Genomic DNA, 142,065 nt, shown 5'->3' with positions numbered 1-142,065 from the left:
CAAATTATGACTAACACCTGTCTCTAATTGTAGTGAGATTGGGGAGAGCGGCATAAAAGGACCATGCCAGTGCCCAATCGAGAGAGAGAGAGACTGGGTCGAGAGCCTTACTGTGAAGCTGATGTGTTATTGTGAAGCTGATGTGTTATTGTGAATCTGTAAACCAGAGAAGTGGTCAATAAAAAGTTCCCAACCTGTGTTTGAAGAATCCAGTTCCCGGTGTCCTTCCTTGTTACACTGGTGCCGAAACCCGGGATCTGATTTGAAGACTACACGCCCCATGGAGTCCTTCCCGTTGTCCGACATCATCAAGTCCCTTGCCAACCTACATCACACCCACCAACAGGCTCTGCTTGAACTCCGCCAGGATCAAGAATGCCACTTCCATGAGGTCCTTAGAGTTCAGGCAGAGGACCGACAGGTCATTCGGAGCCTCCTCACCCAGGAGAAAGCCCCGGCAGCGACCCCAGACAACAGCAGCCCCCTGCCCCTGGTGTTGAAGATGGGGGTGGAAGACGACCCTGAAGCCTTCCTGAACATGTTCGAGTGTACCGCTGAAATCTGGGGCTGGCCGCATGCTCAGTGGGTGGAACAGACTACAAATCCCATGAAGCCTTGCTCACTAAAGGATCAAACTCTCAACTCCTATTGGATGAGGCACACAATAGAACACACCTCAAACCATGACATCATCAGGAGTAGAAATACCTCTGAAATGCTTCCGGGATTTGCTTCCAGCAACTTTGTTTGCAGTGTGTAGATGCAGCTCATCGCTGCTCTCATGTGCAACCTCATGGCACAAGGAAGTAACGTCCGACTTGAAACTGTGGCCATACAATCTCTATCTCGCTGGACGAGTTGAGATTACTCTGTGTTCAACCGAACACTAACAGATCCAATGGAGACTGCTGAGCAATCCACATTTTCATCCGTTTGCCTGCAGAAGTGAGGAGATTAAAGATTTCTCTTCCATCTTCAATCAAGTCGACATTTCTGAGTGTCCGCTCATTATTAATACTCAGGGTATTAATTATCACAAATTTGTTTTGCTGTATTGTGGTCCAACCAAATTGGACTGTTGTGCAATTTCGCCATCGCGGGTGAGACAGGTAAACTGAGTTCATCCATTAAAGAGTCAAAGAACACGGGACTGTTTACGAGCCGTCCACCGCGTCTCTGAACGATGAACTAACAGCTGCTTTCTCTCCCACAATCGCGAAATCGGCTTTAGGGCCATCACTTCTCTCTCTCTCGTACTAACCACACACACACACACACACACACACACACACATACACGCACGCAACCCCTCACAAACATTCTGGCACACGTTTTTGGCTCCTAGATAGCTTAATGCTAAAGCCCAGCTTTGTCCCTAATCGTACAAGCGGTAACTGGTAGACTCCATAGACTGGTTTCTCTCCGCCCACATTCGCGGTCATATTCCCTGGCCGGAAGTCTCACGTGACATACTCTCCACGAGAGTCACGTCCGCCATTTTGTGCACGTCCCTCCTTACACACACAGACACCCTGTCACACACACACCTCATGTGTTATAGGATTATTTTTATTTCCATATCTAATCATATCACTGTTTAGTTTGTAGTTGGAAGTTGGAAGTTTATTGACTGCATTGCATTAATTATTAATTGATATTACTGCATAAATAAACTTTGTTTATATTACAAAGAGAAGTGTTTTGGTTTGTTTTGCATACGCCTGTGTCATGCTGATGGGATTTCAGTGCTCGGATTCAAACCTTCATTCATTGTTTTTTTTTTTTCCCCGAAAATCAATATTCTTCGGATGTCGATTTTCCTAAGAAAACAATCTAATATTTAGACTGTTTTACTATCTGGTTATTAGTCCCTGATTCCAGGGTGGTGCCCCGTCAATGTTAATCCTTATTAATATTATATTGATTTTTGATAATTGATAATTATCTTTGATGACTGTTGAATTTGAATGATCAATAAGCTAGTGTTAATTTTAATTAATGTTTCATCGATGTTAACAATTAACGATTATCTTGGATAATTGTTGATTTAAAGGATTAAAAAAGCTAACATTGATTCTCATCAATGTTCTATTGATTTTAATAATTAATAATTATCTTTGATAATTATTAATTATTGCTAATAACAAACTTGCTCCTAAACATAGCACACTACATTTACTGGAGCCCCATATGAGGTTTTAATGAGTTAGATTCAATTAATTAATTAATATATTAATTAATAACTAAAGAAATAATTATTAATTATTTCTGATAGTAACACTGATCTAAACAACCAGTAAAGCCCTACATAATAACTGGTGCCCTGTGTGAGGAATCCTACGTGCCAGTTCTGTCACAGTGTGTATGCATAAGAATCCAAAGTAATAACTTGAATCCTTACTTCAAAGTTTGGTTTTGTTTGACAATTTACTTCTCAAAACTTGCCAAACATAAGCCAGTGTGGTGTGAAAGTGCTCTTAAGAGTGAATTAGGGGTTGGTAAATTTACTATAGTCTGCTTAAAACCTGCTGTTGTTGTTATTTAACTCCTAACGCTTTCATCCAAATGTTACAGAGAGGTGCCAAGTCACTTCATTGATGTCCACCAAAGAGAGAACGCAGTGAAATTTGCACATTACATAACAGTAGACCGTAAACCACAGGTCGAAGCCTCTCACCTGTATGTTCGTGCTAGCATTATATCAACTGTAAAACAACAAGCTATCAGAGCCACTGTCACAAGAATTTTTATGGCCCCAGTAAAATGAGTCACTAATCACCCTGTGTGACTGGAGCTGAAGCTCCACAGAGGTTAGTCGACCCAGCACTGCAAGATGTAGTTGCTGCTGTCCTCCGTCTCTCCATAGAGGAGAGAGATAACCTTAACGGCTACAATATTAGTCGTTGTGATGAAGCATTGCAGGAACTAGTTGATTATGTCAACAACCCGGTCGGAAAGCCAATGCGCACAATCCTGGACCAAGTGGGCCAGATGTTCCTCCTTCATCACCGCAGAACCCAACTGCAAACCGCCGAGCACCAAGCCCAGCTCGCACAGCTGCAGAGCAGCTACCAAGTGGTGCAGAATGAAAATCTCAGCCTGCACCAAGACGTTAGGTGCACTCAAGCTGAGAAAGTCCAAGCACAGGAAGATAATGCCCGGATGCAGGAGGAAAACGAAACCCTGCGCAGGCAGCTTCAAGCTGCTCAGCTAACGGTAGAGTCAGATCAGGTAAGTGCAGCTGAAACGCACAGCACAACATCTGACATAGAAGAGGGCCCCCTCTTTAGCACAACTCATAGAAATGTGCCCCTGAGAAACCCAGGGACACACGCTAGGAGCCAAGCTGCCCCTAGTGGTACAGTCTCTGACTTCGTACTCCAAGACACCTTTCAAAATCCTCCAGCGGCCCGCTGGTTGGATGCAGGTGCCCCTCCTTACAGTTGCCCTCCACAGTCAGTTTTCAGTCATGCCACCTTGCATTTCAAACCGACTGATTCCACACCACAGAGGGGGGATGATTATTTTCAAGCCCAGAGTGGTGTAAGCGGCTCGAATACCCCATTAGCCAGGGAGCTGTACGAAGGGGAGGAAGTCGTCCTCATCACTATAGTGGTCCAAGTAACTATGATGTTTTGGATGACTTGGACGACCCGTGGTCATACCGACACCAATGCTTGCGCATCCAACAACTCGAGTCCCTCGCAGGGGACATAGAACGCTTTGACCCAAGTAATCAAGATTCAAACATCGACAATTATCTTAGGGAAATTGAGCACTGCCTGACTGACTTGCCTTATGCTTCGTCGCGTGAAAAACTCAAGCTTATATGGAAGACCACGGTAAGGAGTGTCCATGCGTTCATGGAAACGCTACCGACTGGTACACGAAACTGCTACTCAGCTCTGTGTAAAGCCCTACGCGAGGAGTATTCGCTGTATATCGACGAAGCTTTCGCCATCACCCAGAAGAGGCACGAGCCTCCGCGTGAGTATTATAGACGCCTGAGAACCACGTACTTCCAAGGAAGTAACAAACCAGGCCTGGAGGAGGAACGAGCTTTCAAGTTTCTTTTGCTTCACAACCTCCACGAGTGCGTGCGATATGACGTCACGATGCACTGCAGAATGGGCAACCCCACCATGCAGGAAATCAGAAGATACGCGCAAATGGCATGGGAGACACGCGTGCGTCCTGCCCGAGGGCACGAAGGCGACGCCAGAGTCCTGGGGATCCAAACCTCAGAATATGCAGACCTAGTGCTTGAAGGCAACAAAATGCCTCACGTTAAGGTGAATGCTAGAACCGGACCCCAGAGGCGCCGATCACCCCGCCAGCAGGGTAGACAACAGAACCAGGGGGGTGGTGACCAGACACACCCCCAGGGTCATGGCAGGCCTAAACAACAAAAAGTCCGCTGGCAGAAAGGAAAGGCGCGTTTCGAACGAAAACCCAAACAAGAAGGTGGGTGGGTAGAAAAGGTTTCAAATCCCCCTAGAGAACAAGATTTGAGAAAAGAAATGGAGGACATGAGGAGATGCTTGACTGAGTTAGTAACTAAGCTTGACGTGCTCCGTTGTTCACCAGGTCCGTCGACCTCCTCAAAGGAACACGGCGCTTAAACATTGTCAGTATGACTAGACGATGTACCCCCTCCCGTTAATGCCAAAGTTTACTTTGTAGGTCGGGAAAAGGGGAACAGGGTCCAAGTTGCTCCCCAAAACAGTCACTCCTAACATGCCACACCCTCCTTTTCTGACCTTCTTGGGTGATCTGTACCATAAGGGCAACGCCTGACACATGGGTCATTCCGCTCCCATGCACTACTCGACACCGGTTCCGAAATAGTCTAATGGGTTCCAACACCTTCACAGAGGTGGCTAGAGCAAAGCTCTCCCTTGGCAAACCGTTATAGGCAGAGACCTGCAACATAAGCATCACAAGCTACACGCAAGATAGGTCATCTATCACAAAACGGGCCTGGATTGACACCTTTCAAGGGATGATGCTAATAGACCCTGTTTACATATGTCCCATTAATACGGAACCACTGTTAGTTGGCCAAGACCTACTGAACCGATTGGATCCGCTCATTGACTGCCGTCGTGGACATGTGTGGGCTCAGGTTGACATACCGAGACCACTTGGTCCAGAAAACAGTTCGCCAGCTTCAGATGCACACGTCGCCATCGTCCAAAAATCCAGCAGAGATGACGACTCCAATAAGAACAATTACAGGGCCTGGGTAAACCCCTTCAGGGTACTATAGTCACTGTAAATTTGCACTCCGTTCTTATCAATAACACTTTGCACGCTTTAGGGACTTTGTCAGAGAAAACAACTTATGCGTGTATCGTTAGAGATCTAATGCAGGACCTCCTCAGGGAAATTAGCTCCTCAGTCAACAGTCTGAGTGGTGGAAGTATTCCAGCTCACCTGGTCTCCCTAGACCTTGTTGAACAAATCCTTAGATCTGCTACTATATCCATTGTGCAACCTTCACAGGTACACTTGGCATATAGTTTTGGCATTGAAATTCCAATCCATGTAAATCCTCAGAACTTCAAAATAGGATTTATCCTCAATCTACCATCATAGGCAGAATATATATAGACTAAAATCTGTATTTAATGTTGGTTTTCAGAGAGGTAATGCACACATTCACCTCAAAACACCAACACTCGCCGACCATGATGAGGACCCCTCGCTCTACCTTATCTCTAACCTAAACATGTGTACCAAGACAAAGAACATTCATTGGGTTTGTCCAAACGCAACCCCTTTGTTAGAGAGGTGACTAACTACCTCCCTGAACAAGTGTCATGGTAGCATGTCCATCAAAGATGAAGGAACAGAGACAAGGGTAGAGCGAGCAGGCAATCGCTGGCTCGTTAACACACCAGCCACTGAAGTCTCAATGTCATACGACTACCATGATACAGCCACTAAATTGAGGCTACCAAACCAAACGGTGTTCTTAATGGTTCCCCAAGGAGCCACCGTGCACATTGACGATATTGTCCTCCATTATCTCAACGTCGACAAACATGACGCAGAAATTGAGATCATGGACTCATTTAGAGGTCACAGCCTCACCGTTGATGACACCCTTCAACAGCAGCTTCAGGCTGAAGGGATGAAATTAGTGAAGTCACTATATTTCCTAGTCACATAAGCAGATCGTCATCTTACCAAGAACACCTTATCAGTTTGTTTGCCCTCTGGCGCCTCCTTAGTGGTTGGATCATCGCAATTATTGCACACGCCATGTACAGGTACATTCAACACCTACAGGCCAGACTGGACTCATTTCTCGTACAGCCGCGTTTTACACACCAGTCTGAGCCCATCCCACAGGTTAACCCAATAATTTCCAAGGATAAGCCTTTTAACCTTTAACCCTCCTTTCCTCTAACATTTTGTTCCTAGTAACCAATGTCAGGTTCTACTTTGAATTTGTGTTATGACCAAAGAACAAGAAAGGATTGTGTTACGGTTAATGCTGTGCCTTCCAATAACTTGAAATGTTTATGTGTGATGAATGTAGTTTTAGAATTAGCTAGAAGTTCAGATGTGCCTCAATCTCTGTCCAGACGATAAAGCCTCTGTGAACTCTAATGAAGTGTATGGACTGTGCAACCATTTTTCTTTGCTATCAGGAATACATGGATGGCGTAACCCACAGGTTATTGTGAGCCGACAAGAACTGTTTGGCCCAGTTGCTCTAAAGATGCTGGACAACAACCAACTCTTCAGACCAAAGGGGGGAATGTTGGGCCTCATGTATTCAGATAGAAGACAAAGGCAAACCTAACACAGTCGTAAAACCTAACTCAGGCCCCCACATAAGTCATAAATTATACTGATAAAAATCGCACCAAAATCAAACAAAGGGAGTCCAAAACAAACTACAAATCCCATGAAGCCTTGCTCACTAAAGGATCGAACTCTCAACTCCTATTGGATGAGGCACACAACAGAACGCACCTCAAACCATGACATCATCAGGAGAAGAAATACCTCTGAAATGCTTCCGGGATTTGCTTCCAGCAACTTTGTTTGCAGTGTGTAGACGCAGCTCATCGCTGCTCTCATGTGCAACCTTGTGGCACAAGGAAGTAACATCCGACTTGAAACTGTGGCCATACAATCTCCATCTTGCTGGATGAGTTGTGATTAGTCTGTGTTCAACCGAACACTCTAACGGATCCGAAGGAGACCGCTGAGCAATCCGCATTTTCATCCGTTTGCCTGCAGAAGTGAAGAGATTAAAGATTTCTCTTCCATCTTCAATCAAGTCGACATTTCTGAGTTCTCCGCCAGCCCGCCGAGAATCAACAGCCATACCGCCCACCGACAGAGCGAGGAAACGGCCTCCCGTCATCACAGGAGCCTCAAGGAACCAGGTCGGAGTTAAAGGACGGAGGAAAACACATTCTACCTGTGTCCTCATGTGATTCAAGTAAGAGGTTTACGTCTGGGCAGAGATAGAATATTATAGTGTGTTATTCTTGTGTTTCAAGGTTTTTGCTTGTACAGTTTACGGATCGCCATGTCCGCTCATTATTAATACTCAGGGTATTAATTATCACAAATTTGTTTTGCTGTATTGTGGTCCAACCAAATTTGACTGTTGTGCAATTTCGCCATCGCGGGTGAGACAGGTAAACTGAGTTCATCCATTAAAGAATCAAAGAACGCAGGACTGTTTACGAGCCGTCCACTGCTCGTAAACTCTGAGCGATGAACTAACAGCTGCTTTCTCTCCCACAATCGTGAAATCGGCTTTAGGGCCGTCACTTCTCTCTCTCTCATACTAACCACACACACACACACACACACACACACACACACACACACATACACGCACGCGACCCCTCACAAACATTCTGGCACACATTTTTAGCTCCTAGATAGCTTAATGCTAAAGCCCAGCTTTGTCCCTAAGCTATCGTACAAGCGAACACACGTGGTAACTGGTAGACGCCATTGACTGGTTTCTCTCCGCCCACATTCGCGGTCATATTCCCTGGCCGGAAGTCTCGCGTGACATACTCTCCTCGAGAGTCACGTCTGCCATTTTGTGCGCGTCCCTCCTTACACACACAGACACCCTGTCACACACACACCTCATGTGTTATAGGATTATTTTTATTTCCATATCTAATCATATCACTGTTTAGTTTGTAGTTGGAAGTTGGAAGTTTATTGACTGCATTGTATTAATTATTAATTGATATTACTGCATAAATAAACTTTGTTTATATTACAAAGAGAAGTGTTTTGGTTTGTTTTGCATACGCCTCTGTCATGCTGACGGGATGTCAGTGCTCAGATTCAAACCTTCATTCATTGTTTTTTTTTTTTTTCAAAAATCGATATTCTTCAGATGTCGATTTTCCTAAGAAAACAATCTAATATTGAGACTGTTTTACTATCTGGTTATTAGTCTCTGATTCCAGGGTGGTGCCCCGTCAATATTAATCCTTATTAATATTCTATTGATTTTTGATAATTGATAATTATCTTTGATGATTGTTGAATCTGAATGATCAATAAGCTAGTGTTAATTTTAATGTTTCATCGATGTTAACAATTAATGATTATCTTTGATAATTGTTGATTTAAAGGATTAAAAAAGCTAACATTGATTCTCATCAACGTTCTATTGATTTTAATAATATATTAATTATCTAATAACCAAACTTGCTCCTAAACATAGCACACTACATTTACTGGAGCCCTATATGAGGTTTTAATGAGTTAGATTCAATTAATTAATTTAAATATTAATTAATAACTAAAAAAATAATTATTAATTATTTCTGATAGTAACACTGATCTAAACAACCAGTAAAGCCCTACACTTTTCTCAGTGGCTCCGTGATGCCTGCCGGAAATGGCTGCAGGCAGCAACGTCGAGGGAGTGGTCGACCAAGTGGTGCTGGAGCAGCTGATCCGCTGGCTTCCAGAAGGGACAGCAGAGTGGGTCCAGTGCCATTGCCCGGCATCGCTGGAGGAAGCAGTCCAGCTGGCGGAGGACCATATGGTGGTGTGCCCAAGTGTGGAGGAGCGCAATTTCTCTCTCTCTTCCCTCCCCCTGTGTTTTCTCCTGTCTCTTTCCACTCCCCTCTCACTCTGTGCTCTCTCCAGGCCCAGTTCCTGCACCCCGGAGGCATGGAAACCTGCCACCGAAGCCAGCTCCTCGCTAGCGCTGGTTTATCCCTTTCCTGGCGACTTCAGGGTCTACCCGCTCTCCCCCTCAGGTGGATGTACCCACCCCCACAAGTGCGAGTGCAGCGCCTGGGCCGGCCTGCTGGCATTGCGGGGATCCGGAACACTTCCGGGATCAGTGTCCTGTGATGGAGCTGGGAACTGTAGTCTGGATCCCCGACGTACCACAGGCTGCCCCTGATCGGGCTGGAGGGTACAGGATACCGGTAAGAATCAAGGGGAGTATACACCAAGCCTTGGTGGACACCGGTTGTAACCAGACCACTATCCACCAATGCTTGGTTCAACACGAGGCTTTGGGCACAACTAAAAGGGTGAGGGTGAAATATGTACATGGGGATATTCACTACCCTGTGGTGACACTTGTTATTAAATTTAGGGGAACAAAGCATAGATTTTGGGGTCTAATTGGCCTGAATTCAGAAATGTATTAAAGGGAAAATGCACAAGAGCGACGAGATGTGAAATGTGTGAGGCTCTGGCAGGGGAGGCAGAGCCGGGGCCGTATTCATCAGCTCCACGTCAGGATGACGTGAGGGGGGAGAGGCTGCAGCCCCTCCCATCCTCAGGGGATTTCCCTTTGGAGCAGTAGCGAGACGAAACCCTCAAGCACGCCTTTGACCAAGTGAGAGTGATCGATGGTCAACAACTCCGGCTGAATGTCGCACTTTTATATCCTTATTTCGCAATTATAAAAGAGCGGTTGTATAGAGTGATGCAGGATGCTCAAAAAAAGGAAGATACAATCCAGCTCTTAATACTGCGGAGCCGTCGGGAAGTGGTGTTCCAGGCGGCTCATTATAATCCCATGGTGGGTCATCTAGGGGAAAGAAAAACACTGAACCACCTAATAGCCCGTTTTTATTGGCCAGGCATTGGCGGCGATGTCCGCAGGTGGTGTGCGGCATGCCGCGAATGCCAGCTGGTGAATCCACCGGCCACCACAAAAGCGCCATTGCGCCCTCTTCCGCTGATCGAGGTCCCCTTCGAGAGACTTAGAATGGACCTCGTCAGGCCATTAGAGCGGTCAGCACGCGGACATCACTTTGTATTGGTCCTAGTGGACTATGCAACGCGATATCCAGAAGCAGTGCCTCTGTGCAACATCTCAGCACGAAGTGTTGCGGAGGCACTCTTCAAAATAATCTCCCGGGTGGGGATTCTGAAAGAAATCCTCACCGATCAGGGCACAACCTTTATGTCACGAACACTACGCGAGCTTTACGAATTATTGGGCATTAAATCGGTCCGCACCAGCGTTTACCATCCACAAACCGATGGCCTGGTGGAACAATTAAAAAAAAACCTTAAAAACATGATTCGTAAGTTCGTGCACGAGGATGCTAGAAATTGGGACAAATGGCTCGATCCCCTGTTATTCGCAATACGAGAGGTCCCGCAAGCCTCCACTGGGTTTTCCCCATTCGAGCTGCTATATGGGCGGCGCCCGCGTGGCATGCTTTATGTCATACGTGAAGCTTGGGAGGAGGGACCTTAGAACAGTAAGAATGAAATTCAGTACGTTCTTGATCTTACAGCAAAACTCCACACTTTGGGGCAACTAACACAGGAGAATTTGCTCCAAGCTCAAGAAAGACAGAGCCGACTGTATAACAGGGGAACTCGGCTAAGAGAATATGCACCGGGAGTTAAGGTACTCGTATTACTCCCTACATCAAGCTCCAAATTACTCGCCCAGTGGCAAGGACCACTGAGGTCACACGAAGATTATGAGGTAAATCGAACCAATAGAGGGGGCACACGTCAAATTTATCACCCCAACCTCCTGAAATTGTGGAGGGAGGCGGCCCCGGTGACGTTGGCTATGGTAGTTCCGAAGAAGGCGGAGCTCGGGCCGGAGATAAACACAAAACTTAATCACGTCACCCCGGTCACTTGCGGAGACCACCTCTCACCGTGCCAACTCGCAGAGGTTGTCAAACTGCAACAAGAATTCGCGGATGTGTTTTCCCCTCTACCGGGTCGCACGAACCTCATCCAACACCACATCGAGACCGAGCCAAGGGTGGTGGTACGTACCTGTCCCTACCGATTGCTCGAACGTAAAAAAAATAGTTTGGGAAGAATTGGATGCAATGCTCGATATGGGAGTAATAGATGAATCCCACAGTGACTGGTCCAGCCCGGATGTTCTGGTGCCTAAGAGCGACGGGTCTTATAACTGCTTTTATTAAATACATTAGCATAATGTGAAACCAAATTATTGGCATAACAGATCTTGTACACTGTGTAATATAGGGTATTAATTTATGGTTTGTGCTCCTAAGATCATCTAATATGATTCATGTTTTATAAAGACACTCAAGTGGTTCAAGTGTTTTTTTTATTGTCATTCAACCATATACAGTTAGTACAGTACACAGCGAAACGAGACAACGTTCCTCCAGGACCATGGTGCTACATAAAACAACATAGGACAAACACAGAACCACATGAGACTACACAGACTGAATAAGACCTACACATTCCTACATAAAGTGCACGTGCAAATGTGTGCAAAATGTACAGGACAGTACAATAATTACTAAAAAGGAAACAGGACAATAGGCACAGCAAGAGACAGTGAGAGACAGTGCAGTGCCGACCAGTACACATTTCTAATCTGAGTAGTGCAAAAAGATGACACTTTCTAAAAATGCTGAATGTAAACATAACTATGAAATAGTGTTCTATGGACATAGCAGTTATTGAGGTAGCAGCCAGGTATAAAGTGACAATGAATTAAGCGTAACTCTGCACATGTGCAAAAGTTGGATGGTGTACAGGTGTGTGTGTGTGTGTGTCAGTCCAGTCTCTGAGTATTGAGGAGTCTGATGGCTTGGGGGAAGAAGCTGTTACACAGTCTGGCCGTGAGGGCCCGAATGCTTCGGTACCTCTTGCCAGATGGCAGGAGGGTGAAGAGTTTGTGTGAGGGGTGTGTGGGGTCATCCACAATGCTGGTTGCTTTGCGGATGCAGCGTGCGGTGTAAATGTCTTTGATGGAGGGAAGAGAGACCCCGATGATCTTCTCAGCTGTCCTCACTATCCTCAGTAGGGCTTTGTGGTCCGAAACGGTGCAAGTCCCAAACCAGACAGTGATGCAGCTGCTCAGGATGCTCTCAATAGTCCCTCTATAGAATGTGGTGAGGATGCGGGGTGGGAGATGTGCTTTTCTCAGCCTTCGAAGAAAGTAGAGACGCTGCTGGGCTTTCTTGGTAATGGAACTGGTGTTGAGGGACCAGGTGAGGTTCTCAGCCCGGTGAACACCAAGGAATTTGGTGCTCTTGACGATCTCCACAGAGGAGCCGTCGATGTTCAGCGGAGAGTGGTCACTCTGTGCTCTCCTGAAGTCAACAACCATCTCTTTTGTTTTGTTCACATTCAGAGACAGGTTGTTGGCTCTGCACCAGTCCGTCAGCCGCTGCACTTCCTCTCTGTATGCTGACTACACTATCTGTGTACCATGTAACATTAAAAGTAAAGGTTTTGGCGACACATTTCAGTCAAGAAACTTGGTTAAAATTAAAATAGCAGACTCATACTGTCAGGCAAGTTAGCTATAAAGCTAATGATCAGGCAATTTTCAGCTGTCGACATTTAACAAGACACTACACATGTTTATAACTGAGAAAATTATATAAAACTTAAATCACAGTATTCCTCTGATGGCGTCCGTTTCTTTAACAGTTTGCGGTCTTGGAGTATATCTGTAAGTGCTTGATTCCATGCTCATGAAAGTGCTGTGACTCTGGTCCTGCCCTGATAGTAAAACGAAGCGTGAATGGTTGAAGACAGAACGCGCTATGATTGGACAGATTAATGTGGCCGTTATCTGATTGGCTTGAGTAGACGATGGGTGGAGTCCACCTATTTGTGGATTGCCCGCAGCTCTCGCACAATAAATGTTTCAGAATTCAAAAAATTTGAGCTGCCATCCACAAATGCACTAAATGTGCACGATTCACAAATGAATGCTGGACAGAGTTGTGTTTGTGATTTAAATAATATATTTGTAAATATTTTTAAAAAACAATTTTTTTTTTATTATTAACTTTGACAAATTACAAAATGATAACAAACACAAATTGCCTGACACATAACAAAGGGGATACATAAACAAAATTGTACATAAGATGACAACAACAGCGCATTGTACTACAAATCAAAATGTGCAGTTGGACCAGCAAAACCCGAGGAGAATATACATGCAATCTAGACACTTCTGGAACGTTATATCATACCATACCACAGAATATCACCGGTAGAGGCATTTATGCTGCCAAGGTATGGTGTCCATATGCGGTTAAAAGTGTCAGTTGTGGAGTGAATAATGCATGTCAAGAGTTCCAGAGGAACAGTCTCTCTAATAATTGAATGCCAGCCTTTAATGGAGGGAGGCTTATCACTGATCCATGACATCAGTAGATTCTTCCTGGCAGCAAAAGTTAACAAGCTAAAAAGCCATCTTTTATACTTGTTAGAAATGAGCTTACAGGGAAAACCCAGAAGGAGTGACAGAGGATCCAGCCCCAAAGCCAAACCCAAGATGTTATTTAATTGAACCACAACTCTGGACCAGTAAGCCTGGATCATGTGACAGCCCCATATACAATGAGTATAATCTCCTATATCAGACTTGCATTAAGGGCAGAGTGGTGAAAGAGTTGAATTGTATTTGTGTCTTATATGAGGCGTGATATGTATTCTGTGCAGGATCCTAAGCTGAATGGCTCTTGCCCTGTTACCTATTGGCCTGGGACCAGACCGTCTCCCACTCCTCTTCCAAAATATTCACCCCGAGCTCTCTTTCCCAAGTAAATCTGAAGTGCGAGGTACTAACTGTACCATAGGGCATAGAGCTTTATAGAAAAGGGAAATCAACTTGTGTGGAGGAAGGTTCAGAAGGATTTTCTCAATAACCGAGAATTAATATTTAGAAGTGTGTAGTATTTTTGAATATATAGTCTCTAATTTGCAAAAATCTGAAGAAATGTTGCCTAGGTAAATTATATCTTGAGACTATGTTATCAAAGGACAATAGGGATCCCTCCTCAAACAAGTCACTTATCCTACAAATACCAAGAGCATGCTATAAGTTAAAACCAGGGTCTGTGGTACTTGTCAGGAACTCCGGATTATTCAAAATCGGCAAAAGAGGAGAGGTTGTGTTGATCCTGCCTTCCAGCCTTCAGATAGCACACTAGGCCTTGAGAGTATTACGCACTGAAGGACTGTTACACAGAGCTCTGCTCAACTTTGAATTATGAACAAATAAGAGGTTTTGTAAAGGACAGTTGGACTGTGAAGATTCGAGATCGAGCCAGACTGATTTATAAGAGGTATCCTTTTATTAAGATACTCCTCTGCTACTTTTTGTAAAAGATGAGAAGTAAATCTGACCAATCCATTTGTGTTTTAGATTCAAATGTTCGCTGTCACTCAAATGAGTTTCCTGCATCAAGGCTACATCTATATTCTCCCTACAGAGTCACGTGAAACCTTTCCATATTTTTATTCGCCCATGTAAACCCCTTACATTCCATGTACAAATTCTTAAGTTACTGATAGCCGTTACTTAAACCAAATAAAGAATGGATCAGGTGGTGCTCTCCCCCTGTCAAACATCTCCATGATCACTACCCTGTCGTTGCGTCCAAATTAAAATGTGTGTGTTGTAGGGCTTTACCGGTTGTTTAGATCAGTGTTACTATCAGAAATAATTAATAATTATTTCTGTAGTTATTAATTAATATTTAAATTAATTAATTGAATCTAACTCATTAAAACCTCATATGGGGCTCCAGTAAATGTAGTGTGCTACGTTTAGGAGCAAGTTTGGTTATTAGCAATAATTAATAATTATCAAAGATAATCAATAGAACATTGATGAGAATCAATGTTAGCTTTTTAAAATCCTTTAAATCAACAATTATCAAAGATAATCGTTAATTGTTAACATCAATGAAACATTAATTAAAATTAACACTAGCTTATTGATCATTCAAATTCAACAATCATCAAAGATAATTATCAATTATCAAAAATCAATAGAATATTAATAAGGATTAACATTGACAGGGCACCACCCTGGAATTAGGGACTAATAACCAAATAGTAAAACAGTCTCAATATTAGATTGTTTTCTTAGGAAAATCGACATCCGAAGAATATCGATTTTCGGGAAAAAAAACAATGAATGAAGGTTTGAATCCGAGCACTGACATCCCGTCAGCATGACACAGGCGTATGCAAAACAAACCAAAACACTTCTCTTTGTAATATAAACAAAAATTTATTTATGCAGTAATATCAATTAATAATTAATACAATGCAGTCAATAAACTTCCGACTTCCAACTACAAACTAAACAGTGATATGATTAGATATGGAAATAAAAATAATCCTATAACACATAAGGTGTGTGTGTGTGTGTGTGTGTTTGTGTGGGTGTGTGGTTAGTAAGAGAGAGAGAGAGAGAGAGAAGTGACGGCCCTAAAGCCGATTTCGCGATCGTGGGAGAGAAAACAGCTGTCAGTTTATCACTCAGAGACGCGGTGGACGGCTCGTAAACAGTCCCGCGTTCTTTGACTCTTTAATGGATGAACTCAGTTGCTATCTCAGTCGCGATGGCGAAATTGCACAACAATCCAATTTGGTTGGACCACAATACAGCAAAACAAATGTGTGATAATTAATACCCTGAGTATTAATAATGAGCGGACATGGCAGTCCGTAAACTGTACAAGCAAAAACCTTGAAACACAAGAATAACACACTATAATATTCTATCTCTGCCCAGACGTAAACCTCTCACTTGAATCGCATGAGGACACAGGTAGAATGTGTTTTCCTCCATCCTTTAACTTTGACTTAGACTAATCTCAACTCATCCAGCAAGATGGAGATTGTATGGCCACAGTTTCAAGTCGGATGTTACTTCCTTGTGCCACGAGGTTGCACATGAGAGCAGCGATGAGCTGCGTCTACACACTGCAAACAAAGTTGCTGGAAGCAAATCCCGGAAGCATTTCAGAGGTATTTCTACTCCTGATGATGTCATGGTTTGAGGTGCGTTCTGTTGTGTGCCTCATCCAATAGGAGTTGAGAGTTCGATCCTTTAGTGAGCAAGGCTTCATGGGATTTGTAGTTTGTTTTGGACTCCCTTTGTTTGATTTTGGCGCGATTTTTATCAGTATAATTTATGACTTATGTGGGGGCCTGAGTTAGGTTTTACGACTGTGTTAGGCCTGCCTTTGTCTTCTATCTGAATACATGAGGCCCAACATTCCCCCCTTTGGTCTGAAGAGTTGGTTGTTGTCCAGCATCTTTAGAGCAACTGGGCCAAACAGTTCTTGTCGGCTCACAATAACCTGTGGGTTACGCCATCCATGTATTCCTGATAGCAAAGAAAAATGGTTGCACAGTCCATACACTTCATTAGAAGGCTTTATCGTCTGGACAGAGATTGAGGCACATCTGAACTTCTAGCTAATTCTAAAACTACATTCATCACACATAAACATTTCAAGTTATTGGAAGGTACAGCATTAACCGTAACACAATCCTTTCTTGTTCTTTGGTCATAACACAAATTCAAAGTAGAACCTGACATTGGTTACTAGGAACAAAATGTTAGAGGAAAGGAGGGTTAAAGGTTAAAAGGCTTATCCTTGGAAATTATTGGGTTAACCTGTGGGTTCCGTCCTTTAACTCCGACCCGGTTCCTTGAGGCTCGTGTGATGACGGGAGGCCGTTTCCTCGCTCTGTCGGTGGGCGGTATGGCTGTTGATTCTCGGCGGGCTGGCAGAGAACTCAGAAATGTCCACTTGATTGAAGATGGAAGAGAAATCTTTAATCTCTTCACTTCTGTAGGCAAACGGATGAAGATGCGAATTGCTCAGCGGTCTCCTTCGGATCCGTTAGAGTGTTTGGTTGAACACAGAGTAATCTCAACTCGTCCAGCGAGATGGAGATTGTATGGCTACAGTTTCAAGTCGGATGTTACTTCCTTGTGCCACGAGGTTGCACCTGAGAGCAGCAAAAAGCTACGTCTATATTCGGTGAACAAAGTCGCTGGAAGTAACTCATGAAACATTTCAGAGGTATTTCAACTCCTGATGATGTCATGTTTGAGGGACATTCTGTTGTGTGCCTCATCCAACAGGAGTTGAGAGTTCGATCCTTTAGTGAGCAAGGCTTCATGGATTTGTAGTCTGTTTTGGACTCCCTTTGTTTGACTTTGGCATGATTTTTATCAGTAAAATTTACGACATGGAATGTGTGGGGGCTGAGTTAGGTTTTACGACTTGTGTTAGGCCTGCCTTTGTCTTCTATCTCAATACATGAGGCCCAACAGTGTCTCAAGGCATTACAACAAGCAATAACACATATCACATATCGGAACAAGCCAAACTGGCAACGTAGAAAAGAAAGGAAAAAATACAAGGAGAAAATAAAAAAGCAGGGAAAAAATAAAAAAAAGGGGGCATTTCCCCATATCTCTTAGGGGACAGACCTTCATCTCACTAAACCTCCAGTAATAAAGGCTCAGAAAAAAAAACCCCACCCATAAACCTTTTACAAACCACTCACCCGAGATACAAACGTAAATTATGAAACCAGCCCCCATCACTCAAAAGAAAAAGAGAATAGAAAATAATATAGGCAAGCTTTGACTCGTATCGCTACATACTTGTCAGAGAACAGACATACAGTACATGAAAACAGTTCAGTTCTTGTGCAGGTACTGCGAAACTGCAGCTGCCGTCTCAAAGACTTTAGAGGTGCTTCCAATAGTCACTCGTAGCTTGGCCGGGTACACCCATCTTTCGAAGTCGCTGTTTGATTGTGTTGAATTCTTTACGCCTCCATATCACTGAAGCAGAAAAATCCTGGAAGAATGACACCTTGCTGTCCTCATTCCGCAAATCTCCATCCGCAGACAGTCTCCTACTGGCATCAAGAACTCTCTGCTTGTCTCCGTAGTTATGGAACCGGACAATTATCGGCCGCGGCCTGTCCTTAGCTCCCGGTTTTGGAGCCAGCGTACGATGCGCCCTTTCAAACTTAATGCAACCACCCTTAATATGCAAATTGAGAAATTCGGGGATCCACGTTTGAAAAAAGGTAACAGCATCAGCACCCTCCACCTCTTCATGAAGGCCTAAAATTCGGATGTTTTTATGCCGGCCTCTGTTCTGCAGGTCGTCGATGTGTTCAGTAAGCACAGCGACTAGTTTTTCAAAGGTGAATGCGCGGGTTTCTGCATCCTCCGAAGATGCCTCCACCAGCATGACTCTCTGCTCTGCCTCGTCCAGCCGATTATTCACGCTCTCCAGTTGCTGAGTGTGGTTATGCACTGTTTCTGCCAGCGGGCTAAGTTTCTCATCTATTGTATTAGAAATTTTCTCCGTCAAGTGCTTTTGTAAGCGCCGGGCTGAGCTCAGTCTCACTGTTAACATCCCCCGATCTCTGCTCAGGCTCTTCGGCCGATGCGTCCGCAGAATCCTTTTTCCCCGTTTTCTTAGCAGGTCTTGGCATCTTCGGCAGAGATTGCAACCAAAAAGTCTCTGGCGACATACTACAAAAGATTTATAACCAAAGTCAATATCTTGCGTCCTTCATTTAACGAGTATGAGAGGAAAAACCGAGTGGCCCAGGAGCTTCTGAAAACTGCTGCTACTTCTGAGCCGCCATCTTGCACCCTTGTAAATAATTTTTAATTTGCAAATCTCATTTTATTTATTTGTGATATTTATTTATATTTTTGTGAAACTCCTAACCTATATTTGTAAATCTCATTATTTTCATTTGTGAATTCATTTCATTTTTTGTGAAACTCCTTACATTTATTTGTGGATCTCATTAAATTTATTTGTGAACCATCTTTCTATTTGTGAATCTCTTCCATTTGTCTCTGAATTAGAAACAATTCTATCTCCATAAAAGAGCATTAACCTTATAAACCTAATCTGCTTTAGAGAACATATAACTCGCTTTTAGCGCCACACAAGAGGACAATTCACTTGGAAACTGCAGCGATACATGTAATAAACCACATAATGTCATTTTTCAAAAACATCACCATAGTCGCATAAATTTCATGAAACCAGGCTGGTTTATACAGTACGTTAGTGTTAAAAATTTATTTCTCTATGGAGAAAATGAATGGGATTTTTACATCCAGAAAACAATTCTTGCACTCTATAGTAAGTTTATTTATTCAGGCTCATCATGCAAGTTAAAACACACAGATTTGCTTAAGAACATCTAACTTTATTTAGAAATGTAGATGATCTAAATGTAAAATGTACATCTTTCAATACAAAAAGATATAGTAAAATAAACTCCAGGGTCTGGATGGACTGATGTCTGGAGGAACAACCAGCTTTAGTGATGGCTGGGATGCAAGAGAGCAGATCCTGAAGAACTCAGTTATATTGTGTCAAAATAATAATAATAAAAAGAAAACCCAGATTTACCCACTTCAGACTTCACCATGTACTATCAGCTTAGAATCATTGATATTGTATAGAGTGGATGATTTATGCATTAACTTCAGGACTGCAAAGAGCTCACTAACCAGCTGGAGGTGCATTGTGGTGTTTTGGCATGTTTGGGTACAGCCGTTTAATGCCCTAAATTTGCACAGCTGAACTGCAGTCTGGTCCACATCTGATAATCATCAAAATATATATATATATAAACATAACAATATCCCAATTGCAAATCCTCACTAAATACGTCAATATTTCATCCCAAAATCGAAAGAAATAAACAAATGTATCGAATATTTTTATTTACATTACTGTAATATGAAAGAAAAATTATTTACATCAAGATATATTTATTCAATACAAGTGAAGCTCAATTGACAGCATTTGTGGAATAATGTTGATTACCACAAAAAATTATTTTGACTCGTCTCTCCTTTTCTATTAAAAAAAGCAAAGTTACAGTGAGGCACTTACAATGGAAGTGAATGGGGCCAATTTTTGCCGGGTTTAAACACAAAAATGTGAAGCTTATAATTTTATAAAAGTACTTACATTTTTTCTTTACACAGAAAAGGTTAGTAAGTGATTTTATCACACTTAAATCATGTTTACATGCATATTGTTTATGTCTAGTTGGAATACCTTTGAAACAGTGAGTATTTTAACGTTCAAAACTTGGCAAAATTCACTTCCATTGTAAGTGTGTCACTGGACGAGGAGGGACGAGGGACAAGTTGAATTAACCTATTGTGGTAATCAACATTATGCACAAATGCTGTTGATTGAGTTTAACTTGTATTAAACCTGGAATATTCCTTGAGTATCTATATATTGTGGTAGTATTTCTTGAACTACCTTGATGTAATCACAGTAATGTGAATCAAATAAGGAATACAAAAATAAAATAAAAAGTAAAACGTCCAGATGCATTACAATAATCTGAATTTGGTGGGTAAATATGCCTAAATATCATTAAAATGTCACAATGGTTCTAAAATGGCCTTTTTCTTTACCCAAAATATAATTTATAATTGTTTCTCTCTTTTGAATTTGGTGTGAAATGTAACCTGGGCATGTTTCCATGAGATATCCCCCCCCCCCCTCATTCTTATTCCAGCTCTCAATGCTGTTTATTAAGAGGGAAAATACACAGTATGAATATCCCAAAAGTTTGCATCACAATCAAGCAGTCACTGCTTACAATGAACATTTCTGAGCTCTTTTTATTGATGAGTTTCCAATATCAGGGCATATTTTCCATCCAAACACATAACGTGAGCTCTCTGAGAAAGTAGGAGCAGGTCTGAATGGGGATGGCGATGATGGAGTTGTACCCTGTCTTCTAGGGGTCAGTACGGGAAGAGTGTCCCTGAAAGTCACCTGTGCTTGGACTGAGCTCGGCTCTGTAAGCTGTGGAAATGGGCCTCTCTCAGGACCCGGTTGATGTCCTGGTATGAGAGCAAGTCCACAGGGCCCGACTGCTTGGAGGCACTGACGGGACTGCAGGTGCCGGGGCCAGAGCGGGGCCCAATGATGTCCAGTCCACAATTACTGCTGCTACTGCTGCTGCCAGCGCCATGTTCTGGACTGCTGATGCCACTCTCACTGCTGGAAGACTGCAGGGAAACATAAGATCAGGCTAGCAACACAACATCATAGCAGCTAAGTATTACAATTTAAAAAATGTGTTGGATTGCAGGACACAAGTCTATATAATAGAAAGAACAGAAAAGGTCTCGCACACCATAGCTTGCAAAGAATAATTAGCAATACTTCAGTCTGAGACTTAATTATTTAAGCTGTGTTATTGTATGACCTAAATTTGAGTCCATTCAAAGAAAATTAAGTTGAAACAACATTTAAATTGCATATCTGAGTTAAGTCTACTTGCATCTAGTTACCGTAACTTACATAGTTAAGTTCAGTATATATAAACACCAAGCAAAGTGAACTTAATTACACAAGTTTTGGAGACGCCATTACTCAGTTCAACTGAGGGAATGAGTTAACTTAATCGACTTACTAAGGTTTTCAGCACACCAATGGGTTAATAACCTCACTTAAACGCATCCTATATAGTATGTGACATTAATCAGCTATATCCACAACATTAACGTAATATCGAAACTTACATCTGCAAAGTAGCTAATACTTCAGTATATTCATTATATACGATTATTTCAGGAGCTCAGATTTTCAGGGCATTTTCTCATGTTGTTTCATCTTACTTGTTAAATGTACAGTATTTATCTTTAATATGTTTGATATACGTTTAAATCATTTTAAGTAGATGTGATTGATATGTTATAGTATTGCGATATTTTTCCTCATGATATTGTATCAATATTCAAGTGCCAAAAACCTATATTATTAATTTTTTTTTTACTTTTACAACAGTCTCTTAGATGGCGCAGTTATTATGCTTTACCGCTGAGACAGAACGGACCTCCTTTGACGTCATCAAAAATAAAAGTTGTTGACAGCATGAATGCGTCAGACTATTCAAAATCCGACATCCTCTTTCAAATCCAGAGTTTGGTAACATTTTGGTTTGTCAAAGATCTAGAAAAAGCATTGTTTATGTTGAACTAACATAAACAATGCTGCGATATTACTGTGTTATTGTGTGTCATGGTCATCACAGTCAAGCTCCAAAATGACATTAAAGAAGCATAAAAGCACTATTAATGTAGACCATATGACTCGTGCATTATATTCAAAGTTTACTGAAGTCACACAAGAGTTTTGTGAATAGCAAAAGGATGTGGTTTTTTTGCATCAGTTTTCTGAAGTCCTATGAATAAGGCTGAAACAGTGAGCAACAAAATAAATATCACAATATAACGCAGTTTTGAATCGCAATACACCTAAAAAAAAAAAATAAAAATGGCATGCGTGCCAGCACTGGCACGCGGAGGGTTGATCACTGGCACGGCAGCAACAGCGAGAGAGTAGACCATTTTATTCATATAAATTCCACACCAGCATTCCAATCTTGATGTAATCCTTCCTCATGATCACACAGCATGTTTTCATGAGCTGAATGGGAGGCTAAACAAAAAGTTAAAATGTGACGAGACTCCAGTATACCCAACAGACTCGTGCAGCGCGTGCAAGCCATTCACACGTCACGAGCCGGCAGCGTTTCACGTTCTGTTAATCATTCTGTTAACCGCTTTGCTTTGGTCAGGCTGCTCCTACATACCGGGTTTCATTTGTTTGAACAATACGTTATGTAATAAGAAAAACACCACTATTAATCCTTGAGATTTCCAACCCAGCATACAGGTCCACCCCTCCTTAAACCATAGTCACACTCAAAATATATATAAAATAGACTGCTCCTCTCTCGCTGTTGCTTGACTGCTAGTTATTACATGATTACAATTAAATAATATGTGCATCGGCACAGCCATTGACCAGGAAAATAAAAAAATGGCACTCCATGTCAAAAAGGTTGCCGACCCCTGTAATATCGTATCACCAGTTACCTTGTAATCCCCACCCCTAATTCTAAGGCCGTGTGTCCACCAAAGCGTTTTTTTGCCACTGAAAATGCCAGGCGCTCTTCTGAAAACGCCCAGCTGGGAGCGCTTGAGCGCTTTGGAGGCGCAGTGTTTTTTCAGCTGAGCCACTTTGGTTGCTATGATATGGAATATCCGCGGAAGTAATGTGTTGCAAGTACCTAATTTTGGAAGAGTACTTGCTCTGACCCTTGCTCTGGATGAAGCATTATTTTTCATATTAATATTGTGGTAGTCCGTGAATGTCATCTGGTACAGACATGAATACTCAGAGACTAGCAAACTTCTCCTCCATTGTTGTTCAGTCGTTGTACAAGTAGGATGTGACGGTTGGCCTCCTCCACTTTGATTGGACAGCTAGGTAAAAAGTGACAGTGACTAGCGCTGCGTTTTACCCAAAGTTGAATTTTTTTTTTTTAACTCTCGCCGACCAGATTAAAACGGCAAGCGCGCAGCGTGGAATAGGCGCTCAGTGCCTCCTCACGCTGCTGGCTTTTTTAAATACGCGGCGCTCCCATTGCAAACAATTGAAAAAAATACGCTGGCCTCAGGGAAAAAATGCTTTGGAGGACACACGACCTAAGTAGTTTTCAAAATATATGAACATTTGGTTAAAGTTTGGTTACACATTGATACGGACATGTTTTTGTAATTTTGCACATTATCGTAAAAAAAAATTTAATCGAGAGTAAAGGCCTTTTCACACCAAACGCAAACCTTCGACGCGTTTTCTCAGCACGATTAACTTTTTTTGCGTTAACAATGGATTCCTAACGAGCCCTTCACACCTGGAACGAAGGTTCGCACTGAACTGCGTGCCGACAAAGCAAAGCTTTTTTTTATGGAGAGTGAGTCTAATTTAAAAACATTTCTTCGCCCGGCAAAGAAACAAATGTCAGTTGTCAGGAGCTGCTGCAGTCCCCAAAGCCAGCAGAACAGGTGGCGCTGAAGCATAAAAACCTTATTTGACCACCAACATTAAATGCTTAAGTAACTCCTGAACCAGAAGTGAGGACATGTGTTTCATTTGCATCAAATGCCTTAAAAACTGAAACAGTTTTTTCTCATATGGGTTCTCTTAACATGTAAAATGATATTGCTGCATCCCCTTTAAGAAGCTCTCTGATCTTGCATGGATTGTCTATATATATTGCTGTATTTTTTTTCCTTTGCATTTAATCTTATGTGAGCTCTCTTATATCTCTAATATAACATATATCGCATATATATTTTAATAAACAACTGTATGGATCTTGTGTTTTTATTCACCAAATATTAATCAAATTAATGCTGTGACTTGCAGTGCACTATGTCTTTGTATCAAAATGCCTTTGTATACCAAAAACGTGGTATTGTCTCCTCAAAATCGTTATTTCTGTACATAGTCGTAAATAGCTGTCGTTTGCAAGTACTAGTATCTAATAATGGGTCAGACTGAAGATGTTTTTGTTGGGTGAGGTGTTGTATTTCTTACATTATATAGACTCTTTGGCCGTTTAAATGTAGTAATCTGATGCTGGGGATGATGATATGTCTCTCGCTGCTTCTGGTGAGTGGCCAATTGAGGATGTTGCCGTCCCTTCCCCCAGCGAGTGCGAAGAGCGTGCATGCGGCAATCACAAGGAGATGCTTCGAGTTCTTTCAAGGGCGGTCGAAGAGCTTGGTCTCGAGTGGTCTCCTCCAGAGAAGCCTGAAAAATCTCGCCTTGATGAATGGTTCTTGCAGTCTGGATGGCATCAAGTGACTGCGTGCCCTGTTCTTCCCGGAAGTTCATAACGAACTGACAAAATCCTGGTGTGCCTTATTCAGCTAGATTCCACTCTCCTCACTAAAGTGGACCACGGGGAAGATAAAGGTTATGCCCAACTACTCCCTGTGGAAAAGGTGATAGCAGCAGATCTCTGCCCAGCAAGTAGCAGGGTGTGGAAATTATGCCCCGTTCATTCTTCCAAATCGTGTGGACTGAAGTCCGCACTGGCTAGAAAAGCATACTCAGCGGCGGGCCAAGCAGGTTCAGCACTCCACACGATAGCGGTGCTCCAAGTTTTCCAAGCTAAGCTCCTCAAGCAAATGGACGAGTAAGGCTACGATCCACAGGCGTTCAAAGAGCTCCGCACCTCTACAGACTTAGCACTGCGAGCCACGAAAGTTACTGCACAGGCCATTGGCAAGTCAATGTGCAACCTGGTAGTTTTGGAGCGTCACATCTGGCTGACCCTCACGAAAATGCGTGATGAGGAAAAAGCCACTCTATTTAATGTTGCAGTGTCTCCAGCTGGCCTTTTCGGTGGCTCTGTAGATAGATTTGCTAAGCACTACGTCAAGACTCCGCAACACTCACAGGCCATTAGACATTTTATGCCAAAACAGAGCAATACTTCATCACAACCGGCTCACACCTGCTCTGTCTCGCCGTGGCCCAAACAAGGGCAGCCGCCGAGGGGAAAAACCCCCTGCGCAGCAAAAGCGATCCTGACGGGTACAGCCCTATGAAGCGGAATGCAGAGCTCGCCGTTCTTTCAGGACCCATCCCGAAGAAGGCTCGATTGGAGACACACTTCATTCTCTTCTTCCCCAATGCTGTTTGTCAGGAAAGTAATAGTGTTGTTCAAAATGTTGCTTCTGTGTCTCACATTCAAATAACATGCAATAAAGAATGCAAAAAAAAAAAAAAAAGAGCACAGCACTCATTGCACATGCACGAGACGCTCACACTTTTTCAATAAAGAGCTCTTTTCCACTTCAAAGCCCACACATTATGCACAACCACTTCCCAATGGTGAGCGGTGCAATGAACAATCCAAATTACCCTCTGTCCCGTTACGCGGATGCGTGGCGAGCCCTTACGGGCATTTCCAACTGGGTGCTAAAAATTATCAAACATGGTTATATGATCCAATTTGCACGTCGGCCGCCCCATTTCAATGGTATTCTGTCTTCCACGGTCCTGTCCAAAGACGTGCAGGTGTTATGAATTTACAGCTGCTATTTTGTTGTCCCGAAGAAGGACATCGGGCTTCAGCCAATTTTAGATCTGAGACATTTGAATTGCGCACTTACGAAACGCCTGTTCAAAATGATTAACCTCTTTCCTGGCACCCCCTCTTTGGTGAGGAACGGGGTAAATGACATACCCAAAATAAAAGGTTTACCGCTCATGAATTCCTCTGACTACACACAATAATCAAGGTATCTTTAGAAAGCTAACACTTGAGATATTACTATGAAATCTTCCAAATTACTCAAACTGTTCCCAACACAGAGATAAAGAAGTGCAAACACAAAAGAAAAAAAAAAAATCATATTTCACACTTAGTATGAAATAAATACACAATGCTGTGGTATAGGCACCTAAATACACATCAGGCTAAAGCCCTAAGTCTTACCACGCTATGTTTCAAATTTGAAGGTGATACTAGCAAAAATTAGCTTTCTGTAAGCCTTTATCTAAATGCTTGTCTGCGTGCCTTTCTGAAAAGGCCAGCATTTTCAAGGAGACACAGGTGTGTCACAGCGAGTGCGCGCATTTGAATCTTCCAATGAGAAGTGTTTCATTTATGAAATGATGCGATAATTTATGCAAACTATCAATACCCACATATTGCCGTACTCGTAATTTCATTGGTTACATGTCCTCATAAATTACAACCCTCGAGAATGCTATTGGTAGATTTTTTTAACCGAATAAATTTGCCTATGCATGAACAGATATCACCAGAAACGTCATGTGCGCTATTTTCTAAAACTATGAAGCCAGTTTTATTCAGAAAACATCAGGGGTGCAATACTTCAGTTCCAGACACTCAACTAAATACATTTATACGGTTAGTTTTATCGAAGGGCACGTAAGACGCGCATAGTTTGTCGAATAAAAAGGATGACGTCATCGTATTTACCGGATTTCATGATGTAACCAATGGAAGTTCTATGGATTTTTATACAAGTCTGTGTGTTTTTGGGCAAAGGTTTACTATGGATATTGTGTAATGGACTATTGCAGTCAAAACAGATGGATGGCATCATTGTTGGATCAAACTTTACATTGCCATTACACAAACAAGGTAAGGACTCCCTGCTTTGTTGTTGCGTTGTCTATTGTGCACTCTTTACACAAAATAAGAAATCATCAGCTGAAAGTCATTTAGATTGATCAATGCTTTCACTGGAAGGAATCTGCAGCCTTAGATCTTTTAAATGGTGTATTGGCTGACCAGGTTACTTCATACAACGATACTGTACATATATGTGCTGAATGTAAACAATTGAAAACACAAGGCCATCCACGGCCTTCGCGAATAAACAAGTTGATCAGAAAATCTTATCGCATGTCCGCCCACACAATTGATTTGCGTCAATAGATCTGAAAGACGCGTACTTTCATGTTCAAATTGTACAACATCACAGGATGTTTTTGAGATTCGTGTTCGAGGGAACTGTGTATCAATTCAAAGTCCTGCCCTTCGGACTGTCCCTGGCTCCTTGCACATTCATAAAAGTGCACTGATGTGGTACTCGCCCCTCTGAAACTAAGAGGTGTGCGCATTTTGAACTACCTCGATGATTGGCTATCTGGCCCAATCAGAGGCTCTATTATGCCAGCACCGGGACTTATTGCTCCAACATCTGAACAGCTTGGGCCTCAATGTCAACTGGGCAAAGAGCATGCTCTCCCCGAGTCAACAAATCTCCTTTTTAGGAGTGCGTCTCGACTCGTGAGCGAGCGTGCGCATCTCACGAGTGAGCGCTTTCAGGCAATTCTCCAGTGTCTGTCTCAGTTCAAACTGGGGAGAACACTTCCACTGAAGCTGTTTCAAAAAGCGTTGGGCTTATAGCGGCGACATCCGCCATCATTCCATTAGGTCTCTTACACATGATACCTCTTCAGTGCTGGCTCAAGCGCTGTGTGCCACGGCATGCCTGGCGCCAAGGGCACATACGCATCACTATATCTCGCCGCTGTCTAGCTGCTCTAACACCTTGGACAGCTCCTGCTTTCTACCAGCAAGGTGTCATGCTGGGGCAGATTTTCAGGTGGAAAGTTGTGACCACAGATGCATCCAACACAGGTTGGGGGGGCGGTATTTGACGGATGCCCGGCTTTCGGCACCTGGACAGGTACGCAGAGGGCATGTCACATCAATCGCCTGGAGCTGTCAGTGGTTTTCCTATTAAATTATCTTGTTCTAATTTGCTCAGAGAATTCGTTCCCTACCAATGATGAGACTGACGCATCACCTCCTCCTGTGGAGCGAGCGCCATCTCCTCTTCCTGAGAGCGACATATGCCCCAGTCTGTCTGAATTACAGTGTGGACCTATTGTCATGCCAAGGGGCGATACCGGAGGAATGGAGACTTCATTCTCAGACTGTCCTGAGGATTTGGGAAATATTCAGCAAAGCAGAGATCTAGTTGCATCCGCGAGAACACCCACTGCCCCCTCTGGTACTCCAAGTCCCAAGCTCCGCTAGGAGTGGACACAATGGCCCACAAATGGCCTGTGAAACGCAAATACGCATTTCCCCCACAGTGTCTCCTTCACTCTGTCCTATGCAAAGTCAGAGAGGACAAGGAAACGATTCTACTGATTGCACCGAAGTGGCCCAACCAGTCCTGGTTTCCAGAAATTATAGAGATTTTAGACGACCCTCCATGGGAAATACCGCTGAGGAGGGATCTCCTCTCTCAAGCGCAGGGCACAATCTGGCATCCCCAGCCCCAGCTGTGGTACGTGCATGTGTGGCCCCTGAACAGGCGCACTAAACATAACAGAACTGACTCAGTCGGTAATGAACACCATTTTACAGGCTAGAGCATCGTCTACAAGACGCCTCTATGCACTGAAATGGAATGTGTTCACTAATTGGTGCTTTTCACATGGCAAAGACCCAGTGTACAGCCTGATACCTGAAATTCTCACATTTCTTCAAGAGTGACTGGATGCAAGGCTCACTCCGTCAATGCTCAAAGTTTATGTGGTGACTATATCTGCGTATCACGCACCTGAAGCCAGCACCTCTATAGGCAAACATGATTTAATCATAAAGTTCCTTAGGGGAGCGAGGCGGCTGAATCCCCCTCGCCCAGCTACAGTTTCACCTTGGGAGCTAGCTTTGGTTCTAAATGCGCTCACAGGGCCCCCCTTCGAGCCTCAGGACTCTGTTGAATTGCATGTGCTTTCTATCAAGATGCATTACTGCTGGCTCTGGCCTCAGTAAAATGGGTCAGTGATTTGCAAGCACTGTCAGTCGACAATTCATGTCTGGAGTTTGGTCCGGATCTTTCAAACGTCACTGTTAAACCCAGAAAAGGCTATGTGCCTAAGGTTCTAACCACGCCCTTCAAAGTACAGGTGGTTCACCTTCAAGCCTTTTTCCCTCCTCCATTTAATTCAGATGAGGAACAGTCTGTGCATTTGTTATGCCCTGTGCGAGCGCTACACACATATGTTGAGCGCACTCGCCAGTTCATACTGTCTGACAAGCTCTTTTTGTGCTATGGAGGAGGCACAAAAGGAATGTCTGTCTCCAAGCAAAAACTTATATATATAATATTATTATTATTATTATTATTTTGTGCACAATTTGGCAAAAGAACAGCTTGATTGGAATTGACATTTAAAGAAATACTCTGCTCCAAGTGATATTTCCTTTGAATCAGTGTCAGAAATTAAAGTGCAATATTTGCCCCAGGATTTGATTTTCATAGGCACTTTTTTTCCTACCTTTATGAAAAATTTAATTTAAGAGTAATTATATGTTTTATGCATTAACGTGTATATCTAGGCCTTGAATGCAATATTAAGAAATGGAAGTTACAAATAAAGCACAGAAGAATTCCTAATAGGAGCATTTTTCCCCAAGCCATTGTTCATTTCCCATCTCATATTTCATCTCAAGCATACTCTTCACTAACACTTTTTTTTTTTTTTTTTTATTAACTTGGTTAACAAGTACAATACATTTTGAACAAAAGTCTATTAGAAGCAAAATAATTTGGTGTGGTGGAAGTGAGGCCACAACTTTAGGACAGTTGTCATTTTTTAAAAATTTATAGAAATCATTGAAATGATATTAAAGTACTGAAATATTTTTCACTATTTGTCTAGATTATAGTTTTAAACATGTAATAATTTATATATTTATAATGAATGTTCATAGTTTAATATTGAAAGTCTGGGTCAGCGACAATAATAATATAGTCAAATATATACATAAAAAGCATTTGAAAAGTACAGAAAATCAATGATAAAGGCCTGGTAAAACATTTCCAATTCAGTACCAATGTGATCCTCAAGCAACAAAAAGAGAAAAAAATGTAAATCAACCCCTGGGACATGAAAGTGCCCGAAGTTGAATTAAATGACAATTCTGACAATGAAGGATGTGTTGATGACTGACGGTCTCACCTCAGACTCCCATGATTCTCTGGCAGTGTCAGTGCTCTGGAGAGTTGAACTCAGTCTTTTGGCCGGAGGCATCTGAACATCTTCATCATCACCTTCAGCGTGCTGACGCTTCCTGTAAAACATTATTAGAGGAAAAAGACTGTCAACAAGCTATACTCACTAAAGTAGCATCACTGTGTGATCCTTTTCTGAACACTCATAGTCGTGTAGACCGTCATATGATGTATACTCTTTTCTGTTCACTTTTCATAATATATACGATGTAAACCGTGTACCCTATTTATGATATAAAAATCTCTGTATTTTCTATCCATCAATCTATCTTTAACAGTACAGACATTGACATCTCACCTGTTTTCTGTCAGCATAATGTCTCCTGGATAATAAAGATCTTGTATGTGTTTTGCTCAACAGCCTGCTGTGTCATGCTACACTACACACATCATCACACCTCAGCTAACAGCGCAACACTCATAATATACACATCCCTGTTCAAATGAGAGCGCCTCTTTGAATTATAACTCAGAAAATGGTCAATTCAATGTAAACAAATACAAGGCGACAGTGCTGGATTTCTCCTCGAGTAAGAAACAGTCTATCTCAAACTGATCCGGCTAGTCTCCGTCATAACTGCTAGCCGCCAAATCACGCGTTATATTCCACAGTTTACACGCTGGATGCGTCTCACAGTCGTTCTTTCATGAACGGAACGAATAAAACAACGCTCTCCGTAAATATCTGTCGGTTATTATTATATTTGATGAGCCTGTACATACAAAAACAAACCACCGCAGCTGATGCTAGTTACATGGCAGCGCGCAAGCGCGAAACTCCAGCCCGTTAACATGAGGAAACCGCGGGATTGGTTAATTCGGCACTGACGTCACTTCCGATCTGCACAAGCCGTACCAGAGCCAGTCAGCCAGAGTGCTTCTAAAGTGAGTCTACAAGGTTAGCATAAAATTTCATAATGCGGCGCTCCCATAGACATTCAATGGGCGGTACACTGGCGAGGAGACAAGAGGCCGTTTATTTTGATTGGATGTCGATGGAGGAGATACTTTAGTACGCTGAATAAACTGCTTTTGTGAGGAAACAGCTCATAATTTAATGAATTGACCGCTAATCTTCAACATGTTTTACACTAAAAATACTTTTGGAATTACCTATGTGTGGAGCTTACTACTGTAAAATTGCTGTTTTATAAGAGAAGAAACTGACAATTTTGCGATATGTAGGTGTCAGTTTATGGCTCTCCCAATTTGTATCGTACCCGCAAAAGGTGATTTACTGTCGTAATAAGCTATCTATTATGATAGAACCGCTGAGGTTTTTTATCTAAATAATTAAAAGTATCTCTGCCAGAGCCTACAAAAAAATCAGAGATTGAGCACTTGTATTAAAATGAAAGGAAGAAATCGAAACACCCAATATGTAGAAAGGTAATCATCTTGCATTTGTAACCGGTCCTGCCGAGTGGGATTTCAACCGAAGTCTCTGGCGTGGGAGGCGGGCACTAACAAGGAGGCTAAAGGCGACAGCCACTAGTGTGCCTCTACAGGCCAGGAGAGTGAGGTTTGCACACACTGCACTACACGTACCAGCTGGCTACTGTTACACTCACCCACCTAATCCTCACTGCCATCCGGGTCACGGCACCACTGTAACCGGTCCTGCTGGACCCGCTCAGAGCGGGATTTGAATCGGAGTCTCAGTCACGGGAGGTGGGCGCGCTAACGATGAGACTAAAGGCTACAACACCTAGCGTCAGTCGCTAGTGTGCCTCTTGAGGCCAGGGGAGTGAGGTTCACACACTCTGCACAGCATGTACCAGCTGGCTATTGTTACACATTTACATCATGTGCCAATGACCGTAATTACGAGATTCCCACAAGTAAAAACCTTTCATGTCTTCGCAGAACTCATATTTACAAGTTGTAAACTCGAAATTCATTGAAAACTCCGACTTGACAGCCATGACGTCATGTACAAAGAGAACCAACATGGCAGCGGCCTCAACAGTTGAAGGTAGTGTCCTGAACACATTTCTGTTAGATATGCCATTTTATTATGCCATAATATTTATTTTAATTTTTTGTGCAAAAACAGAGATAAATTAATTAAAATTATGATGTTTTACTATTATCAACAACAAAGAGGTTACAAGTGTTGCCATAGAAACTAATAACTTACAGGTATGTGGGCATGAATAGCTCTGAGGAATTTACAAGTAATGTAAATCTAGTAATGCTGAGTTCCATTTTTCAGTTCTGGTCTCGGAACTCGGAAAATAACTCGGAGCTCCGACTTCCGAGACAAATGGAACGCACGATAAGTACAGTAATTCTGACATGACATGAACACACCATAAGTCCCGCCTTGCAGGTAAACGAGCCAATCACCTTTTAGATACAGACATCGCCTGTCAATCAACTCGAGAACGCGCAGTAGAGCCTGACAAATAGCGTTTCTTAGTGTAATCTGAGCTAAAAAAAAAAAAATGTATGATACCGTTGTTGTCAGATTTTACTGCTAACTTTACATATAATCGTATTCTTGACCAACTGTCTTGGTGATTTCAGGTTTTCCACATTCAGGTATTTTATACCGCTTGTGTCCATAGAAAATAGTTGCACTGGAGCGTTCCCAAGATGGCCGCCGAGTGGACTGGCTTGCCTTGAAAAGGGACTTTGGCCGTGCTGTTCATAGAAATGAGCGCAACACATTCATTGGTTCTGCGTGGGTGAGCTCAATAATCATGCTTATTTGTCTTTTACATATCCGTTATAAATGCAATTATACAGAATATATAGCAGCAATTTATCAAATGTTGCGTTAAGGTATTTACTGTAACACATATTTACGAAAACTGCCACATATTATTTTCTTTCTAACACTGCATAAAATAGTGAATTTAAATGCATTTGAGAATTAAATGCAAATGTGTTCGTTTGTGTGAGTTCAAAGAGAAAGAGCTGTCAGAAACTCATTAAAAAAGGTAAAATAAAAATAAAAACTGCTGTGTTCCCTGTATATCGATTAAATTACGACTACTTGACTATTAAGCCTAATAGTTTGGAAATAAACCAAGGGTGGAAATTAGAGCTATTCGTCTCTGACATAATGATGTGTATTCAAGCAGTAATATTCTTACTTTAGCAACAGTATAATACATTAACAAATGTGTGCTGTATCTGTTCTAAAACATGACCTTGGAAAGCAAAAGCTTCTAGGGACTAAAGTGTTTTCATAGCAACTGCCTAGTGCGTGTGGACTTCACTAATAGTACTATGACAGAGCCCTGACTCATGAATATGAAAAAGATTCGACTGGCGTTGCTTGGAAACGTTCAGGGAGCGCTCGGTTACATGCCCTGATTAATATTCATGAGCCTAGCGGCCGCATTCGATCCCCTGCCTTTCGGCCAATCATTTACGCCTACTGGGAGATCTTTGATTTATTTGTAATTAATATTTATGAGCCAAGCCTTGCCCATAGTAAGACTTGAGCTCTCATCCCGGAAGTTTTCGGTTTTATCGCACCATCACCGCCTCCGCAGATGACACACGCAGAGGAGGAGGTGACGGGGATTACAGCAGCGCTTTATCATTAAACCATCATATCAGATCAACATGGGAAATACGGACTCAAAGCTGAATTTCAGAAAGGCGGTGATACAGCTGACCACAAAAACACAGGTTGGTGTCTTCGGTGTTTTAAGGCTGGAGTAGCGTGTGTGTGTGTGTTTCCAGATGGACCGCGTCGATCAGACCTCTGCATCATCTCACACACAATTATTGAAATAAAACCTGACAGTTTATACATGCGTGTTTGTTCGTCACAGATATTTAATTCAGAGCACCGATGCTTGCGTTTGCGCCTAAATAACAGTTGTACAGGTGTTATGTGTGTTTATATGTGAAGATCTGCGTGCTGTTGCTCATCTATATTGGTGAACTTATTTTTAAACAAATCCTTTTTTATGGTACTTTAATACAAAACAATAATAGTTGTAATAATACTAATATATATATGACATTTAAAATTATATTTACATATCTTACTGGAAAATGCACATGAGAGATTTCCAGTAAAATATCATCCTAATAACATCCTTAAAACAAGAAAAATTCACTTGAGAAGCAATTGCAAGAGATATTACGACTTGTTTTCACAAAATGTATTTTGAGTAAAAATTCAATTAGTTTTGTTCCGTTGGCAGACTTTTCCTCCCACCTGTTTTAACCATAAACCTTACTAGATATGCCATTTTATTGCTTATTTTCTAACATGTACTTTAAAGTGCATAAAGGGTGATTATTTAAGATTTGTTTTATGTAAATGATTAAATGAAAGCGACATGAGGGATAATGAGATGACGCATGGTAGACCCCGCCCCCCAGACGTGACGTCTCAGTTTTAAATGCCAGTCATAAAAAAATATATTTATATTGTAAAGTTTTAATGGGTTGTCAACAAAGAGCATGCACATTAGCTTGCTTTTTTTTTTTTTTTTTTTTTTTTGCAATGTCACTATTTTAACAGGTAAAAAAAAAAATACAATATATGAATATATAGGGAAAATGTATTTTAAGTGTTGTAACACTTTTTAGCTGCAAAAGTGAAATTATTAACAATATAAATGTTTACAGTTTTAACTGAAAAAGAATGTAAAAATGCTACACAAAAAAAATTCAATTGCTTAGTTTCCTTGCCATATACGGTTAGAAATTATATTTTTAGACAATACATGTAATTTTATGGAAGAATATTGTAAACAAAAAATATAAATATAAATAAACTTTTTTTTTTTTTTTTTTTTTATATATATATATATAAAAAGTGCAATGTAGCTTAAAAGTGAAAATTTATAATATGTTTAACGAGACATTATATGTACTTTTATGGTAAACTATTTTTAAAGTTATGATGAAAAACCATAATCATATGCTTTTCTTTATTTTTAATGTGAATTTCTGGCAACCCCAGCTGCCAGTTTTTGACCATAAATTTAACAGGATTTTTTTTTTTACAGTGCTCTTTATTTCCTGTTTTCTGCATTGTTAATATGTGATTTCTTTATGAACTTTTTGCTATTAAATATCTATATAAAAATATTAATATTTTATATATATACTCACCGACCTCTTTATTAGGTACACTACTTATTCATGCATTTATCTAATCAGCCAATCGTGTGGCAGCAGTGCAGTGCATAAAATCAAGCAGATATGGGTCAGGAGCTTCAGTTAATGTTCACATCAACCATCAGAATGGGGAAAAATGTGATCTCAATTATTTGGAGTGTGGCATGATTGTTGGTGCCAGACGGGCTGGTTTGAGTATTTCTGTAACTGCTGATTTCCTGGGATTTTCATGCACAACAGTCTCTAGAATTTACTCAGAATGGTGCCAAAAACAAAAAACATCCAGTGAGGGGCAGTTCTGTGGACGGAAATGCCTTGTTGATGAGAGAGGTCAACAGAGAATGGCCAGACTGGTTTGAACTGACAACGTCTACAGTAACTCAGATAACCACTCTGTACAATTGTAGTGAGCAGAATAGCATCTCTGAATGAACAGCACATCTAACCTTGAGGCTGATGGGCTACAACAGCAGTAGACCACGTCGGGTTCCAATTCTGTCAGCCAAGAACAGCAGTGTTTCCCACAGGATTTTGTGACGTTGTGGTGGGTGGACCTCGGACCTAGAGGGGTCTGGGGGCATGGTCCCCTGTAAGAAAATTTTTACATTTTAAAGTTAAATGCATCAATCTGGTGCACTTTGAGAGCAAAATTAAGAGGCTAGATCTATGAAGAACTTTGTGCTCTTGTAAACAATTTTGTGCTCTAGTAGTAATTTAATCATAAACACATTGGTTGTATAGATATGAATGGTGATGATTACCAGAGCCGCTGGTAATAACGTTAAAGTTAGATAATTAGCTAACGTTAGCTAGCTAGATATAACGTTACATAAGTTATACATTGTTTTTCACGACAAGCAGCCAGATATGTCAGTCGACATAAGTGAAGAGGTGAGCTGCCACAGTCTAGGTAATTAATGGGAAACACTGAACAGAAAACTGAGGCTGCAGTCTCATGACAATACAATCCTTTTTTTCTTCAAAAAACAAAACAAAAAGAAGACATAAATCAAACAAAACTACTGATGTACCTCACAACACAGACACATTTTAATTTGCATTACTGTGCCGTCTTCAAATGACATGCAGTGAAGTTACTTTTAATCAAATATTGATGCAGTTCATGAATTCATCCTTTAGATCAGCACAGCTGTAACACAATTATTTTTATGAGATGTATCAAAGCTGTCTTCTCTCGCATCACAGCCTGTAGAGGCCACAGATGATGCGTTCTGGGATCAGTTCTGGGCCGACACCGCCACCACCGTGCAGGATGTGTTTGCTCTGGTGCCTGCTGCTGAGATCCGAGCCGTTCGGGAGGAATCACCCTCCAATCTGGCAACACTGTGTTATAAGGTAATGTTTTGTTCTGTGCTGGAACGGATCCTGTCTTTTACTGAATGAAGAATATCATTTATAAATCAGTGTTGGGAAAGTTACTCGAAAACAGTAATCTACTACAGATGACTAAATGCTCCTCTTGAATTGTGAAAACGTAATCACATTACTAATTGCAGTAGTTTTTAGTTACAATCTAAAACACTTTTTACAGAAAAATGTTTGTTGTTCTGCTCAACAGATTCAAAATAATAAGACATACATAATTCATGTTTTAATAGTGTTTTACATAAATACATTTTTTGAAGTACATTTTAGAAATACAACAACATAACATATGTGTAACCCAAGTAATGTACTTAAAAAGACAGTTAATTGAAACTGAAACTGAATTGAAAGTCAGAAACTGTAATCTGATTACAAGAATGTAAAATGTAATGTGTTACACTACTTTTTGAATTAAAAAGTAATTTGATTACTGTAACTCACAAGAGCCACCACTGCTTGTTTTTCATGAAATCTGTTGAGGATCAGAATCAGGTCCTATTCATTTTACAATAGGTTACATTCTCCCATTTTGTTGATCAATAATAATAATTATAAACTAAATTCTAATAAAGAATCTTACAAACCCAACAGGTTTTTTTTTTATTAGAACATTTTACCATTAATGGTAACAGAGTGTTTTTCATCATTCTGCATTGACTTGTATCGTTAACATTGAAATAAAAGTTTCCCATAAAATATATATATAAAATATCTCTTTTAATGGAAATATGTGAATTGGGAATTTCTGCTAAACTTATGTGATTTGTTACAAGAGGTAGACCGATATAACGGTTTTACTCAACCTAGAAACACAACAAAAATAAAATAAAATCTGCCTTTACACTTCTGCTGTAGCATTGTACTACACTAATACTGCATTGACATTTGTTATGGTAGCATAGTAGATGTATTGTGTCTCCTCTAAGATTAATTGCTTGTGCTTGTATATTATAGTCATTGGTAAGTCTGCTTCATGCAACCTAGTCTCATGGAATGAACATTAATTACATTCTTGCAATCTGAGTTTCACTGCAGTTTTCTGGTGAAATGAACACTAGAAACGCTACAACAACTGTGCGTTTTAGTCACTTTCACACAAATCATGAGTACAATGGCTGATTATGAATTTATAAACACGAATTTTTCGCTCTAGCAACACGAAACACGAAATGATATGTTTGCTTCAGAAAATATGCTTTTCATGTCGCATTTCCTTTTAGGACACAATCGGTTAGGTTTAGGTGTTGGTTTAGGGTAAGGATGTCTGTTTTTTTCAACTCTCACTTGCTTTTAGGAAACTATTGGTTAGGTTTAGGTTAAAGTTTTAGTTTAGAGTGGCACATTCTGCTCATTAAAACTCACCTTTAAAACCTCATCTGATTACGACACCATTTCACTCTCTTTAGGCGCCCCCTGCTGGACATTTCACTGGGAAACTGCATCCAAACGTGTAATAAGGCACATTTATAATGCAAAAATATTGCCATAGTAATGTAAATTTCATGAAATCAGGCTGGTTTTTACCAATTTATCAGTGCCAGTAGTTGCTTTTTGGAACTATCGTTTATCTGCAAAAGATTTATTTCTCTGTGTCCTTCTGTGGCTGGCACTGGAAAAGTCTACAGTTACAACGGCTTGGTTCTACAGTATATCAGTGGCCTCTAGAAGTGAAACAAAAACAATTACTGAAACCTTGTGAGAATTTGCTGTATCTAAATCTTTCATCATAATGGGATTTTGGTTAAACAATAAACTGCATCTGGGATTTCATTCATTCATTCTGGACACTTGAAGAAAGAATAAGAAAAGTTTTTAACATTCTATAAATCGATTTTTAAAAACTATCAGCCAATTAATCGGTTATCGACTTTCCCACCAACTTAGTTATGTCCAATGCCTGATGCTTGCCTTTGTAAAATGTATGAAAACAATCCCACATGTTATGATTGATTTCACTGCTGCTTATGTCCTGAAATGATACTGGTGAAAATGGTGTATTCTAAACAGTTGAGAGGCCTGGTAAAGGGTTAACTTGTAGTCATTAGAACATGCATTTCATCAATAGTAGGCAGTGATTGTGTGAATCATGTGTTATTAGTCGGACAGGAATTCAGTTGGCGCTTTCCCCTTCCTGTCTCCCTTCCTGGACTTCCTGTTTAAGAATGCCCATCAGAAAGCAAACACATGATTAAAAGTCTTCAGTTTTCCAGTGTACCTCCCGCCAGAAGAGTTTGACAGGGAGGGCGGTTGTATTTATATAACGTGGAAGAAGCGAAGCATGACATGGGACACCATGACATGGGACACCAAGTGCATTATAATTAAAGAAATGATTATATATATATATATATATATATATATATATATATATATATATATATATATATATATTATACCACACTTCTGCTGTTGTTTGTGCATTTACAAAATTAAACATTAATAATTAAATTTATCCCATAGTCTATTTGAATACTCGATTCTGATTGGATGGAATGCGTGCGTTAAAACTGTTGAACGCACAGGTAGTTCCAGCAGAGACGGCCACTTCTGTTTAAATGAATGGGAGAAATTGAAACACCCAACCAAGAAGCTCTAGCGCCCAACAGTCAACGGATGTAGAAAGGAAGTCCCACCGGGAAAGTTTTGTTTTTTAGCGTAATCTGAAATAAAAAAGCACACTTTTTGATACCAGCATTGTCAGATTTTACTGCAGATTTGAAATATGTTCTTTGATCGTAATCTTGACCAAACGTTTTTGAGATTTCGGTGTTCCCCCATTCAAGTAGATAGTAGCTGCACTGGCATGACTGGAAGTAGCCTCCCAAAAGTGTTCCAGAGATAGCCGACAGTGGACTGACTTGCTAGAAAGACTTTGGTTCCTGTCACTTTTAATCACTGTTCTGTATTAATGCACCTTCTCTTCTGTCCTCCGTAATGAGACATTACGTTCCTTTATGAGACATGAACCTCTGTTCAAATGACCTCTGTACGTGAATATAGTCTCAGAGCTGGGATTAACCATCACATTACAAAACAACATCATCAAGTCATGCAGTGCCATCTTTAAATCAACTGTGAAGTGCAACAGGAAACAACAACAGTGTTCATCAGCTCTGGACTGAGTCTAACCTAGAAATAGTTAGGAGTGCTGCACTTTTCTGTTGCACACCCATAAGGCTTGTAAGGAAAGTATGGTTTGACATACAACTATGTCTTGCACTGAGGGGGAGAGAAGGAAACTGGGACCCATCAAAGGCATCTTTAGCTATCCGGCAAAACGATTTGAATTGTAATATGATAAACATCATCTAATATTGCTGTGCTGCTCAACACACTCGCTATAGGGTGCCACTTGATCACACATCGCTGACTGAAGCGCTAAATGCAGACTGATTTATAAGATGCAGCCTTTTGCACTTTAGTAATCGTGCAAGGCAACATCATGATTTCATTCTTAATTCAATCAATCATGCAGCCTTAATGGATACCATATGGATGTCTCAGAGGTCTAAGTCTGCAGGTTTTAAAGTGTTGTGGATGATTTTCTCCTCATCATGAACAGTAGTGCCACTTTTTCAACTGTCACGTCAGCAACGACGGTTTTTCCTCATTAATGTGAAAATGACAAAGAATAGGAATTAAATATTACATGTTCTGAGGAGTGTCAACCCTTCTACATTATGTGGCTATTTTTTCAAGTATTTAAATTCTCGGTTTTTAAAGAGTGTTTGGTCTCCAAAAAACTCTAGTCCAAAGTCCAGTTATTTGTACAGATTTGTATTTAATTATTTTAAATAAATGTGATATTATCGCACTACTTTAACTCTGTGTCTGATTTAGAGCGGGCAAAACTCAAGTTAACAGTTATTCTTCCAGTCAAATTTTGAGCCATTACAATCAATGACAGCTTTAACTAATCAATGCTAGCAAGTGACCATGGTTTAAGCGGGATAATCCATGGCTAGGTGTGGGTTAAGTAAGGGATAATGTACAGTCAGCCGGTTGTTATTGCAAAATTAACCCCAACAGGGTGATCAGGACTTGTAGAGATCCCTTAAATATTGTTCATAGGCCCACATTTCATTCAGTTTCATTTTGATTTTGCCAGTCATTTAGAAAAGTTATCTTTGACTGTTTTGGTATGGGCACAATGGTGGATGTCTTTAAGCATGTAGGAACCACAGACAGGGAGAGGGAGAGATTGAAAATGTCAGTTAAAACACCCACTAGTTGATCTGTGTGTGCTCTGCACAACCTCTCCCTCAACATCAATAAGACCAAGGAGCTTGTGGTGGACTTCAGAAGAAAAGACAGAGAACAGCCCCGTCACCATCAATGGAGCACCGGTGGAGAGAGTCAGCAGCTTCAAGTTCATCTGTGTCCACATCACTGAGGAACTCACATGGTCCGTCCACACTGAAGTCGTTGTGAAGAAGGCTCATCAGCACCTCTTCTTCCTGAGACGGCTGAGGAAGTTTGGAATGAACCGCCACATCCTCACACGGTTCTACACCAGCACTGTAGAGAGCATCTTGACTGGCTGCATCACTGCCTGGTACAGCAACAGCACCGCCCTCAACCACAAAGCCCTGCAAAGGGTGGTGCGAACTGCCAGACACATCATCGGAGGTGAGCTTCCCTCCCTCCAGGACATAGATACCAGGCGGTGTGTGAAAAAAGCTCTGAGGATCATCAGAGACTCCAGCCACCAGAGCCATGGGATGCTCTCACTGCTACTATCAGGCAGGCAGTATCGCAGCATCAGGACCCACACCAGCTGACTTAATGACAGCTTCTTCCCCCAAGCAATCTGACTTTTGAACTCTTGATCTCTTGATCAACATATATCAGCACTGCACTTTATTAATCTCACACTGGACTGTCATAAATTATATTTCTCTTAACAACACACTGCCAACTGACTATCAACTGACAGCCTGAATGTCAATCCAACAACTATACAACCTTACTGCATATTTATATATATTAATTTTATTGTATACTCTGTATTCTATATTGTGCATATTGTATACTGTACATTGTATATTATTATTTGTATATTGTGTTGTGTGTGTGTAATTATGTGTATATTAGATATGTAAATTGTGTTGTGTAAATCTGATGTTTATTGTCTCATCACTGTCATGATTGCTGTGTTGCTTGGAACTGCACCCAAAACTTTCATCCACTGTTGCGCTTGTGTATATGGTTGAGTGACAATAAAGTGATTTGATTTGATTTGATTTTAAGAAAATTTTTGTTACCTTTGTGTAATAACAATCATTGACAAATATGGTTGTCTGAGGTTATAAAAAAAATAAATCTTTTAAAAATCTAGTTTAAAACACGTGTTTAGTTTGTAGCAATGTCATCTTTGTGTCTATGTAGTTTTTTTTTTTTTAGTTTTTTTTTTTTTAACATTTCTTTTGTAGGAAATGCTTTAAATGTTTGATTTAATGACTTTAAAAATATTTTAGCCTATTTGTAAGATTTATGCATTTCAATTTTATTTAAAAAAATTCCATCAAATTGAATTGTGTAATTTAAAAAAAACTTAAAGTAATACAACTACTTAAAAATATTTAGTTGTTTCTATTTATTAATTATTTAAAATACTTTTTCAACAATTCAATTTGATGGAATTTTGTTACGAAATTGAAATGTGTAAATCTTAAAAAATTTTTTTTAAAATGTATTAGTAGAGGAGACGTGTGGCGTCACGTGAGGATCGGACGTGTGAATGGCGAGCACTGCGCACTTTGCTAGTTTTTAACACTTTTAATGACATAAACTGGTGAGATTCGATACACTCTGTTCCATAACTGTTCTAAGTGGACAAAATTTTAAAGAATTCAAAATCCTCGGACTCTGGAGACATTAAAAGACCCTTACATGCTCAAGTTGACGCCCCCGAGCAGGCCGTGAGCTAGGGAGTGGATTTAGTCGGAGAAGTGTGGGAAATGCGGCGAGAGATGCTGAACATGCCGGCAGTGCTGACGAAGATCATTGCTGACTTGGAGGATCTTGCTGTGATACGTTGATCAATCACTGCCATGGAAGCGAAGTTCACTGAGATGGTTACAATAGTGGGGGATGTCGAGAAACGGAGAGCGTGTCTGGGAGAATTTGGAGGACATGATGTATCGTAGCCGGCGGAATAATGTCAGTTTTATCGGAATTCCTGAGGGTGAAGAAGGACAGGTTATGGTAAAATTCCTAGATGGCTCCTTCCGAATCTGCTCGACATACCATGCCATAAGCTGGAAATTGAGCGAGCTCACAGGGTTCCTGCTCGTAGATCCGCAGAGGGGCCCCGATCAATTCTGGCAAAATTTATGAGATCATCCGATAAAGATCTTGTTTTACGTGAGGAGTAAAGGAAGGCTTTTCTTGTTCCCAGACTTTGCAAATTCGACGAGCGAAACGTGATCGATTCAAGGAATGCAAGAAACATTTACATCAGCGGAAGGTTGCTTTTGCACTGATATTCCTGGCCAAATTGAGAATAGATGCTTAGGAGGGCCGTAAAACATTCACATGCCCACAGCAAGCGATGTCCTTCATAAAGTCAGTGGAGTGAGTAAATCATCTTGTGGTGCTCACTTTGCAGCCGAGTGGACCAGCTCACTGAACATTTGCTTGACTCTGAGGAAACTGAGTGCTGGTTCCAACTAGTGGCTGGAGTTTATTTTGTAGAGTAACGCACCTTCAGGGCAGTTTTATGGATGAATCTACACGCGCTTTGTGTTTATTCCACCTATTGGCTGGAGTTTGTTTTATACATTATCTTTTGCTGTGTAATTCTGTCTCACAAAATTTGTATAGAAACACCGGACTTGAGTAATCTGACAGCAAAGTTGTTGCGGGGGCTCTCGTAGGTGTGCACGGACTGTTTGAGTTTGGAGGGATGGATGCCAGTTGGCGCTGTCATGCGCGGGGTTAATGCGCACGTTTTTCATTTTTCTGTTTGTTTTGTTCTGGGGGAAGTTCAAGTTTTGATGGTCGCACCAATGTTGGAAAGTGGTCTTTATAATCTTGTTTTGACACACGATCTGTTTTTTCTTACATGTCAAAATGTCAAATGTTAATATGAGTGGATTGTCTCTCTCCACATGGAATGTGAATGGGTTGGGGTACCCCATAAAAAGAAGGAAGGTTATTTCTCTTCTTAAGCATAAGAAATATGATACAGTGTTTCTTCAAGAAATGCACCTTTCTCTGCAGGAAGCTGAACATTTTGGAAAGATATGGGGTGGGCATTTTTTTTATAGTGCTGGCTCGAGTAAGAGCAGGGAAGTCATTATGCTGAAAAGTAAACTACAATTCAAATGTCTCAAACAGATTAAAGATACATTAGGAAGAGTCATATTGTTTTAGCTGAAATTCAGGGACATTGTCTTATTCTGGCTAATATTTATGTACTTAAAGTTGATGATCAGGGTATTTTTATAGATCTTGAAGGGATGTTGCAAGCCGCTGGCACCCCTCATGATATAATACTGGGAGGAGACTTTAATCTTTTGATGGACTCAGTCCTTGATCATAGTGAAGCAAAAGTGTACAAGCCCCCTAGAGCGACATTGACACTTCACAGGATGTGTAAAAGTCTTGGTCTTACAGATATTTGGAGACTTTTGGACCCATCTGGTAGGGACTATACATTTTTTTTTCATCAGTCCATTAGATTTACTCTATAATAGATTTATATATATATATATATATATATATATATATATATATATATATATATATATATATATATATATATATATATATACAGGTGCATCTCAATAAATTAGAATGTCGTGGAAAAGTTCATTTATTTCAGTAATTCAACTCAAATTGTGAAACTCGTGTATTAAATAAATTCAATGCACACAGACTGAAGTAGTTTAAGTCTTTGGTTCTTTTAATTGTGATGATTTTGGCTCACATTTAACAAAAACCCACCAATTCACTATCTCAAAAAATTAGAATACATCATAAGACCAATAAAAAAAACATTTTTAGTGAATTGTTGGCATTCTGGAAAGTATGTTCATTACTGTATATGTACTCAATAATTGGTAGGGGCTCCTTTTGCTTTAATTACTGCCTCAATTCGGCGTGGCATGGAGGTGATCAGTTTGTGGCACTGCTGAGGTGGTATGGAAGCCCAGGTTTCTTTGACAGTGGCCTTCAGCTCATCTGCATTTTTTGGTCTCTTGTTTCTCATTTTCCTCTTGACAATACCCCATAGATTCTCTATGGGGTTCAGGTCTGGTGAGTTTGCTGGCCAGTCAAGCACACCAACACCATGGTCATTTAACCAACTTTTGGTGCTTTTGGCAGTGTGGGCAGGTGCCAAATCCTGCTGGAAAATGAAATCAGCATCTTTAAAAAGCTGGTCAGCAGAAGGAAGCATGAAGTGCTCCAAAATTTCTTGGTAAACGGGTGCAGTGACTTTGGTTTTCAAAAAACACAATGGACCAACACCAGCAGATGACATTGCACCCCAAATCATCACAGACTGTGGAAACTTAACACTGGACTTCAAGCAACTTGGGCTATGAGCTTCTCCACCCTTCCTCCAGACTCTAGGACCTTGGTTTCCAAATGAAATACAAAACTTGCTCTCATCTGAAAAGAGGACTTTGGAACACTGGGCAACAGTCCAGTTCTTCTTCTCCTTAGCCCAGGTAAGACGCCTCTGATGTTGTCTGTGGCTCAGGAGTGGCTTAACAAGAGGAATACGACAATTGTAGCCAAATTCCTTGACATGTCTGTGTGTGGTGGCTCTTGATGCCTCAGTCCATTCCTTGTGAAGTTCACCCAAATTCTTGAATCGATTTTGCTTGACAATCCTCATAAGGCTGCGGTTCTCTCGGTTGGTTGTGCATCTTTTTCTTCCACACTTTTTCCTTCCACTCAACTTTCTGTTAACATGCTTGGATACAGCACTCTGCGAACAGCCAGCTTCTTTGGCAATGAATGTTTGTGGCTTACCCTCCTTGTGAAGGGTGTCAGTGATTGTCTTCTGGACAACTGTCAGATCAGCAGTATTCCCCATGATTGTGTAGCCTAGTGAACCAAACTGAGAGATCATTTTGAAGGCTCAGGAAACCTTTGCAGGTGTTTTGAGTTGATTAGCTGATTGGCATGTCACCATATTCTAATTTTTTGAGATAGTGAATTGGTGGGTTTTTGTTAAATGTGAGCCAAAATCATCACAATTAAAAGAACCAAAGACTTAAACTACTTCAGTCTGTGTGCATTGAATTTATTTAATACACGAGTTTCACAATTTGAGTTGAATTACTGAAATAAATGAACTTTTCCACGACATTCTAATTTATTGAGATGCACCTGTATATATATACACAATATATTGCCAAAAGTATTCGCTCACCCATCCAAATAATTGAATTCAGGTGTTCCAATCACTTCCATGGCCACAGGTGTATAAAATGAAGCACCTAGGCATGCAGACTGCTTCTACAAACATTTGTGAAAGAATGGGCCTCTCCCAGGAGCTCAGTGAATTCCAGCGTGGTACTGTAATAGGATGCCACCTGTGCAACAAGTCCAGTCGTGAAATTTCCTCGCTACTAAATATTCCACAGTCAACTGTCAGTGGTATTATAACAAAGTGGAAGCGATTGGGAATGACAGCAACTCCACGAAGTGGTAGGCCACGTAAAATGACAGAGCGGGGTCAGCGGATGCTGAGGCGCATAGTGCGCAGAGGTCGCCAACTTTCTGCAGAGTCAATCGCTACAGACCTCCAAAGTTCATGTGGCCTTCAGATTAGCTCAAGAACAGTGCGTAGAGAGCTTCATGGAATGGGTTTCCATGGCCGAGCAGCTGCATCCAAGCCATACATCACCAAGTGCAATGCAAAGCGTCGGATGCAGTGGTGTAAAGCACGCCGCCACTGGACTCTAGAGCAGTGGAGACGCGTTCTCTGGAGTGACAAATCACGCTTCTCCATCTGGCAATCTGATGGACGAGTTTGGGTTTGGCGGTTGCCAGGAGAACGGTACTTGTCTGACTGCATTGTGCCAACTGTGAAGTTTGGTGGAGGGGGGATAATGGTGTGGGGTTGTTTTTCAGGAGCTGGGCTTGGCCCCTTAGTTCCAGTGAAAGGAACTCTGAATGCTTCAGCATACCAAGAGATTTTGGACAATTCCATACTCCCAACTTTGTGGGAACAGTTTGGGGATGGCCCCTTCCTGTTCCAACATGACTGCGCACCAGTGCACAAAGCAATGTCCATAAAGACATGGATGAGCGAGTTTGGTGTGGAAGAACTTGACTGGCCTGCACAGAGTCCTGACCTCAACCCGACAGAGCACCTTTGGGATGAATTAGAGCGAAGACTGCGAGCCAGGCCTTCTCATCCAACATCAGTGTCTGACCTCACAAATGCGCTTCTGGAAGAATGGTCAAAAATTCCCATAAACACACTAAACCTTGTGGAAAGCCTTCCCAGAAGAGTTGAAGCTGTTATAGCTGCAAAGGGTGGCCCGACATCATATTAAACCCTATGGATTAAGAATGGGATGTCACTTAAGTTCATATGCGTCTAAAGGCAGATGAGCGAATACTTTTGGCAATATAGTGTGTATATATATAATCTAAGTCCCTCATTTCATCTGTTGTTGATTGCTCATTTGGAAACATTTTAGTCTCGGATCATGCCCCTGGTGTGTTTAGAGGTATTGCCACATACGGATAAAAAGAAATCACATAGTTGGCACTTTAATGTATCCCTTTTGCAAAATCCTGAATACCAACAAATGCTAAAGACTGAAATCAGTGTCTATATGGAGACCAACTGGTCAAAGATCAAAGTGAGTGTAAGAGTTACCGTCAATTTCCCTGAACCAGAAAGACATTAAAATATTGTCAAAATTTTGGGCTAACCAATTAAGTAAAATTATGACTTAAACACATAGATCAGGTGGGGTTTATTCAGGGCCATAAATCTCCCAACTTAAGGCTGGGAAACTTAGATTTGTTTAATAGGAAGTGGGGTAGATATTTGGCCTTTTTGGAGGGTTCTTGGGGAGGTGCAGTGGAGAGGGATTTGTAGTTTTAAATGTGTGTGTGCATTCTTATTGTTTTTTGAAATTATATTTTTTATGTTTCTAAATAATTATGACCACTGGGGTGCGTGCATGTTCTGGGGAAGGGTTTAATTTGATATAGTTTGATTCCGTATTTTGTGTTCTGTTTATTTATTTTGTTGAAGGGAATCAATAAAAAAAAAATTTAGTAGTATACAGTATGTTGAAATTAACATTAACAATGATAAATAAATGCTGCTAAAGTTTTGTTGTTCATTGTCAGTTCATGTTAACTAATAAAGTTAACTAATGTAAACAAATGGAACCTTATTGTAAAGTGTTACCTGAATTTTGATTTGATGTATATTAATAATATTTATTAATAATAATATTTTAAAACAAATTTGTTTTACTGCTTTTATTTTTTAAGAATTAATAATAAAATATTATTCCAAACTTCTTATACCAACATTTCTTTTTTTGAAGAATATCAGCTTTTGATTATTTTTATTTTTTTTAGATGGACCATATTTTTATTTTAAAATATCAAAATGACTTTATTGAAATCAAGTTCATTATACTAGAGGTGTGTTCAAGTCATTGTTTGTGTGAATTGATTTCATACATCCACTAAAAATGACTAGAACAGGGGCCTGGGTAGCTCAGCGTGTATTGACGCTGACTACCACCCCTGGAGTCGCGAGTTCAAATCCAGGGTGTGCTGAGTGACTCTAGCCAGGTCTCCTAAGCAACCAAATTGGCTCGGTTGCTAGGGAGAGTAGAGTCACATGAGGTAACCTCCTTGTAGTCGCGATTAGGGGTTCTCGCTTTCAGTGGTGCGCGCGGTAAGTTGTGCGTGGATCGCGGAGAGTAGCATGAGCCTCCACATGCGGAGTCTCCGTGGTGTCATACACAATGAGCCATGTGATAAGATGCGCGGATTGACTGTCTCAGAAGCGGAGGCAACTGAGACTTGTCCTCCGCCACCTGGATTGAGGTGAGTAACCACACCACCACGAGGTGGGAATTGGGCATTCCAAATTGGGAGAAAAGGGTTAAAAAAAACAAAAAACAAAAAAACACTAGAACACCAGTTGACCAACAGTCATTGCAAAAATGTCTCAGAAAAGTCAAAGTAATTCTGAGGAAAGCTCTAGCAGCATTCGTTTGCAGATGATTTGTTGGCATTTGTAAGTGGGACTTACAGTGAGTGTCCAAATATTTTGCACTTGGTATATATGTTGGCGCACATCTAGTCTTTATATATTGTGTGTCTGTTTGTTATTCCTCAGGCTGTTGAGAAGTTAGTTCAAGGTGCCGAGTCAGGCTGCCCCACAGAGAAGGACAAGCAAATTGTGCTGAACTGCACTCGTATGCTCACTCGGATCCTGCCTTATATCTTTGAGGATCAGGACTGGAGAGGGTTCTTCTGGTCCACTGTACCTGGTGCCGGCAGAGCGGGGGTGAGGAACATGTCTGTTTCTCAGGTTTCTCAAGGCTTTCAGATGCATTATCACCCAAGAGACAAAGTAATCAACAGTAAATTATTCATCTAAAAGACACCATTACTGATGGAATACGACAAGGTTTGGGGGTTTGGCCTAAACCAATTCAACTTCTTGAGCCATTATAACACATATGCTTACAAATAACTATTTGGTGCTGCCAACTCAGTTATAGAATTTCAATAGTACACCAAATGGCATTAGTCATATCATACTGTTCATGTGTTGAACTTGCTATAGTTTACTTCCATGTTGCTGCTTCTTCAAATAGCAGTCAAATGTAAATCAAGTCAATCACTGAAATAACAGCGCCACCTTGAGGCGCAAATAGCATACAGTATATGATATGTGCGTGTACAGGCATATGGGATACTGATAATTCACCATTGTCATGTCATTTGTATGAAAATAGCACTCACTTGTCTTGTAATAAACCAAAAAATAGATACCCTGTGATAGTTAACTTATATGGATATGAAATAATAATCAAAATATTATTTGTGGAAGCGCAAATATATAATGTGTTACTATTACATATCTCGGGTCACTAACAACCATATACACTTTTGATAATGAAGCAATTAAAAAATGTTTTTTTTTAATTTGATTAGATTTTTTTTTAACATTATTTATTTATTTATTTATTTATTTCTGCAATTTTGGCATGTTTCTATTGTTACACTTTTCATAAGGGAAAGGTTAAGGAATACTAAAGAGGTGCGGGCATCACTCCAAAAAACGGATGAGGTAAAGGTGGAGGAGAGAGGTCCTGGGTCACTAAAGGTATGCATTTAAGCGTTAAATAAACAAGGGGTGTAATCCTGTGGTAACCAACATTATTCTACAAATGCTGTCAATTGAGCTTCACTTTTGCTGACCCTGGAACAGTCCTTTAACCTCCTGAGACCCCCGCGTGACTGCTGTATGCATTTTCCATTTCCCTTTTTGATTTGTAACTAGTAGCACCTAAACAAACAAATAAAAAGGAATTTCTAGACAAAATAGTTTTCCTAAAAATGTATGTCCACAAACCGTATGTGGACAGCTGGAATAAGTTTAAGTAATACCAAGCTATAGAAAGTCAAATTTTTTTCATCAAATAGTTTATTATGTGTCCAGGAGTGTTGGTTTTTCATGTTTTGTGAGATGTTACAGACATTACAGCTGATTTTCTATAAAACTGAATTAATAATTCTGATTCAATGTAATGTCCAGCATCATCCAATCACTGCCATCCATGTTAAAATAAAATGATACATTATAAATTCTGAATCTATGTACTGATTATCATTGTCCCATGTCTGTCAAACATGTTGAGTGATCCAAACATCATCTGCAGCCTGAAACTGAACTATTGATCTGATTTTAGGAGTGAATGCACTTAGCTGAATAGAAAGCTATAGGATGCTCCCTTGCTCCCTATTTAGTGAATGACTTAACCTCCAGTGTGCTGTCTGTCTGCAGTTGTTTCAGCTTTTGCATGAATACATTTATTCTCAATGTGATAATGTACAGTAAATATATAGGAACAAATTTACTAATGTTAATGAATAGAACCGTATTGTACAGTGATATCAAAATAAAACAATAACAACATTTATATTGAAATGAAGTGAACTGACGCACAGAAATGATTCAAAATAATGAACAAGTTTTTCAACTTTTGAGGGCACATGGTCCTAATTTCCACATATGTGGACATCATGTTTATCAGCGCGCTGATGCGTGAAAAATGAATGGATTTTTTAAAGCTGCATATCAAACGAAACTAGAGACGCTACTCTTTACAACCAAACAGGTTTCAATCAAAAAATGTAAAGACGTTTCTTACCAGAGGCACTTTTGTTGGCGCTGCGCCAGTAGCAGCGCTTCCTGGAAATAAAGGTCATGCTGTTGTGTCACGTGATGCAGTGCGCCAGAATTTAACCCTTAAATAACAGTGTAGAGTCTTACGAACAGTATTCAGTCAGATTTAATTCATTTAAATTATGCGTTGCATATAGCGAAGCCAAAATACAACGTCCACGCATGTGGACGTGGGGTTGCAAGAGCTTAATGAATCAGTTTTTATGGATTGTAGAAATGATTTGTAGTGATGTTTTTGTCTCTGTATAGCTGGATGATATGGAGGATGATGAAGAAGGAGCTCGTCCGCTGGCGGAGTCTCTCTTACTGGCTCTGGCTGATCTTCTCTTCTGTCCAGATTTCACTGTTCACAGTCACAAGAGAGGAAGACCTGTGAGTTCACTAATGACTGTCTGTTGCTCATAATAGAGTTATGCTGCACTAGATCTATATTCCATAAACTGTACCAGTCATGAACCCTCAACTATTATTTAATCAAGGCTTTAAAAGGGAAATGTAAGGAATATTATTTTCAGACCCTTTAAATGGATTTATATTGCTCAATGACCATTAAAAATGTATTATTCCATTGGTTTCCACTTTTTTATTAGGAGCCAAGCACTAAAGGTGTCAAACTGATGGGGGGTTGATCTTAATATACCTGGATAAGATAGGATTCTAGATTGTACATATTGTTGTAATATGTTTTAGCTAACGACTTTTGAACTGACTGGTCTAGAAACAAATTTCTTTTTTCCACTGATTCCTAGGCATGTACTGTATAATACTATGATTAACACATTTTCAAGGTTTTCCAATATGCCTTCATGCCACTTTTAACATATTCACATATAGTCTTTAGAAATCACACATAACAGAATTAGTTCAGAAAGAAAGGTAAATGGATAGTTCACCCAAAAATGAAAATTCTCTCATCATTTATTCACCCTCATGCCATCCCAGATGTGTATGACTTTCTTTTGCTGACCACAAATGAAGATTTTTAGAAGAATATTTCAGCTCTGAAGGTCAATACAATGCAAGTGAATGGTGACCAGCACTTTGAAGCTCCAAAAAGCCCATAAAGGCAGCATAAAAGTAATCCATATGACTCCAGTGGTTTAATCCATGTCTTCAGAAGCGATATTATAGGTGTGGGTGAGAAACAGATCAATATTTAAGTCCTTTTTTACTATAAATCTCCACCTTTGACCAGGAGGTGCATGAAAAATGTGAATCGCTGAAAAAAAAGAAGTGGAGATTCTGTTTCTCACTGACACCTATCATATTACTTCTGAAGACTTTGATTTAACCATTGGAGTCTTATGGATTACTTTTATGCTGCCTTTATGTCCTTTTTTGATCTTCAAAAGTTTGGTCACCATTCACTTGCATTATATGGACCTACAGAGCTGAGATATTCTTATTAAAATCTTTGTTTGTGTTCTGCAGAGGAGATAAAGTCATACACATCTTGGATGGCATGAGAGTGAGGAATCATGAGATCATTTTCATTTTTGGGTGAACTATCCATTTAAAGTCAAATTAGATAAATGTAATTGTTGCACCCTTAAACATACAGTATTAAACTTATTAATTTAACAAGTTAACATTTGCCATACAGCAATGTAATGTAATGCTGTCTTGGTAAGTTTGATTACACTAAATTCAGTCTCAGATTGAGTTTCTGTTATCTACAGGACTCGGTTGAGGACATGCAGTCTCTGGATAGCTGCGAGTATATCTGGGAGGCTGGAGTGGGCTTCGCTCAGTCCCCCCCGCTCAACTATGTCCATGATCTCAACAGGTGAGTGTGCTGGGGGCCTGTGTAGCTCAGTGGTAAAAGACGCTGGCTACCACCCCTGGAGTTCGCTAGTTCGAATCCCAGGGCATGCTGAGTGACTCCAGCCAGGTCTCCTAAGCAACCAAATTGGCCCGGTTGCTAGGGAGGGTAGAGTCACATGGGGTAACCTCCTCGGTCGCTATAATGTGGTTCGTTCTCGGTGGGGCACGTGGTGAGTTGAGCGCCGATGCCGCGGTGGATGGCGTGAAGCCTCCACGCGCGCTATGTCTCCGTGGCAACGCGCCCAACAAGCCATGTAATAAGATGCGTGGGTTGATGGTCTCAGACGCGGAGGCAACTGGGATTTGTCCTCCGCAAACCCGGATTGAGGCGAATCACTACACGACCACGATGACTTAAAAGCGCACTGGGAATTGGGCATTTCAAATTGGATGAAAAAGGGGAGTGTGCTGAGACATCTAGACTCCTTATGGCTTGTGTGTTTAATTTGGGTTTCCATGGCAACCTTTTAATCAGTAACCACACGAGATCTTTAAAAGCCTCAACCTATTTTTCCACCTGACCTGTGTTTCATATCCGATATTTAAAGGAGTAGTTCACTTAATAATGACAATGTAGTGTATTACTCAAGTTGACTACTTTTGTGAGGCTTTTCTGGTGCTTTTTTGTCCTTTTTGGAACTTGAAGAGAGAATGTCACTTATTCTGCTGAACTTCTCCTTTTGTGTTTCACTAAAGAACACCAAATCATTTTTGGGTGAACTATTCCTTTTAAGAGTGCAGAGAATTCAACAGATGAGTAGATTTGTTAGCACTTCCGCTGCATGTTGAAGTTGTATTCCTCTGTGTGTGTGTTTTGTTTATAGGGCTGAGTTGTTGAGGTTACTGCTCACCTGTTTCTCAGAGGTCATGTACCTACCACCAACATCAGATAACAGTATTCTCAACCCCTGGGTCACATTCTTCTGTTCCACCGAAAACAGGTCAAACTCCTTATGACCCTCTAGCCCTAAGTATTGAACTTTGGTGTTGTAACTCTTGTAACCCACACTGTATATGCTACAGACCCGAATGATACCTCAAATCACACGGCTTGTTGAGGAGAGGTGTGCTTTTTCTTTTCTAAACAATCTGACTTTACATTTTTTTTACTGGTGGACTATGAAACAGTCAAAACATCCTATAGACTTACAAAGGAGAGAGACCAGAACATAAACAACCACCAAGAAACCAAAAAGGCCACCTCCACCTTAGCAACACCCTAGCAACCAGCCGGAACATCTTTGCAAACGCAAAGCAATGCCCCATTAACAGTCTATAAAACCTTAGCAACTACATAGCAACATGATAAAAACACTCACAGTGCCCATTAGTAACCACACAACAATGCCCAGTAAGTACCCTGTCAATAACCCTTAACACCCAAGAAATTGCATAGCAACCACCCACTGGGGCAGTGTGTTTTGCATGGACAAACATCACTCGCAGCTTCTTCAGCAAATGTAAACTCCAGTAAAGATGCACTCTCTTGTCCACACAGACATGCTCTGCCTCTGTTCACCTCGCTGTTGAATGTGGTGTGTGCGTATGACCCGGTGGGTTACGGCATTCCCTACAACCACCTGCTGTTCTCAGACTACCGTGAGCAGCTGGTGGAGCAGGCAGTTCAGATCCTCATCGTCACCCTGGAGCATGAGGGCACACAGCCGTACCGCCCCCCCTCCCCCTCTGTCATAGAGGACCAGGATGTAAGCGCACAACACCCTATAATGTACACAACAGCCACTCACAGCAAGCAAAGGTCAACAAGAGGCAAAAGATCAAGTTTCTCTGAAATTAGGACATAGTGTATTATGTTCAATGGTTTATAGAAAAAAACAGTATAATGTTTTATAAAAAATGTATTTACGTCCTTCTCTTTATTTACAGTCTGCTGGTCCAAATAACCTCTTCGTGAATTACCTGTCCAGAATTCACAGGGAGGAGGTATGGAATAGGACTAACATGAAACCAAAATATTATTAGTCCAGTTGTGCCCAAACTTCCCAAAACATTAAGCATCCCCCTCTCTAACACAAAGACAGCATTCACACTGGTATATTGAAAATATGTATATCTAACACAAATACTGGTACTGCGTTGTTGGCAATCTTCAAGCACTACGGGGGGAGGTATCTGCGCAATTGCACGGCCAGTTCCGTGAGTTGCTTTTTATATCACATTTGACACTGTCAGCAAGGTTTGGCTCATTTGGCAAAAAAAAATTATGCAGCGATAAAAACCAGGCTTTACAGTGCATTCATTGCAAGTAAAAAATACTACGTCAGAATGACTATGTCTGACACCTGTCATCATAACTTATGAATTTATATAATGCCATCAGAATTGAATCTCTCTAATGTATCTCACCTTATCTACAAATAAAAAAAACTAAAATGGAATTAAACGACTGAGAAGTGCGAGTCCATTGAAACAGCGAAATATCAATTTTTCTAGCTTTCATTTAGCTACATTACCTAGCTGTGCGCAGGCAATACTTGCATCACTTATGTTGCGCACTCACACACGTCGCATGAGTGGATGCATTTTTTTAACCGCAAAAAATAGGATTAATTAATTAAATGCTATTAATCTGACCTTAATGACAAAACAATTTTGGTGTTTCTACACTAGGGGGCGCACAAAATAATTTTTTGCTTGTAAGAAATTCATGAACTCAGGTTGAAACATATTTTAGACTGTCATGAAATTAATTGAAGGGAAAATTTTGTTTGGGTTCCTCCTTTACCTCTGGGGGTACCCAAGTTTGGGAAACACTGCAGTAGTTGAGACCAGTACCAAATAAATGTTATTTTCCTCAATACGAATTTCCACAGAAAAAATGAATATGCTATTATGCACACTCCTTTTATTTAAAGAAATAAATATAATTCTAAAAGTTAAGAAATTAAATTAAAAGAATGGCATGTAGCCTGGCAAGTACATATTTCTCAATTAAAGGAATAGTTCACCCAAAACATTTTCAAGTCATCATTTACTCACCATCATGTTGTTCCAAACCCATATGCTTTCTTTTTTTTTTCAGTGCAATGGCAATGGACAGTGATTCTACTTTCTAGCTTCAAAAAGAATGCAAAATTAACCTAAAAATAGTCCATGCCCAATAGATATATTGTGCAAGGCTTCTTAAGGCATACGATCGCATTTGCCATTACACCACAGTTATTCTATTGCCCCAGACACCAGAGTTCAAATGATTACCACAAGATTCACAAAGTGAAATATGATCTCTGTAAGACAACAAAGACAAACGTCTCATGTCTGCTCCGATCACTGCTTCTGTAAGCTCCAAGTAGCCTCAAACTCTATATCAGCTCTTACCTTCGGCTGTTTTCTTTAAAATGAGCCATTTTCTACTTGTCTGTGAGCTTGCTTAGATAACTAATCAAATGTTATGTCTCAGATGTCCAGAGCAAAATATGCAGTCTGGCAGAAATAGCATAATAAAAATATAATTTGCAAAATACGTTACTGATGCTGAAATATGCTCAGTTTCTCAGCTTTCCAACGAAACCTAGATTAAACTTATAGTCCACTCAGAGGCCGAGATAGTGAAGGGAAGGTGCGTGGGATCACAATATAGACTGAATGTCTATGGACGAGCACATGGCGAGGGCTCAGCTGTGTAAAAGCACCAGCTGCATTTCAGATCTGTATATTGTGATGGAGGAAAATTTATTTTTCCTAGTACTTGCTGCCATCTAGTGGAATGAACTAATGCTTTTGGAGGGACACAGAGCAAACAGAGCCTGAATCACAGGCTTTCAAAGACTGTCTTAAAAATGTATGTTCATCAAATGATTGTAAACATATAAGATATTATTTATGAATTATTGGAATCTGTTTTTCAAACCTTGGGGGGGGGATTCTGTAAAATTAGAGCAATATTTTGTAATTAGTCCACTGTTTGTGAGTAAGGTGAGCTTTAAAATTTGGGTGTGACAGCAGCCAAAACTTGCAGCAGAGATTAAGGGGTTAAATTTATCTTGTTTTAAGGATGTTTTGACATGTTTTACTTGAAAATAAGTATTTTTAAACAAAAATACTGAATAACTATAAATATATTTTTTAAAGTGTAGACTAACCCTCAAGAACACAATTAGAAAGTGTTTCCTTTACAAATCGAAAATGTATAGTAAACACAGCAGAATTGTCTGTCTCTCTTTACATGTGCCCTGTTTTTCTGTGTGTCTGCAGGATTATGATTTTGTGCTGAAAGGTCTGGCACGCCTGCTGACCAACCCTCTCACTCAAACATATCTGCCCAACTCAACCAAAAAGATCCAGTTTCACCAGGAACTGCTGGTGCTTTTCTGGAAACTCTGTGACTTCAACAAAGTAAGAAATCAGGCTTCTTAATGAGGTAATCTCCAAAACAAATAATTCACCCTTTCCCTGTCTCTCCTGTTGCAGAAGTTCCTGTTCTTTGTGCTAAAGAGCAGTGATGTGTTGGACATATTAGTGCCTATACTGTATTACCTGAATGATGCCCGAGCTGACCAATGTAAGTGTGCTGGGAGTGAAGGTGTTTCAATGGTGATTAATTGCCTCTGCTGTCATTATATGTTGTTAGTGGGTGAGTGCATGCATGCTCATCTAACAAATGAAATGTTGTTTTTCTCTTGGGCATGTTATTATATATTGATCTTCAGCACGGGTCGGTCTCATGCACATCGGTGTGTTTATTCTGCTGCTGTTGAGTGGAGAGAGGAACTTCGGTGTGCGTCTGAATAAGCCGTACTCTCTCCACGTGCCCATAGACATCCCTGTGTTCACCGGCACACATGCTGACCTGCTCATCGTGGTGAGACAGACATGACAACTTTAATTATACAGTAACTGAAAGTAACATGAAACATGATAGTAATGATTATCAGTTTGTGAGTCTTACGAAACCTCTCAAGGACAAGTCCGGATCATATTTCACCCCAAAATAAAGAAGTTGTATTGTCCATAAACAATTCAAAGAGTATTTTTTTGGACAATCGAAAAATGTTGAATTATGACATTAATTTCATGAATACTAAGCACATTCCCCCCATTTAGCATTACTGTTATGCAAAAACATCTCATTCTTATTACTGTAATCATTGCTGGATCTTTGGATTCTTGGGGTCAAATATGAACCTGTTCTTCATAAGTTTCATGAGATTCCCTGAGGAGCATTTGTTTTTGTACGGGGTTAAAAAACAGAAACGCACCTCCAAGCTAAGTCATTGTGTGTCAACTCTAGCTAAGGTCCCTAGCTCAAAATGTAGGTTTTTTTTTTGCAAGTGAAAGAAATACGTCAATGATGATAAATGACAAAAATTTAAATGCCATGAATCAATAATTACTGGGTCAAAATATAACCTCAGATAGGTGTGTTCATCATTATTTTATTTTGACAGAGATAGGGAGGTCTGTTACTAAAATCAGTTGACTTCAGCAATCAACTGATTGCATTATATGCCAATGATGTGTGTCCAAAAATGGCTAAAAACACCTTTTACACACGAGGACTTAGAGCACATTGGGTATTGGGCATTCCAAATTGGGAGAAAAACAAAATAAAAATAAATAAATAAATATATATATATATATATATATATATCCTAATATCCTTTTAGATTCTGCTTAAGAACAAACTTTCATTTTTGTATCTGCATTTTTAAGGCCCTGTATGGTTAAATCCCAGGGATATGGGGCTCTCAATGTGGCTCCATGTGAAAATTGTTACATTTTTACCCATTTTGTTTATAGTATTTTTGGATCCTCAAAAATCAAGATTTGGTATTATCATTTCTAGGTGCATAAAGATGCATTTTTAATTTCAACATTATTTGTACTTCAGATCTTTGTTTTGTTGGATAAGAAAAACTAGCTTCATACCATTTGACCAACATTTGGTTGTCGACCATTGAAAATGGGTAAAATTTAACAATTTACAGATGGAGCTACATTGAGAGACCCATATCTCTGGGATTTAATTACACAGAGTTTTAAAAAGGAAGATACAGAAAGGAAACTTGTTCAAAACCAGAATCGGAAAGGATTTTAAGGTATATTTTATACTTCTGGACTTACAGGCACTCCAACTTTGGAAAAACAACATAAAAAAATAGATTTTTCACATTTTTGGACTCACACCATTGGCATATAATGCAACGAGAATGTGACGAGGGGAAGGTGCGGCCACGCGCGTCTCTCCCTCTCCCAAACTTGTGTCTCTGGCCCCCTTTATCTCACTCTCCCGCTGATCATCCGATTCAGTGACGGCCGTGCACTCTCACGGCCTGGCCACGTCCTCCTCCTCGTCACAAAGAGGTACTGAAGTCAACTGATTTTGGTAATAGACCTACCTAACTCTATGTCAAAATAAAATAATGATGGTCACACCTTTCTAAGGTTATTTTTTCACCTGTAGTTTTGCTCCAAAATCATGCAGAAATTGTTGTTTTGACCCCCTTCTACAAATTATGGTTTACTCTGTAAGTATTGATCCATGGCATTTCATATATTGGCATTCATCATCATTTATGATTATGTATATTCAGAAAAAGTGTTATCAAAATAAAAAATTGTATCGCCATCATACCTGTAGGTTTTCCACAAGATAATAACCAGTGGCCATCAGCGGTTACAGCCGCTCTATGACTGCCTGCTCACTATCGTGGTGAATGGTGAGTATTAAAAGTGACTGGACAGTTTGCACAAGCCTTTACTTGGATTCAGATTTCATAGTATGCTCTAACGCCAGACCAAACTAGAGGTGTCAGAGTCTAGGCCAAGGCATTTTCTTAAAAATCAAATCAAAGAGAATAAATCTAGTTAGTTTCCTGAGATCTAAAATCATTGAACACAATAGGCCGTATTTTAAATTGAATCATCAGATTAGTATTGTAATACGTAAATGCTTACAGCTACAAATGTTTGATTGTCCAGAATGTTTCATGTGTGTAGTTTACTGCATTATCTTGCACACCCACCTATTGCACCTTGTTCTTGTTTAGTGTCTCCCTATCTGAAGAGTCTTTCCATGGTGGCAGCCAACAAGCTCCTTCATCTCCTGGAGGCATTCTCCACCAACTGGTTCCTGTTCTCGGCTCCTCAGAACCATCATCTGGTCTTCTTCCTGTTGGAGGCCTTCAATAATATCATTCAGTACCAGTTTGACGGTAACATCGGTTACACACTGTTTTTTTTCTATGCATGATTTATTCTAATAATTTATTTTTAGACATTATCTTTGCTGTTCTGACAGCTCATCATACTCTGTTGATAGAAGTCCATTTGGAGTTCTAAATGCAAAGAGTACAAGGGCTTGAATAGGGATTGAAGATCAAAATAATTTTTTCCCCTTTATTTTTTTTCTGTTTCCATTTTCCTTAAATGTTGGTTAAAGGTAACTTTTATTATTAGTATTTTTTTAATTATTATTTTATATGAAATTTTTGCAACCATGTTACCACTATGTACAGTCAACATAAATCAACATAAAAATTAAGTAAATACAATTTATAAAATTAATTGAAAATGTAAAAATGGTGAACACAGCTAAATGTTAAGTTTAAAATGTAAAACAAGGTTTTACAAAAATGAAAAAAATTAACTTTACCATAAGGGTTTCATTCACTTATATAAGTTAACACATTAGTTAACACGAACAAACAATGAACAATACTTTTACAGCATTTATTAATCTTGGTAAATGTTCATTTCTACACGTACTAATAATTCACTAATTTACTAATATTATCTTTAAAAGTCGTGTGCATTATGAACTAACATGAACTAACAATGAACAATTGTATATTTATAAATTTTACATTAAGAAAGACTAATAAATGCTGTGAAAAATAATTACCTAACGCATTCACTTCTGTTAACATAAAAAAAACAAAATAGCTTTAACTGAATATCATTTCAACAATTTATGTCAAAATTCTGATGTTCTTAAATGCTCACTTAGTAGGGACCGAATGCTGGTTTGTACTTATTGATAAACTTATATTTCCTATAAATGAAAGAGTTGGTACAATCAAATGTAAGAAGCTGAAATAATCTTTGCAGTAGTTTTAGTTGTTCTAAAAAGCATAAAAATGCCCTAATTAATTTGTAATCACTTTCTTCTGCTAATGTTTTGATCAGGTAACTGTAATTTGGTGTACACCATCATTCGGAAGCGCAATGTTTTCCATCAGCTGGCCAACTTGCCCTCTGACCCCGCCTCCATCCATAAGGCACTGCAGAGGAAGAGGAAGTCACCTGACACCATCTCTCGCACCAGCTCACAGGAGACCGTGTCCATGGAGGGCTCTCGGCCGGCTGTGCCTGCTGAGCCGGGCACACTAAAGGCCAGTCTGGTGGCCATACCAGGTAACTGTATTCAGTACTGATGTCCTACAGATCCACTATTAGAGTTTAAATACAGAACATTTAATTATGAGAAATATCACTTTATTCATTGACATTGCTTAGATAAGAAAGTACCTAAGGACATAGAATAGCTATTCCTTCAGCTTTGTTTTTTTGGGAACACTTTACAATAAGGTTCCATTTGTTAACATTAGTTAATGCATTAGGTATCATGAACAAACAATTAACAATATACCTGACATATTGATAATGACAAAAAGATGACAAAAGACATCTGATACTTACTCAGGTCAACCGGATCTTTTGATTTGCTCCATTTCCTCTCTGCTGCTCTGAGTTTAGAGCGATGTTCACGTAGAACATCAGATAGCCAGGGGCTGGAGAGGTTAGCATGGGCCGGCCTGGATAAGAGGGGACAGATGCTTTCTAGACAATATGTTAAAATTGAGCATAGGGTGTTAATAGCACTATTGACGTCAAGTAAGGAGAACTGGCTAGAGGATGGAAGTGAGGATGAGACCATAGCAGAGGAATGAGTGGGTGAAAGAGAGTAGCGGTTTTGCCAAAAAGATATCTGCAGAGGAAAGTGTGCTGGGCAAGGAGGTAAATTAAGGTTAAAACTAAGGAATAATTTTCAGAAGTGTGCAGTGGAGTAACCAGAACATGATCAGAAGTGAAGTTGCGTGTGTAGATGAGGTCCAGTTGGTTACCTGGTTTATGAGTTGCTGCAGTTGGAAGACATTTGAGATCAAACAAGGTAAGCAATGTGTGGAAATCTGCGCCTGAGGTTTGTCCAGGTGGATGTTGAAGTTGTTAAGCACGACAAGTGGGCTACCATCCTCAGGGAAGGATGATAGCAACACATCCAGCTCCTCCAAGAAGTTTCCAAGCTGACCTGGAGGACGATATATAACTACAAATTGGATTTTAACAGGATAGGTAATTGTAATTGCATGTAGTTCAAAGAAGTTATTGTCTCACAGAGATGGCAGGGGAGTAAATTTCTATGCATTGGAGATAAGAAAATCTTGAAAAAGTTGGTGGCGAGGGCAGAGGGTGTGACAGTATCCTCCGGTCGGATCCAGGTCTCTGTCACGGCCAGAATGTTGAGACCTGTATGGGTAGCAATGGTAGGAATTAAATCAGCTTTATTTGCTGCTGACTGACAGTTCCAAAGACCAACAGAAAGAGAGAAAAGTTTAGCAGAGGAGGTGGAGATAGCGCAATCTTAACAACTTGTGCACTGTCTTCTGTGTCTGAAGTGTGAGTGACGGGTGTGAGTGATAGTGGGAATTTGGAAGCACATAGTGGTATAGGACAGAGAATAAAGACATAGAAAAATCAGGAGAGAAGTAAAGAAGATAATAATTGCAATACTTTAGTACTTTGTTGGTGAACTCACACAGGTAGACTCGCTGGTCTTTACACACGTCAGTCTTCACACAAGGGCTGCCGCTGCCACTGACACTTCCACGTCAGCGACCAAGTCAAATATATACGCTGATATCATGTCGTTAAGTGAAAATAAGCTGGACGTGCTTTACTATTTAGCACAACAAAGCTAGTTCACGTGGCTAACCGAAACTGAGGGTCGAGCGAGATGACAAACGCAGGAATGAATAGTAATGAATAATACTCTAAAACAAGTAAACTACTGTTCAAGAACACTCTTAAACGATGTAAGTTTAACACACAGTAAACACACAACACTAACCCTAGCAATGAATACTCTTAAGACAAGTGAAAAGCAATGTAATATACACACACACTTAAGTAACGTGACTTCAACACAGTAAACATATAACTCTCGTTTAGCAATGAATAATACTCCAAAACAAAATCAAAACACTGTAATAAACACACACTTGCACACTACTGCAGGCTTGTATTGATAGATCACTTCTTTATTTGAGTTCAACAGATGAAAGAAAGTCATACACATCTGGGATGGCATAAGGTTGAGTAAATGATGAGAGAATTTAAATTTTTGGGTGAACTATTCCCTTGATAATTCAAAAAGCATTTATTGCTAAAACTGTGAAGAATGTGGTAAGGGACCATGTGAATACATGGTACATTTCTTGGTATTAATCATCTTCAATATTGTATTACTGACTGGTACTGCCGCTCCCAATATGCATATTACACAGTCTGTGTAGTGCACCTACTCCCTACAGGGGGCACCATCTTACCCTATGGAGGCACCAGAAACTCCACCGGTTGCCGGTTGCATCAATAACCCCTAGAGGGCGCCCTGTGAGCACACATCACTTACTGAAGCTCTGAAGGAGCCGGTTTTATAACACGCAGCATTTTACATTTTGTAATCACACAAGGCCACATCTTGATTTCATTCTTAATTCAGTTAATCGTGCGTTATGAACGAACATTGAACCATTGGATATTTGCAAACAAAGATTAATAAATGCTCTAAAAAAATTATTCATTGATTGTTCATGAAACCTAATGCATTTACTAATGTTAACAAATAGAACGTGTTTCCAAAGTAGCTTTTTATTACAATTAATTGAATTTCAATTCAACAAATTGTCAAAATTCTGACATTGTATGATTTTAAATGTTGGATTAATTCAAGATGTTCAAGACCTCTGAGATGGGAAATGCCATTTGGTCTGTTTAAGACTAGCAACTTTAGCAATGCTATGTTATTTTAATGTTAAATAATAGTTTATATAACATAGATAATAGTTCTCATTTCGAAAACAACATGGGATTTGTGCCAAAACTCTGGTCTATGGTTTGCACAGGATTCTTTGGGTAATAGCATTGACAATTGGGATGTTTAGGACCCTTGGTGATTAATATCAGCTGAAGGTGAAATAAAGGGAAAAGAAAAACTTAATGCGCATAAGTGGAGGCAAGCACTAGCATATTTCCTGTATATTTATAGGGAGAAAAGGCTCAATTTTGTATTCAATATTACAAAGAGTCTTCTCTAAATAACTCTAAATTTAGGCATTGACAAACTGACGGAGAAGTCACAGGTTTCAGAGGATGGTACCATGGTAACCGTGCCAGGATCACCACAGACCCCTGAACACAGCGGGACAGCCGGAGCCAGCGACACCGAGTCCATCTCAGGACGAGACAATGAGGTCAGAGGAGCACACACACTCACTGTACATGTCATATTTTTAATTTATCTTCACACAAAAGTGATATCAGTGGTGACGTATGTTCTCAGGACGTGTTCTACACTGAAGCAGAGATGGCGAGGAGACGTCTGTCCAGCACATCATCTTCTGTCAGCCCCTGGAATCCCAAACCAGACTGGGTAAGAAGACCTTCATTCATTGTGATCTGAGTCCTAGAGGTGTGCCTCACACTTTTTTAATCCTGGAATTAAGGGATATTTCAACCCCCCCACCCCCAAAATATAAACATTTGTAATTATTTACTCACCCTCATGCCGTTCCGAACCCATATGCTGTTAATTTTTAAGAGAAAACTTTGAAGAATCTTAACGTTTTGTCCAACCAATAACCATTTAAAACTTTTAAGTTAAAAAAAAAAACAAAAAAAAAACAGCTCTTCTGTTGTCATACGATAGCTTTGTGTGAGCAACAGACCCAAATTTTCATTCGTCGTCAACTGATAATCTTTCCCTCCTCAGCAGATATTCAGGTATACATTATTCCTTTGAATTTCAATTGAATTACAACTAGTAAAAAATGCTATTTTTAATATCTGTAAATCTATTTTAACATGTTAAATTTGGTATTTCAGATATCTAGAAATGAATTTTGGATATAAATAAATTGGGGAGTAATAAAGGTATCTTAAAAGGCTTTCTTACTAGTTACAGTCACATCACAGATATCTGAAATTAACATTGCCACTAGTGAAAAACAAATTTTTAAAAACATTTACTTGAGCATTTTTACTAATACTAATTTTACTGATATCTTTCCTTGGATTTGATATAAGGAATAGACATTTGCACTAGTAACAATGCAATTATTGATATAAAAAATATAGTTTTTACTAGTAAGTACATAGTGGATATGAGTTTTTGGAATTTAAACTAGTAAGAAATTTGGTATAGATAGCTGAGATTGCATTTTGAACAGTAGTGAATACTACAAGTGAAAGTGCAGTTACAGAAATCAATTATAATTTTTTTTACTAGTTGAAATTCCATTTTATTTAAATCAAGAATGGTATTTCCATGAGTAATGATGCTATATTTTATTCAAGGAACAGCAAGTTAAACAAGTTTTTACTGCTAGGTGCGTCCCAAACCGCACACTTCTGCACTATTCTGTCATTTTGTAGTGTAAGTAGTGCAAGTTGTTTGTTAACACTGAAAATGCAACAACAAGAATTGTGCTACGAGTACCTGGATGATGCACTTCTTCAACTGTCAAACAGAGTGTGAAATATTGAACAATTCATGCACTCAGTGCTCGCGGCTTTCCATACATAGCGGAAGGGGTGGAGTTACCTGACTGCGCTGCTGGTCTGACAAAACAATTGTAAATAATGGAGAATGTAGCAACTAGCGAAACATCAGTGAAGACAGCACCTTACAAATGTGAGTTAAATGCTTTACCATCACACAATGCTGTGTGAATATGTACGTTGTTTGAGATACAAGTGTTGAACTGAGTTTAGCTAACGCGCTAAAGCTAACGGCAACACATCGCATGCATTTGAAATGTCATTTCCTTCAGTTGTTAAACAGTGAATGCATCTGTGCAGTAAAAAAACGTTAAGTGTTGCATTTGGGACGATGCTACTCTTTGAAAATGTATACACTACATGGCTGAGTGCATGAGTGCATATTGTAAATGCATAGTGTTTAGTGCGTCATTTGGGACACAGATTAGTGCAAATGTAATTACAGATATGACAAATTTGCATTTTCACTTGTAGTAATTCCATTGCTGATATCAAGAATTAGCATTTTATCTACTGAAAATGTAATTACATGTATCCTGCACATCATTAAATGTCAGTTCGTTCATTGGCATTACTACAAATGACGCAACACGACGCAAGCTGTGCAACTTTTTCAAATCACCATTACCAAATCAACATATTTCCTATATTTAAAATTAAAATACATTTCTGAAACTATGAATACAACAGAAATATGATGCAATTCATGTGTTTGAGCTATGATTACTTAGGTGCGACCAAATGCAGCTTATTTCATCTCATTATTTCCAAATCTTTAGTATATTCTGCTTTGATTGGTTGGGCCAGCCGTCAATTTGATTGGACCAGTGCCACTCTGGTCCTTATGTGGACCCTCTGCAGACAGGTATGAAACAGGCCTTCGAGCGCTCTTTATGGGTGTTTTGACTCTGTCGCAGGTCCTGTCCTGGAAGAACAAACTCCCTCTGCAGACCATCATGCGTTTACTGCAGGTGCTGGTGCCACAGGTGGAGAAGATCTGCATTGACAAGTAAGATCAGAGCTTGTGTGTTGATGGCTGCGTGTCGTTTGATTTACCGCAGTGAAATATGACTCCATGATATTTCCTCAGAGGTCTGACAGATGAATCAGAGATCCTGAAGTTTCTTCAGCATGGCACTCTAGTGGGTCTGCTGCCTGTACCACACCCCATTCTCATCAGGAAGTATCAGGCCAATGCAGGAACTGCCATGTGGTTCCGTACGTACATGTGGGGAGTCATCTACCTGCGGTGAGTGTGTGCTTTTACATTCATTCTCTTGGAGAGTGCTTTCCAACTTAAAGACATCATGATTCACTTTTTTGTTGTTCATGTTATTCTGTTATCAGACTGTAATAACACCCTTTTCTGCTGATGTAAACAAGGCAGGGAAACCTCTTGTTAACCAATATTATAAAATCATTGCAGTCCTGAATGCTGATTAGTGCTGACCGGTTAGTTTACCTGTCAGAGACATGCAGAAGGATTCTACTTAGTCAATTTACTTAATAATATTTGTATGAATATTTGTGTTCTTAATACTTCTATTGAATTTAGTGCCCATCAACCCTGTAGCCATGAAAATATTCACAATATAGCAAGGCTTCTCTCGTACATGCTTAAGTATTGAGTGTCCACTTTTCATGATCCAATCAAATCTGATGGATAAAATATTAAAATAATGATTACATTAATTATAAATATTAAACATTAAATATTAATTAAAAGATTATTTATAATATAATAATTATTGTATATTTAATTATTATATTCATTAATTATAATTATATTTTTATATATTACAATACAATATATTATTAGTAAAATGATGTGTCATACATTTGTTTTTTGCATGCCTGCTTCTCTGCATAAAGATGTTTTTATCATAGCAAGTTTTGGGTGAATCTCTCAAAAATATGTCCAGGTCATATTTCACCTCAAATTAAAAGGAAATAAAGAAAACATTATAATTTGCATGAAGAAAATTAAGTTTGTTTCAAGATTTGTGGTATCAAAAGTAACATTTTTATGACGTTATTCTCATAGGAATCTCATAGTACAGCAATTTTCTACTTTATTACAGTAAAAAATACTATTTTTAAAAATGTTTTTTTAATCAACAAACTAAAGGCAGTAAATTACTTTATATTTTAAATAATGTGCCATTATTATTATTATAATTTTTTTTTTTTTTTTTGGTACCTTAAATTAAGGAGAATTTAACTTTTTTGCTCAAATGAAGAACTCAAATGAAGATTTTTAGAAGAATATTTCAGCTCTGTAGGTCCTTCAAAATTTTGGACGCTGTTGACTTGCATTGTATGGCCCAACAGAGCTGAAATATTCTTCTAAATATCTTTGTTTGTGTTCAGCAGAAGAAAGAAAGGAATATTTTCATATTTGGGTCAGCTATCCCTTTAAAGGAATAGTTCACCCAAAAATGAAAATTTTCTGATAATTTACTCAAATGCAAACAAGAGTTTCTTTCTTCATCAAAACAGAATTTAAGATTTTTAGGATTTCATTTCAGGCCTCCTCCTCTAAACAATGCAAGTGAATGTCCTCCATTGTTTGATGGTCCAAAATACAGGTGCATCTCAATAAATTAGAATGTCGTGGAAAAGTTCATTTATTTCAGTAATTCAACTCAAATTGTGAAACTCGTGTATTAAATAAATTCAATACACACAGACTGAAGTAGTTTAAGTCTTTGGTTCTTTTAATTGTGATGATTTTGGCTCACATTTAACAAAAACCCACCAATTCACCATCTCAAAAAATTAGAATACTTCTGGAAAGTATGTTCATTTACTGTATATGTACTCAATACTTGGTAGGGGCTCCTTTTGCTTTAATTACTGCCTCAATTCGGCGTGGCATGGAGGTGATCAGTTTGTGGCACTGCTGAGGTGGTATGGAAGCCCAGGTTTCTTTGACAGTGGCCTTCAGCTCATCTGCATTTTTTGGTCTCTTGTTTCTCATTTTCCTCTTGACAGTACCCCATAGATTCTCTGTGGGGTTCAGGTCTGGTGAGTTTGCTGGCTAGTCAAGCACACCAACACCATGGTCATTTAACCAACTTTTGGCGCGTTTGGCAGTGTGGGCAGGTGCCAAATCCTGCTGGAAAATGAAATCAGCATCTTTAAAAAGCTGGTCAGCAGAAGGAAGCATGAAGTGCTCCACAATTTCTTGGTAAATGGGTGCAGTGACTTTGGTTTTCAAAAAACACAATGGACCAACACCAGCAGATGACATTGCACCCCAAATCATCACAGACTGTGGAAACTTAACACTGGACTTCAAGCAACTTGGGCTATGAGCTTCTCCACCCATCCTCCAGACTCTAGGACCTTGGTTTCCAAATGAAATACAAAACTTGCTCTCATCTGAAAAGAGATCTTTGGAACACTGGGCAACAGTCCAGTTCTTCTTCTCATTAGCCCAGGTAAGACACCTCTGACATTGTCTGTGGTTCAGGAGTGGCTTAACAAGAGGAATACGACAACTGTAGCCAAATTCCTTGACATGTCTGTGTGTGGTGGCTCTTGATGCCTTGACCCCAGCCTCAGTCCATTCCTTGTGAAGTTGACCCAAATTCTTGAATCGATTTTGCTTGACAATCATAAGGCTGCGGTTCTCTCGGTTGGTTGTGCATCTTTTTCTTCCACACTTTTTCCTTCCACTCAACTTGCTGTTAACATGCTTGGATACAGCAATCTGTGAACAGCCAGCTTCTTTGGCAATGAATGTTTGTGGCTTACCCTCCTTGTGAAGGTTGTCAATGATTGTCTTCTGGACAACTGTCGGATCAGCAGATTGTGTAGCCTAGTGAACCAAACTGAGAGACCATTTTGAAGGCTCAGGAAACCTTTGCAGGTGTTTTGAGTTGATTAGCTGATTGGCATGTCACCATATTCTAATTTTTTGAGAGAGTGAATTGGTGGGTTTTTGTTAAATGTGAGCCAAAATCATCACAATTAAAAGAACCAAAGACTTAAACTACTTCAGTCTGTGTGCATTGAATTTATTTAATACACAGGTTTCACAATTTGAGTTGAATTACTGAAATAAATGAACTTTTCCACGACATTCTAATTTATTGAGATGCACCTGTACATATTTAGGGTGCATCAAAATAATCCACACGACTCCAGTCGACAAATAAAGTTCTTCTGAACCCAAACTATTGATTATTTTTAGAAACAAAACAATACTTATATACTTTTTAACTACAAATGTTCGCTTCCTTACATCTCTGTGATGTGCGCTCAAGAGAGGCATGACGTAAGCTCGCTGGTAAGGTCACGTGTCACGTGGAGGAGGAGTCAGGAAGCGCATCATTGTTTACAAGAGAAATAGTGCTGTACAAAAGTTGAATTGTCTTTTCTGTAGATTTGTATTTGTGTAAGTGTATTGTTCTGGATTCTTCAACCTTCAGAAACCCCAAAGAAAATGAAAAATATTATCTTTTCATTGATTGCCTATACATGATCATGAGTGATTGAAGCTCTGGCTTATCACACTGAACCTGGATATCAGTACACCCCTACATTCTCTCAAATATTGGAGGGTGTACAGTGAATATTTTATACCTGAGGATTGAGGAACCATCAAAAGAAACAAAGGGTCGATATCTGAATTCATCGGCTGTGACCGTGCTGTTTTTCCAAAGAACTCAGGTATGTGTGAAAACTTTGTCATTGTCAAGCCTCCCTCAGCACTCCGCTCCTCATCACTCGATTTCTAATTCACCGCACCTGCACTCAATTCACTCACTCATCACTGCCTGCATAAATAACTCACCTTCACGCCACTTCACTGTCAAGTCTCTCACACAAAGGACACTTGGTTTCACTAACTACAACTTGTGTAGCTTGAATTCCTGACAGTCATATAGCCTATATATTTCTGTTAAAGAAAAAGCACAAGTTGATAATGCAACAGCATTGCTCCGAAATAAAGGATGGTTATTTACTGCAGTAATGTTTTTTTATTATTTTATATTGTTTTGAAATTGTTTTGGACTGATTTGGTTTGTGAACGGCACTTGGTCTGTGCTCTGTGCAAGTTTCTCTTGTAAACAATGATGCGCTTCCTGACTCCTCCTCCACACGTGACCTTACCAACGAGCTTATGTCATCCCTCTCATGAGCGCGTCACAGAGATGTACGGAAGCGAACAATTGTAGTTAAAAAGTATATAAGTATTGTTTTGTTTCTAAAAAAGAATCAGTCGTTTGGGTTCAGAAGAACTTTATTTATCGACTGGAAACCCAATTTAAAACCCAAGAAAGAAACCCAATTTGTCGACTGTGTCGTGTGGATTATTCTGATGCACCCTAAATATGCATTTTGGACCGTCAAATAATGGAGTACATTCACTTGCATTGTTTAGAGGAGGAGGCCTGAAATGAAATCCTAAAAGTCTTAAATTCTGTTTTGATGAAGAAAGAAACTCAGATACATCTTGGATGACCTGAGGGTGAGTAAATTATCAGCAAATTTTCATTTTTGGGTGATCTATTTCTTTAAGGGGAAAATGTTCTTGACAACAATGTCACAGTGTAAAAAAGCTTAATTTTCTTATTTCTTTCTGTTGATTTTAGGTTTATGCAAGTAAAGTGATTTTAACATTGTTTCATCCTCTCTTTGCAGTAATGTGGATCCGCCCATCTGGTATGACACTGATGTACGTCTCTTTGAGATCCAGCGGATGTAAAAAGTTAAGAGCTTTAACCTGTCGGTCCCTCTGAACCTGCAGATTCATCTTGCCTTGTCATTTTGCTTTAACCCGTTCCACTTCCTCCAAGAAGAGGCAACACATCATAGACTGTGAGACTCCACGAGAAGTGCCCATGACTGACCTTCAGCACTCTGTTTGCTCTGGCTGCTGTACAGATGATAAAGCAACTAAATATAAACCAGGCCTCATGCGCTCTGATAGTAAAAGCATACTGTGTTCTGCAGTCCAGATACTGTAAGCAAGTCTGTACGTATGAAACTCTTTCACTGTGGTTTTTATCGGAATAAGGTGCTTATTATGTGAAGGAATGCTATTTATAGACCTTCTATTATATGCAGTATGTGCTGGGATGAGTTTTTGAACCTTGTGAAATTGAGGGACTCATTTCTAGAAAGTCCTTAGTATTAGAAGTTATTAGAAGCATTGACAAAGACATCTGGATTGTATTCATGTCACCACAAGAGGGCATCCTCTTTTTCGTTACATGTAAGAACATTTGTGTATGTTTGCATTATCAGATTCATAGCTGCCGCACTCAATCCCAGTTTTCTCTAAAGTGATGTCAGGAGTAATTTAATTAAATACGATCATACATTCCTAGGCTTATTTAGACAAATTTAGCCAGTATTGAAATACACCATGAAAATATTGTTTTCAAAGTATTAAATAGCAGTCGTTTGACCGTATACCAATATATTTATTTTTGTCTGCATATCACTTTTGCTAATGAGATCCTGTAAATATTCTGCTTGATGTTTAAAGTACAGTCATTGTCTCAATATAAAAAAATGTGATTATTTGATGTTGTCAAAGGACAAAATGATTAGGTTGTGATTGTTATCTTTCTGCATATGTTAAATCATATTGTTTAAAGTGCCGATTACTTTTTTTTTGTTTCATTTGTTGCAGTATTTATAAGAGAGTTTGTGGAACAGACCAAGACATTTGCGTTTGTATTTTAATGTTTTTGTGCTTGTGTTTTTGTGCAAAATTTAATAAGAGGATATATAAAATCAAAAACACACTTCTCATTGCATCAAGTGTCATGTTCAGACTTTATTTATCCATAAGGAACAATAGCAAAAGCATAACAGCTCACAATGAGAATGCAGTAATACGTTTGCTCATTATACTCACTCTGGGTAAATAATGACCAGAACAAGCAGAAACTGGGATTTCACAAGAACTATGAAAGGCAGATCTCTAGTGTTACTTCCAGAGTATTTAGCTGAATTGCTAACAGTCACATGCCTGAATATTTCAGAATATTGTGACATCATTCACATATTAAAAATTATTTCAGTTGAACATGGCCTAAGATATCCATACACAAACACATAAACATATACAAATCGTTGTATTAAAAAATACAAATGTAGTAAAAAAATAATACATTAATCTTTTAGATAAACTAAAATATATATATTTAAAAAAAAAAATATATATATATATATATATATATATATATATATATATATATATATATATTTTACAAAAGTACGTGCATAAGCTGATTAAACGGTTCTTAAGTGGTCAGTATGTTCATGAGGCAAGGCACACCTCAAAAAGACTGGCCACTGAGTGCATACGGTAGAAGATCCCAAACGGCATTCCAATATTCACAGTGGCTACCCACATTTGGAATTCATAGACATCAGATCCAATACGGTTGTCAAACTGAGGCCGGGCTCCAAAGGCAGGCATGATCCAAAGCTACAAAACAGAAACAATGTGCATAATAAGAATTTGATTTTGACAGCTGATTTGTGATGTGTTATAGACTTATATGATCTAGAAATGAAGTGGCGTATACACAAGGCAGATTCGGAACACACACACAAAAAAAAAAAAAAAAAAAAATACACAAGTTGAACTATTTTAAATTGACAGCACCATTCAGGGGATGCATTTTAACACCAGGCTTGTTGGCAGTTACCCATGATATTAATGTATTAGACTAAATATGTTCTAGTTCACTAATTAAAAAGTTAACTAGTTAAAAGCACTCATTTCAGTAAAGATACTTGCCCTGTCCCCATTCTTCTTCTGATTGGTTCGCCTTTTTAAAATCAACATTGACACTCAAAACTTTATACCCCATCTTAAAATGCATCTCTCATGGGTTAATGGGCATCTCAACACTTTCACTATAGCGCAAGACCTGTAAGGTGATGCAATGTAATGTTTCCGTTACATAACCAACTATGTTTACAAGCTTGATCAAGAAAATGTAATTGTGTGGCAGCTCAACTGAAAGAGCATTACAATTGTAATGCAAAGGACCAGGGTCTTTTCCTGAAGAGCATGCGAGTCAACACGTGAGCATAAAGTGTCTTAGAAGCACTACAAATTTATGTGGTTGCTTCAGCAATTGCATTTTTCATCTCACATTTGCTTTTTATGACACTATCGGTTAGGTTTAGGTTTGAGGTTTAGGTTAGAAAGGTTATTTTTGTAAAAAAAATGTAAAAGTTGATAGAGCATTAACCTTAAAAAGCATTAACCTTAAAAACAGCTCAGATACAAAAAAAAAAAAACCCACGTACTATCATTTTGCAAAAATCTCGCAACAGTCACGTAATTTTCATGAGATCTGATGGACACTTTGAGCAACAATTAAAAATATGAAAAAGCAAGAACGTGTCCTGTCTCATGAAAGAAAATGGGGTCAGGTACTTACAATAACATTGCAGAGTAACATGAAGGCACAAATCTCCTTCAAGAGCCTCCTTTTCCAGGACAGACGACCCTGAAGCAATGTCAAGGGGATGGGCAATGTGTGAGCTGGAACAATAGAGCTGCTCCGTCTTTCTGGATCTCTCTGCACGGCAATGACATTGGCAAAGACAGTGGCTGCATTTCTCTCCTTGAAAGGCTCCCGGTGGAGACCCTTGATGAGGAAGGCATTCTGTAGACACAACTGGACCACAGTCAGAATAGAACAGGTCAGGTTGAGGCCATTCACATGTCCTTTTACCCCTGATGCCAGCACAGCGACTATAGTAAAGTAGCAGATGAGGAACTGGCCCAGAGATGCTCCCAAAAGCAGTCCCACATCCAGACTTCGCGTAGGGTTCTTCCCCGACACTTGTTCCCTCTTATCCAAACGGAAGAGGATACAACCGACTAGAGTTGCTATGGACATCAGAAGAATGGCCACTATGTTCATGATGTAATGCATTGTTAGAGCTTCCTGCCTTTTGTTTGGGTCCTCCTTGGCTATGTCCACTTCATACATCACAAACGTAGCCAGACCCGTCACCAGAATGATCATGCCAGCCACCGGACCAACCAGAACGTCCCACAGGCTGAAGCGGAGGTTATGGCTATTGTGCTCATCCATTTGGCGCCCAACGTTCTTCCACATGACATAGGCCATGGCTGAAGCAAAGAGGCTGTACTCGATGTTAAAGGGGTACAGGTAGTAATAGACCTTCTCAAAGATTTCGCAAGAATCATGGCTGCACTGGCACTCAGTTTCCTCACTTCGGACTGAAAGCAAGAGGAACAAGAAAGTCAATGAAATGCTATAAATGTGGTAAGCTGTCACAAAAAAACCTAATGTAAAGTCTTTGCCACCAACTGATGTTTGAATTTAAGCTCTACAGATACCTTGAAACTCATTCTTTCATGGCAACAGTATGACAGCCTGGGACCCTGGGATGGCCTATGGTCTCCCAGCCTGACCAAGCTGGCACTCAGTGCCCCAAACCCCAGTCAACAGACCAGCCTGACCTGAGTGGGAGACCAGTTGAGAACAACTAACCAAATTTGATTGTTTTTTTTTTGTTTTTGTTTTTCAGAATGGAACAGCTCAGTTAGGGTTGCCAAATTTTTGCCACATGAATACAGGAGCATTTTCTGAGCTTCGATATAGGACTGGGGTCCCAGTTTCATAGTTTGCCTTTCCCCTCAAGCTTTTCACTGCCTGTATGTGGGTGGGGGGTTTTGATCCCCTTGAGCATTTGTATAGTGCCCCTCAAGTGTTTTGGTGTCCCCCTTGAGCATATCATCATCTGGGTGGAGGGTCATCTTCATTTCGGCCAAAATACCAAACATTCAAGCTAGGCTGGCAGTTGGCAACCCTATGCTAAATTTAACAAGAAATCAGGACTGTATCGACATAATTTGGGTGGCTCAAACCAACTCTACCAAATCTACCCATAAGTATACAAGTCTCAAGGGATGCTCCTATTTGATGAGAAGGCAGTCGTATCTAGTATGCATTGACTGATATAATGCACCTTGTAATGTGACGTTGAAGCTGTGAGGTGTGTTAGAGGAACTGTTAGATGAAGTGTCGGTTGGAATCACAGTCTGATGGAGTGATTCTTCTGTCACGGCTGTCATCCACACCATGAGGTTCGTTGACAAGGTCAACATTAGTCCACATCTACAAAGAAAGTGTAAATATTGCAATACATAGATGCTTGCACTATTGTTCCTTAGAAACATACAGTAAGCTACATCCTGTTTTCCAATCAAATCCTCAGTCTGGCAAACATTTCCTTGCGCTAACTTCAAATGACCATTGCTTCACACCGAGACATCACACAGTTCCAAATAGAGACAATGGGCTTGCATGCACTTAAAAATGCACAATCTCCTTTATATTCTCAAGTCTGAAAGGGTGTGATCATTTGTCAGACTTTCCCATCACTTTTCACTTCCTGTCTACATGCCTTGGTCTAGATATCAAAGACAAGGAAATACATGACTAAAACAGATAACAACCTGAGTACTCAAGTTATGTACTCAAGTCTGCTCAGTGTTATCTTCAGTACCACATGTTGGAAAGTTAGACTTACCGTGTGATGTTTTGCTGTAGCTGTACACAGTCTTTGGCGTGAACCCAAAGGATGTATGTCTGAAATGCGTAAGAGCGTATGTTTAAAACTGAAAACACAAGAACAAGTAGCCTAACAATATTTGAAGAGCATTCTTTATAGCAACCTACCTGGACAATGACAAACATGACTTGCACAGTAGGGAAAGCTATCTTCACTGGTGACTCGCAATGTATATGACCCACATAGTAAATGATCTTGAAAATATCCATGATAACACTGCAGACGCCGAACAGAACCAGGCCACCTTACAAAAACACACAGGCAGAATATAAGTACATGATTGTACACTGTCAAAACTTGATCATATCTTATGTTTATATGAGTACAACACAATTTTTCTTGCTTAGAACTTCTGCCATTTGCCACCAGCCAACTCTAGAAGTGGGTTTGATTGGATGAATCTTCATTCTTACTTCTCAGCCAAATTGGTCCAGCGTGGCTATCTTTGTAGAGAACTGCACTGTGTGCTCTAGAAGTATGGACTTCGTAGTAAACCATCCATATGGTGGTGAGCATGATAAGTAAGATTAGGAAGATCTGCAAGTGTGAAGATGAGATCTGGATCTTGTTGAAGACACTTCCGCTCACTAAGGCAATTCCCAGTAGGAGAATATTCAAGGAGATGAATCCAGATAGAAGCCACCCCCAGTTGCGGACCTTCTCCACCACTTTGACCCTGCCGTGGGCAGGTTCCGGGCTGGGCCCATTCCGTGGCATCTCTCCTTGTGTTCCCACTTGGATAGTGGATATCTGGGTCTCAATGGCCTCTAGGTCTTCCTTTGTTGTCATGTTGTTTGAGTCAGAGGAGCTGGCCACAAGAAAACACAAGTCAATTGGCAACTGTAACTTGGATTCTCTGAATCTAAGCATCCAAACCAAACTGTATCAGTGGACAGCTGTCAAGCAAGAGAATTAGAACTAGTCAAGCTTCTTCGACATGTATAAATACTTGAACCCGCATCAGTATCCAACCAATCATCTGTCTTTTCTTCTACTTACTTTAAGACTGTGTGTAACCCACATCTAAAGGGACCTGCATCCTCAAATCTGACTCTGCAATATTGGAAGTCTTAAAAGATTTCACCTTTGCTTACACTGTATCACGGCCAGCCAATAGCTCCCAGTTATTGTGATAACAGTGTTTGATGGGAGGGCTACCTGCACATTTTCTGTTCTCTTGTTTGATGACGATAGAAATGTACAGTATTAATCAGACACCCATAGCTGTGAGTCATCAACAAATATTTTGCTTTTATTTACTTCAAACATTTCTGTTTTGAAAATATTAAGCCTTTATTAACTCGGCTTATATCAGATTTCAAAATCATTGTCATACTGAACTTCACCCAGTGTCATTGTAAATATTTGTATTAACAGAACAATTGAATTGTGCATTGTTTCAATATCAAAAGCAACATTATTCATACTCATTCATTTGACAAATTCTTTTGTCTAAAGCAACCTATAGATTAGGAAAAGCACAAGCAATTTATCATGCAAGAGCTGCAATGTTAACATTACAGCAATACAGGATTGTAAGATTAACCCAGAGTAATACAGACCCTGGAGCAGAATTGGCTATTTAGTACTCTTTCTCATATACTACAGTGCATTTGGGTAGCTGAGACATGACATGCCTTTTTTATTTAATATTTAAGGTTAAAATTCATATTAAGAGAAAGTGTATATCGTAGGACCTGTAATGAGTCACCAAGACTTTTACCATTTTAATCTCCTTCATTATAGGTAGTCTTGCAGTGTCAAATGAATTTTTTGCAAAAATGCTATTTAAAATAGTTTAGAAGGCGTATAGCATGTCATAAAGAAAGTACCCATTTATTCAATCTAGATTTAAGAAAAAAAAAAAAAAGACTTACAACACAGTAGTATAGAACAAGTGATTTTGATATGTGTGTCCTTGACATACCATGAGAAGGATCTGCTGGACTTCTGTGAAATATTCCACTTCATGGTGTGTATTTATTCACTCTACAACCCAATAATTCACAGCGATAATACTACCTGTCAGAATAAACACACATTATTAGAACAAAATGTTAAAAAACTGTCATGTAACTTACTCTGTGCTATAAATACATAAATCATGAAACATCAGAGCAGGTCAGTGTCATAATGACACTGTGATGGGATGTGATGATATATATGTCATGTATATACTATATAGCCACTATAAATAACATGGATGCTATAATTAATGCAGGATATAATGACCTGTAATTACTTTTTAGAACAGGCCAATTCAAGAACAAAAGACAATATAAAAATCCACTGCTTTTAAAGACTGTGAAACACAATCACTGTATAGTGGCCCCCAAAAAAGTATTTGTAAACTTACAGTAAAATGTCTACATTTTTATTACACAATACTAGCGATTTTCTTCTGAAAGTTTCTGAGCCATTTTTGCACTTTTAAGAAACTTGTCTTGGTGTATTTAACTGGATGCATGAAGTCAATTCACTCAAGTGTCCTTGCAGAAACCACAGATGTAGTTCATCAAAATAACTATGAACATTTTCCACTAACATTTGTCAACCACATATTGTCACAATACTTTCTGTCTTTATTTTGAACAGTATGCCAAATTTTATTTATTTATTTATGTAATGCGATGACATTCAGACAATGTAAGTGTGACTTAGAGTCCTATACCTTTTTGGGTCACTCAAAGAACTTAATTTAAAAGAATATTTACGAAAAATAAATAATTTAAAAGAGCCTGTGAAAAAGTAAGGCAACATTTCATAGCAATCATTACTAAGTCTTCAACAAACATTAGATGATGCTTTGTGAATTAGTAGTTCATTTACTCCTGTAAAAAAGAAAAGAAAATGTGCAGTTGTTACCTTAATTACCTATTTACCTGAACTGACTCTTACAAATTACCTTCGTTGATGAAACCTAACGTAGTCAGGTTGATTCAGATTAATTTAATCATTTAGAATAGTATTTTTGACTTAGTTAATTTCGCTGCATTGAAAACCCTAATAAGTTAACTCAATTCAACTGAGTAATAGTGTCTCCAAAACTTGTGTAATTAAGTTCACTAAACTTAGTGTTCATATAGAATGAATGTAACTATTTAAGTTTAACTAGATGCAAGTAGACTTAACTCAGATTTGCTATTTAAATGTTGTTTCTAATTTTAGTTGAACTGACTCAAATTTAGATCATACAATAACACAGCTCAAATAAAGAAGATTATAACAGATTTTAAGACAATCATTAAATAAACCTAATTCCCCACAGACATGCATATGTGCCTGGACTTCAGCTGCACATGCAGAATGTGAACTGAAATTGAAAGAAACCGGCCAAGGAAATATAATTAAATATTTTAAACACAATGGATTATGGGTATTCCCAATATCCTCAATATTTGTGTTCAATTGTTTGAGTTATTAACACTTAAAAGTCTATGGAGTTTTTTTTTTTTTTTTAATTTATAAATAAGTTTAAGGAACATAGATATTTGAGTTATGAGCCCAAAACTTGGCATTACAAGTAATGTTTGATTCACTGGATTACTGGATTTTTCCAGTAATGACAACATTATGGATTACAGTGTGCACATTTTAGGTTATTTTTAGATTGCATTTTGGCAGTGTACATTAAAAAAATTATACAGTATAAATATGGAAAAAGGTTTAATGTCAGTACGTATAAATGCACATTAACTTATTATCTGTTTGGCATTTTATAATGTAATTTTCTAATTTGAAAAATGTGTGATTGATTTGAGAAACTTTGAAGGGAAAGAAGCAAATCTCTGGTTTGCTGAACAAAATCAAACTATTTGTTTTTTTGAAATTCACTAAGGAAAAAGACTCCGATGAGTCTTGTAAGGCTAAGGCTGAAGCCACACCCTCACGAGCGCCAACGCTTGCGATGTGTCCTTGGAAACCCCAGTGCCTGAAGCGCGCGCTCGAGCCGAGCAGGGGTTCAAAGCTGATGCACAGCGCACGTGAAAGAGTGATGGAGGCTGAGGTTCGAAATCATCATGAATGACAAATATCACAAGGCAGCTCGCGATGGCTACCTTGACTTGTTGAAAGAAGCGACGCGGAAGGACTTGAACGCTCCAGATGAGGATGGCATGACACCGACGCTATGGGCCGCGTACCACGGCAACTTAGACGCGCTGCGGCTGATCGCGGGAAGAGGGTAAGGCCGACCGCGCGTCAGAGTTCTCATGTTTCTAACAGAAGCTTAAACCCGCTTGTCTGTGTGTGCGGCATTACGCAGGAACCACCATGGCGCACCATTGAGCTCACCGTTATATCGTCACACCCTAATGCTGGTATAAAAACATCGAGGATTTATTTATTTTTTTCTTCACGCGGCTGATGAGTTTATTGAGTCTACGAAGTTAATTGGGTGTGGAACGTGCTGTTCTCCACTCACCCTTGCATTTAGCTTCCTTAAACCTTTCTCTCATGATGTTTATGGGGGCGTGTTATGCAATATAAGATGCACACAGAGCATGTCATTCCTGAAGTCATATTAACACGAGACTATAAATGGTTATGGTGTAGTTGACAGGAAAATAAATACATTTGGGAAGTTGACATGTCCCGCGGTGGGACATGCTATAGGCTAACCTACTGAAAAATAAATGAAATAAATATTAATAATAAAAAAAAATAAATAAAAAAAAAAAAAAAAAAAAAAATATATATATATATATATATATATATATATATATATATATATATATATATATATATATATTACCGCATTTTGCTAATTTCTTTTATCACATTATGCTTTTACTGTTTTATTACCTCAGATCAATTCAGACAATACTTGGGGTATATGTACTTATAAAAATTCTTAAGTCACACCGCAGAACCTTTTAAAACGAACTAGCCAAAGCAAACTGGTGATTAAAATGCTAGAAAAATAAAAAAAAACTAAAATCTTGATGTTGACCAAGTCCATTAAACACTTATCGTTAAACATTACGTTACAGCAGCTAAATTAATTTAAGATCAAGTGTAAAAAGCTCAGTTTGAATTGTAGCAGCGTATGCATTTTAAACTTTGCACGGAATTTTGAACTATGCATGCATTTGAACTATCAAGCATGAAAAGCGAATTCTGATTGAAACTAGTATTTTGTAGTAGTAGTGGTATTTATTGTCTGGGGGGTTCTTACATTTCTATAGTTCAACTGGTAGAGCATGGCGCTAATAATGCTGAAGTTATGGGTTTGATTCCCAGAGAATTCCTAGACTGTTAAAAAATGCACACCTTGTATGCATAGTAAGACAATCTGGATAATAGTGTCTGCCAAATGCATATATGCAAAGGTATTTTAAGTGACTGCAACTTCTCTGTAGCTGTTACTCATTTGCAATATAATTTGAGTTGTCTTATCAGTGAGGATGCATTAGCAATTGCACATGGGGGCCTGGGTATCTCAGCGAGTAAAGATGCTGACTACCACCCCTGGAGTTGCAAGTTCAAATCCAGGGCATGCTGAGTGACTCCAGCCAGGTCTCCAGGTCGCCTAAGCAACCAAATTGGCCCGGTTGCTAGGGAGGGTAGAGTCACATGGGGTAACCTCCTTGTGGTCGCTATAATGTGTGATTCTTGCTCTCAGTGGGGTGCATGGTGAGTTGTGCATGGATGCCACGGAGAATAGCGTGGGCCTCCACACACGCTACATCTCCATTGTAACGCACTCAACAAGCCATGTAATAAGATGCACAGATTGACAGCCTCAGACGCAGAGGCAACTGAGACTTGTCCTCTGCCACCTAGACTGAGGTGAGTCACTACGCCACTACAAGATGCATTGGGAACTGGGCATTCCAAATTGGGGAGAAAAGGGGAGGGAAAAAAAATTATTATTCAATCTAAAGAGCAGTCCATTGATACTGATAGTAGAAGGTTGATAATAGCGACACACAAATGCTTTCATCAGAGCTGACCTGGTTTCAGTTGTACAGGCCCTTTTATGCGAGCGCTTAATTGGCAAAAGTTCGGCAATGCACAGCCACCCTGAATGGGCAATCAGTCTGTTAGACTGCTAAAAAATGAAAGCCACTGGCTATCATGTGATCTGCACATAAAGCAAAGCAAGCAGAGCGTTTCTACAGTTAGAGCCAACTTATGCTCATGCATACATAATTAATCCTCTAATTTGGGTGTTTTTCCTCAGTGATTAAGACAATGCACCACACGGCAGTGATGGATGCCTATATTCCCACGATAATGCACAGCGTTTGCACAAGATGTTTCCAAGTGGCTATTAATGCATTACAGCACATGAGAACAGTGTCAGAAGCATCATGAATCATGCTATTAGAAGTTAAGAAACATGGACAGTGCAATGATGGTAAAAATAGTAACAAGAGTAAAAATAGACATTTATTGGCGGCGAGGGCCATATAGCAGTTATTTGTTATAGGAGGTTGGGAGATAGTGTATGAAATGATAAAATACTCCTATTTTTGTGATTTTATAATGCACTGACAGTAATATGTCTTAACAACATACAGAATTAGTGGAGTAAAAATGACAGTTCCTAAATCATGGTCTAAGACAGCAGTGGTTCTCTGTACATGTCTGATTGGGTTTGATAATGGGCTTCAAGGGTCTCCTAGTTTATAGGACAATAAATATATGTGATAAGGGGTTGGCATACCAAAAATCAAGATCAGATGGGTTACCGGGTCATAATCCAAATTCTGGCTTGACCCAGTAGTGCACACAACTCCCTTTGCTAACTGTGAAAACCTTGCAGCTTTTCTCATCCATAATGCATTACTGCAAGGCTTCACCTGTCTCTCATCAAATATTGATTGGCTCAGCCAGTGATAGTTGCACAAAACAAAAAGATACAGCTCAGCTGTGGAAGAAATACTTTACAGTGAAAATTTAGGCTATAAATATATCATATATCGAGATTTTATTTCTTACTACATTGCATCAATACTTGAGGTCCTTCAAAAATCTATATTTTCATGTAGGTATGCGTTCATTTATTTCCAACAGCTCAATTAATGGAGAAGCAGGTTGTCTAAATAAGCGCAGAATCAGAAAGTGGCATTTCTCAGAGTTACAACTAGGAGGTGCCATACTGGACAAAGTTTCTGTTGCGTTCCAGTTGTATCCAATGGTATTTAGATGCATCACGCTTTACTGTATAAAATCATGATGTCTGAATGTGTATCGTCAAAGTAGTGGCCGATACCTTTTTAGTGGATCTTATGTCAAGTGGTAACATACAATATATACACTGACGGTCAAAAGTTTGGAATAATGTACAGATTTTGCTCTTATAGAAAGAAATTGGTACTTTTATTCACCAAAGTGGCATTCAACTGATCACAATGTATAGTCAGGACATTATAACGTGAAAAATTACTATTACAATTTGAAAAAAATGTTCAGAACTTCTTAAACTACTCCAAAGAGTTCTCATCAAAAAAATCCTCCATGTGCAGCAATGACAGCTTTGCAGATCCTTGGCATTCTAGTTGTCAGTTTGTCCAGATCAGGTGACATTTTACCCCACACTTCCTGTAGCACTTGCCGTAGATGTGGCTGTGTTGTCGGGCACTTCTCACGCACCTTACAGTCTAGCTGATCCCACAAAAGCTCAATGGGGTTAAGATCCATAACACTCTTTTCCAATTATCTGTTGTCCAATGTCTGTGTTTCTTTGTCCACTCTAACCTTTTCTTTTTGTTTTTCTGTTTCAAAAGTGGCTTTATCTTTACAATTCTTCCCATAAGGCCTGCACCCCTGAGTCTTCTCTTTACTGTTGTACATGAAACTGGTGTTGAGCGGGTAGAATTCAATGAAGCTGTCAGCTGAGGACATGTGAGACTTCTATTTCTCAAACTAGAGTCTCTGATGTACTTATCCTCTTGTTTAGTTGTACACCTGGGCCTTCCACATCTCTTTCTGTCCTTGTTAGAGCCAGTTGTCCTTTATCTTTGAAGACTGTAGTGTACACCTTTATATGAAATCTTCAGTTTTTTGGCAATTTCAAGCATTGTATAGCCTTCATTCCTCAAAACAATGATTGACTGACGAGTTTCTAGAGAAAACTGTTTCTTTTTTGCCATTTTTGACCTAATATTGACCTTAAGACATGCCAGTCTATTACATACTGTGGCAACTCAAAAACAAACACAAAGACAGTTAAGCTTAATTTTACAAACCAAATAGATTCAGCTGTGTTTAATATAATGGCAAGTGATTTTCTAGTACCAAATTAGCAATTTAGCATGATTACTCGAGGATAAGGTGTTGGAGTGATGGCTGCTGTCTAGATTTTATCAAAAATTACTTTTTTCAAATAGTGATGGTGCATTTTTTTACATCAGTAATGTCCTAACTATACTTTGTGATCAGTTGAATGCCACTTTGTTGAATTAAAGTACCAGTTTCCTTCCGAAACAGCAAAATCTGTACATTATTCCAAACCTTTGGCCGCCAGTGTATACAGTAATTTTCTATGTGCGAATAAACCTGACTGCATCAGGTTACACAAGTTATTTTTAAGGGTCAGATCAGGTAGAAATGGCTCCTTAAGGTAATGATTGCATCATTTGACTTTTCACAGTGTAATTTATATACTGTATATGCTGTTTTCTATTAGAGAACTGGAAGCAAATATACCCTTTATACTTGTACTTTGCATATCTGTTTATAGATACTTCAACATAATCCAAACTCAAATGCTAGTGCACCTAAAAATGCATTCTTTGGAATGATGACCTCATAGCTACAGTGTCACTGAGAATATAATTGATTCAAAGTTTCTACACGTTTTTCTAGTGGTCACAGATTAACAAATGAAGTCTTGTAAAAATGAACATTTAATTTTTATGATGCTGACGTGCTTCTTTCTGAGTCGGGCCTATATGGTTGCATTGTGAATGCAGGAATTTAGTGTGAAATCACCAGCGCAACCCAATCATTCCTCCTAGTAAGGTGACACCCAACGAGTTACCACTTATTCAAGCAGGTGGTCAAATTGCAGATCCAGTACTCTGGCTCAGCATTAGCACAGATGATGGTGGATTACGGTTTTATATCATCCTTATTCCAAGAAGAAAACACTAAACTGGATCAGATTTGCTTTCTGAGACTGAATGGGTTATGAAACAAACCTGTTTGTCCTAATTACATTTGTTGATTTGATGATATGCATCACAATTTGTTTCAGTTTCATAGATCTATGCATTATTTACTGGCCTTCATGGATGACAAGCCAGTGCTGAAAACATAATCAAAGAATCATGGACTTGCCAGTGTGGCATCAGCTATTTTGGAGTCTTAAACAAGTGATAATGACAGCTTAGACAAGCCTTATCCAGTTGCACCCAACACATACAAGTGTGAATTATAGCCATGTTATACTGTATATTATATATAGCAAGTGTTACATAACCTATAATATACAACTAAAGTGGCCCCAGTTTGAAGACATGATAAGGCCATAGATTCTGGGTAATAGTTACCCAAAGGTCATAATTTGGATGCCACACCTGATATTGGATCTTTCTCGGCTCTACTTTCAGGGGGAACCCAGATAAGTGTGACATATGGGGGAACACACCACTCCACCTGGCTGCTGCCAATGGCCATCTCAATTGCTTGTCTTTCCTTGTGTCGTTTGGTGCCAACGTGTGGTGCCTTGACAACGACTACCACACGCCTCTGGACATGGCTGCTACCAAGAACCACATGGACTGCGTGCGCTACCTGGACTCTATCGCTGCCAAGCAGACGGCCCTCAATCCCAAGCTAGTAAGCAAGCTGAAGGATAGAGCATTTCGCGATGCCGAACGGCGCATCAAGGAATGTGTTAAACTTCAGCAAAAGCACCGGCGGCACATGGAGCGCAAATTCCAGAGAGAGACAATGGAAGCATCGGTCTCTGATGCCATGAGCTTCTCCAGCTATGCCAGCAGCACCTTGAGTCGCAAGTTACACAACTTCAACACTGCCACTAGTGTGCCATACTCCCAGGTCAGAATGTTCTTAATCCCAAATTCGAAACAATTGGGGGTGAATTCACTAAACAGTTGCGGCACTTTTGCACACGGTATCTCAGAGCAAAAACATGCATCTTGTTCGCTTACCACCCGCAATCCGGTTTACCCAGGTGCTAAATGTGCTGAAATAGCGCTGCACCATTTTAAATTAATTCATTGTCAAATGAACAAAGCACAAATATGCCTCCTTTCTTTGTAAATTAGTTGTTTTTTGTGCTTGCAACTTAATAGTCAGTGTTATTGCACATGAAAAGTAGGTGGTAAACATAATGTTGTTGAAAGGAGATGTGCATGTACATTTTCATATATATTTAAATAGTCTTGTGCATCCTTCACAACCTAGCACTCAAAACTGGCCTGCAAAATCTGGAATTGCGCAATACAAATTGTGTTCAGTAAAATACAATTGGTACAGGGAATTCCCCCCTTGATGTTAAGAAACAACCCCTAGTCACTGAAACGAAGCACCTTTCAGCATTCCCAAATATTATGTTCTTATGATATTTACCCTCAGCGCTTCTGGGGCAACATTGCTGCTGCTTCATTGTAAGATTATGATGTCATTGTTGCTCTAGGCTACTCTTCATGCCACAGCCAGGGGTAAAACTAAGATCCAGAAGAAGCTTGATAAGAAGAAGCAAGGTGATGGGACCTTCAAGATCTACGAAGATGGCAGGAAGAGCGTTCGCTCCTTGTCTGGACTACAACTGGGTAATGACGTCATGTTTCTGAAGCAGGGGACGTATGTCCACCCCAAGGACCGGTCCCGTCGCAACATACGTGACATGTTCCCAAGTTACAATGAGGACGCTATTTCGCGTGCCATCAGTGAGCCCGACCTGCATGGACAAGATGTGGACTACTCAGAGATAAGCAATGACTCGGGTCATGACTCGCTCTTCAACCGCCCCGGCCTGGGAACCATGGTGTTCCGACGCAACTATGTGAGTAGCGGACTTTTCGGCATTGGCAGCAGAGATGAAGGCAGTCTTGTGGGCAGCGAACAGGTCAATAATGTGCGCCTGCAGAGCCGGTTGCAACGCTCACCCAGTCTGGATGATGATAGCATTGGAAGTGCCCGTAGCCTGCAGGAGAGGAACGTGCAGGAGCTGCCATGGGAAGAGGTTGAGTTGGGTTTGGATGACGACGATGAGCCAGACACCAGTCCACTGGAAGTGTTTCTGGCCACACAGAGCATGAATGAGTTCATTCCTATCTTCAAAAGAGAGAAGATCGACCTGGAGGCCCTGTTGCTTTGCTCAGACAACGACCTCAAGAGCATTCACATCCCACTGGGGCCCCGCAAGAAGATCATAGATGCCTGTCAACAACGATTGGAGGCTATTGAAGACCCAGGCTGCATAGAGGACACCGAGTTGTGAATTCTGCCTTTACCTCAATGAATGATTAACATTGAAACAAGACAGTAGAGTTGAAGAAAAAGCAACCCTTACAATAATCAAGAGTTCATGGCAAATCTGTGACAGACTTGCAGCAAATTGTCCATTGTTGCCAAAGGTTTGCTGCAGGTTCACCACTACTGGTGAAGAGCTGCAAACTTCTGGCAAACATGTGCGGCAAATCACAAGCTCATTTGCATGTGAAAATATTTAGTGGCAAATTTGCGGCTCTAGATGTTTTGTAAGGGGAGACTTATGTTTTACGGAGCTGCTTTACACAACTGTGTCACCAAAATATTTACTGTATCTTGCAGTGGCAACATTGCACCATTGTACCATTTTTCTTTGAAGATAAGTTCGTTTTTCAACATTTGGCCAATGAAACTAAAGTAAACCTAAACTGAAACAAAAACTAGAAGGAATAGTTCACCCAAAATTTTAATTTCTCTCATCATTTACTCACTCTCATGCCTTCCCAGATGTGTATGACTTTCTTTCTTCTGCAAAACACAAACAAAGATTTTTAGAAGAACATCTCAGCTCTGTAGGTCCATACAATGTAAGTGAATGATGATCAGCACTTTAAACCATTTAGCACAGACAGTCGTAGTATGTATGTGTTCTCACCCAAAACAATCGTATCATTTTAGAAGACATTCATTTAACCACTGGTGTCATATGGATTACTTTTACTAAGATTGTCTGTGTGTTGTGGAGCTTTAAAGTGCTGATCACCAATTACTTACATTGTATGGACCTACAGAGCTGAGATATTCTTCCAAAAACCTTTGTTTATGTTTTGCAGAAGAAAGTCATACACATCTGGGATGGCATGAGGGTGAGTAAATGATGAGAGAATTTTCATTTTTGGGTGAACTATCCCTTAAAATGTGATGTGCGTAAAATATTTTCTCCTATCCCAGCTGAATACGCAGAGCCTGGTGCCTTTATACCACTGCGTAGTAAAAAATAAAAAGGTAATTTGCACAAATCTGACTTTATTTCTTGCAGCTGCAACTTTTTAATTCGCAATTCCGAGATATTAAGTCGCAATTATGTGATACAAACTCGCAAATGCGAGATATAAAGTCACCATTGCGTTATATAAACTCGAAATTGCGAAATTTTAAATCTTACAATTGTGACTTTTTCTCTCGCAATTACGACTTTATTTCTCAGAATTACAACTTTATTTCTTGCAGTTGCGCATTTATATTACACAATTGTGAGTTTATATCACATAATTGCGACTTTATATCTTGCAATTGCGGTTTTATCTACAATTGTGAGGTGTAAAGTGAGAATTACCTCTTTCATTTTTTTTTATTCCCTGGCGGAATCCAGCTTTCATAGCAGAGAAATCTATAAGTTAGCCATTATTTGGTTGATTCCCCGAAAATTGTTGGCTCAACCATGCTGTGAGTTTGGGGTGGGTTGTTTGTCCAACCAATCGTAGATGGGGGGAGTGTTCAGAAAGCCTGTATGAAAACTCAATATTTTTGCAATTCTGTTTAATTTCTGTTGAAATTACACACTTCACATTAAAATCAAACCTAAAATGTGGCAGTAACAAAAACAATTTTGGTATAAGGAAAGAGTCTCTTGTAATAGAGCAATAAAGCTTTAAATGTTTATAGTGGACCAATGTCGAATTAAGAGAAGGACAATATGACTGACACAAACAGCGGAATATGAGTCAAATTGGTTATTTAGTTCAAATTTAATGGTTACCATGTGTCATGTGGCAAATACGAAGTGCTAAAATGAGGCCACACCTCATTACACGCTCTCTAAATCCAGTAATAATTCTGCCCCTATGGGGCATATGTCTCAGTGCCTGTGCTTGTGCCTGCACATTTCTATACAAAATGTTATTTAAGACATAACTTATGTATAGAATTTGATTTGGTTTTTCTTAATATTTTGTTTGATACACAAAGCTCAGTATGCACAACATGATAGGTATTTTTATCCAATGTATCACTTGATGTTCTTGCTAATACACAGTGAGATTTGGATCGATAATGTACGCTCCTAAAAAATTATTTTCCTAAACAGTATTTTTGTCTTGTTTAAAAAAATTATGAAAGGCAAAATTATGTAAGATAATAAGACTTATATGTTTATTTAATGTGAATATGTCATGAATTATAATTGTTTTATAACCCATACCCCATAGGCAAATAATTATGTTTTAAGCATAAAACTCACTATATTTTGTTAGGTGTATGTTTAAAACAAGAAAAAAGTAATTGCCAGTCAGGCAAGAAAAATAAACTTAATTCAAGATGTATTCCTTGAAAAAGGCATAACACTCAGTTTTGTTTCTCAATGAAATGTACAATATGTTATTTTATGGATTTTGTATTGTTATTTTATTTTTAGTATTTTATCTAAGGAAGTTTTACTGAAAAACAACAAAAATAAGGATTACGATTCAAAGAATATTATTTTTTGCTGCGTATACGATCGCTGCTTTTGCTAGATGTTGGATAGCTGAAACTGTGACCTAATATCTTTGTAAAAATTTCAAATGGAAATTAAAGGAGTCTGAATTGAATGTTGCAAGAAGCAGTGGAGGCTGTACATAGGATAATAGCATTTGTTTAAGCAGTCACATGTTGCACAGAATGTTTACATGTATCTGGCCATAACTGGTTTTGTGAAACATGAGTAATTGGGTGAAATGTGTTTTTCATGGGTGAGTTAGCTGAAACAGTGAGCTCTTTGTTGATCCTGGTGCTTTAACTCACGGAGCGAATAACTCATTACCACCGAGTCATTTTGTTGATCACAACAGTAGTTTCTTGTTGAACTGAAGTGTATTGTCAGTAAACAAAATGTTTCAAGCACAGGGCTGCAGTTGAACAGGTTCTTTAAAGCCCATCTGTGCTTGACTTTTTACAGATGTCTTCCCTCAATATTTATTACCACAAACAACACTTACAGCCATGTTTTATACGTTGTATAATGCATACATCAACTTTATACATAACATATTGTTTGTATGTAACTTATAAAAACAATAAATCTATGATGGTGCTGTTTCTGTCAAGTTTTGTGTTTGTCAGTTATTTTAATATGTTTAATATGTTAACTACACTTGAATTTTTTTTGAATTTTATATAGATTTTATTTTTAATTTAGTTGTGTTTTCAATCTTCTTCTCTCTATTACTTAATAGTTTCTGTGTTCAGTGTTTTCTAGTTTCAGATTAGTTTTTCAGTATATCTACTTTTTTAGTTTTAGCATTCCGTTTTTGTTGGGCTGCCAAATTCACTGCATTAACTGATATTCTTTAATTATGTTAAGCAGTGTTACATTTCCCAGATCTGTGTACTGTTATTGTTATCTAGAGGCATTTTCATGTTTAATGAATGTGTAATATACTTTGTATCCAAACACTAAACTAATATTAATTTGTACCAGTTTTTATTATATTTTTGTTAGTTTTGGAGTCATGAAAATGTATTTTATTTAGTATTTGTTTATCTAGTTATGTTATTGACATGTATGAAACTCGTTCTACTGACTTTCATCGACTCTCTTTGTACAAACTGTCATATAGGTAGGGGTCAGTGAACTTTTGTTATAGGTGTGGTCTCGTATAGGTCTGTTCTGCGAGGTCACCTGGGGTGGTGTGGTTAAACATCACAGCATAGAAGTAAATCAAGATGTTATGAAGGGCACATGTAGTACACAGTACAATATAATTATGCTTTCCAACATCAGAGGACAAAGATCATATTCATCAGATTGAACCAGAAGATACAATGATGTGCACAATCTTAGGACAACAGCTCTCCACCTTATACTGACCCAGAGCCAGTAGGGTCATGTGGGAACGCCACATCACGCATAACACGTCCTACATCAATTGCCAGGTCACCTGTTTAGATCCTCACCTGAGGCTGCAATTAAAACCACAAAAAGTCTAAAACTGCTAGATCTACAGAACATAGAAAATAGAAATGCTGCTCACAGTAATACAATTATATACAGTATATAGTGAAATGCTTCTATTTAGCAGTTTTCATAAATGAAATTATCAACAGAACTCATTTTGAGAGCACAGCCATGTGCAGCTCACATATGTTGGCCATTTATTTGATTAGTGATTAACTAGAAGCATTGCTGAATCTCAAATATTTCTTCTTAACTTTATTTTACATTTTTTCTAAAGTGTTTGTTTATTTACAGGTTTAAATAATAATCAAAAAATCCCATATTTTCAATGTAGTCTTTGACTTTTGAACCCTGCTGTATAAGATGTCACCAAGAGGTCAATGCTCAGAATTATCCATTTATTTATTTAATGCAAGCACAGTCCATCTTGCCATCTCAAGACATGGCAAGAATCCAGCATCACTCTTAGAAGCTGTCACCACCAAATAGTAAACTGATACTGTTATAGTAGTTCTTTGTATTTGGTACAGACTGACTTTCCACGAAGGAAAGATTTCTTTGATATTTCAAACGTAGATGTTTTGGCAACAAACATAAGATATGAGATTATGTAAAGACTGGCTATTGCACATTTACTCTTAATTTTCTTATTTATTTGTATACACATGTTCTAGTTAAAATCAGGTGCCCATGAATTAAAATCTTTAATGTAACAATAATATAGAGGGAGGAAACAAACACTCTTAATCATGCTTTGAATTTTTTTAATCAATACAAATATGATTGTGTGGTTTGAAATGAGAGCTGTCCGTGACAACATACTGTTCATCTGCCTTTTTTACTACTAGTCTAGTCATATTTGAAAAGTTTGATCCAATTTATTGTCCTTTTGTGCGTGTTTTTTTTATTTCAAATCTGCAGATTTAAACACTTCAATGATTATCATGTTTTCAAAGTGTTTATTTCCTTGTCATCACATCCATCATCAGATGAGGAGATATTACACCTATCATGCATTAAAGTCACTTTCATCATAAACAGGATTGACGAAATGCACTCCTGACTGGGTTAGGGAGATCGAGTTCATAGTCTCTGTCCCGTACAGCCCTGGTTCACTCTGCAACATTGTCGACTTATCAAACATGGGGTTGTCAAAGCCGTGGTCCAAGGGGCCACCCAGTTCCCCAATATCAGTATTGTTCTTCCAATTGCTGAGGGAGGGGATGCTGGGCAACCGAGGCATCTTAACAATGCCATGGCGGTAGAGGACATAAACGATTGCTAGTAAAGCCACCACAACTAGGGAGCCCAGTACTGCACCGGCCACAACCCCTGCACTGTTCCCGGCTACCTCGCTGCTAGACGCTCCTGAGGATGCCTGGAACTCTGCACTGTTGATGCCGAGGTTCGAGCCGTGGTTGTGCACATCCTTCACTATGTCACGAGCAAGAGCTTCTGCCAGTTTCCCAACATCCTGACCCGTATTCTGGTCTAGAAGCAAGACCTGGATCTCTTGAGTGGCTCCAAAAGGTATCACTCCCAACAGCCTCTGCTCTTTGGACACTTTTGACATGGCCAGCTGTATAGATTCATACTTATGCAGGCTGAGAAAGAGATGCTGAAGCCGTTGGCGGTATGACTCAAAGTTGAAGTTAGAAGTGAACTGAATGTTTACAATAGCACCACAAACACTGCAGCAATGTCCTACTGGTTGCAGAGGGTTCTTGCAATCCAACGACTCACATATGACATTTGCACAGATCTTGTCCCGATTTCTGGAGTTATCGCAGACGCATCCAGTGACATCAGAACAACCTGGACCACCAACGCTAAGTGACGAGGAACCATGGAACTGCAGCTTGCCAGAGGGAGATGACAAGTACTGAGATAACTCAGAACTGCTGGTGAACTTCTTCCCAAGTACAGACACACTCTTCACAGAGCAAACATCATTCGAAGAGATATCCACACGGAATGAGGTGGCCTCCCGAAATACAACGTCATCAAACTGGCATGGGACACTCTCCTCATGGACTGAAAACTGATATGTACCTTGGTGCAGGTCATCAAAAGTAGTGGCAGCCACCCATAGCGATGGGTCGAACCAATGGAGAGTTTCACAGTCTTTAAACTCTGCTGTGACACCAGATCCACAACTAGGGTCTCCACTCTGTTGAACAGAAAATCCAGCTCCAGACACCAGAATCAGTTCTCCGTCCATTGGCAAGCTCATTCCAGTGATAGTGTGTGCTGTTTCTACATACACTGAAATTTTCCTTTGAGCTAAAAACGCCACTTGGTCACTGCCACATGGTATGGAGCCTTTATCCCAGTTGGTTGCATTTTCAAAATTGGTGTCCGGAATCCATTGCTTGTAGAGCGCATTAGCAAAGGGTAAAACGCAAAGAACAAGCAGGATGTTGTGTCGAAGAGACATCGTGAAACTTTGAAGAATGGAAAGGCAGACAGACAGACAGATTGACCTTTGGTCTGTTGCTAACATTGGGACTGTCACATGAGTGGCCAAACTATAACTTAGTGAAAAATTCACAAGAGCAATTTTGTGAGTAAAACATCTACTACAATGGCAATAAAGACACTCATTAGGACAACTAAAAATTGAATAGGCCAACCGTTGACCCTCTGTTCAAGTACTGCTGATTGTAGTTTCACAAAAGAGGACAAAAACTGCATTCCACTCCAATCCATATGCCTCCCTCTCTCTGTCTCTTTCCAACACTTTTACTTTTAAAAGTAGTGACACCATGGTTCAGTAATGTAATCAAATTTTAATACCATGGTACTTTGATATCCACCATGGTACTAAAAGCTTTTGCTAACTTCCGACCTAGGGTTCGCAACTTTTCACCACATGGAAAATACGGAATGCATAAGCATTACGACTGCTTCAATACAAGACAAGCATTTTGCTGTCAGACCAAGCATTTCGCTGTCAGGAAGGACAGCGTCTTCAATTCAGGACTCAAAGCCTTTAATATGGGATGTTTCGCCCGTCCGACTGGTGGTGGGGGGACATCCCGGCTAAAATGGGACAGTTGGCCAGGTCAAACGGTAAAGCAAGTAGAGAGAGAAACTACTGAAAAAACTGAATTCTTAAAAATCACTTTTTTTTTCATTTCGGCTCCCACGTGGGTGGATTTCCAAAATGTAGGATGGCAAGAGAAGGCTCGTTCATATTTGTGAGGAAAGCGCTCCCTGATTGGTTAGTTACGATTAGGCATCGGGCTATAGATTCTCCGACCAATCAGGTAGCACTCTCATGATGAATATTACAACATTACTGAATCGTCCAATCAGGTATCACTTTCTTTGTGAATGTAAATGACTCTTCCCCTGCCATCCTATGTTTCAAAAACTCACACTGTCTGACAGATGGCTTCTTTTTGTGTGCGTGTGTTGTGTAGGGTGACCATATTCTGGTTTTCCAAAAAGAGGACACCTTTTTATTTGGCCGGGGGGTGGTGGAATAGGGTTCAAAACAGTGTTACTATAATGCAAATTTAATACAGTGAAAAAGACACTCTATTAGCATAACATATATATATATATATATATATATATATATATATATATATATATATATATATATATATATATATATATTAATAAATTACTAACATTCTTTTGAATAGCCATGTACTAAAATAAAATATTTGATGCCATGAGTGTACCTTCATTTACTATTACTGTTATTTTGAATGGCCATGGAAAATGAAGCTATGTGATAAAAATGTTACCTGGTCGTAAAAAGTAGTCCGTTAATTTACCTGATGAACTTTCACCTTTTGCTGACCCTTTATGCTTCGCAGAGCTAATGTGTGCTTCTAAATCACTTGCACCTTTATTAGCAACTGACACATAAGTGCCAGCTTTACGTGTCATACATTCTGCTTCCCACGGATCTCGACCTGGACAATAGCATGGGAATTGTTTGTGCAAATCTTCTGTAAATTTGCACTTTCGTTTGGGCATTGTTTCCTTTCAGCTGACATTTGCTGCTACTGTCAAACAACTGTTTGATGCCGAACACAACAGCGCTTTGCGTGTTCATGGAGAGATTGACAGGCAGGAGTTTGGCCAATAGTTGCTGCAAGCCTCTTATAATCGACCAATTGGTGTGCAAGAAGGCGGGACTTACAAAGAGGGGTTTAAGCAATGCAAATATGCTCGCACACACAATGAAGTATTAGACCAGATGCACATCATAATGCAACTAAAGCCGAATCCCGGATATTTTCGCAAATTTAGAAATCCCGGCCGGATGCTTTTTTAATTACTTGAACTTGAAACAATGTTTACCCAATTAACAAATTAGTCAGTATTAGTTTTTGCATGGAGATTCAGTGAATTTCACTGGAATTGGTTCCGACTGCTCAGATGTTGGTATCATGACAACACTGCCTACAATGTATATTTAAACTGTCCATGGTAGATCTTACTGTAATAGCGTTATGAAAAAACAGATCTCATGCCATAAAAGTGTGAGCACCCCGGTATACAGTAAGCAGCATGCTCGTATTTAATTCTGCCCAGAGCCAATCTGATTTCAAAGTATATTACTAGCATATGTTATCCTTTGATCTCCGAACAGTCTGTCACTCCCCCAATTGCATATGATCTCTGCAGAATAAGGGGGTAGAAAGACAATTCACACGAAAAGGGGAGGGGCTTAGCGGCCCTAAAATGGGATCTTATTAGGTATGATTGATATTAAATAAGAACTCTTAAGTTGTAATTTATCACTATTTAATTTCAATTCACTGGCTGTTAAAGTTTCTCAGTGTCATTATTCAGGTGTAAATTATTTAAGCAAAAAAAAAAAAAAAAAAAAAAAAACTAGCGTTCTAGTAAGCGTTTTCAATTGAAATATGTATTGTATATATTGACTTGGATAAATCTCCATCTGCATGTATTGTAAGTTGATAAATATAAAAGCGTAAGCTAAATGAATCAAATGTAACTGCAAATAGCTACCATAAGTAGTACTGTGTTGACGGCGTGGTTACATGTTATTTCTTACTTTTCTCAGCGCTGGTAAGGATGGACCCATCACAGCCAATCTGCTTTGACTGGATAAGGATTTTTATATTTATAACGATTTCCTGGGTTTTCATTTGTATAATAGCTATCTCCCCTTTACATTAGTAGATTTAAATGAATGTCTTTAAAGTTCAAATGTTTCCGATAAAAAACAAACAAACAAACATCTCGATAACCGAGGATTCGGCTTCATGAGCCGTCATGCGCCCCCTGGAGGAACACCATGTTACTACATTACGATATTTTTGACTGGAACTTTATAGGTTGACTGAAATGTGTTTACGTACACGTCAGCAGGAAACGTGATTACCTGCACCAAAATGTTCAGACAGGTGAGTTGACACTGATATTTTCTATTAAGAAATCTTAAAATCATATTATAATGTGATTATTATAATCATTTTTGCATTTTTTTTAAAAATGTAAGTGCAGCGTTCTACACTGTTTGTGGAGTAATAATAGCTTAAAAACACCAAGTAAAAGCTTTTGCACTCGTTTTTAAGTTATAGACTGCAATTATGTTTGTTTTGAAGGATTCTCAGGGTGAAGTGCCATTATTCCATGAGGATGAAAATGCATCCAGTAAATCAAACATCAAGTGAGTTTTTAGATTTTGGAAAACTTAAAAGTTTGTGAACTGAAGAATTTTGATGCCAGACAACAGAATGACGTCGAAAATGTTTTGTAATTGGCTTTAAGAGGTCTAAGTCTGGTTTTTGACTCTCTGAACGCATGTTTTATTAGTAATCTTTTTGCAGTCATGGTAAGTGAATAATTGTTTCTTTTTCGCAGACACCCTCTCGCCTGCTTTTTTCATCTTTTCTTCCGCACAAGTGCCATCATGATCTACCTCTTCTGTGAGTTTCTAAGCCTAAGTTTCATCGCCAACATGGTCACCATCATTTTACTTCTGTCATCTGACTTCTGGACAGTAAAGGTGAGCATTATATCCACCTTTAAAGGGATGTTTGTTTGGGGTGCCTTTTGTAAAATAAAACCTGTTACAAAAACTGGTTCAATTTTGTCCGATTTAAAATATGCTCAGTTTGACAAGATTTGTGTAAATAAGCATTTAATATTTGTTCTTATTTTTTTCAAATCAAAATGTTAAATCTAAGTCTTCAATTTAAATCTAAATGTAAAACTCAAACATACACTGGCGGCCGAAAGTTTAGAATATTGTACAGATTTTGCTCTAATGGAAATAAATTGGTACTTTAATTCATCAAAGTGGCATTCAACTGATCACAAAGTATAGTCAGGACATTACTGATGTAAAAAAACAGCACCATCACTATTTGAAAAAAGTCATTTTTGATAAAATCTAGACAGCAGCCATCACTCCAACACCTTATCCTTGAGTAATCATGCTAAATTTATAATTTGGTACTAGAAAATCACTTGCCATTATATCAAACACAACTGAAAGCTATTTGGTTTGTTAAATGAAGCTTAACATTGTGTTTGTGTTTGTTTTTGAGTTGCCACAGTATGCAATAGACTGGCATGTCTTAAGGTCAATATTAGGTCAAAAATGGCAAAAAAGAAACAGTTTTCTCTAGAAACTCGTCAGTCAATCATTGTTTTGAGGAATGAAGAATATACAATGCTTGAAATTGCCAAAAAACTGAAGATTTCATACAAAGGTGTACACTACAGTCTTCAAAGACAAAGGACAACTGGCTCTAACAAGGACAGAAAGAGATGTGGAAGACCAGATGTACAACTAAACAAGAGGATAAATACATCAGAGTCTCTAGTTTGAGAAATAGAAGTCTCACATGTCCTCAGCTGACAGCTTCATTGAATTCTACCCGCTCAACACCAGTTTCATGTACAACAGTAAAGAGAAGACTCAGGGGTGCAGGCCTTATGGGAAGAATTGCAAAGAAAAAGCCACTTTTGAAACAGAAAAACAAAAATAAAAGGTTAGAGTGGGCAAAGAAACACAGACATTGGACAACAGATAATTGGAAAAGAGTGTTATGGATCTTAACCCCATTGAGCTTTTGTGGGATCAGCTAGACTGTAAGGTGTGTGAGAAGTGCCCGACAAGACAGCCACATCTATGGCAAGTGCTACAGGAAGTGTGGGGTGAAATGTCACCTGAGTATCTGGACAAACTGACAACTAGAATGCCAAGGATCTGCAAAGCTGTCATTACTGCACGTGGAGGATTTTTTGATGAGAACTCTTTGAAGTATACTGAACAAAAATATAAACACAACATGCAACAATTTAAAAGATTTTACTGAGTTACAGTTCATTTAAGGAAATTAGTCAATTGAAATAAATTCATTAGGCCCTAATCTAATCTAATCAATGCGTATGGAAAATTTCTGGGATCTTTTATTTCATCTCATGAAACATGGGACCAACACTTTACACGTTTATATTTTTGTTAAGTGTAGATTAAGAAGTAATTTTTCACGTTATTAATGTCCTGACTATACATTGTGATCAGTTGAATGCCAATTTGGTGAATAAAAATACAAATTTCTTTCCATAAGAGCAAAATCTGTACAATATTCCAAACTTTTGGCCACCAGTGTATATTTTATTTTATAATTTGTTTTTCACTATTTAACTACATTTTAGCTTTTTTTTAATTTATTTACAGATTCCACGTAGCCTATTCTGTCCATATAATTTCATATTGCATGTGTAATTATGAGTAGACTTGTCATGTCAGGTACACATTTTAACACAAAATTCACAACATTGGAACTTAAAATTTAAAATACAATCCCCACATCTCAACATTTAAAGGAATGTTCCAGGTTCAATACAAGTTAAGCTCAATCGACAGCATTTGTGGGATAATATTGATTATCACACAAATTAATTTTGACTCTTCTTTAAAAAAAAAGCAAAAATCTGTGTTACAGTGAGACACAATGGAAGTGAATGGGGTTGACTTTTGGAGGGTTTAAAGGCAGAAATGTGAAGCTTATAATTTTATAAAAGCACTTACATTAATTCTTCTGTTAAAACTCATGCTATTATTTGAGCTGTAAAATTGATTAAATTGTCATTTTAGGGTTTGTTGACATTACATCGTCATTGGCAAAGAAGTTGTAAAATTGGATATAGCTTTCCACAGATGCGGTTAGTAAGTGATTTTATCACACTAAAATCATGTTAACACACATTGTTTACTTCTTGTGTCTATACTTTTGAAATAGCATTTTACTGTTTAAAAATTGGCCACATTCTTTTCCATTGTAAGTGTCTCGCTGTAACCTCGAAGAAAAGACGGACGAGTCAAAATAATGTTTTGTGGTAATCAATATTATGCCACAAATGTTGTTGATTGAGTTTAACGTATTGAACCCGAAATATTCCTTTAAGTGCTTGTACTATGTAAAAATTGCAGTGTAGCTGTCAGAATGTGACACTTGTCTGATTTACCGCCGTGCTCGTGGGGAAAATGAACATTCAGAAATCACCCCGCTTACATTTTCATGTGTTGCGCGAAGACATGGATCGGCTTCTTTCAGCTCGTTGTTGAAAATGCATTTTTGCATTATTTTGGGCATTTGCGCTGACTGACAGGATGACATAGAGCGCATGACGTCATTGCCATGGTAACCAGATACATTTCAGCTGATTTGCTGAAGACTAGAATATCAGAGGCAAAAGTGAGAAGGACAATGTGGATATTGCATGCACAAATCAAATGCCATGGACTCGGCTGGACTCTGAAAAAAAATCCAGAGTCCCAAAGGCTCGAGTCCGAGTCAAGTCCGAGTAAAAATGCATCCGAGTCCATGACAAGTCCAAGTCCATTAAAATTGCCTGCATGGAAAAACTGACTCAAACCTGGCCCAAAACCTGATGGTTTGTCGTGTACCGTCGGACTCCGATCGGGTTTAAGACCTCTAAACGTGTGCAGTTCATGTCCCTATTAATAACGTATGATTTTGGATCGGTTTATAATTAAAAAGTAGCCTACTTATAATTGGCCGTGTCAGACATTGTTACAAACTTTTCTTTTGTCTATTTAAAAAATCCAACCAAATTTGCCAAGCGTCCTGTAGCGTTCTTAATCCGTCCTTGAGCCCAGGGGCGTTATTAATTTGCATGCCCTCTAAATGTTTAGCTCAATATTTAGATTTAAGATTTACATTTAGAATTTATATTTAGGATTTATATTAATCATTTACATTTAAGATTTATATTTAGATTTACATGTTGGATTACATTTAGACATTTGGATTTAGATTTGATATTTATTAAGTATTTGTTGTACTATAAATGGATAAAAGTTTATTTATTTTTTTAATGCTTATTTACATAAATCTGTCCAAATTGAGCAGATTTTGTTGTTAAATCTGACAAAATTTAACCAGTTTTTGTAAAATGTTTTATTTTACAAACGGCACCCCATAGGTTTGACATTAAATGTTTTAACAATACACAGTATATTTGATTTAAGAGTTATGGCAGAGTGCAAGATTTCCCATTAGTAACCGCTTTGGTCTGTTTTTCACACAAAGCTATTGTGTGACTTCAGAAGACTTGGAATATAGCACACTATCGTTTATGGAGTTTGACAGATATGCCGTTGTATGCGAAAGAACTGCATAAAGATTCTTAAAAAAAGTTTTACGATGAATTTTCTCCTGTGGTTGTATATGAGAATGTGACGGGGCGGCTGCTGGTCGGTTTGAGATGGTGGAATCAGGTAAATGAAGATGGAAGCAGTCACTGGATGTTTGAATCCAGAACGGTGAGGCAACAACTTTACAATACTGCAAGAAATGAACACATTTGCCACTTTTGAAGGTGACCATGCAATAAAAAGTCATGTTTATGATAGACAGTAACAATACTGAGGTAATGTACAACTTTATAGCTAACTTTTATCACAACTCATTTAAAGTTTAATGATCATGTTTGGTCACAGTCAGTAAAAACATGCATGACACATTCAGTTGTGTAATTATTTAAGAGAGGGATGTGTGCTCTTTTGAGTCAGCTGGCTCAAGAGAGCACACATCCCTCTCTTAGGGGTTTTATGTTAATGTTTAAATGTTAAAGGAATAGTTCAACCCAAAATTGTGTCACTTACCCTCATGTTGTTTCAAACCTGTATTTTTTTTCAATGGAAGAAACTAGAAGACACTTTTGAAGAATCATTTCACGGCTCTTGCCATACAGCGACTCGTTTTTAGTGAATATGTCTGTCATGCTTTAAAAAGGACAAAAAAACAAACAAACAAAAAAAACACCATAAAAGCACCATAACACATCCTGAAAGTAGTCCATGTGATGCTTTATATGTACGATCGTATGATCTGAAGTCATACGACTGCTTGGTGTGTGAAACCAATGAAAATCACGTAAAGTATTAGAAGAGCTTTGGCGAGGGGAAGAACAACTTCAATTTTGGTGTGTTCCTTGAAAAAATAAATCTATCACATGAATTCAGAAGACTTCGAATGTAGCACTTGAGTTGATACTTTTGCTGTGCTTTGACCACAGACGAGGTCACTATGAACTACCGTTGTATGGCAAATGCTGTGTGAAGATTCTTCATAATTTCTCTATTTGTTTTCCACTGACAAAATAAAAGTTTACAGTTTTGGAACGACATGAGGTTGAGTTATTAATGACTGAATTTCCATTTTGGATGAACTATTCCTTTAATGCTTTTGAAATATTTCCTTACAGGAAGGCAGTAAAAGCATCATCTCAAGCTCAGAGTCAAAGATTTTTTGGTTTGGTCTGATCGTGTGTCCAGTGTTTTGGGTTTTCTTCATGTTTAGCACTCTTTTGGCCTTCAACATAAAGTGGCTGGTGAGTATTTGAATGCTCTAGAGTCAGTTTGCTTTGTAAAACTGCTGACCGGTTGAGGAAGTGACATGTAACCCTCCTGTTGTGTGTGCAGGCGGTTGTGATCATGGGAGCTGTCCTGCAGTGGGCTAACCTCTATGGGTATGTGCGATGCAAAATTGGTGGTGGATCCAAACTGAAGAACATGGCGACAAACTACTTTGGTCTTCAGCTCTTCAAAAAGGTTACATTCAAATTTAGTTCAGCAGCATCCCTCCATATTAGCTGAACTACGGTTTATTAACTGTTCTTTTTTTCTCACACAGGTAGTAAACAAACCAGACAGACCCTAATTTGACTCTGCCTGGTCTAATTTACTAAAAGAAGATTTTTTTTCCTCTTTTGACTGGCTATGCTGCACTGTAAAAAAAAAAAAAAAAACCATTAAAAAATCCTGTTGTTTAAAAAAAACAACAACAAAAAAAAACTGGCAGCTGTGGTTGCCAGAATAATTATGTAAAAAAATACAGGAAAAATTTAAACAACTTTACAGAACAACCTGTAAATGTTACAGTTTAAAACTGTTGTAATTTACATGACCATGCTGGCACTGTAAAAAAGAAAAAGAAAAAACAAATCTGTTAAATTTACAGTAAAGAATTGCATAAACTTGATATTAACCTTCTGAAACTGTAAAAATCTGCTTTTTACTTTATAAGGTATTTGTTATTCACTGTAAAAATTACTAAAGAGCACATGATGACATGAAGTTCACCAATAGTGGCTCTTCCAGGAGCAATGACCAATAGACATGTAGAGACAGTGCTCAATGTCACTCACACAAACACTAAACACCATCAGGGTAACACATGTGAAATTAAAATAATGTAATAAACATTAACTAAACTACATTAAATATAAAACAGAACTCCCCAAAGTACATACCTGATATTAAAAATAAGAAGAAACAAAACTATATGATTGGTCATGCAGGGAATTGTGGGAACGCCCGATTTATTGTTTTTTACTGTAATTTTAACAATAATTTACTGTAAAAAGTACATGTACTCTCTTTTTAATGTAAATTTTTACCATGAATTATACAGGAAAATCATACTTTTTAAATATTATTGTAAAAACTACTGTATTGTCTTAAAATATATAAAAAATGTTTACTGTATATTTTACAGTTATATTGTGTGGAAATTGGAGTAAAATTTGTATAGAAATTTAAAATAAAAAAATAATGAAAATACTGTGAGCAGTAATCTTAATAATTAAGATTAAAAGTAATAAAAAATATTTTTGTCAATAATGTGATAAATCCACACAGGATGTGCGTTCCTTCAGTTGGCCCACAGATGTCTCTATTGCTATATTTATTATTATTATATATTTTATATTTTTTTCTGTTCAAAATCAAATTAGTCAACATTAGTATTAGACTATATTTGTCAAGTGTATTTTTTATTTATATATTAAATTACACAAATTATTTTCTTTTTAGTAACTTACTAAAAAAAATTATTTAAAAGCAGAAATTAGAAACGTGAGCAAATCAATATTTAGAGTATATTATTTTTGTTATTAAATATAAATATATAAATGTATATATTTTTTAAATTAAATATTTATATAAATATATAAATTGTTTAGTCACAGAATGGAAGGACTGACACATCCACATAAGTACAGTATGCTGATAACAATTAAATATTTCAATTTGCCAGGTGAAAATCATTTAATATCCCTGTTAGAAGATTAAGGATGGCATGTTTGTCATGTGCTGAATTTTGCTCTCATAAAATAATCATCAATTATTGAGCGACTGGTCATGAGTCAGGAGACTTGCATGAATATGCCCATATCTGAATTTTATACTTCATCATTACAACAATGGCACAGTAGCTCGCCAATATTGTACTTGTAAATGTACTTGTTTTGTAGTCCATAACTGAAGTTTGACCAAATCAATAATGACATCTACCCACAATAAAAATGACTTCCCTCATGACAACTTTTGTTAGATTGTCACTCAGAAAAAAAATAGGTAAAAGTTAAAGCATGCACGGGGTTTATGAAGCTACAGAATGAACAACAAACATCAGGCGACATCATGTGCAGCCACTACAAAAATAGGTAATAGTGATATACAGCTTAATCAAAAATTTTGTGCTTGACAAACAAGCAGGGAAGTCCTATTTAAAGTGCAATAATAATAATAATAATAATTCCTTTGACTGTCTGAAGAAACAGCACGGTCTTTTTGTGCTGGTTCCACCTAGTGGCTGGAGTTTTAGTAGAATAATACACCTTTAGGACAGTTTTATGGATGAAGCTACACGTTCTTTGTGTTTATTCTGCCTATTGGCTGGAGTTTGTTTTATATATTATCTTCTGTTGTGTAATTCTGTCTCACAAAATTTGTATAGAAACACTGGACTTGAGCAATCTGACGGCAAAGTTGTCACGGAGATTCTCTTAGGTGTACATGGACTGTTTGAGTTTAGAGGGATGGACGCCAGTTGGCGCTGTCATGCGCTGGATTAATGCGCACGTTTTTCTTCTTTTTTTTTTCTAGGGGATGTTTGGGGTTTGATTGTTGCACTAATGCTGGAATGTGGTCTTTATAATCTTGTTTTTGACACACAATCTATTTTTTCTAATATGTCAAAATGTCTAATGTTAATATGAGTGGATTGTCTCTCTCCATGTGGAATGTGAATGGGTTGGGTCACCCCATAAAAAGAAGGAAGGTTATTTCTCTTCTATATCATATTTCTTATGCTTAAGTGTTTCTTCAAGAAACGCACCTTTCCCAGCTGGAAGCTGAAAAATTTGGAAAGATATGGGGTGGGCATTTTTCTTTTTTTTTTATAGTACTGGCTCAAGTAAGAGCAGGGGGATGGAGCTTTAACTTCTATCAAGAGATTATGGGAGAAAGATTTGAACTTGGTATTGGAGGAGGGAGTGTGGGCTAGGATTCTAAAACATGTCAAGTCTGCATCTAGAGATGTAAGGGTGCGCCTTATGCAATTCAAGATTTTACATCGATTCTATCGGACCCCCTCTAGATTGTATAGGCTTGGTCTTAAAGACACACCCACCTGCTGGCGATGCCAATCAGAAGATGGAGAGACAACCCATATTTTTTGGTGGTGTGTTAAGATCCAAAAATTTTGGTTGAGGGTTCAGAGTTGTATGTGTGATGTATTGGGCACTTTTTCCCCAGATTCTGTATTTTAGGAGATGGGGCAGTCATCAATATATATAAAAATTTGGGTTCTAACCAGTGTCATGATCTGCAGACAAACTGTTTTAAGGGGATGGAAGTCGGCTGGAGCGCCCTCATTTCAATAATATTGCACGGAGATGGTGGTGGCTTTCAAGGAAGCATCATGTAGAATGCTGGGGAGTTGGGATTCATTTGATGGGAAATGGGGCAGCTATTTGGTGTTTTTGGAGGGCTCTCAGGGAGGGGCAGTGGAGAGAGAAGTTTAGTTTTAAATGTGTGTGATTTATATATAATGTGTGTGTGTGTGTGTGTGTGTGTGTGTGTCTATAAACAAGTGTGACCACAGGGATGTTGTTGAGAGTCGGGAGGGGTAATAGTGGGGGTTAAATGTTGATTCTGTGTGTGTGTATATATATATATATATATATATATATAATCACACACATATATATGTGTGTGTATATGTTTTGCTTTTCTTTATCTATATGAATCAATAAAAAAATGTGAATCAGAAAAGTTAAAGCGTGAACTTGAAAATATTAAGTAAATTCTACATTTGTTTTTAATTCAAATGTAATAATGAAAGCTCTAGTAAAAATTATTTATGATTATTTGTTACCTTTACCTTTGTGTCATCATCATATCATCCCTAAAGTAGAAAACCTATCATATTGCTAATGAATACATTTCACTGGAAACTAAAATAAGTAAATTGTTCTTAACTTTCAAAGCTGTTGTTCCCAACAGGCACTGGGCTTGAATTATTAATGAGCTTGCATGGTTTCACTATTTGCAAGATTATTTACACCATTTTTATTGTTGATTTTGTTGTTACGTTTGGTAACTTCTTGTTTTATGAAGTCTAAAGTTCACTCAAAATCACCTGTTCATGATCAAAAAATTATCTATTATTTGTAACCCTCATCTTGTTTTGTACACCAAGTGTTGAGGTCTGCATGCACAGCTGCATATTGTGTCCTGTTGCAAGTACTCAAGGTAATCTTTTCAATTAGACTATATAGCATGCATCACTCTTCTATGTAGAAAACTTCCGAATGTCATGTGATTAATTATTAAATGTTTTTATAGAGAAAGAAATAAATGTGCAATGAACTTGTACATTTTTTATTTAAATTTTACTAAGTATATTTAGGTACCATGTACATCAAATTTATAAGTAAAAGTTACTCAAATGTTTACATTTAATATACTCAAAATATTGTCATGAAATTTAGTAGATTTTACTTAATTTTATACTATTAAAATGTACTTTGAGTGCAAAAACTTGCAAAATGAAAATTAAGTAAATCTTAAATCCGAGCTAACTGCAAGTAATTTAGAACATTCATTATGATGCATCCAGTGTAGACAGCTTCAAGCCGCTGCGGCACACTACGTTGTGTCAACAAACAGTGTCAATACTGTTAGAAGGCCTTTTTGTAGAAAACACATGGGTCATAAGGGTATTTGTAAGTCTGATGTTTTTCCTACCTGACCCTCACTACTTTTTCCAAAATAAAAACAGCTAGAAGCGGAAAAAGACAACAGCATCTTAAACCGTGGAAAGATTTAATCTTCTCTTTGGAAATCAACAGTCATGGGTTGTTCTTGTTGACATGCTGGTTTTCCTTCTCTTGAGAACTCCGCTTCTCCAGAACCCTTACTGGCCCTGCATCCCGTCTGGGTCATGTGACCACATCAAACACGGATACAATAATGGACATTCAAAATAAAGTTGTTTACATCCGAGTGGACATTAGACACAAAGACATTAATCAAGCAATAACATGGCTATAGCAAACACGTACACTACTAGTCAAAAGTTTTTGGCCACACGACTGAATTTATGTCTCTCGTGATCTTAAAAAAACCTTGTGTTTTAAAAGCATCTCAGGATGCACCTTGTGAAGTTGCTTGAGAGAGTGAACGGAGTGTGCAGAGCTGTAATCTAGACAAATAAGCACAAAAATACGATTGTTATAATCTGATGAAAAGTTTTGTTCGCTGCATAACACTTCCTAGTTTTAATGACTTTTCTATGTTTTAATGACATATTTTCCAAAATGGTCAAATGGTATATTTAGTAGGTGTGTCCAGTTTAAGTAGTGACAGAGTTGGCTATTAAACACAATGGAGCAAGATTAAACTGTTGTGGGTTATGAAAAACAAGCATCGCATCACAAATAAATTAAATTACATCAAGAGAGACACTTTGATTAGAAGTCAAAGACCAGCATCACCCATCACCATGCTCAACATCAAATGCAAATTAAGTGTCAGAAGCATTTGAAGCTGGCTACTGGACAACAACTGCTATCATGGTATCAACTCAATTGTCTAATCAGACTGCAATTGCACTTTAATCAACTTAAGAACCACTGTATGCAGCACAACAGCACAATTGACTTTTATCTATTATCACCGATATATATCTGCCATATCTAAATAAGACTATATATCGTGAGGAGCTATAGCAACTTCTTTCAAGATATATCTGTCTTGAAAGAAGCCACAGTCACTGCCTGAGAGCATTTGAGGCGTAACAGTGTTTTTGGCACCTTCCAACCAGAGATCAGAAAATCTAGACCCCATACTGGTTTTCTAGAGGTACAACAGGTTTAAAATGGTTCATAATAGTTAAAAGATGGTTTTAGAGTTGAATTTTCACATAGCTAAGGATGAAGTTGAGGTTAAAGTCTTCTTGTCAGAATCATAAATGTTTTACCTAAGACCCTTATAAGTGTGTACTGTATATCCACATTTGGTCCAGTCATGTGAATAAGTCTATTTTATGTGTGTAAAAGTAAGCAACTCAACAAAAATAACCTGCAAACACACTAAAAGAATTTCGAAGAACTCTTTTAAGGTAATCTACACATCTATTTTACCCTTTGTACAGCCACGCTTTTTTAGTGCTAGCATGAAGAAATATTGCGGTCAGTATGATTTATGCTGACGACCCATTGGTTCACTTGGATACTCAGAGGAGTGGATGTGTGACCCTTATCAATGTTGAAAGCATTCCTGACCATAACTTCACACTTTTATGAAAAATGTCTTAATATCATTGTATTAGATAACAAAATATCAAAGCAGGTGTCAAATGCAATCAAATAAATTGTAGGTGTTTTTAAAGTAGTATAGCACAAACACACAGATTTCACAATTTCTTTCAAGGTTTCAATTGATAAAACAATGTCTCTGTTGTTTTAAATAAAGCCAAATAGTATCATGACACTCCTGGGAGAACTTGATGGAAACTCACTTCATACATCCTCTAAAAATCACAGCTTAGAAGTTATCACCTTTTACATTCCAAAATGAAAAGTGCCATTAGTTCTGAGAAAAGCTCTAGCATCATTTGTTTGCAATTGCCACTTGGTTTGGTACTTTCTAATGTAATTAAATTCATACATTTTAATTGTGACTTAAGTGTCCAAATGCTTTTGAGGCCACTGCATATCCAATAACTTAACAAGTTTTAAAAGGGTTTTCTCAAGAGCTGTCACGGCATTTGATTAGTTGAGTGATTTGTATTCTGTAATATGTCTTAATTCCGACTGACATCATGTACATTATCACTTCATGTGTCAACGCAGCTCATTAATTAGGCTTAAGTTATCAGACACCAGATCCAAGTAATGAAAACAGATTACTTACAAACTCTTCTGTGTCCCGACAGGTATATAAATCCACACCTAAGAGAGTTTAAAGGCCCTCTTATAGGTGAGTCGCAGACTTTCAAAGCCACCTTTGACCCTAGGGTCAGTCAGAATTCTTAGAATCTCAGCATTAAATCCTTTCAATAACCTCTGTATACCTCTTTGGCAAACAGTGACATTCCCAGAAGTGATCTCATTGGTCAGCTCACTTTACTCTTTTACAACACAGGTTGTTTGTAAGACCATGAATACATTCATCGTCTATTTCTTTCACTAACATTCGATTCTCATTTTTATAAAAGAATCACTCACTTGCGTCATAAAGGCAATAAGCCTTTGAATGCGTCACCCACTGTCTTTTAACAACGGCCAGCACACCTCCACAGCTCACTTTCAGACCTAAAGTCTGAACTAGTTTAACAACTTTACACTTTGTTGTTAATCTACATCAAAAATAGAATGATCCAAAACATATTCTTATGATTTGTTTATATTCATAAACTATCATTCTTTATAGATAGTTTGCATTGATAGCATCAATTTGTATTCAAAATCATGCAGCCAAAGCTGTTGTATAAAAAGAACACAAGCCTGCACACTTATCAGTCATTAGTGACCCTTATTGCAGTTTAATTAAAGGGTCTAATATAAAGCATCATGCATTGTGTCATTATAATGCATTTCCACCAGTAATGCATAAGGTTTGTAGAGATGACATTTCGATCGTTTACCGTTTACATAGAGTCCTTATGCAGTTCCAAATTTGCATTGAGTTCTTTTTCATTCACACATTTACATTAAGTCCTTATACATTTCCATTTTACATTGAGTCCTTATGCATTTTCAGATTTACATTGAGTCCTCATTCATTAACATATTTATATTGCGTCTTTATGCATTTCCAAATTCACTTTGAGTCCTTATGCATTTCCAAATTTATTTTGAGTCCTTTTGTATGTCCAAATTTATATTAAGTCCTTATGCATTTTCCAATATACATTGAATTCTTGTGCATTTTCAAATTTATATTGCGTTCATATGCATATTTTAAACTTACATCGAGTCTTTTTGCAGTTCCAAAATTTACATTGATTCCTTTCGCATTTTAAAAAATACATTGTGTTTATGCATTCTCAAATTTAGTCTGAGTCCTTTTGCATTTCCAAATGTAATGCAAAGAGTTCATAGAAATGTCATTGCAATCTTTTGTTCTGTTACTGTTTACATAATTTATATGTGATGATTTTCACATCTTATCACTTTGGACTCAAGATGGCGCCGAGTATGGCTGCTGCGTTGCGAGCTCCGACACAACATTGTAGTGTTTTGTTTGTTTTGTTTACAATTCTTATGTTTTTTGTCTTGGATGTTGTCTGCCTTATTGTCTATGACAGACAAACAATTTTGGACATTGGTTCTGCAATTACACACCATAAACCGGACTTCAAATTCCTCAGTGCCGACCCGCTGTTTACAAACACACCAGCGGAGCCCTTTGTCTGGGCTGCCCGGCCGTGGAAACGCAAAAGGAAAAGGGGAAACAGAGCTGGCGTTCTCATCTGAGTAAGACGTCGCGCAAATCGACCCCCGCTACCCAGTTTTCTCCATGCACCGAGCAGACAGAGCGAAAGACCTCTCAGATAAAAGCAGAGGTGGTGGTGTGTTTTTTATGATCAACAAATCTTGGTGTGATCAGAGGAATGTACATTCTATCAAGTCTTTCTGTTCTCCTGATCTGGAATTTCTCATGCTTCTGTGTCGACCATTCTAGCTACCGAGAGAATTCACAGCAGTCATTATCTCTGCTGTGTACATCCCGCCACAAGCCGACACAGACCGGGCACTCAAGGAACTGTATGAGATTATAAGCAAGCAGGAAGGCAGCGTTCATTGTGACCGCAGACTTTATTAAAGCCAGTTTCAAATCAGTCGCACCAAAATACCACCAACACATTAGTTTTAACACACGAGGGGACCAGGTTTTGGACGATTGCTACTCTCCCTTCCGGGACGGCTACAAATCCCTCCCCCGCCCACCATTTGGCAAATCGGACCACTCTTCCATTCTGCTTCTGCCCGCTTACAGGCAGAAACTGAAACAGGAAGCACCCACCCTCAGAACGATCCAGTGCTGGTTGGACCAACCAGATTCTGCGCTACAAGACTGTTTTGATCACAAGGACTGGGAGATGTTCCGGTCCACCTCAGATGACGACAACAAGCTTTACACTGATAGCGTAACGTGTTTCATCAGAAAGTGCGTAGAGGACATTTGTCCGACCAGAACAATACGAATCTACCCGAACCAGAAACCTTGGATCAATAGCGATGTTCGTGCGGCACTTGATGCGTGGACCTCCGCTTTTAATTCCGGGAACGCGGAGGAGCATAAACAAGCCAGTTATACCCTCCGAAAAACTATCAGAACAGCAAAACTTCAGTACAGGAACAAGATTGAAGGACAGTTTAACACCACCAATTCTAGAAGCATGTGGCAGGGAATTAATATCATCACGGACTTTAAAGGGAATAAAAACTCCGCCGTGAACACCGCTGCCTCTCTCCCGGATGAGCCAAATACTTTTTATGCTCGTTTCGAGGGAAATAACACTGCCCTTGCAGAGAGAGCTCTCGCGGCCGAAGCTACAGAGGTTAGTTCACTCTCCGTCTCTGTAGCGAATGTAACCCGGTCCTTCCAACGGGTGAATATCCGCAAAGCCGCGGGTCCAGATGGCATTCTGGGCCGCATCATCAGAGCGTGCGCTGGTGTTTTTACGGACATTACGGACACTCTTTGTCTGTAGTCCCCACATGCTTTAAAACATCCACCATTGTGCCTGTTCCAAAGCAATCCAAAATCACTTGCTTAAATGACTGGCGTCCTGTTGCTCTGACCCCCATCATCAGCAAATGCTTTGAGAGACTAATCAGATATGACATCTGCTCTGTGCTGCCTCCATCACTGGACCATTGCAGTTTGCTTACCACAACAACCACTCCACTGATGATGCCATTGCATCTACAATACACACTGCTCTCTCCCACCTGGAAAAAAAGAAAGCTTATGTGAGAATGTTGTTTGTAGACTACAGCTCAGCATTCAACACCATAGTGCCCTCCAAGCTTGATGAGAAACTCCGGGCTCTGGGCTTAAACAGCTCGCTGTGCAGCTGGATCCTGGACTTCCTGTCAAGCAGATGCCAGGTGGTTAGGATGGGCAGCAACATCTCCTCATCACTGACCCTCAACACTGGAGCCCCACAGGGCTGTGTTCTCAGCCCACTCCTGCATTCCCTGTACACACATGACTATGTGGCAACATACAGCTCCAATGCCATCAAGTTTGCTGATGATATGACGGTAGGTCTGATCACTGACAATGATGAAACAGCCTACAGAGAGGAGGTGCACACTCTGACACGCTGGTGTCAGGAGCACAACCTCTCCCTCAATGTCAGTAAGACAAAGGAGCTTGTGGTGGACTTCAGGAGAAGAGATAGAGAACACAGTCCCATCACCATCAATGGAGCACCAGTGGAGAGAGTCAGCAGCTTCAAGTTCCTGGGTGTCCACATCACTGAGGAACTCACATGGTCAATCCACACTGAGGCCATTGTGAAGAAGAATCATCAGCGCCTCTTCTTCCTGAGACGGCTGAGGAATTTTGGAATGAACCGCCACATCCTAACACGGTTCTACACCAGCACTGTAGAGAGCATCCTGACTGGCTGCATCTCCGCCTGGTACGGCAACAGCATCACCCACAACCGCAAAGCCCTGCAAAGCGTGGTGCGAACTGCCAGACACGTAGCTCATTGCTGCTCTCAGGTGCAACCTCGTGGCACAAGGAAGTAACGTCCGACTTGAAACTGTGGCCTTACAATCTCCGTCTCGCTGGACGAGTTGAGATTACTCTGTGTTCAACCGAACACTCTAACGGATCCGAAGGAGACAGCCGAGCAATCCGCATCTTCATCCGTTTGTCTGCAGAAGTGAAGAGATTAAAGATTTCTCTTCCATCTTCAGTCAAGTCGATATTTCTGAGTTCTCCGCCAGCCCACCGAGAATCAACAGCTGTGCCCGCCGACAGAGCAAGGAAACGGCCTCCTGTCACCACACGAGCCTCAAGGAACCGGGTCGGAATTAAAAGACGGAGGGACACACATTCTAGCTGTGTCCTCATGCGATTTAAGTAAGAGGTTTATGTCTGGGCAGAGATAGAATATTATAGTGTGTTATTCTTGTGTTTCAAGGTTTTTGCTTGTACAGTTTATGGACCGCCATGTCCACTCATTATTAATACTCAGGGTATTAATTATCACGAATTTGTTTTGCTGTATTATGGTCCAACCAAATTGGACTGTTGTGCATTTTCGCCATCGCGGGTGAAACCGGCAAACTGAGTTCATCCATTAAAGAGTCAAAGAACGCGGGACTCTTACGAGCCGTCCACCTCCTCTCTGAGCGATAAACTAACAGCTGCTTTCTCTCCCACGATCGCGAAATCACTTTATTCTCTCTCTCTCTCTCGTACTAACCACACACACACACACACACACACACTCGCTCTCACACACACCCTCATGTGTTATAGAATTATTTTTATTTCCATATCTAATCATATCACTGTTTAGTTTGAAGTTGTAAGTCGGAAGTTTATTGACTGCATTGTATTAATTATTAATTGATATTACTGCATAAATAAACTTTGTTTATATTACAAAGAGAAGTGTTTTGGTTTGTTTTGCATACGCCTGTGTCATGCTGACGGGATGACAGTGCTCGGATTCAAGCCTTCATTCATTGTTTTTTTCCCGAAAATCAATATTCTTCGGAAGTCGATTTTCCTAAGAAAACAATCTAATATTGAGACTGTTATACTATCTGGTTATTAGTCCCTGATTCCAGGGTGGTGCCCCGTCAATGTTAATCCTTATTAATATTCTATTGATTTTTGATAATTGATAATTATCTTTGATGATTGTTGAATTTGAATGATCAATAAGCTAGTGTTAATTTTAATTAATGTTTCATCAATGTTAACAATTAATGATTATCTTTGATAATTGTTGATTTAAAGGATTAGAAAAGCTAACATTGATTCTCATCAATGTTCTGTTGATTTTAATAATTAATAATTATCTTTGATAATTATTAATTATTGCTAATAACCAAACTTGGTCCTAAACGTAGCACACTACATTTACTGGAGCCCCATATGAGGTTTTAATGAGTTAGATTCAATTAATTAATTTAAATATTAATTAATAACTAAAGAAATAATTATTAATTATTTCTGATAGTAACACTGATCTAAACAACCAGTAAAGCCCTACACACCGGACTGTCATAAATTATATTATTATTATATTATATTCTCTTTTTAACAACACACTGGCAACTTACTATCAACCGACAGCCTGAATGTCAACACAGTACAATACAACCTACTGTACATTTTATATATACTATATATACTTTTTTTAAATTGTATAATATGTATTCTATATTGTGTGTATTGTATTCTGTACATTGTATGTTATTATTTGTATATTGTGTTTTTATGTGTGTATTAGATTTTAAATTGTGTTGTGTTAATCTGATGTTTGTTGTAAATTGGTAAATGTCTCCACTGTCACGACTACTTTGTTGCTCGGAACTGCACCCAAGAATTTCACACACTATTGCACTTGTGTATATGGTTGTGTGACAATAAAAGTGATTTGATTTGATTTATCACCACAATTGACAAATCAGAAATGATATGGCTTATCTCTAGTCAATCTTATAAGATTTCTTTGGGTGTGTCCAATTTGGATAGGTAAATTTGCTTATCTGGAGCGCATCCTTATCTTTGCATTTATGCTTTGCAGGACCTTTGTGTTGTCATTATGGTGATGGTCTGCACAAAGTCATTGGAGAGGTCACATTGGTAAGATGGTGCAAGGTGAGTTGAATTTTACAGGTCTGATATGAAATCATTATGAAACATCCTTGAGTTTTTTAAATATTTGAAGGCTAGGGTATGCTACCGTGCCATTCATTCACCCTGTGTACACTGTTAAGCTTTATGTACACATGGTAAATGTAGTGACATAATAGACTTAATAAAAGGTGAAATCCATGATTACTGTTTGCACTAATTTTCAGGTGCATTTCCTGTCCACTTTTATCTTGAATAGTGACTATTTTTTAAACAGTGTTATGTGTGCAAACGATCTTTGCCAGGAATATTACAGAACAGCCATATTCCTTATAATCCATATACTTACCTGGTGGAGGAAATGCAATGACCAGTTGGGTGCTTCATCTAGGGTGTGGTTCAACTATTGCACTCCAGCTGTGTTGATTTCTGCAAATATTCCAAATGTGGGAGTCTCGACTGCATAATTTCTGCACTGTAAAATCCAATTAGTTGACCTTACTTTGAAAAAGCATGCAAACCGATTGCCTTAAATAAGTGTACAATACTTATAGTAGACTAAAGTTAAGTGGAGTTAAATATTTAAGTACAGTTAACCAGTGTTAACACTGTGTTTGCTACTTTTGACATTGCGGTGTAGTGGTTAAGGCTCAGGGATGGTAACCAGAAGGTTGCCAGTTCGTTTCCCATAAGAAACCAGACATGAGCTTACACCATCGTTCCTTTGATTAAGCTGCTTAAAGACCCAAGGTTTTGAGGCTTTTATGCTGTGTTCCATTCAAAGTCAGTTGTGGAATATTCCTACTTGATATATCCTAGTTCCGACCATAAAGGCATTTCATTCCCTGGCAATCACAAAAAGAAGAGAGGGTCTGCACTCTGAAAATGTCTCTAGACAAGATTCTTTAATTATTTTTTGCAACAGGGGCATAAAAACAAGTGTTTAGGTAGATGGCTCATTAGGAAACCAAATGACAATGCTAGTGATAGATTGACAAAAAAAGAAGTGTCTTTTATTGTCATAGTGTCATTTAGCTGTTTCCTGTGAGCTGTTCCCTGTTTCGGTTGCTGACGGCACGCAGCACAAGTCTGTTTGTTTGTAGCTTGCTAGCCTGCTTAGCATTGCTTATTCCTCTATGCTCATAATTTTATCCTTCGCCATTTTACCACGTGCTTTGTTTTTTCCACAGCTTTTCTACTGTTTCAACTGCATATTACTGTATATTACTGTTTGCACTGTTTTCTTTTCTTTTTTCCCCCCTCGTCTACATCTCGCATTTCAACTGCATGCATTCATTTTCTCCTCTGTTTTACATGCATTATTGCATCAATCTCAAACATCTGCTGATCAGGAACCAACACAACAACAGCAAACAATTGCGTAAGGGATTCACATCGATCTCAAACCCTCGCCACTCAAGAACAAATTACCATACAATTACAATAAGTCATGGTGTCCACTCATGTTATTGCTTCCTGCATTGCATGCCACATGTTCACTATAGCTTCTTCCATCAGCAGTGAGGGAATTACATGTGATAAATGTAAGGATTTAGTCAGGCTGACAGAGAAGGTTAATGAGTTAGAGGCACGCATCTGAACGCTAGTGGAGGTCAGTGAGAAAGAGAAGCCAGTAGATACTGATTCGGATGCGGGTAGAACAGCCAGCAACACACACTTTGGTTCCGGCTGTAAAGCCCCCGCAGCAGGGCGTTTGGGTGACGTCTCGGCGGCATACTCGCTCAGCAAAGTGACACCACTCTCCCGTTCCTGTTAGGGTTTCCAATCGATTCTCCCCACTCAGTGATTCACCCACTGAGAATCATGTTGAAAAAGCCCTGGTTATAGGAGATTCTATTGTAAGGAACGTGGAAATAGAGACTCTAGACACTAATGTTAAATGCATTTCGGCTGCTTGGGCGTCTGACATCAGATCAAATTTACAAGTGCTGGCTAATGCTAAATGTAGATTTTCTAAAACTGTTATTCATGTCGGCACTAACGATGTCCAGCTTTGCAAGTCGGAGATCATTAGAGATAATGTTAAAGAGGTATGTGAACTTGCAAAAACAATGTCAGACATTGTAATATGCTCTGGCCCCCTACCTGCTCATCGTGGTGACAAGGTTTATTGTAGATTAGTGTCACTGAATGGCTGGATGTCTGAGTGGTGTCAAGAGAATAGCATAGGATTTATAGACAATTGGAAGAGTTTTTTGGGGGTAGGCCTGACCTGCTAAATAGAGATGGACTCCATCCCTCCAGGGAAGGTGCTGCTCTCCTCTCTAGTAATTTGGCTCATAGTCTTAATAGTGATAGTATTTGACTAACTGGGACCCAGGTCAGGAAGCAGAGATGTCACACAGGTCACATAAACTACAACACATAGGGACTGTATCACCTAGATATCACATAGAGACTGTGTCTATTCCCCGAGCTACCAAACACAAACCCCTCACTAAATAATTTATTAAAAAAATGTATTAAGGTAAAACTTGAAAATAACAAAAAATAGAAGATAAACATCATATAAAGGTAGGGCAACTAAACATTAGATCTCTTTCAACCAAAGCACATTGTAAATTAAATTATTACAGATCATAGTTTGGATGCACTCTGTTGGTCTGTAACCTGTATCCGGATGAATATATTAGTTTAAATGAATCTACTCCCTCAGGTTATTTTTATAATCATGAACCTTGTCTGAATAGTCGAGGAGAAAGTGTTGCTGCAATTTACAGTGAAGTTTTTGGTTTTACTCAGAGTACAGGATATAAATGTAAGTCTTTTGAACTTAAAATGCTGAATGTGACACCGTCAGATACAAATAAAAAATCTGTCATTTTTTCCCTTGCTATAGTATATAGATCACCTCGGCCTTACTCTGCTTTTCTTGGTGAATTAGCAAATTTTCTATTAGATTTAGTAGTTACTGTGGATAGCGATTTAATTGTTGGTGACCTCAGCATTTACATAGATAATGAAAATGACAAATTGGGATTAGCATTTATCAATATTCTCAACTCTCTTCGAGTCAGTCAAAAGGTGACAGGACCAACTCATCACCATAATCATATACTAGATTTAATTCTGTCATATGGAGTTGATGTTGATGCTATAGAAATTCTACCGCAGAGCGATGACATCTCAGATCATTACCTCGTCTCTTGTATTCTGCGATCAGCTAATGTTACTCAATCTACACCACGCTATCAAACAGGTAGAACTATTCTTTCGACCACTGCTTCACTAATAATCTTCCAGATCTATCTCATACACTCAGTAAGCCAAAAAGTCTAGAAGAACTTGAAGTAATAACAGAAAATATAAATACAGTCTTCTCTAGCACTCTTAGTAGTGTTGTCCCCCTTCGATTAAAGAAAATTAAAGAAAAAAGCCCTGCACCATGGTACAATAATCACACTCATGCTCTCAAGAGAGCAGCTCAGAAAATGGAGCACAAGTGGAAGAATACAAAATTATAGGTATTTCACGGTACATGGAAGGATAGTGTCTGTAGCTACAGAAAGGCACTAGAAGCTGCCAGGCCAGCATATTATAGCAAACTCATAGAAAATAACCATAACAATCCTAGCTGTTCATTCATTACTGTGGCTAAATTGGTTAGGAATAAAACTTCGACTGAACCAGATATTCCATCGCAGCAGAATAGTAATGACTTCATGAATTTCTTTACTGATAAAATTGAAATCATCAGAAATAAAATTGGAATTATTAAATCGTCTGTCACATTGCCTCAGCAGAAAACAATTTCTCATAATTTTCATCACAAGCAACTTCAATCCTTTGTTGTCATAGGTCATGAAAAGCTAACAAAACTTATCGAAACATCAAAAACCACAACATGTATATGTTAGATCCAATACCAACTAAGCTCTTAAAAGAGATATTACCAGTAATCTCAGAACCTCTTCTTAATATTATTAACTCCTCACTATCCTTAGTAGTCCAGTAGGATATCCAGTATCCTTAGAGCCAAACAGAAGTATGGAGTGCCACAGGGATCAGTCTTAGGGCCTTTGCTTTTCTCCTTGTATATGCTTCCCCTGGGAGATATTATTAGGAATCGTGGAATAAGTTTCCACTGTTATGCCGACGATACCCAACTTTATATTTCTTCAAAACCTGATGAGATTTCACAATTCTCCAAATTAGCTGAATGTATCAATGAAATAAAAGATTGGATGGCCAGAAATTTCCTTCTACTCAATTCCAACAAAACAGAGGTGCTAATTATTGGACCAAAAACCTCTAAAAATAAGCCGCTAAAATATAATTTGACTCTCGATGGATGTACTGTTACATCATCATCAACAGCGAAGAACTTGGGTGTTATATTTTATACAAACCTGTCCTTTGAAAATCAAATTACAAATGTTTGTTGAACAGCATTATTCCACCTAAGAAATATTGCTAAATTACAACACATGCTCTCTGTCGCTGATGCCGAAAAACTAATTCATGCGTTCATGACCTCAAGATTAGATTATTGTAATGCATTACTGGGAGGATGTCCAGCAAGATCAATAAATATACTTCAATTGGTTCAAAATGCAGCAGGCAGAGTGCTGACTAGAACCAAGAAATATGATCATATTCGCCCCATTTTATCATCGTTACATTGGCTACCTGTTAAATTTCATTTTAATTTAAAAATTCTGTTAACTACATACAAAGCTTTGAATGGTTTAGCTCTGCAGTACTTAAGTGACCTTCTACCATGCTATATTCCATCACGTTCATTACAATCGCAAAATTCTAGCCTGTTAATAGTTCCTAGAATATCAAAATCCACCAACGGAGGTAGATCCTTTTCCTATTTGGCTCCTAAACTATGGAATAGTCTCCCTAACACTGTTCGAGATGCAGACACACTCACTCAGTTTAAGTCTAGACTAAAGACTCATCTATTTAGTCAGGCATACACCTAATTTATCCTTCAACTCACAATTAGGCTGCTTTAGTTAGGTCTGCCGGAACCAGAAACAATGATCATGATCTATAACTCTGCAATAAATTGAATGGCATCTATGCTAATATTATTTTATTGTTTCCCTGTCTCAACCTCAGGACTCTTATTCTGAGGTCACCAGAACCGACCAGATCCAGCTCCATTCCTGTTTCATGTTGGACTCCACTGCTACGTGTCATTGTGTGTTGATGACTAATAGCAGCCGGTGCCAGCCAAACATCACTTCAGTCTATTACGATGGACTTCAGAGGACGAACTGATGCCAACTCCAACCATAAGACATGAGATATTCATATGCCACTACCTGAAACTTGGATTTAGGATAGACCTCACCGAAATGCACCTCACTGATCTCTGCCTGAATCACCTTGGTCTAATGGAGTACACTCTTAAAATGGAATACATAAACTATCAATTAATTGCCAACAAAACCCTTCATCAGCCAACTAACAAGGACAATTGCATTTATGTGAAGTTCTGCAGTAAATCCAGGATGAACTTCAGAGACATTAGTCATTAATCTTATAGTTCATACAAAATCTTTGTTTAAACACTGACCCTTAACACTTACATAGTTTATTAATTTTAAACCATGACTTGCACTGCACGTAAATAACTAATATTGGCATTATATTCATGCTAGATAGCCAGAGGGGAACTGGCCCCCACAGTGAGTCTGGTTTCTCCCAAGGTTATTTTTCTCCATTAACCAACATCTTATGGAGTTTTGTGTTCCGTCGCCTTTGGCTTGCTTACTGAGGTTTAAATACAATTATTATTCAGTTATTTATTTTTATACACAATTTACAATCATTTAATCAAACTACTCAATTATGACTCTAAGACTGTATAGATGTTACAGTTTCATTTTCTGTTAATGCATGATTTTCTGTAAAGCTGCTTTGAAACGATGTGTGTTGTGAAAAGCGCTATACAAATAAAAATGACTTGTCAAAAAATTAGAATACATCTTAAGACCAATAAAAAAAACATTTTTAGTGAATTGTTGGCCTTCTGGAAAGTATGTTCAATTACTGTATATGTACTCAATACTTGGTAGGGGCTCCTTTTGCTTTAATTACTGCCTCAATTCGGCGTGGCATGGATGTGATCAGTTTGTGGCACTGCTGAGGTGGTACGGAAGCCCAGGTTTCTTTGACAGTGGCCTTCAGCTCATCTGCATTTTTTGGTCTCTTGTTTCTCATTTTCCTCTTGACAATACCCCATAGATTCTCTATGGGGTTCAGGTCTGATGAGTTTGCTGGCCAGTCAAGCACACCAACACCATGGTCATTTAACCAACTTTTGGTGCTTTTGGCAGTGTGGGCAGGTGCCAAATCCTGCTGGAAAATGAAATCAGCGTCTTTAAAAAGCTGGTCAGCAGAAGGAAGCATGAAGTGCTCCAAAATTTCTTGGTAAACGGGTGCAGTGACTTTGGTTTTCAAAAAACACAATGGACCAACACCAGCAGATGACATTGCACCCCAAATCATCACAGACTGTGGAAACTTAACACTGGACTTCAAGCAACTTGGGCTATGAGCTTCTCCACCCTTCCTCCAGACTCTAAGACCTTGGTTTCCAAATGAAATACAAAACTTGCTCTCATCTGAAAAGAGGACTTTGGACCACTGGGCAACAGTCCAGTTCTTCTTCTCTTTAGCCCAGGTAAGACGCCTCTGACGTTGTCTGTGGTTCAGGAGTGGCTTAACAAGAGGAATACGACAACTGTAGCCAAATTCCTTGACACGTCTGTGTGTGGTGGCTCTTGATGCCTTGACCCCAGCCTCAGTCCATTCCTCGTGAAGTTCACCCAAATTCTTGAATCGATTTTGCTTGACAATCATAAGGTTGCGGTTCTCTCGGTTGGTTGTGCATCTTTTTCTTCCACACTTTTTCCTTCCACTCAACTTTCTGTTAACATGCTTGGATACAGCACTCTGTGAACAGCCAGCTTCTTTGGCAATGAATGTTTGTGGCTTACCCTCCTTGTGAAGGGTGTCAATGATTGTCTTCTGGACAACTGTCAGATCAGCAGTCTTCCCCATGATTGTGTAGCCTAGTGAACCAAACTGAGAGACCATTTTGAAGGCTCAGGAAAACTTTACAGGTGTTTTGAGTTGATTAGCTGATTGGCATGTCACCATATTCTAATTTTTTGAGATAGTGAATTGATGGGTTTTTGTTAAATGTGAGCCAAAATCATCACAATTAAAAGAACCAAAGACTTAAACTACTTCAGTCTGTGTGCATTGAATTTATTTAATACACGAGTTTCACAATTTGAGTTGAATTACTGAAATAAATGAACTTTTCCACGACATTCTAATTTATTGAGATGCACCTGTATGTGGTCTTTAAGCCTATAGTGCAGGGGGTTGTCCCTGTTATAAGTTTATAATTATATGGGGTCATTGCATGGAAGGTTGCGGAAACAAATTGCATCATCCCTTTTTGTATGGTGATAAATATGAGCTAAATATATTTCTCACCAAAGGAATGCTATGTGGTATAAAAAATATGCATTTTTAAGTTTGAATAGTTTTAGTAAGAAGAAAATATTAATATACTGCCTCACAGCTGTGATGAAAAATGATCCCTAAGGTAAAAGTATGATACAAGACATGGCTTTCTAATCAATTTTATTTGTACATGGTGTGTACTGCGTGACATTTTATGACCCTCTCAGTTTTCAGCCTTAGACATTCTATCACTACAGATCTCTGGAGAATCCTTAGTACATGTTATCACATGGGCCTGAGGGACAGATATGTTACTTTTCCTCACAAACCACTAACTTTTAGAATGGGAAAATAGTGTCAGTTTGTCCATTACTATGATTAAGCCTGAACCTGATGTGATAAAATAACCAAGTGCTTGTTCCCATGTTTAAAGACCCCATGAAATGGCTTGACAAGTGCATCTTCTTTCCTGTATTGATATATATTTAACAGGAACTTGAGGCAGGACATATCAGAAGGCTTGGCCTTTCATAGCCATGTACTATGAACTGTGATGGCGACAGTCTTCCGGATGCCCGAGCGCAAATTGTTGCAGCAAGGCTATAGTGGCGCCAGGTGACCAGAGTCCTTTGTAAGTGCAAGATACCCATCCATCTCAAGATGAATATTTACAAGACTGTTGTACATCCAGTTGTGCTATATGAAACTTAGTGCTAGGAGGACACAAACAAACAAGAATCAAGTGGGAGATGCTTGGCCTAAAGAGGATGAACCACATCATGAAACCAACCTTGCAATCAACCAAAGAAACGCTGGCTCAACAGGCTGAAGAAAGAAATGGGACAAGTCGATGTAACATCGGAAGACGTTATGTGGACTTTGCTAAGATAGATGGCTTTGACCTATTTCTGCATTATTTAATCCGTAGTTTCAAAGCTAATTGTTAAGAACAAGGAAGAACTGCAGACTTAGTGGAATTTGGTACTTGAGGACCATTCAAGGCTTTATTTTTAAGTCATAAAGTAATTTGGTAACTCTTTCTATGAAGCCTGCATATAAAATGCATTATAAACATATTCTTAATGCATTATAATGCATGCATAATGCCTCATAATAAACCTTATAATATGAAGTATCTTCTCATAAATAACTGTAACCACAGTTAAAATGCATTATAATACTTACCTATTTGTGGTTACACGTTTAAGAGATTGGTGCATCAAAATTAAACATCAAACACTTTCTCTGTTTGTATAAATCCGGATGGTATTAGGAAACAGATAAATCAAAAACCAGCAATAGGCAATAACTCTCCATCAGCTTTCATTTGAATAATTTTGTCTTTTATCTCAGTGGTCAGTGCAGAACAACATATACCAATAAATGTGCTCAGCTTCTCTGTTTTTTCATTCCACTGGCCAGGGACTAAGGTGCAGCAAGGTGTAGCTCTGCAATAATTGCAGTCCTTGCAATTGCGTTTCTGTCTACGCCAACTGCATCAAATGCAGAAATCATACGTAGATTTTCCCTTCTTGAAGGCCTCCAGAGTGTTAATGTCAAAAAGAAACTCACCGAGGCAGACAGATGAACTCAGTCGCTGGGTTTATTAAAAAGGTGATGCAATCCAGAAACAGATATAATACGAACAGCAGGTGAGTAGAATCCAAACAGGGAAATATGGCGATGTGCAGATGAAAGGTGAACTCACAACAGTCCTTTGATCTTAGCAGGAAACGTAAACAACACAGGGGAGTCCAAGTGCTGGGGAATAAACAGAGGATGAAACACAAAAACTCAGACGAGGAGAACAGTAACAAGGTAAGTAATTAACCAGGTAAGTATAGACAAAACTAAGGAGTCCGTTGTCTTAGGGAGAACATAGACAAAAACAGACAAAGAGTAATTGTGAAGGCTAGGTATAAATGGAGTCCTTGATTAGTCAATGATGATGTGCAGGTGCGAGTGATCAAGACTCAAGGGAGAGTGAGCGCTGTGTCGGCATTGAGGGAGAGGGAGAGGAGTGTGGAGTGAGAGAGGGAGTCCAGTGGATCCGTGAGAGAACATCCCCCTCCCCAAAGGGTGACTCCTGGTGCCCAAAGATGGAGGAGGGCAGGAAGAAACAAATGACAGGGAAGGATCCAGGAGGACAATCCGGTGGTCAGGGAGGAGTTTGTGAATGATCAGGAGGCCAGGGAGGTGACCACTGGGCAGGGAACAGGGTCAGGAGGCCTGGGAGGCGGCCACAGAGCAAGGACAGGGTCAGGAGGTTTGGGAGGCAGCTCTAGGAAGGGAACAGGGTCCGGCGGTTTGGCCTCAGGAGGTGGAAACTCCTGAGCCATAGGCGGATCCAGAGGTGGAGCAGCAGGAGTAGGGACTTGAGATCCCGATGGCAGAGCTGGAGATGGGTCTGGAGATGGAGCGGGTGGAGCCATCGGAGGAGGAGTCTCTGAATGAAAAGCGGGCGGAGCCACAGGAAGAGCAGGAGTTTGAGAGTCAGGAGGTGGAGCTGCTGGAGGATCAAAAACTGGACACTCAGGAGGAGGAACTGAAATGTGGTCGGGCGGAGCCACAGGAGGATGGAGGATCTGGGTCTCAAGAGGAGGAACTGGAGGAGGAGCAGGTGGATCCACAGGAAGATCATGGATTTGAGACTCAGTAGGTGGAGATAGTGGCAGAGCGGGCTGAACCGTAGGAGGTGGAGTTTCAGGGGATGAGGGTGGAGCCATGGAAGACTCTGAGGGCGGAGCCGTGGAAGAAGATCTTGTGTTTCCTTTAAATAGCTCCGGCTCCACAATGAGAGTGCTTCTGTATTTACTTATTTGGTATTTTTGCATTATAATTCCCTCATACTTTGCAGTATTCTTCTATGTTCTCCCTAAGACTACGGACTCTCTAGTTTTGTGATGCAGGGCTCAAGTGTTGAGGGTCAGTGATGAGGAGATATTGCTGCCCATTCTAACCACCTGGCGTCTGATTGAAAGGAAGTCCAGGATCCAGCTGCACAGCAAGCTGTTTAAGCCCAGAGCACGGAGTTTATCATCAAGCTTGGAGGGCACTATGGTGTTGAATGCTGAGCTGTAGTCTACAAACAGCATTCTCACATATGTGTTCCTTTTTTCCAGGTTGAAGAGAGCAGTGTTTAGTGTAGATGCAATGGCATCATCAGTGGAGTGTTTGTTGTGGTAAGCAAACTGCAGTGAGTCCAGTGAGGCAGGCAGCACAGAGCAGATGTAATCTCTGATTAGCCTCTCAAAGCATTTGCTGATGATGGGGGTCAGAGCAACAGGACGCCAGTCATTTAAGCAAGTGATTTTGGATTGCTTTGGTACAGGCACAATGGTGGATGTTTTAAAGCACGTGGGGACCACAGACAAGGAGAGGGAAAGGTTGAAAATTTCCATTAAAACACCAGCCAGTTGGTTCGTGCACGCTCTGATGACGCAGCCCGGAATGCCGTCTGGACCCGCGGCTTTACGGATATTCACCCATCGGAAAAATCGGGTTATGTCCACTACAAAGACGGGAGTGAACTAACCTCTGTAGTTCCGGCCACGAGAGCTCTCTCCACGAGGGTGGTGTTATTTCCCTCGAAACGAGCATAAAAAGTATTAAGCTCATCCGAGAGAGAGGCAGCGGTGTTCACGGCTGAGTTTTTATTCCCTTTGAAGTCTGTGATGATATTAATTCCCTGCCACATGCTTCTAGAGTCAGTGTTGAACTGTCCTTCAATCTTGTCCCTGTACTGGCGTTTGGCTGCATTGATAGTTTTATGGAGGGCATAGCTTGTTTATGCTCCTCTGCATTCCCGGAATTAAAAGTCGAGGTCCACGCATTAAGTGCTGTATGAACATCGCTATTAATCCACGGTTTCTGTTTATGGTAGATCCGTATCGTTTTGGTCGGCACTACATCATCTATGTTCTGAGGGCAGGTGCTTCCTGTTTCAGTTTCTGCCTGTAAGCGGACAGAATAGAACAGTGGTCCGATTTGTCAAATGGTGGGCGGGGGAGGGATTTGTAGCCATCCCGGAAGGGAGAGTAGCAATGGTCCAAAACCCGGTCCCCTCGTGTGTTGAAACTGATGTGTTGGTAGTATTTCGGTGCTATTGACTTGAAGTTGGCTTTGGCAAAGTCCCCGGTCACAATGAACGCGGCCTCAGGGTGCGCGGTTTCCTGCTTGCTTATATGCCCATACAGTTCCTTGAGTGCCCGGTCTGTGTCAGCTTGTGGGGGCTGTACACAGCTGTGATAATGACTGCTGTGAATTCCCTCAGTAGCCAGAATGGTCAACACAGAAGCATGAGAAATTCCAGATCAGGAGAGCAGATAGACTTGATAGAATGTATGTTCATCTGATCACACCAGGATTTGTTGATCATAAAACATACACCACCACCTCTGCTTTAAGCTGAGAGGTCTTTCAATCTGTTCGCTCAGAGCACTGAGAACCCCACGGGTTCAATGGCTGAGTCTGGAATCTCCGCAGACATCCAAGTTTCTGTAAGGCAGATAATGCAGCAGTCCTCGTCTCTCGTTGGAAACAGATTCCACACTCTCAACTCGCAGAGCTTGTTGTCTAGAGACTGAACATTTGCCAGTAGAATGCTGGGTAGCGGGGGTCGATTTGCATGACATCTTAGTCTGACGAGAACGCCGGCTCTCCTTCCCCAGCCCAGACAAAGGGCTCCGCTGTCGTGTTTGAAAACAGCGGGTCGGCATTGAGGTATTTAAAGTCCAGTTTTCGGTGTGCTGTTGCAGAACCAATGTCTAAAAGTGTTTGTCTATCGTATAGAATAAGGCAGACAACATCGAAGACAAAAAACATAAGAATTGTAGACAAAACAAACAAAAAACTGCAAGGGTTGGAGCTCCCACCACAGCAGCCATACTCGGCACCATCTTGAATGAACCAACCAACATGGCATTTTATTCACTAAAATGGCATTCAGCTGATCACAATGTATAGTCAGGACATTAATAACGTGAAACATTACTATTACAATTTGAAAAAAAAAAAAATCAGAACTTCTTAAACTACTACAAAGAGTTCTCATCAAAACATCCTCCACTTGCAGCAATGACAGCTTTGCAGATCCTTGGCATTCTAGTTGTCAGTTTGTCCAGATACTCAGATGACATTTCACCCAACACTTCCTGTAGCACTTGCCATAGATGTGGCTGTCTTGTCAGGCACTTCTCATGCACCTTACAGTCTAGCTGATCCCACAAAATCTCAATGGGGTTAAGATCCATAACATTTATCTGTTGTCCAATGTCTGTGTTTCTTTGCCCACTCTAAACTTTTCTTTTTGTTGTTCTGTTTCAAAAGTGGCTTTTTCTTTGCAATTCTTCAAATAAGGCCTGCACCCCAAACCTTCTCTTTACTGTTGTACATGAAACTGGTGTTGGTGCAGGTAGAATTCAATGAAGCTGTCAGCTGAGGACATGTGAGGTGTTTATTTCTCAAACTAGAGTCTCTGATGTACTTATCCTCTTGTTTAGTTGTACATCTGGGCCTTCCACATCTCTTTCTGTCCTTGTTAGAGCCAGTTGTCCTTTGTCTTTGAAGACTGTAGTGTACACCTTTGTATGAAATCTTCAGTTTTTTTGGCAATTTCAAGCATTGTATAGCCTTCATTCCTCAAAATAATGATTGACTGATGAGTTTCTAGAGAAAGCTGTTTCTTTTTTGCCATTTTTAACCTAATATTGATCTTAAGACATGCCAGTCTATTGCATACTGTGGCAACTCAAAAACAAAAACAATGTTAAGCTTCATTTAATGAACCAAATAGCTTTCAACTGTGTTTGATATAATGACAAGTGATTTTCTAGTACAAAATTAGCAATTTAGCATGATTACTCAAGGATAAGGTGTTGGAGTGATGGCTGCTGTCTAGATTTGATTAAAAATAACTTTTTCAAATAGTGATGGTGCTGTTTCTTACATCAGTAATGTCCTGACTATAGTTTGTGATCAGTTCAGTGTCACTTTGGTGAATTAAAGTACTAATTTCTTTCCGAAACAGCAAAATTATTCCAGCATTATTCCAAACTTTTGGCCGCCAGTGTATACTTTTTTTTTTTACTATATATAATTTCATGATAAAATATAAATTGATGGAATGTAGATTTTTTTAAAGTTAAAATTTTTATTTTTAATATCGATGACAAACAAACTATATACAAATAATTAAAGCAATAAAAATATGCACTTTCACACATACTTTTACAGAACAGGTTATGTTCAGTTCTCTTTGTCCTGGACCTGATCAGCCTGAATGTAACAGCCTGATATTTTTCAATGTTTATTTATTTGATATCTGTTCTTATAGAGAAGGGTAAATGAGACACTCTTATTATTTAAATGGTGAGCATTTATATTGTGTATTTAAAAAAAAAAAAAAATTATTTTGATAAGAAATTATAATGTGCATTTTGCTCAAACATTTTTCTAAAAAATAAACAACATTTTCTGTCATACTTTATCATTTAAGTGTTATTATATCAAATTGAGGTCATATAGAATCATGAACTTGATCATCCCATCACTATTATATTCTGCATCCATATTAATTAGAATAATATACCTGGTTTCCTTTCTTCTTTCTTCTTTTTTCTTTATCAGCTCTCTGATAAATCCATCTTTCTTCAAAAAACTCTTCTTGGAGGAATTGCTTATTAGCTTTCAGAATTGCAATAGTTTCATCTCTTAATGAAACCTTCCTTCTCTCTCAGCTTCAAGCTGCATTTTAAGTGTTGCAACCTCATGTATGGAAGTTGGAGCAGGTGTATCTGAAAAAAAGTTGGTACATACTATACAGCAGTTAGTTTGAATCTGGGGCTAGTTGCATAAACTTTTTTAGACTAGTCTTACTAGTTAGTTGTCTCAAATTTTGGTCTTATCTTTTTCAGTCAGTTGCATGACAACTTAGATTGGTCTGATTTAAGACTGAAATGTAATCCTGCAGACCCCTACTTTTGAGTCAGTGAGTATTTTAACATTCAGAAATTGGCCCCATTCACTTCCCTTGTAAGTGCCTCACTGGAGGCCTGATTTTTTTTTTTTTTAAAGAAAATGAGGCACGAGTTGAAATAATTTTTTGTGGTAATTAACATTATGCCACAAATACTGTTGAATGAGCTGAACCTGTATTGAACCTGGAATATTCCTTTAAGAATGAGTCATTGAATCATTCTCTCTACACTGATTCTTTAAACAACTCATTTAAAAGATTTGTTCAAAAACACACTGAACAAAGGTACTATATAAAATGTTGGTAATAAATGAAACTTTGCATTTCAATTACATTCAGTGTGCTATTTAATGCTCAATTGTGTGAGCCAAGGGTGGAATGAGAATACTGACCTGAGAAACATTTTTCTCTGAGAATATTTCAGCAATAATGACATGTGTCCTGACTGTCCTAGCGATGTCCGATTCGTGAATGAATCATACTTTTGTTCAGTTCTTTTCAGTGAATTGGCTAAACAGGCTTGCAAAACGGTCTGAATCGATTCGTGGTTCATCCTGTTCATTAGGACCGCTCTCTCACTGAATCATTTGGGGCAGTTTCTCACTCATTAAAACACTATCATGATATTTAAGGACACGGAGAACAAACAGCACTGGATAAAGTTAATATGCACTGATCAGCCACAACATTAAAACCACCTGCCAAATATTGTGTAGGTCCCCCTCGTGCCACCAAAACAGCACCAACCCGCATCTCAGAATAGCATTCTGATATGATATTCTCCTCACGACAATGGTACAGAGCGGTTATCTGAGTTACCCTAAACTTTGTCAGTTCGAACCAGTCTGGCCATTCTCTGTTGACGTCTCTCATCAACAAGGTGTTTCTGTCTGCAGAACTGCTGCTCACTGGATGTTTTTTGTTTCTGGAACCATTCGGAGTAAATTCCAGAGACTGATGTGTGTGAAAATCCCAGGAGATCAGCAGTTACAGAAATACTCAAACCAGCCCATCTGGCACCAACAATCATCCATGCGATTATCTAATCAGTCAATCGTGTGGCAGCAGTGCAATGCATAAAATCATGCAGATACGGGTCAGGAGCTTCAGTTAATGTTCACATCAACCATCAGAATGGGAGTGATTTGGACCATGGCATGATTGTTGGTGCCAGACAGGCTGGTTTGAGTATTTCTGTAACTGCTGATCTCCTGGGATTTGGAAACATATCAGTCTCTAGAATTTAATCACAATGGTGCCAAAAACAAAAAACATCCAGTGAGTGGCAGTTCTGTGGATGGAAACACCTTGTTGATGAGAGAGGTCAACAGAGAATGGCCAGACTGGTTTGAACTGACAAAGTCTACGGTAACTCAGATAACCGCTCTGTACAATTGTGGAGAGAAGAATATCATCTCAGAATGCTATCCTGAGATGCAGGTTGGTGCTGTTTTGGTGGCACGAGGGGGACCTACACAATATTAGGCAGGTGGTTTTAATGTTGTTGCTGATCAGTGTATACCTACAATAAACTGAAACAAAAGACTGCCTTTTTGAAAGGTAACTTTGAGAAACTTCAACTAGTGCTGTGTCATGTGAATAAGGGGCTGTTCAAGCCAAATGTATTTTTGTGTCTGCTTACGCTTTTTCAAACGTTTACCATGTAAACGTTCACTAGATGTGTGTACCAGAGCGGGCAGTGGGAGGATTCTTGGGAGGCAAACAGGTCTACCTCTGCCTGTCCGAATCAACTCCAAATCAGCTGGACCACCTGAAGGTGGAGTCTCCACTCTCCTCTAAGGGTTACCTGCTGTGACAGCACGTCCGCTGTAGTGTTGAGGTTGCCCGGGATGTGAATGGCTCGCAGCAACTTGAAGTGCTGCTGATTCCAGAGGAGGAGACGGCAGGTGAGTTGTGACATACAACGAGAGCACAGACCGCCTTGGCGGTTGACATATGCTACCATTGCCGTGTTGTCTGTCTGAACTAACGCATGCTTGCCCTGGATCAACGGCCGAAACCTCCGCAGGGCGAGCAGAATTGCCAACAACTCGAGGCAGTTGATGTGCCAATGCAGTCGCGGGCCCGTCCACAAGCCGGCGGTTGCGTGCCCATTGCAAACAGCACCCCAGCCCATTTTGGAGGTGTCTGTCGTGACCACGACGCGCCTGGAGACCTGCTCTAGGGGAACACCTGCCCGTAGAAATGAGAGGTCGGTCCAAGGGCTGAAAAGACGGTGACAGACCAGCGTGATGACCACACGATGTGTCCCGTGGTGCCATGCCCATCTTGGGACTCGAGTCTGAAGCCAGTGCTGAAGCGGTCTCATATGCATCAACCCGAGCGGGGTGGCCACCGCTGAGGATGCCATATGCCCCAGGAGCCTCTGAAAGAGTTTCAGTGGAACTGCTGTTTTCTGTTTGAACGCCTTCAAACAGGCCAGCACCTACTGGGCGCGCTCGTTTGTGAGGCGCACTGTCAAAGAGACTGAGTCCAACACCAAACCGAGGAAAGAGATGCTCTGAACCAGGAGGAGCTTGCTCTTTTCCCAGTTGACCCGAAGCCCTAGTCGGCTGAGGTGTGAGAGCACCAAGTCCCTGTGTGCACACAACATGTCCCGAGAGTGAGCTAGGATTAGCCATTCGTCGAGATAGTTGACAATGCGAATGCCCACTTCCCTTAACAGGGCAAGGGCTGCCTCTGCGGCCTTCGTGAAGACGTGAGGAGACAAGGACAGGCCGAAAGGGGGGACCTTGTACTGATACGCCTGACCCTCGAATGCAAACCGCAGGAAGGGTCTCTGTTGAGGTAGAATCAAGACGTGGAAGTACGCGTCCTTTAGGTCTACTACCGCGAACCAATCTTGATGCGGATGCTCGCCAGAATGTGTTTTTGCGTCAGCATCTTGAACGGGAGTCTGTGTAAAGCCCGGTTCAGTACTCGCAGGTTCAAGATTGGCCGCAATCCACCGCCTTTTTATGGGCTGTAAAACCCCTACTTCATCTCGGCCGGAGGGACAGGTTCTATTGCACCCTTCCATAGGACGGTGGTGATTTCCGTGCACAAGGTAGCAGCGTTTTCGTCCTTCACAAAGGTGAAGTGGATACCGCTGAACTGAATCGCGTAGCCGAGTCGGATGGTCCGGACCAGCCATTGCGACGGATTGGAAAGCGCAAATCACGCATCCAAGCTCCGCGTGAGGGGGACCAAAGGCCAATCGCGTCGGATGTACCGGCGGGTGGGGCCTTGCAACGGGGCGGAGCTCGAGGTGCCACACCATGTCGTGGCCGTGCTGAGTTCAGGGACATTGAAGTACTTACCTGGCTCCTTGTGACCACCCCCGGAACAGCCTGGGATGGGGGAGGAAGAGGCCTATCCTCGTGACCCATGGAGACTGTCACATCGGTGGCAGATTTGTGCCACAGCTGGGTGCTTAGGGGTGGAAGACCGCCGCTGGAGTGCCAAACCTGCCAAATAGAGTGGTGGACGGTAGTCATGATGACGGCCATGCACACCGGATACGTGACCCAGGGAACAAGGAAATCACTCTTGCTGAACTCTTGGGTACTGCAGCCACTTGGGCATGCAGTGCAATTAAATGCAAAGGTAACAAAAAAGATTCCCCTCCCGGCCCTCGACCAGGGGATGGAGTGGTCTGCTTACCAGCTCCAGAGCAGCTGGTTTCGTCGTCCTTGGGTCGCCTGTCTCAGGGGTGCTTTGAAGTCTTTCACTGGTTCTTGGCGGCCGCAAGACGGGTGGCGTCTGCTTCCTGCGGTGGGCTCAATGCCGGGGCCGGGCCAAAGGGACGGGCTGCGGCGGAGCTGGTGCAGTCACCGCAGGGGGACGCCCTTGTCGATGAGCAGACGGGGTGTGGGATCTTGAGCCGCGCCAGGGCAGGATATGCCGGATAGCCTCCATCTGCTTCTCCACCATCGAGAACTGCTGGGCAAAGTCCTTGACGGTGTTGCTGAATAGGCCAGCCTGGGAGATGGGGGCAGCAAGGAACCGTGTCTTGTCGGCCTCACCCATCTCGACCAGGTTGAGCCAAAGGTGGCGCTGCTGGACCACTAATGTGGACATCGTCCGCCCGAGAGACCGCGCCGTGAGCTTCATTGCTTGGAGAGCGAGGTCGGTCGCCGAGCGCAGTTTCTGCATCAATCCCGGGGCGGAACTACCCTTGTGCAGTTCCTTTTGCGCCTTGGCAGGAGAGCCATGACGTGCAGGGCGGAGACGGCTTGTCCAGCGGCACTGTTGGCCTTGGCTGTCAGAGACGACGTAAGCCCACAGGCCTTGGACGGGGGCTTTGGGCACCCGCGCCAGGTGGTGGCGGCTGCTGAGGCTTCCGCGTCCGACTGGACGAGCCCGCTCTCTGATGCTGCGTTCGAGAGCTCATCACTTTCGCGGGCTCCGAATAAGAGATCGAACTCGCCATGAGACGAGCCAGCGGACTCATCCGGAAGCCCGATCAGGGCAGACGAGCGTGCTGGGGAATGGGAGGTCCGTGGGGGGATACCCGGCAGAGGCAGTCCCACTGGGGTCCCCAAATCGCCCCCAGTGCTAGCCGCGCTGACCTCATACCCGTGGGTAAAAGGACCGAGGCGAGGAGCCTCTGGGGTGGCTTGCTTTCTTACGAAGGCAAGCCGTGACCGCATCGTTGCCATGGACATGTCCATGAGTACATGACCCATGTACTGAGTACATGACCCATCCACAAATGCTGTCTCCATGTGAGCAGTGCCCAGACACGAAAGACAGTGATCGTGACCGTCAGAGGGCGAGAGATAATGAGCGCAACCAGGAATAACACACAAAGGAGAGGCATCTTTAAAAAGACGTTCCGTGTGTGCCACTCTTTTAGAGAAATATACTCTTTTAGAGAAATATACTCTTTTTTCTGCCGAAGCGCCCAGGGGCATTCTCTGCAGTGCACCAGTGCAGAGGAGGGAGAAGCCGCTGAAATGCGCTGTCAAATCCAGCAGAAGTGAATGAACAGTCGTGGGAATTCAGCTCAGTGAGCATGACCAGTTGGCTCCGAAGAGAAAATCTGAATGAGTGGTTGCATACCAGCTCCTTTTATACCCGTATGTCCGGGGGAGTGGCATGCAAACCACTCGCCAATTTTCATTGGCCTTTTATCAAAGACCAGAGGTGTCTCGGGCTCCCAAGAGTGACCCCTAGTGTCACTACATCGACACAACGTCGAGTGAGTGACAGATAGGAAACAGTTTTTTCTATCCATCTCATGAATAGTTCAAACTGCCCCATTGAGCAATAATTATGTGCAATACACAGCTTAGTCTATTTATATTTATCCAATATATCCTACCTCTTCTGCCATACATTCCCTAGCATCTGTATATAACAGATTTGTATATACCGTATATATATATATATATATATATATATATATATATATATATATATATATATAAGCTTGCTTTGACTGCACTGATTGGAGTGTATTTGAGGCTGCAGACACCAATCTGGATGACCTCACAGATACTGTGACATCATATATCAGTTTCTGTGAGGACATGTACATTCCTACTAGGACTTGTATAACATACATTAAATGACAAACCATGGTTTACAGAAAAACTCAGGCAGCTTCATGAGGACAAAGAGTGTGCTTACAAAAGTGGGGATAAAATCTTGTACAACCAGGCCAGGAACACACTGAATAAGGAAATCAGAGTGGCTAAAAGAAGCTACTCTGATAAGCTGAAAAACAAATTTTCAGCTAATGACCCTGCATCAGTGTCGAGAAGCCTGAGAGTCTTTACTAACTTCAAGACACCATCTCCCAACACTGTAACCAACAACTGGCTGACGACTTGAATGTGTTTTACTGTAGTTTTGAAACACTTATTCTTTATTATATTTTTTTTCACATTTTAGAATAAGAGTAAAGTCATCAAAACTATGGAATAAAATAAATGTAACTATGGGAATTATGTTGTGACTAAACAAAATCCAAAATAAATCAAAACTTTGTTATATTTTAGCATCTTCAAAGTAGTCACCCTTTGCCTAGAATTTGCAGACATGTACTCTTGACATTTTCTCAACCAACTTCTTGAGGTATCACCCTGGGATGATTTTTAAACAGTATTGAATGAGTTCCCATCTATGTTGGGCACTTATTGGCTGCTTTTCTTTATTATTTGGTCCAAGTCATCAATTTCAAAAATGTTTTTTTTTATTTATTTTCTTTTATTAAATTTTAGTTTTATAATGAAATAAATGAATATGGTGGCACAATTATATTTTTGTCTACAAAACTAATTTCAAACATTTAAGCTTCAGATCAAAAGATTTTTAAGATCATGAGAAACATTTCAGTCAAGTGTTTCAAAACTTTTGACCGGTAGTGTGTGTGTGTGTACATATATATATATATATATATATATATATATATAGTCTTATTGTTTATTTCTATATATACTTATTTTATTCTATTCATTTTTTAATTCTATTTTTTATTATTATCATTATTATTATATTATTATATTATTATCTCTGTCTTGTTGTTGTATTGCTTGTGCACTGGAAGCTTCTGTCACCAAGACAAATTCCTTGTATGTGTAAGCATACTTGGCAATAAAGCTCATTCTGACTCTGATTCTGATAAGGTTTATTCTGTAAATCATGGTTTTGGCACAGGGTGAGGTTAATGTGTTTGCATTGGGTTAATAATTCATTCATAAATGGTGGGTGCACTGTACATGAAAGAGTTTGAGGAGAAATTCTGACAAAGACTTGACAGCATACAGTGTGATTAGAGGCATGCAGGGTGTGTTAACTGGGGAAAGTAACAGTCTGCTGTGGAAAAAAGAAATCAGACAGCATTCTGCCCTGCTTTTCAACAGGAGATTACACTTGTTCAAATATGTCTCTCTGTATCTGATGTGCACACATTTTAGTATGGACAAGACGAGTTAAAATGAGACAACTTAAAAAAATGTCTATGCCAAATTTCTTTGATTTCCATAACAGGAGGGCTTGTATAAGTGCAGCGTCATGCTAATATGGGAGTTGCAGACAGGGAGTGCCCAAAAAACATGTATACTGGTTACTCAGTGTGGTTTAGTTGGAGTAGATTCTTGACGTCAGGGTAAAAGTTAAATCAATACATGAATGCTTTTATAAGCCCTGCAACTTTGAATTATGCCAACTATATAAAATATTCCTGAAAAATATAATTTAACAAGACTGAATCAACCTACACTTACAAAAGTCATTTTTAAGGGCCAGATCATATACCAAAAGTTATTTTAGGTAACAGCTGCACATTTTCACTTTTTAGAGTGCACAATCCCTGTTGGGGATTCATATTCATTATCAAGTCATCAAACTTTTATTATTGTTGTTATTGTTATTAGGTCTTGGTTTGAATGGATGATTAATTTTTAATATTTTTACTATTTCCTAATAATGGTAATGTTTCTTGCTTGCACTGAATCATTCATCTTGTTTACATCTGTCTGTCTGTCTGTCTGTCTCTCTTTCAAAGGAAAATTGAATTAAAAATATATATAGCATCTGGCAGATCTCCCTCAGTTGAATCTGTAGCAACAGTCTGACAGTGTTTAACACCTGAAGCTCCTCCATTGTCATTCAGTTACTTTTGTATGAATCCACATTTACTGTATGTGTCCATTTTTGCAGTAATTTTACTTGCTAACTTTGTGTTGCCAGCAGAGTTTGGTGTAATCTGAATACTAAGTTAATCCCCTTTAAAGTCAAAAAGAAGTGCAATGCATTACAGTTTAAATTCTAGTAATTAGATTACAGTCAGTTGTGTAATTTGGAACTTATGGGCCCCAGTGCAAAGAACCTGTAGGGCCCCCTTCAGGTCTTTTTGGTCAACCGTCGTCGGCCCCTTCTCATCCCAGGCCCTAGGGCGGCTGCACACCCTAACTTCCGTCTAGTTACGCCTGTACTAATTACAGTTACTAGCATTCAATTAAGGTAATTACTTTTAAGGGTACTTTGGGCATGTGAGAATGGACAGAAACAAAATATAAACTTTATTTAAACCTTGTTGAGTGGGAAAAAAAACTTTTTTTCTAAAGTAATTTTAAAGTAATTTGTAATGTGGTTATTTCTCAGCTGATTTAATCCGTAAAGTAATAAGATTAAAATTTTAAGTAATTAGTCATTTGTAGTGAATTACTTTTTCTGGGGAACTAACCCAACACTGGTTGCCAGTAAGATACAGTTGATTTCCCAACAAACTTTGTAAAGTGTTCATTTTAGAGTTTTAAACGCATTGTTTTCCAACTTTTAAATGGTTCTTTATCTTCTAGTTACTTTATTGGTTCATATTTTTGAATATTAGCATTTAAAATTTTTGAATTGAAAAGGCTGTATAATGTTACATTCATTTATTTATCTGCAACCAATTTTTGGTGTACTAAGCAATTTCACATAAATAATTTGGCCATTGTTTGTGACAGTCCACTGATGTAATGCTAAACATGACATTTTAATGCACATTTAGACCGCAAATATGAAAATAAAGTGTTTTAATGCTTAAAAGTAGCCTTGTTTTCAAAGTGTTGGCCATGACTGTATGCTGTATTCTCACATAAGTGAATAAACATAGTTTGATCTTATTCTTTCTTCAGAGAATAATGCAGACATTGTCCTCTAGAAAAAAGCATATGCAAACAGCACTGAGACAGAAAATCGCCTTTGCTATTCATGGTGATGTTTGACAAAAGGTGAGTTTTGAGTGTTTCATTGACTATGGCTTATATAATATATTTGGAATAACTGGAATGATCACTTTGATCAACAATCACTATTCTTTCTTGTGCAGTCCAAAGAAATAAAGGTGCTGCATGTCTGTTCTGCAACAAAACCAGGAGAAACATTTTTAAGGTTGTGGAGCTCAGTGTACAGTCTGTTGAGATCATAGAACATTTAAATCCTTTCAACCCTCACAGAAATTTAAATGATTTAAATGGTTATAATGGAAACTCTAATGGTCACTGTGGGTTGGTGGCATGTTATGGCTAATGGATAGGGACCAATACATACTGTATCTGTAAAAGAAACCAAAAGAAACCATTAAATCCTAACGGAATATGGTCTAAAATACAATACACACATGACAGTATTTATAGTGGAAACCATAAAAAAAAAAAAAAAAAAAAATCAGCAGGCATTTGTAACACAAACTTAATAAAAACTGATATGAAAATGTTTGTTCATTGTAAATTACTTTACATGACTGTGTATATTTACCCTGGTCCTTCTCTTGATCCAGTCAGTCATCTAGAGCTTTTTTGATGGACACATGCAGCTTTGAGCTTCAAGCTTCTACATATTATGATGCTGCCATCTGCTGACAGGCCAGTGTACAACTAGGAAATCAGCCTGCTACAATCAAGGTGTCAAGGTTGTTTTCCTTTTTGCTTCTAGTCATAAGCTTCATTTGCCAAAGTCGGAGCTCATAGCTCCGTTTGCCAGAGGGTGTTCATTAATGACCGAACTGACTTGGCTCCCTGCTGAGATAATGATCTTGCAAATATTACAGAACTTCCATTGTGTTTGAAGAAAATCGTTGTGGTTTTGTCAAGTGACACATAAGCTTCTTCTCACACTGAAGAACTGACAAGACATCATCCTGTTCTTATCTGATACAAACGTTGTCTGCACTGAATGCAAAGACACATATCCCAAAAGCTGATTGTAATCCATGGTGATTGTTTAAGTGTTTTTCTTGGGTTCTCCTACACTTAAATGACTAATTAAAGCTGAGGCAGAGCAGTCTGTTTATTAGGCCTTATTCATAAAACTTTTGTATATATGAATACATTGGGAGTCATTAGTAAATAGGGCAGGCATGCACGCTCATCTGGTGTGTCCCAAAGTCCTCAAAGAAAACAAGTGAGGAACTTAAGGCCCAGGTATACTTCAGCGTTGTCTTAATGGCTACTCTTCTGACCGCGATCGAATACGAACGTGTTTGACACATGCCCATTACAACTTTTTTGTGATACTCTTTTAGTAGAGTTAATGGTCGATGAGCACAGATGATGACCGCGTCCGCGAGTTGAGAAAATCTGGCCGTTGGTAGTTTCTTATGGAGAATTGTGGATTGGCTGAATGAACTTTTAATAGTCTGCTCTATTCAGTGCCTCAGCAGAAAACCTACAAAATTGCATGTAATATTAACTAATAATTAACTAATTAACTAGGTAAATATGACAGTTAATGTAGTTTAAATAATATTTTATATGTTGTACTGTACAATCAAAGCTATAACTGTAACATTTATAGTTCTATGTTTTGTTTTTGTTTCTCAGTTAGCTCACTGTCTTATCTGGTCTAGTTGGGCGCATCGCCAGAATCACTGGTGAAACTTCTCAGGTAAATCATGGTGGCAACAGTGATATACCTCCCTTGCAACTAAAAGAATCTTCAGAGAAATTAACAGAATACCTAAAGAAGGTCTTCGGCAGAAACGAGATTTGCAAGATTTGCAAGCTACGAAAGAGTGTGGGGCTTTATCTATTTTCTTTCTTTCTATTTTTACCATTATATTGCGTACGCACCTGACCGTGACGTGTTTTATTTATGTTTAATAGCATTAACATAGACAATGCGTTGTCAGCTGAACATGATTTATCAATGCCTATACTGAATTAGTGTAACCTAATTTAAAGAGCTCATATTAAATGAAGAAACTGTCAAAGCAGTCACATTAGAAGGCATTCATTTTCTTCTTGAAAATCAAACACAAACAGCATCCTGATTGCTTTTCGCCTCATGACAAGTGACATGAAGCTATGAACCGAGGTTACTTATGTTGATACCATTAACTACTCTGAGTTGTCATGACAACCAACTACTGCACAACTGAGCTTGAACTCATTTTTACTCCAAATAACACTTAAAATGGTTGTTGTTCTCCGCCTTGAATGCTCATGTTGGTAGTTTCTTTTGGTGAACTGTGGACTGGCTGAAAGAACTTTTAATAGGTAGACTACTTTATTCAGTGGAAAACCTAAAACATTGCATGTAATATTAACTAATAATTAACTAGGTAAATACAACAGTTAATGTAGTTTAAATATTACTAAGTAATGTTTGTACAATCATAGCTGTAACTGTAACATTTATATGTCTGTTTTGTTTTTGTTTTTCAGTTAGCTCACAAGCTAACCAGTTAGCCTGCAGGTTACCTACACTGCTCATCGATTATCCATAGATAACTCCATATGCGTGTGCCTTTTGAAGGGCTCTTATAAGAGTGAAATTGTCTTATATATTTCCCTGTCTACTGCCTTTGACAGTCATTCTTGTGTGTTGTCATGACACCATTTTCTTGTGGCTCCAGACTGATTCGTCAGATTACATTTACGGCTTGAATAGGAATGCTAACAGACAGCTTTCTCCAAGTATTATAGGTTCAGAGATTTATACTACCATACTACTCTTATTTTGGTCATATCTTTATACAGCAGACATAGTAATAATGTGGAAGCATGCCATTCCGAACTCAGCTACAGACTTCCTTGATTGATACACAGTTTCAAAAAGCTTTTAAATGCCAGGTTGCTGACATCTGCTGGCAGGAAAGTAAACAGCGTTTATCCATCCATCCATCCATCCATCCATTCATCCATCCATCCACTATATACACTCTATGGCCAAAAGTATGTGGACTCGACACCCCTTTTTAATTAACAGGTTTGGCTACTGCAGAAGTATCTGTGAGAGCAAAGCTTAAATGTTACTCCATACAATTACATTCTTGCATATTAGGGCTGCAACTAACGATTATTTTGATAATCGA

The 142,065-nt window shown here is 39.3% G+C and overlaps 6 protein-coding genes, 1 long non-coding RNA gene and 1 other non-coding gene across 9 annotated transcripts; 4 read left to right on the top strand and 4 right to left on the bottom strand.

The window, feature by feature from the left end:
- Nucleotides 1-20,570: 20,570 nt before the first annotated feature.
- Nucleotides 20,571-31,511, bottom strand: LOC127450426 (protein FAM104A-like). Its single transcript, XM_051714540.1, has 3 exons — nucleotides 31,011-31,511; nucleotides 30,660-30,771; nucleotides 20,571-21,346 (listed from the first exon to the last, which is right to left on the bottom strand). The coding sequence occupies exons 1-3, from the start codon at nucleotides 31,025-31,027 to the stop codon at nucleotides 21,107-21,109; spliced, it is 369 nt and encodes a 122-aa protein (XP_051570500.1). The 5' UTR covers nucleotides 31,028-31,511; the 3' UTR covers nucleotides 20,571-21,106.
- A 2,700-nt stretch (nucleotides 31,512-34,211) lies between these two features.
- Nucleotides 34,212-73,007, top strand: LOC127450324 (protein HID1-like). Its single transcript, XM_051714335.1, has 19 exons — nucleotides 34,212-34,357; nucleotides 37,013-37,162; nucleotides 49,533-49,703; nucleotides 51,861-51,983; nucleotides 53,291-53,397; nucleotides 54,260-54,376; nucleotides 54,934-55,141; nucleotides 55,323-55,379; nucleotides 57,651-57,791; nucleotides 57,867-57,957; nucleotides 58,106-58,257; nucleotides 60,037-60,115; nucleotides 60,446-60,610; nucleotides 61,584-61,811; nucleotides 64,788-64,927; nucleotides 65,017-65,106; nucleotides 67,151-67,242; nucleotides 67,324-67,482; nucleotides 71,886-73,007. The coding sequence occupies exons 1-19, from the start codon at nucleotides 34,292-34,294 to the stop codon at nucleotides 71,947-71,949; spliced, it is 2,400 nt and encodes a 799-aa protein (XP_051570295.1). The 5' UTR covers nucleotides 34,212-34,291; the 3' UTR covers nucleotides 71,950-73,007.
- LOC127450441 (uncharacterized) lies at nucleotides 50,099-62,409 on the bottom strand. The gene is made up of 3 exons (XR_007898993.1): nucleotides 62,097-62,409; nucleotides 60,422-60,567; nucleotides 50,099-51,954 (listed from the first exon to the last, which is right to left on the bottom strand). It is a non-coding gene; the product is annotated as an uncharacterized LOC127450441 (long non-coding RNA).
- Nucleotides 73,008-73,478: 471 nt separating the features above from the next.
- Nucleotides 73,479-77,612, bottom strand: LOC127450384 (proton channel OTOP2-like). The gene is made up of 6 exons (XM_051714471.1): nucleotides 77,237-77,612; nucleotides 76,931-77,067; nucleotides 76,782-76,840; nucleotides 76,218-76,366; nucleotides 74,654-75,465; nucleotides 73,479-73,686 (listed from the first exon to the last, which is right to left on the bottom strand). The coding sequence occupies exons 1-6, from the start codon at nucleotides 77,610-77,612 to the stop codon at nucleotides 73,516-73,518; spliced, it is 1,704 nt and encodes a 567-aa protein (XP_051570431.1). The 3' UTR covers nucleotides 73,479-73,515.
- Nucleotides 77,613-80,743: 3,131 nt separating this feature from the next.
- Nucleotides 80,744-88,759, top strand: LOC127450343 (pre-mRNA splicing regulator USH1G-like). 2 transcript variants are annotated; one of them, XM_051714393.1, is made up of 3 exons: nucleotides 80,744-81,006; nucleotides 86,384-86,834; nucleotides 87,436-88,759. In XM_051714393.1, the coding sequence occupies exons 1-3, from the start codon at nucleotides 80,843-80,845 to the stop codon at nucleotides 88,240-88,242; spliced, it is 1,422 nt and encodes a 473-aa protein (XP_051570353.1). In that variant the 5' UTR covers nucleotides 80,744-80,842; the 3' UTR covers nucleotides 88,243-88,759. The 2 variants fall into 2 exon arrangements, with proteins under 2 accessions (XP_051570353.1, XP_051570354.1); XM_051714394.1 differs by lacking the exon at nucleotides 80,744-81,006 and adding an exon at nucleotides 81,633-82,613.
- A 4,038-nt stretch (nucleotides 88,760-92,797) lies between these two features.
- On the bottom strand, nucleotides 92,798-94,603 carry LOC127450342 (protein amnionless-like). The gene has a single exon (XM_051714392.1). It carries the CDS (start codon nucleotides 94,601-94,603, stop codon nucleotides 93,176-93,178), a length of 1,428 nt encoding a protein of 475 aa, XP_051570352.1. The 3' UTR covers nucleotides 92,798-93,175.
- A 2,919-nt stretch (nucleotides 94,604-97,522) lies between these two features.
- On the top strand, nucleotides 97,523-106,714 carry LOC127450418 (Golgi apparatus membrane protein TVP23 homolog B-like). The gene is made up of 7 exons (XM_051714527.1): nucleotides 97,523-97,559; nucleotides 97,761-97,825; nucleotides 98,020-98,164; nucleotides 101,870-101,959; nucleotides 102,904-103,029; nucleotides 103,121-103,249; nucleotides 103,332-106,714. Exons 1-7 carry the CDS (start codon nucleotides 97,548-97,550, stop codon nucleotides 103,356-103,358), a joined length of 594 nt encoding a protein of 197 aa, XP_051570487.1. The 5' UTR covers nucleotides 97,523-97,547; the 3' UTR covers nucleotides 103,359-106,714.
- Nucleotides 106,715-116,166: 9,452 nt separating this feature from the next.
- Nucleotides 116,167-116,329, top strand: LOC127451040 (U1 spliceosomal RNA). Its single transcript, XR_007899050.1, has one exon. It is a non-coding gene; the product is annotated as a U1 spliceosomal RNA (small nuclear RNA).
- Nucleotides 116,330-142,065: the final 25,736 nt, after the last annotated feature.

The sequence above is a fragment of the Myxocyprinus asiaticus genome, chromosome 13 (genome assembly GCF_019703515.2).
Source record: "Myxocyprinus asiaticus isolate MX2 ecotype Aquarium Trade chromosome 13, UBuf_Myxa_2, whole genome shotgun sequence".
Lineage (NCBI taxonomy): Eukaryota > Metazoa > Chordata > Actinopteri > Cypriniformes > Catostomidae > Myxocyprinus > Myxocyprinus asiaticus.
This window is presented reverse-complemented; position numbering and strand designations above follow the sequence as displayed.

Bases quoted from the DNA above. Each gene is read 5' to 3' on its own strand.
- LOC127450426 (XM_051714540.1), bottom strand. The intron at 21,347-30,659 runs GTGAGACCGTCA...GTTTCCCTGCAG, and splicing joins GAGAATCATGGGAGTCTGAG to TCTTCCAGCAGTGAGAGTGG.
- LOC127450324 (XM_051714335.1), top strand. From the start codon at position 34,292: ATGGGAAATACGGACTCAAAGCTGAATTTCAGAAAGGCGGTGATACAG. The intron at 51,984-53,290 runs GTGAGTTCACTA...TGTTATCTACAG, and splicing joins GTCACAAGAGAGGAAGACCT to GACTCGGTTGAGGACATGCA. The intron at 53,398-54,259 runs GTGAGTGTGCTG...TTTTGTTTATAG, and splicing joins TATGTCCATGATCTCAACAG to GGCTGAGTTGTTGAGGTTAC.
- LOC127450384 (XM_051714471.1), bottom strand. From the start codon at position 77,612: ATGACAACAAAGGAAGACCTAGAGGCCATTGAGACCCAGATATCCACT. The intron at 76,841-76,930 runs GTAGGTTGCTAT...TACGCATTTCAG, and splicing joins TCATGTTTGTCATTGTCCAG to ACATACATCCTTTGGGTTCA. The intron at 76,367-76,781 runs GTAAGTCTAACT...CTTTCTTTGTAG, and splicing joins CTACAGCAAAACATCACACG to ATGTGGACTAATGTTGACCT.
- LOC127450343 (XM_051714393.1), top strand. From the start codon at position 80,843: ATGAATGACAAATATCACAAGGCAGCTCGCGATGGCTACCTTGACTTG. The intron at 81,007-86,383 runs GTAAGGCCGACC...CTCTACTTTCAG, and splicing joins CGGCTGATCGCGGGAAGAGG to GGGGAACCCAGATAAGTGTG. The intron at 86,835-87,435 runs GTCAGAATGTTC...TTGTTGCTCTAG, and splicing joins CTAGTGTGCCATACTCCCAG to GCTACTCTTCATGCCACAGC.
- LOC127450342 (XM_051714392.1), bottom strand. From the start codon at position 94,603: ATGTCTCTTCGACACAACATCCTGCTTGTTCTTTGCGTTTTACCCTTT.
- LOC127450418 (XM_051714527.1), top strand. The intron at 97,826-98,019 runs GTGAGTTTTTAG...TCTTTTTCGCAG, and splicing joins TCCAGTAAATCAAACATCAA to ACACCCTCTCGCCTGCTTTT. The intron at 103,250-103,331 runs GTTACATTCAAA...TTTCTCACACAG, and splicing joins GTCTTCAGCTCTTCAAAAAG to GTAGTAAACAAACCAGACAG.